This window comes from Leucopleurus acutus, assembly GCF_964270905.1.
Source record: "Leucopleurus acutus genome assembly, chromosome: 19".
NCBI lineage: Eukaryota > Metazoa > Chordata > Mammalia > Artiodactyla > Delphinidae > Leucopleurus > Leucopleurus acutus.
This window is the reverse complement of record NC_139161.1, coordinates 10,311,778-10,449,847: the sequence shown is the minus strand read 5'-3', so window position 1 is coordinate 10,449,847 and position 138,070 is coordinate 10,311,778. Positions and strand designations below refer to the sequence as shown.

Here is a 138,070-nt window from a genome sequence, read left to right as displayed (position 1 = left end):
TTCCGAAGGGCGTCGGAAGGGGAAGCGCTGTACCCGCAGGGGCTTAACACCTGGGGCCTGGGGGCGGACTCCTCCTCTCTCCAACTGCGGGAGATCCGGGCCGGGCCCCAGCGCGAAAATGCCAGAAGCCGCGGCAACCGCGCCCCTCCACCGGGTTCTGTCCGGAGCGCCCGGCCCACACTGGCGCCTTCCACGCCGTGCCTGCGGGTCTCGCCCCTCATCTGCCCCATCCCCTCTCTCGTGGACCTCCGGGACTGACAGGGCAGCCACTCGAGGCGGTCTAAGAGTTATAGTATTATATTTTAACCGTGCTAACTTGTCAAGTGCAGACTTTACTCCCGTTTGTACGTGGTGTTATTATTGAAATGTATTGTTTGAGCTCAAAAGGCCCACCACCCCCTTCGGGCTGATATATATATATTTATTTGTAGGTATTTATATATTGAAATATAAAAACCTAGATTTATGGAGTTCTCTCTAGATCATGTTATATTCTATATCAGACAAACTATTTTCTGTTGACCTTTCTACCCGTTCATTCAGTATTTCGGTTGATTTCATTTCCTCCCCTTCCAGGAACTGCAATACCAGTAACCTTGGTATATATTTTTTGATACTGTACACATGGATGTGTTGTTTCTATGTGCAAAAAAAAAATTTTTTTGTTAAAAGGCTAAACGAGCTCTCTAGAAACTGCTGCTACTAGAAATGTCTAAACTATAAGCTTCCAATTATTACCTGCTTGAATGTAAATATTAAATGGAGATGTTGAAGGTGCACTTTCGCTGTTTGAGATTAGCGAAGAGCGAACGTCAGAGGCTCAGGAGGCGGCTGGACCCCTCTCCCCATCCCGCTTCCGCCTTAGGTCTGGCGGGGGTGGGGGGGCGGCGAGGTTGTAGAGGAACCTATCGCAACTTGCGCTTAAACCTTTGCGAAAGCAAAGTGGACTGGTTTCGCGAGCAGAGGCGCCCGCACCCGGGGAGTGACCCCGCTCCCCGGAAGTCGAGAGGCTCTCCAAAGGAGAGGGGAATTCCTGCGGGGGGGTTGTGCTGGCGTCGCCCCCGCTCTCAGAGTTTTCAGGCCTTCGCTGCCCACCGCGCTGGCAAACCCGGGATCTGCGTGGTGGGGGGGAGGGGTGTACGGGTGCGCGAGCGGCGCGGAGACTTGGGTGGGGCCAGCCCCCAGCGCCGCGCCCGCCAGGCACCTGCTGATCTTTGCCCCCACCCCCACCCCAGGGCGCAACACACCCTGGCGCTGGCCCTGATGTGGCAGGGGTGTTCCTTCCTAATAATCCCTGCCCGGTAGGGCAGGTTCAGCCGGGAGGGGATCCTCCCACCCTCTCCAGCGTCCCTTGCTGCCATCGCTGGCCCCGCCCCACCGAGGAAGCTGCGAGGCTCTTTCTCTGCCAGCCTCTCTCCCCGGAAACCACCAGGCCAGAGGCTCCGACTGGAGGCGCCGCGAACGCGGCCAGGGCAGGGGGCGGGGGGCTTCCTGCGAGGTGGATGGGGAGTGGGAGGGGGAAGAGGCCAGAGGAGCAAGGCCTGCCCGTCCCCACTTCCTTAGTGAGCGGGGAAATGCGGGATCCCATCTCACCCGTCCTGCTTTGGGTGGCAAGGCTGGGGCCCTTGGTTTCCCCAAGCAGGAAGGGGTTAAGGGCCCCGAGGGGGCAAAGGGAGTGGGCCGAGCTCCGAGGTGCGGCTCCGCCGGGCCTGGAAGCCGAGACCCGGGAATGCTCGCGTCCTTTCTGCAGACGCAGCGATCTTCCTGACTGGAGTGGCCGAGCAGGGCCAGGGGCCACGGGACTGACGGCCTGGTGGGCGCGGGGCTGCTCCTGGCGCCCAAGCCCCTTGCCTGCCCGTCTGGGACTGAGGGGCCAAGCCTGTGCTGGGCGCCCGGGCGGAAGAGGTCAACACGGTTCATAATGGGGGTTTGTTAAGGGGGGAGAGGTGGCGAGAGAGCGCAGTGTTGGGAAGGCCAGGGGAAGAGATAGAGGGCCAGGAGGGCAGGAGGCCTGAATGCGGACAGTGTGGCCAGTGTTGGCTGCAGGCCACCAAGCGGCTGGTGGTGGGGGAGGGGAGCCTAGCCGGGGGAGGGGGGTGGGGGGGAGGGGAGGGAGGGAAGGGAAGTTCAAAAAAAAAAAACCGTTGGGAGTTTCTAGCCCTGGCTTTTGTGAATTGTCCCTCCCACTACCCCCATCACCCCAGCCCCCTTTAGAGTGAGTTAAACACTCCCCCCTCCCCGCTCGATGTAATGAATGCCCTTTGCCACCCTGGGAATGAAGGGAGGGGTAATCTTGACTGCTCCTGGCCAACTGCCTGCTCTGCACTAAAACTGGGCCTGTCCTCCACTGGCTGGCACACAAAGGCACATGCCAGGCGTGGACTTCATCTCCCTGTTTTTCTGGTAGAGGAGAACTAAAAAATCAGGAGTGGGAAGGGGAGCCCCTTGTTCAGTTCTGCACAGTTGGTGACTTGGGAGTGAGCCTTAGCCCCTAGGGGAACCCCTCCTGCCCAGTGGGTGGCCTCTGTGAGGCTGAGCCTGGGGAACAGGGTAGGGGAGGTAGAGGATGGCACTGTTGGTGGGCAGGGAAGGAAACCTGTCTACTACCATTCGCAGAAAGCTGTGGCCTACAGGTGGTCTGAGGCCTTGAAAACTGGTCCTGGTGGTGGACCGTTTGGGGTAGGTCTTCGAGGAGGATGGTCCTAGGAAGAGCCTGGAACCTCAGGTCAGAAGATCAGCAATGGGACAGAGGTAGATGGATAGGTCAGGAGGAGCAGCAGAGATGCCCAACTGGCACCAGACTCAAGAGTGTCCAAGGCCCCTTCTGGCCCAGGAGGGACAGGACTCTCATTGGCTGGGCTCCTCGGATGTGCCAGGGGCCACTTGAACATCTTGTTCCATTCAGACCCCACAGGGGTTGAGCTTCCCTGTGGGATGAGAGTCTGAGGTTCTGATGACAGAACAGCTTGTCCAGCTCGTGTGGCCACTGCCCAGTTCTGTACTGATTCGAGAACCAATCAGGTGGTCTGCTATCACCCAGCAGAGAGGTGCCCCACGGCAACTCGCTCCACCCTAATCTCTCAGACGTAGACATGTCCAAAGCTCAGGAACACTCAAAGAGGGCCAGGGGCCCTGGCATCAGGACAGGGGAGGAGAGTCCAGTAGCCCCAGTTCTCGCAGGTGTAGACTGCTTCTTCCTAATGCAGGGCAGAGATGTCCGTCAATGCCCAGCGCTTCATAAGCAAAGAGTCCTAAACCCTCTCTTTGAGCCCAAGTTCAGGGGAGAGAATGAAAGCAGGAAGCTGAGATCTTAACCTTGCACACTGGGATCTTAACTTTGCCCAGAGACCTGAAGTTCTCTGTTTTTTCTCCAAATGAACCTTTCTAATGGGGCTGAGCCTTGAGCATAGAGGCTGAAGCTGACTCTTGCAAAGAGAGGGGCATTGTGTATCCATCCATCCCTCAGAAGCTGTTCCCTTCTGCACCAGCTGGGTCCCAGACTCCAGCTCTGGTCTCCTTGTTGCCTGCACCACCTCTCCCAACTCGTTTTCACAAGAGCCAAGTTTAGCCCTTCAGTGTTAGCTCCATCCTTGGATCCTACCAGGGTGCTTTGGAGCTAGGGTTGCCAGACTGAGCACATAAAAATCTAGAATGCTCAGTTAAATTTGAATTTCAGATGGACAATGCATAATTTTTTAGTATGTCTCATGAAATATTTGAGATATACTAATACTAAAAAATAATATAAAATGCATTGTTTATGTGAATGCAGATTGAACTGGGCATCCTGGATGTTATCTGGAAACTCTATTTGGATCCTGAATAGTCTACTTGGTCAGCCCCTGCCCACAGGGAAGTTTCAGTCCAATAGGAGAGAGGAACTGTTGAGAACTGAGCCACATGGATCCTGTGAGTGCGGTGATTGTAGTGACATCGAGTATGCTGGCATGGCACAGAATGGCTGCTGCATGACAGCGGGCCCTTCACCTGTGATTTCAGGTGGGGGTGGAGTGAGCATGGGACAAGACCTAGACAAAGGGGTGGTGGAAGACCAGAATTGGTCCCTCCATTTGTTGGCCCACCTTGGGCTCCTGAGTTGAGGCTCCTCCCCATTCCCACCCACCCCAACGACAAAGTCTAGAACATACAAGGAGGGCAGAACAGATCCAGTTGCAGTACCCACTCCCCTCACCAAAACTCTTTCCCTTCCTACACCTCAGTTTCCTCAGCACCTTCAAAGACGTGCCATGACAGTGAGGATGAACTGGGTCGGGAAAGAGCCTTGAGCGCTTCTGGAAAACCTCCTAAGTAAACATATGAGTTATTTTTTTTTTACCAGGGAACATTATTAACATTTCATGTCAGATCTAAATGCCTTCTAACGACTTCTGGCTGAGAGACTCAGCTTGACCAAGGGACAGATACCCGGTGATGTTTACCTCTGAACTGACTGCTACCTCTCCCTTCCCTCCCCGCCCAGCTCTTAACCCAGTGTGCACCAGCCCTCTGCATTCTGCCCTCACTACCTGCCTGGTGGATGATTACCCACTGACCTGGGACCTCATCCTCAGCCTCTCCGGCTTTATCCTGGATCACCAAGAATGGCATTGGGACAGGAGAGAGAGAAGAGCTGCGCCTGCACTCGTACAGAACCAGATCCTCGTGCTTTTTGAATCGAGTTTCTTCTATTGTTCCACGTTATGGTTCCAAGTTATGTTTGCGGCTCATCTGAGAAGACGAAGACTCTAAAGAGGAAATAGTACTAAAGGCGGATATTCTTGGATGCAAGTATCCATTTCCTGTGGCCATAGTTCAAAAACCCCCCCTGCCCCCTCCTCTTCCTCTCTTCCCTTTGCAGTTACTGCTAACAGCTAACATGGATTGAGTGCCCACTACCTGTGGGGGCACTTGTTCAGGGCGTCATCATGAGCTACATCCTATCACTGTCCCTGTCTCACAGATGGTAAAATGAAGGCTTAGAGGCTCAAGTAACCCATTCAAGGTCAAACATTCAGTATACAGGGGAGCAGATAGTGGGTTCTGAGCTAGCCTTGTCTGTCTCCAGGGGCTGTGCTCCCAGCTTCCAGGATTCTGTGGGTTCTTCAGAGGCCAGTTTAGGTCCCATCCCCTCCCTGAGGTTATTCTAGATTATTCCAGCCTTTACTAGGGCCTGCTGTGCCTGATCTCCTGCAGTATTTACTGCCGCCCCTGCAACTCGCCAATCAGTTGCTAGCTGCAACATACCTGTGTGCATGCACCTTGATTCTCCAACTGGACAAAGCCTTGAGCATTTGGAAGGCAAGGGACATGTCTTGGGTATTTCATGCACTCCCACAGTTTGTGCACAGTTCCTAGATAAATACCTCAGAATCAGATGCCTCGTGTGTGTGTGTGTGTGTGTGTGTGTGTGTGTGTGTGTGTGTGTGTGTACAGAGTCCTGTGTGTGTGTGTATGTGTGTGTGTGTGAGAGAAAGAGAGACAGATGGGAGCTTTCAGACAGTGATGCTGATTCCTGCACTGCAAGTCATTAGCAGCAGACACAAGAAAGACCCCCGTGCCACCCCCAGGGGCTCAACCCCCATGACCACAAAGCTGCAGAGCAGAGGCTGGGGACTCAGGCTGCTCCTTTTCGCCCTGCCGCCAGCGGATGTCAGACACTCAGGCACTCAGCTGCTCTAGGGTCCTGCTGCCCCCTCGCCCTTCACCTGATCTATCTGTGTGAGTTTCAGGAGACTCCGGGTAATTATGTGGTAATTGAATTTAGGGAAACAGACCCTAAGGATAATCCTTGAGTCAGTTCCAGGAGATTCATGGTTTAATTTCCATATTTAGCTAGTGGTACATATTATACGGTTCCTGACAGCACAGCAATCACCTCGTCCTTATGTATTTAGTTTTGTTTTAACACGAGGTTCAGAATAGTAGAGATATGGGCATGTTACTCCAAAACACACACACACACACACACACACACACACACACACACACACACACACACACACACACACAGAGAGTTAACAACAAGCAGAAGACACAGCACACACCCCTTTTTTATTTTCATATGTGGTCTTAACGTAAGCTGTGTGGATAAGGCCTGACACAGTAAAAACTCACCAAATGCTGCCTGTAATTATTATTTCACTTAATTATCTGCAAGTTCTCAAATCTGGATAGGGGCAGAGAGCTGGCATTGCCAATGGACGTCCAAGGTGCGTGTGCATGCCTGCGTGAGTGTGCATGTGCGTGTGCATTTAGGGCTGGAGGAGAGTGGTGGCAATGCAGCCCGTACTGGCAGGAACGCCTCTCGTCTGCTGCCTGAGCTAAGGATCCTTTCAAACGCACCATGGAGTTTAATATTGCCAACGACTGGCCCTGACTCCTTTCAACCTGCGCCAGGTGTAATGTAAACCTCCTTGCATTTCCTCCCTTTCCTGTTTCATCTGAGAAATTCTTCACTAATTCCATGGTATCTGGTTTCTCATTGTTTCTCTCTGCTTTAGAGAGCCCCTTGGGGTGGGCTTTAGAAAGGTGTGCTTAGCGCTCTCAGCCCTCCGAAATGACACAGGCTCTTCCCTCACTACCACCACTATTCTCCAGAACCTCTTACAAGGGACTTCGCTGGCTGTCAGGGCAAAATAAGCCATAACATCCTGGGGAGATGAGCAAATGCCTGTCACAAAATCAGAGGATGGTCTTGGGTGGTCTGTAAAGCAGCATCCAAACTGACAAAACGGGACAGTCGTATTCAGCTCCTTTGTAATATAACACTGAGGTTATAGTAATGTAACAGAATAATGGCGTGTCTTCCATCCTTTGTTGAAGTAGTGCTCTTTGGGGTTGAAGACAAGGAGGAATACAGCTGGATGGAGGAGGCCTGGGCTGTTCCAGATGCAAGCAGGAGACCATCTAATTTCCTCTGATTCTCTAAAGGAGGTGGGATTACAAAATCATGTGAATGTTGGGGGGTGGGGAGAGAAGAACCTGGAAAGCAGAATCCCTCCCATGAACAACGGAAGTGAGCATCCTTATAGCCATTTCCTGCTTTGTGTTTTGTGCTCCCCACTCTCCTATCAGTGCTGAGGGGAGAGAGGAGGCACTGGGCAGGGTGAAGGAGACTCAGGACTGGCCAGGTTCCTTTCAACCTTCAATGCGTCTTCCTACTGTCTCCTCTCCTGGCATTGAAAATTATTTATGTTTGCAAATTGCTTTTGACTCACATGAGTTATTTTTCTTGCCTGCCAACAGGTCTGGGGATGGGAGAGAGTTATTGAGCCGGCAGCTGAGAAGTCCAGGGGCGATGGCAGAAGGAGCACTGAGGTGGAAGTCATGAGCCTTGGGATTTGGCCCCAGCTCTGCCACTGCCGTGCCATTACTTCCCCTTCCCAGGCCCCAGGTTGCTCATCTGCAAAATGAGAGGGTTGGGTGGCCTTTGAGTGCCAAGAGCCTTGGTGGCTCTGACATCCCCTAGGCCTGTGACCCCTGAAGAGACACAGATGAGGGTGGCGCCGGCCCCTACACTGCTCCCTGACCTGGGCCTGGCGGTGCTGCTGTTGCTGAGCACTGGAGGGTGGAGAGGATGCTGCCCGGGCCCTAGCCCGGCAGGAAGAACTAGACGGGGCGGCAGGGCAGCCAGTACTGTTTCCTCCCTTAGCCTTTTGCTTCACGCTGGTCCTTAGTGATGCCTACTTCCGTAGACTAGGATGAAAACAAATAACTGCAGAGGAACCACCAGAGCAGAAAGTCCCTGGGTACGTACACAAGTGGGTACGTACATTCCAACGAGGAGCAGTGCTCACCCAAGTCACCCACCATAAAGTTGGATTTAATAATAGGAATAATGATAACATAATTCAAAATTCAGTGCCATAGCCATGAGTGATTGGCCGTGTGCTGCTCTTTTTTTTTTTTTTTTGCTATTTATTTATTTAAACATCTTTATTGGAGTATAATTGTTTTACAATGGTGTGTTAGTTTCTGCTGTATAACAAAGTGAATCAGCTATATGTATACATATATCCCCATATCCCCTCCCTCTTGCATCTCCCTCCCACCCTCCCAATCCCACCCCTCTAGGTGGTCACAAAGCACTGAGCTGATCTCCCTGCGTGTGCTGCTCTTGGGTGCCATGGTCTGGCCTCTATTCTCTGACTGTGGTTTGGATCCCAACCCAGAGAGAAAAGAAGCCCGGGGTCTGGGCTTCTTCCAATCCAGTGACCAAGTGGGGACGAAGGCTGTTGTGGGCTCAGCTCCGTGAGGTGGCAAGAAACCTGCTAACCTCAGAGCTTTGAGTTGGCTCTGCCTTGGCAGAAAGATGGTATTTGCTCAGTCCTGGCCTAACCACAGTGAGCCTCAGCCCTGGGTCTAGAGGGGAGTTTGGGGTCTGTGCACTCTCTCATGGGGGATGACATATGGATGGGCAGAAGGCAGTCGGACAGCAAGAAGAGGAAATTTTATGCAGAATCCCTCTTCCTCTAGAGCCTGCCTTTTCTCATGGGCCCAGAGATGAGTTCCAAGGACCATGAGATTCCACCTGGGTAAACTACGATGCCTCAAAGGTCTAGCCTCTCATTAGTTCCATATGATTCCTCTTAGGAATCCGAGGACACACCTGGTCTTCAGCTGTGGGTCAGTCTGGTGGCAGGTCTAAGTGGTCTTGCATGCCTTTCAGTACTTTGGAGAGAGAATGGTGACACAGGACCAAAATCAAGGGTGGAGGCGGCAGCAGGGAGAAAAGGAAACCAGAGAGGACCAGAGATAAAGAGAGAGACAGACCCAGAGGTAAGGATACCAAAAGGACCAGCACAAGAAAATGGAGAATGATCATAACAGAAACAGAAAGAGAGCGAGACAGAAGCAGATGAGGAGAGAAACCCGTACAGATAAGGAGAGAGACACAAAAGGCTGAAAGAAACCAACTGACAAAAAAACACTGGGTTGGAAGGGATCAAAGTTAGTGTCACCAATATGGGGACAAACTGACTTGTGCCTCTTGATACGATGCATTGAGAAGGATATAGCATCACTCCAGTGCTTTTCTGCCACAAATGCAGTGCCCCAATCTAACCATGTAGAAATAAATATCAGACACTTACTCTTCAAAATGCCAAGGCTGAGGAACCCAGAGGCCCTGTCCCAGCTTAAGGAGAAAGGCATGTGCCCATTGAGATGACCCCACCTTTTTTTTTTTTTTTAATATTTATTTATTTAGGCTGCGCTTGTTCTCAGTTGCGGCACGCAGGATCTTTGTTGACGCGTGCAGGATCTTCATTGCTGCATGCGGGATCTTTAGCTGCAGCATGCGTGTGGGATCTAGTTCCCTGACTAGGGATTGAACCCAGACCCCCTGTATTGGGAGTGTGGGGTCTTAGCCACTGAACCTCCAGGGAAGTCCCTGTCCCAGCTTAAGGAAACTAAAAGGACAGGACACTCAATGCAATTCACAGTCCTGGTTTGGCTCTTGGAAAAGGAAAAAAAAACTGTCTCGAAAGAGCATTGAGAAAACTGACAAAATTTGTATGTGGACTGTAGTTTAGAAAATAATATTGCATCCATGGTAAACGTCCTGATTTTGATAACTGTACAGTGGTTGTGTAAGAAAATGTCCTTGTTCTTAGGAAAAACACAGTAGAGTATTTAGGCATAAAAGGGTACAAAGTCTCCAACTTACTTTCAGATAGTTCAGAAAAACTATGAGGAAAAGAGAGAAAGAGAATGATAAAGCAAATGGGGCAAATGTAAATAACTGGTGACTCTGGATAAAGAATATATGAGAGTTCTTTTACTATTCTTGCAATCTGGAGCCTCCCCTTCGGGGTTGGGGACAAGTGCTGGCTGGCACTGGAGCCTCGTAGTGGGGCTGGGAAGAATCAGAAGAGCCTCCCATGCGGGCGAGACTGAGACCCAGCTCTCCAGCAGCTGAGAACATCTGGGCAACTTGACCGTCCCTTGCCGACTACTTGAAGGCCTATTTTCTAACCCTTCACCCCATAACCTCAACACAAATGAATGGGGGTCCAGGAGGGTGGGCCCATAGCCACCGAGTTTCACAGGTCATGGCCGCCTCCAGCTCAGCCTGGCTGCTCACACCGCACAGCAGAGCCCAACCTTACTCTTTGGCCATGTGAGGAAGCAGGATGTGGCAGAAAGAGGAAGGATTAGGCAGTAGGGCAAACCTGTCTCCGTGGGCCAGCTGCTCTGCACTTACCAGTTCTGTGCCCTGGGGCTGGCAGTCCTGTCCCCTAGAGCTCCCCAAGGCTGGCTTATTCTTACTGTTTATGTCTTCTAAATGCCACCTCTTGAGAGAAGCCTTCCATGGCCAGTTACTCCATTTATTATATTATTCTGTTTTACTTCTTTAGAGCAGAGGCAACCTTAGCTGAAATTTTGATTTGTTTGCTTGTCTGCCTCCCCTTTTCCCCAATAGAGTGTAAGCACCATGACAGCAAATCAGTGTCTGTCTTACTCATTCCTTTATTCTCAGCTCCCAGAACTTGGCAAGTGCACCAGAGCTATTTGTTGAAGGAAGAAAGGAAGGAAGGGAGGGAGGGAGGGAGGGAAATCTCTGAACCTCTCTGGGCTTCAGTATCCTCACCAGTGAAATTGGAGGAAATTGGTGTAGGGACTGCTGTAAGGTTTGCTTAGAGATAGGCTTAAGAATGTCCCAGGGTAGTGTTAGCCCCAAAGAGACAGTAAGAAGCTTCGATTGTTCATATGACTGTCTCAGGGATACAGCCTGTGTATCCCTGCTCAGTCATTTGGTAATTGATCTGGTCACCTAGTCATTTTTTTTTTTTTTTTTTTTTTTTTTTTTTTTTGGCCGTGCCACGCAGCTTGTGGGATGTTCGTTCCCCGACCAGGGATTGAACCCAGGCCCTCGGCAGTGAAAATACAGAGTCCTAACCACTGGACCACCAAGGAATTCCCACACCTGGTCATTTTAATTTCATCTGGGGGAGGGTAGATTGGAAGGGGTGAATTATTTTGTCATCATTTGTTTTTGTTTTGTTTTTTAGGTTTCTGTGTGTGTATGTGTGTCTGATTTGATTATATTCAGTACTATGAGCTGGGCACAGTGCTAGAGCCGAGGTCTCCCCACCGCTGCCCTCCAGACCTGACAAGCCAGGAGTTCTGTGAACATCAGCAGGCTGACAGGCCAAGTGTGGGTCCAGCTCCCAGAGACTGCGTGGGCCCCAGAAACACTCAGTCACGCTTCTCATGAAGAGATTCTAAAACTAAAGCATCCCTGGGCCCCCAGATTGCCCTCCTCATTTTGACCTGGGGATTCCCATCTTCTTTTTTTTTTAATATTTATTTCTTTGGCTGCACTGGGTCTTTGTTGCTGCATGCGGGATCTTTGTTGTGGCGTGCCGGATTTTTAGCTGTGGCATGTGGGATCTAGTTCCCTGACCAGGGATTGAACCCGGGACCCCTGCATTGGGAGCGCAGAGTCTTAACTGCTGGACCACTCGGGAAGTCCGGGGATTCCCATCTCGATTCAATCGCAGAACATGCTCGAAAAGAGTCTTGCCTTTCGGTTCTCTGACTTGCCTCCCAGTAATGGGAGAGAAACAAGGCCAACCAAAATCAGGCAATAAATGCTGCCTGGCTGGCCAAGTTATGAGTGAAAAAGTGAGTGAATGAATGAAGGAAGGAAAACCTCTGGGAGTTTGGGTTAGTTTAGCTCATAATTTGGTTTCTTCCCTGGCACATATGAGACTCTGGAAACACTGGGAAGACCCCAATCTAGGCCTGACCTTTGTCCCTGCCAAAAGCTGGCGTTATTTGGGCCCAAGAAGCTTGCAGAGGTGGCTGTGGCATCCCAAATGGAGCTGGTCCCTCCCTCAACCTAATTAGGGCCCAAGGAGAGAACCCTTTTGAATTGCAAGCCCCAATGAGACAGGAAGTAGCTCAGAAGGGGTAAGAGAAAGGCTTACCCCAGAACCACATCCACTGAAATTTGTTTACTGCCATCTAGCTTCCCTGGTGACACTGCTGAAGATCCAGATACACACTGTGCATTGCAGGGAACATACCACACAGGCCAATTTAGCTGATCAAATCTTGGCAAGTCAGCAAGTAGGGACCATACTGACATTTAAAACATTAGAGGCGATCTCCAGGTCTGCTCCAGTTGCCTCCCCAGCTGGCTGGAGAAATGAAATGTGCCTCCAACTCCAGACCAGCTGGGTCTCTTGCAGGCGAGCCATCTCTTCGTGTCGCCCATGCCTGTGTGAAGGGTGAGGGAATTGCCATGTTGAATGGATTGCTGACAAAGGAAGACACCAACTTGTGACCTGTTGTCCCAAATTCCCATCATCAAGATAAGAGCGGGCAAACGGTCAGATCTATAAATAATGCTTTCAAGGGGGGCCCTTCCTGAAGCACCTCGCAGATTTGGCAGGTGTAGGCTGCCCATTTCTCTCTCTTCCAAATGCAGAGCTGGCCAGCTTTCTCCCTGGAGCTTTGGAAGCCCACAATGCAAGAGTCCCTTTCTCTAGCCAGCCCTGAGCCAGGAACATGGAACCTTCTTCAGCCACGAGATGGTTCTCATCTCTCCACCTGCCCTGCAACCACACAGCTGCCCAGAAATTAACTTGGATGGGAAAGAAGCCTCCTCCAGGTTTCCAGTCCCCAGTTAGGGTGAGGCGCCTCCACCAGCTGACCAAAAACATGCCCAGAATTCCAGGCCGCACCTGTGTGCTGTGTCATGCCCTGCAGGGATCCCTGTGTCTCTGTCACCTTACGTCTCTCACTAATAGGGACTGTGTCTTTGTCACCATCATTCTCCAGCACAGTGTCTGAAAGGCCTGGATAAATAGTTACTGAATGAATGAGCTGTGTTTACAAGGTTATAAGTCTCTGCTGCTCCCTTTCTCTCCATGTCCCCCAACCCAGCCTCAGAAAAGAGTAAAAGTTCGAGCAGAGGATTTTTCAGGGATTGTCCCCTGGTCCCCCCAGGTCAGCATGATTTCCCACCTGCTCATGGGATTGGGAGGTGGGAAAGGCATCTCCCTTTCTCTCTGTGTGTCTAAACAATAGTCTATAGTTATTAGATTTGATCTTTGTCTTTACTCTTCTATCTTTTATGAAAAAGATTGCTTTTGTCTTGACTTGTGAGGTATTTTGTTTTTCTCTCTCTCTCTCTCTCTCATAATTTTCATCATCACCTTGAGTTTAGGTCAGATGCCAAAAGTGACACCAGCTGCCTGGTGTCACCACTGCCTGGTGTCCCCATGACCTAATAATGACAATAACTCACAATTATAGATTGCTCACTGAGCCAGGCTCCACGGGAGAGCCCTTACATGCTTTTTCTCTTTTAATCCTCACAATAACCTGATGCAATACAAACTATTATTACCCCCACGAGGAAATGGATGCTTCAAGAGGTCAAGTACCTGGCCTGAGGTCACAGAGCTAGTGAGTGGTGGAGCCAGGGCTTGGATTCAGGTAGCCTGGGCTCCTAACCCCGGTGCCACACTGTTCCCTCAGGAGTCTTTGCACACACACAGTGTCTGGTCAGGATGCCCCCCGGCAGGAATGGCAGCACAGCCACAGCCACCTACACATCAGAGGTGCCAGCTGTGAACTGAGATGAACCCCAAAAAGTGCACTGCTCCTGGGACCATAGAGTCATCACAAGGATGGAGCTGGAAGAAGCCTCTGAGAGACTCCAGGAAACATCCCCTCATTTTACAGGTGGATACAATGATGCTCGGGCCCCACACTTTAGCTAGTGAAGCATCCAAGACCACAAGCCCCTGCCTGTGGTCCCCGATTTGTGGTCCACTCTCAACGCAAACTGGACAAGAGACAGTTTGAGATGAGATTTGGAGCGCTCAGGTTCTGGTTCAGACCTAAACACCCTGGCTTGTCCCACAACTGGCTCAGTCCTCTGGAGGCCCCCCAAGTTGAACACAGTTTTAGAGTAGCCTCCAAAATAAGGAGCTGCCAGTTACCACATCTGCTCTACAGACCTGGCAATAAACTCCCCTCTCCTCGCGCCTGAATTTCTTTGTAGCTTCCTCTTTCCCGCAATTGAGAGCTGACAGAGGATTTTTATTCACCGACCTCACATCATGGTCATTCTATTTCCATGGCTACTCCATCAATGCTTAAGTTTTGGTCACATCCTCATGGGCTGAGTGGACAACCCTAAAAATCCTGAACCAGAAGCCAGAGTTGTTCAGGCAACTTCCATCCTGGCCTTTGCTACAGCCCACAACCCCAAATGAACCTGTTATATGCTCTCAATAGCACCAAACACTTCTTCCCGGGCACTTTTCAAGGTTGTAAATTACATTAGGTATGCGGCTTTTCTATCACTGTATCCTCTCACCCCAGGCTTTAAACTCCATGAGGTCAGAAGCCAGGTGTTTTATCTGTAACTCTGAGCACTGGGCTTGACCAGTATGGAGAAGGTGCCTAGGAAATCTTTGTTGGGTGAATAGGTAGGAGGGTGGGTGGATGGGTGGGTGGATGGATGGATGGATGGATGGATGGATGGATATTGAGAGAGTGAGTTAAAAAAAAGCCTAGATGCCCGATTACCAGAATGGCATCTAAAGCTGAGGGAGGTCCCACTGTGCAGAATGATGAGGCTTAGGGGGTCCAGGGTAGGTGTAATAATTCTTCCCCCACCTTCCCACCTGCAGTCTCTCCGGCTACCGGCCTGGAGACCTCCTGCTCAACCTGCCCTAGAAGGATGTCCCCTGTAACTGGCAGCCCGTTGGGTTAATGGCAACCTCAGGCGGTTGGTGAATGGGACTACGTTCTCTCTTCTGTTCGTTCTGATGTTGCCCCTTTCTTCCCTGGCCTGCTGCTCCAGGGAAGGTATTGGGAGTGACGGAGTAGGCTAATAACTGTGAGGGGAAGCAGATGAGCAGGCTGGAGCAGATAACCTTCATGTACTTCCTGAAATGGAGCTGACATCTCGCACTTTATCTGGGGATTCCCCCACCAAGGAGAGAAGGTGGATGGGGGAGAGGGAAGACAGTCCATTCTTGGAGATGCTGGTTTCCTACTGCTGTTGCCTCCACTCTAGTGACACATGGGAATTCATAGGCACCTTCTTCATGCCCTTGGTGCAGGGCCTAGAACAGTGCTGGGAACAGAGGAACAGAGGTGCATTTGAGGAAGCTTCTCTATAATCATGATGACAAAGAGGACTATAAAGACATCAACACTTAGATGGAAATTAAAGATTTGCCTTTCCATTACTCTTTTAATCAGGGTACCTACTAAGTACCAGGCACTTCCCATGTTATTTCACAGGGTCCTGCCATGGAACTGTGAAGTCTGGAGAAATTCAGCTCCAGCAAAACTGGGCCCAGTTGTGGGCCATGATTCTGTTTTGTCTGTTCCCTGGAATCTTGTAGGCGGAGGCTCTAGAGGTCATTCAGGTCACCCTCCGACCTAAGCAGGAATTGCTCCATGATTTCCCCAGCACAGTGGGCCTAAGAGTCCAAGGTGTCCTGCTCTGCCCACTCTAGGGGGTGCTAATTGTTGACTGCTCCTCCTTCACCACTTTTATTTTATTAATTTTATTTTTTGGCTGCGTTGGGTCTTCGTTGCTGTGTGCGGGCTTTCTCTGGTTGCGGTGAGTGGGGGCTATCTTCGTTGCGGTGCGCCGTCTTCTCATTGCGGTGGCTTCTCTTGTTGCGGAGCACGGGCTCTAGGCGCGTGGGCTTCAGTAGTTGTGGCACGTGGGCTCAGTAGTTGTGGCTCACAGGCTCAGTAGTTGTGGCTCATGGGCTCTAGAGTGCAGGCTCAGTAGTTGTGGCACACGGGTTTATTTGCTCCATGGCATGTGGGATCTTCCCAGACCAGGGCTCAAACCCGTGCCCCCTGCATTGGCAGGCGAATTCTTAACCACTGCACCACCAGGGAAGCCCTCCTTCACCACTTTTAAATCCAGCTTCTCTGCAACTTCCTCCGGTTTCTTCTGGGCTGTGCCCTCAGGGGCAGGGCTCCAAGTGCTGGGAGCTCTGGGGGATACAGCCTTGGCAGTAGGGTTCCCCAGCAAACGGGACTGACACCCCAACCCCACTCTGCCGTGGTCTGTTGAAAGTGACCTGTACCCTCGCCCTTGGGTCCTTCACACACACACCCCACGTCCACCCTAAACGCCTTTAGAAAGGAGACAGCCTCTGCCTAGCCTGCAGTGAAAGAGTAACTAGTACCTTGTCCTGGTTCTTCCCATACCCTACCCCCACCCCTCACCCCACTCCCACCTGCTTTTTTAAAACCTTTCAGCCATACCTAGAAGGAATAAGCCAGCTATTACGCCGCCGTCTGTGGGGAGACGGGAGGTGCTCCAAGGGCAGATTGCTCTGCCCCTTCCCCAGGTTAACGCGATGGGGGAGGGGAAGCATCTGGGAGCAGGGAGGGGTGGGCTGATCCGGGAGGAAACCCAAGCACAACACCAACAACTGCCTGTGGGTGCTGATTGCCCTGCCCTTCCCCCTAAAAAAGCGAGGTGGGGATGGGAAGGGGCGGGGCTCGGTGAAGGAGCACACCGGCCGCAACTCGACCCTGCTGACTCGACAAAGCTGGCTCCGCCCGCCCCAGCCGGGCACTAGGAGTGGCCCGGGCCTCTCGACAAAGCTGGGTAGCGGCTCTCCTCCACCTTACGTGCCTGTCTGTCCTTCCGCGGCCCCGGCCTGGCGGGCGACGCTGGCGGCCGGCCATCTTCCCTCCTCGCCCCCGCGGCCGCCGCCTCGCAGCTCCGCACCCGGCCGGGACCGCAGGCCAGCCGCCACGCACCATCCCGGCCCTCGGCTAGTGGGTAGCTGGCGCGCGCCAGCGCTGTCGCCACGTGACGGGTGGTACCTGGGCAGCTCGAGCCCTGCCCTCTAGGGTGTTCTCATCGACTGGAGCCGCGGGCGGGACGTGGGGCGCATTGCTTTCTTGGGGCATCCTGGTGCATTGCTGGTGGAGCCTTTGAAACACATGCGCAGGGCGGACTTCAGTGCCACATGTCCATCTTCCCACTTCGGTGGGGCTGCTCTGGCCTTTCCCGCCCACGGTTCCCTCGAGGTCGGTCCCTCCTCTGCCACCTCCGTCGCATCGGGCAACACTCTGTGATCCCACGCAACAGCCACCGTCTAAAGGGTTCACACTCGATTCTGGGGCTCAGCTCGGTGTCCCGACCCGACTGTAAGCGCCCCCAGGGCAGCCGCGTCAGGGACAGTGCGCATGGGGCAAGGTCAGGAGGAGGCTCTGCGCCGGATCGTCGGGCCGGCAGCTGACCCAGCGGATGAAAGCCGACGCGGCCCGGGAGTGGAGCTTCCAACCACCAGTTTTCATGATGGGGGGATACGGGGTGGGGAGCGACCGGAAGCCCCCAGAGTGCGGCCGGGTGTGTCCCTTTGACGGCCGCCTTCTGGGCAAATCCATTCGTCGCTGGGGCAGCGGAGGCTGCGGCCGAGCTGGGCTCACCCCACCCTGAGAGCCGGCCGCCGGCCGCCTGGGGAGGCTTGGGAAATGGGCGAAGTGGTCAGACTGGTTTCCGGAGCCGGGCTCGGAATCCACGCGGGCTGGCAGGCATTGGTGGGGGGAGGACTGCGCCCCGCCAGTAGCGTTGGCAAAGCTATCCTGGGATGCTTTGTTTTCCACCCTCGAAGGAGACCCCGCAGGATGGGGGTGGGAGGGACAGCAGGCGTCCGGTTGGGGAAACCCAGTTTCGGGTGTGAACCAGCAGTCTGGCAGCTCCTCACCCCTCCGGTGCCCAGCCCCCTCTGCCGCGGTCCCGACGTTGGCCGAGAGTACTTGGAGGAGTGAGCTCCCCGTCCACAGCGAGCCTGGGCTTTGATCTTGGTATCTGAAAGAAATAAGGGGAGGGGTGGGGGTGTGTGAAGAGTCCAGCTCTGCCACTCGCCTTCTGAATGACCTTGCACCAGTCACTCCCTTCTCCCAGCCTGTTTCCTCATCCACCACCGTCCCTTCCAGTCAGACACTCCTGGGAGTCTAGGTGGGCTGGGAGATGGGGACTCCCTAGGGGTTCTGTTGAAGGGAAGAGAGGGTGCAGGAACCGGTGGCCATGTGCTCCTCCCCCCACCCCCAGCCTGGGATGTGCAGTCGGGAGGAACCAACCAGCTGTTGGAGACCTTGGGCGCCCCAGGGGCTGGGGACTTGGGGATGGGAAAATGGAGTCTTCAGGGAGAAAATCCCCTACCAAGGAGTAGCGTGGCACTTGACGGAGTAGGCTGCCGGGAGCCAGTTCTCCCGCGGTCTCGGGGCTGAGGAAGGGGTGCCTCATCTTCCCCCACACACGCCACAAACCCCTAGGTCAGGAAGTCCTGTGCAGGGGCGTTGAGGGAAGGGGTTGAGCAAGCGGCGGGGGGGGCTGGGGTGTTGGGGCAACAGCACTGCCATCCCAGAAAACTGGAGTGCCGAATCTCCCGTTTGCAGCAGCTGCTGAGCAGCTAGGGGGGTATCGAGAGCCGCCCACGCTGCGGTCTTCTTTGAGGTTCCCAGGAGAAAAACGAGGGCGTGAGGTTGGCACTACGGGTAGGTGGGGGCTCCAGAATTAGTGATCTCCCAACCAACCCAACCAGAAGAGAGAAGGGACTCGAGGCTACAAGAGTATCCAGCTCTTGTCACTAGCCCAGCCTGCGGGGGACCCCCCTTTCCGCAACAAGGGTGGGCTGCGGCGAAGGCGCGGGTCCAGCCTGGCAACCGATGTGGGGGTCCCCGCTGACCCTCTGAGGCTAGGCGAGTGGCCGTCGCACGCGGAGCCCCCCTTGGGAGGGGGTGTGCCGGCCCCCCGGGAGGGGCGGGCCGAGGGCATGGGCCCGGGGGCCCCCAGGCCGCCCAGCCCGGGTGGGCTGCAGGGGCCCCCGCGGGCCCAGGGCGGGCTTTGTCTAACGCAGCTCCTCTTTGGGAAGGCGCCAGCTCGGGTACAAGATGGCGGGGAAAGGGTGGGATCGCAGGCGCTCGCCACGCGGAGCGGCCGCGCTCCGCCTGCAATGCAGCAGGGGGAGGGGCGGGAGGCGCCGGCGACACTGCACGCCCCTAGCCCCCGCTCCGGCCACCGAATAACCCCCCCCGCCGGTGACCCCGCGCCCCTCTGTCCCCGCCGCCTCTGTCTGGCGGCTGCAGCCTCCGCCTCACTCCGCAGAGCCCCGGCCGCGGCAGCTGCAGAAAATGGCTGCCAAAGCGGCGCCAGTCGCCACGCTGCCACGGGCGGGGGGCGGGCGCCGCAGCCCACCCGCAGCCCCACTCCCTTCCCCTCCCCGGGACTCTCCGCCCGGGCGCCGGGACCCTAGTGGGCACCGGGGGATCTGGGGCCGAAGCGGGGGGAGAGAGGGGAGGGGGAGGGGCGGTTACCTAGCGGCGGAGGGAGCAGGAGTGGGGGGTGGCAGGGGGACAGTGCAGGGAGGGCGCTGTCGGTCTGTCCCCCACCCCGCATGCCCCGTGCCCTCGCGAGGTCGCGGCGCCCGGGTGGGGCAATGCTAATGGGCTGTTGACCTCGGTGACCGCGTGCCGCCCCACTGTCCTCACCCCCACCCCGGCGCTGGAGCTGGGCTGGCCAGCCCTGACGACCCCCACAGCCCCCCACCCCCGGTGAAAAATAAAAAATAAATTAAAAATATGTGTGCGTGCCGACTGCAAAATGACCCAAGCCCGGAACTCCGCGGAGAAGATCCGGGTGGATCCTTCGGCGCCATGAGCCGAAGCGGCGGCGGCAACTCAGCAGGTGCCGCGAGCCCACCCTCTTCTCTGCAGAGAGCAGCTCCCCGATCCCCGCCTCTGCCCAGTCAAGGGCCGCCCGCGCCGGAGAGGGGCCCGCGGCCACCCTGCAGCTCCCTGGCACCCGGGCCCAAGCAGGCTTCTCTGGGCGCCAAGGGGAGCCCGGGCTCTGGAGAGGGGCGTCCAGAGCGAGCTGCCGAACCTGCCCGGGGCGCAGGCTCAGGACAGGGCCTGGGGGCGCACCAGGGCAGGACGGAAATTGCCCCCGGAGCCCCAAGGCTGGTATTGTTGGGGAAAAAACGAAAAGTGCGAACAGAGGACCCACGGGTGGGGTCGGGTTCCGGAGCCCGAACCACTTGGCGCAGTCGAGTGGGTCCGTAGCCCCCTCTTACTCCAATCCCGAACAATCCCGGCCGTAGTGAGGCGGGCTGGCCGGGAAGAAGTGTATCTGTAAATTGGGACTTTATTTTTCCCTATCTGCAAGTTTCTCTCACGCCTCCCGCCAACCGCGTACTCAGCTCCAGCGATTTCACCGCTGCTGGCTGGAAATTTCAAATTCAATAAATCAGAGGGCAGGGACAAAGAGCCAACAGGTCAAGGAAAGGGGTTTCCAGACTCGAGAATGGCTTCTGCTCTTGCGGTTTAAGAGTAGAGAAGAAGAGGCACAATTAGGAGACACGTCCCTGTGCGGGGAGAACATCTGGGAGCCTCCCTCCCCCCTCCCCTTCCTCTCGCTGGGTGAAGGTATCCCCCCGCTGGGCGAAGGTATCCACCTACCTGAGCACCCAGAAACTTGGGGATGGTTATTTAATATGAATGAACTGCCTAAATGGGCGTGGGCAGGTGCGGGGCAGGGATGGGCTATGTGGGAGCACCGGGAGGCTGCAACCGGGTATCCACGGATTTTCCAGTGCTCAGAGAGGTCTGCATGGCAAAGGTCCAGCTCTGGGCGCCGACCCAGACAAACCCTCTGCCCCGAGGGCATCCCCAGCCCCTGCGCAGAAGGAAAACTGTGCTTTCTGCTAGGCAAGATACCGCGGTAGCAAAGCTCAGCCAAGGTCAGGGAGGGATACGTGCTGGCACCAAGGGCTGCTGCGGCCACGGCGCTTCCTTCTCCAGAAACAGCGAGGAGGAGGCGGCGGCCAAAACTAACTCCATCCAGCAGGCAGCGCCCTCCCCAATCTCGCACCCTCGTTCCCTGGCAGAGCCCGCTTCTGTCATCTTCCCCTGGGAGGTGCCAGGTTCGGGGATTTGAGTTTGAGAAGGGAAAGAGGGCGAAGGCGAAGAAGGATGCCCGAGACCGAGCAGAGGTCACGCGGGTCATCGTTCTCCGTTCCCCATCCCCCACCCGAGCCAGGTCTCCTATGCGACCCCCACCTGCGCCGGGCTCCAGGCACAGGCTTCCCAGTAGGGGGCATCGCTCAATGCCTGGGCTAGGCGGCAGCCCTAGAGGCAAGCTCGGTCCCAGGGCGCTAGGGTTGTCTTAGCCGTCCCCTTTGGTTCCCCTGGGGACAGGCGCGAGTCCCCGAGGCGGTGGCTCTGGTTGCCTCGGCGTCGCTAGGAGGACAAGCGCTTTGGAACCGGTTACCACTCGGGAGGGGTCAGCCGGACACCTGTGCGTGCGTGCGCGTGCGCGCGCCTCTGAACGCGAGGGAGGGGCCGAGGGGAGCCCCGGGAACCGCTGTGCGTTTACTGCCTGAGTTTTAGGGGAACCGGAGCCTCATCTCCACGGGAATAGCGACGTCTTCTCCCTCCTCGGGCTCCCGTCCAGCGGGTGGGCCCAGCGCTGAGCACTTGACCTGCATCCCGCAACCACCAATGCACTGCGTTGTGCCTGGAAACCCGAGGGTGGCTCTATCAGTACATTTTTCTCCCGCACTCAGCGTTCCCCCCAGAACGATTGGCAGGTTTTTAAAATAAGCTTTAAATGAGACATCGATTTATCATTATTATGATTGCATTCAGAAATCCAGCCCGAAGGGACACCCTGGGGGATGGTAATTTGGTGGTACCTAGGACTGTTTGTGGTTTAGCACATCCCTAGTTCCGCAAGCACATTTCTTCGGCAGCTAATTGCTCTGATTACCTTTGGGGCGGGGGAGGTGAGCGTGTGTGTGTTGCGGGTGGAGGGGAGACTCGGACTGTTCGCAGAGCCCAGTGCGTGCACACGGTGGACCTGATGCTGCGGCAGCAACTGCAGCAGCGACGCGCGCGCGCGCACACACACACACACACACACACACACACCTTCCAGCTCCCCTCCCGCATCCGGGCCTTCCCGCTCCTCCGCCTCCGTTCGCCGAGGTTTGGGGAGGGGGTGCGTGGGATGGAAGTGGGAGCGTGCGCGAAGGGGGCGAGGACAGGCCGAGCGGGAGGAAGAGAATGACAACGAGGCCGAGGGGGAGGGGGACAACGGCGAAAAGAAAACTTGGGGAGAGGGTCAGGCAAAAATGGGGGTAAGCAAGGAGAGGGGTGCCGAGACGAGAGGCGGGGACGCTGGGGGAGAAAGAAAGGGAGGGGGTGGGGAGCGGGCGGGGGCGGCTGGCTCGTTTCCACTCGTGAGAGCCGGTTGCTGAGAGACGCGCGGGCCAATGAGCTCGCACCAGCTCAGCCCGGCGCCCTCCGCGTGTCCTTATATGGTGCGGCCGCTCGGCTGGCGCTCGCGCACATCGCCATATAAGGGCAGGAACCTAAATACAGGCTATACCTTGTTCTCCGCTCGCCCGGCCGCGGCCCCGGCGATCGATGAGCGCGCCACCGAGCAGGCTGCGGCGCGCGGGCCCCGGGAGCGGGCGGGGAGGGGGCCGCGGCTACCGCGCGGCCGGGCCAGATGTGGACTGCGCAATGGCAGCCCGGGCCAGCTGTGGCTCTCGGAAGGTGTAACCCGCTGCCGCCAGTTTCCCGACTCCTTCCCTCCCACTCCTCCCCACTGCTTCCGAGGTGCAAATGCAAATGAACCGGGATTGAAATCTAATTGCTTTTGTTTAAAAAAAATTGTGTGAGCCAGTCTGTGTTGAGTCTGAGCAAAGGCCCAGAATCACGAGAAACCTAGCCGAACGCCTGGAAGGTGGTGGGGTGGGGAGGAAAGAGACCTGGACTGTGATTTGGAGGTTCAGGGTCCCCCTCAGCTGTCTCCCGAGGCCTGGCCCATGGTGCCGTCAGCTGAGATCCTGCGCCCCATTTCTCCGACCTCCTCGGCGCCAGGCCTGGCGGAGGTCCCAGGCCGGGTCTCGAGAAGCGGGAGCTGCGTGTGGCCCAGGCGGCAAGGACCCACGGGCTCGGTGCCCGGGCGTCCCAGGCAGCCTGGAGCCAGCCGGGCGGCGGGAGGGAACGGTGAGAGGCATCGCTGTCACACCCCTCTCAGCGTCTCCTCTGTACCTGCCTGCTCCTGGACGGCAGGCTAAATGCTGCCCAAAGTGACAGGCCCGGCGGGTCCGCGGCCCAGCTACGCGATTGGGCCCAAAGAGGCCGGATCAGACAGCTGCGAGGGGGAGGGGCCGCAAGGGGTGTCTTTGGGAGGGGAGGTTGGCCAGGGTGGAGCCTCGGCCATCTCGGGCTCCTGCGTAAGTCTTTGACCCCCAAGTCCTATCTCCAGCTTGTTGCACCGCTTGCCTTTTCCCTCCTCACTCTGGCCGGTTTCCTTGCCCACCTGCAGAAGAGTTTTGGCCTCCTCCAGGCGAGGGTCTGGACAAGGGAATGGCCCCTGGTCAGGTTGTCTGCCAACCGGGGAGGAGCCTCAGTGGTGTGGTGACAGTTCTCCTGCCAGCTGGGTGGGTGGCACAGCATGGCTTTGCCAGTGAATGTTGTTGGAGACCCCAATAGCTCACCTATCGCTCCCCACTGTGTACTGGGCTGAGGCCTTTTCTTCCCACCGTTTGCAATGGGCATGAGACTCCCAGAGAGTCTTGCCAGAGGCTGATGGTCCTGAAGAAACCTATGCATCTGGACCAGTGGCCCCAGAGTCTGAGAGAACGATTCCTCCTCTCACACTCCACGGGTGCCTCAAGTGCCCCTCTCTTGGCAGTTTGAACCGGGGTTGTGTCGACCTTGCCTTGGCTTCCCCAGTGCCTGGAGATGCCACAGAGGGAGCCTCTTCCCTCTAAGGAGGCCATTTCCAGTAGCATGATGCCACCTATAGAATGTACCTGGAATTAGTCCCAGCTGTGGCTATGCCTCCAGCAGCTTGGCACTGGTACTGGAGCTGGAGAGAAGATAATGCCCCCCGTTGTCCCCGACTGAGGTTGGGACCGGAGAGGCCATCTGGTCACTCAGCGCTTCCTTCAGGACTCTTCCTCTTTCTTCCTGGGCCCCCTAACTATTTAGTAGCTCTGAGCCTGGCATCATTTGAGAAACTGAGACCAGTACCGGGCACAGCTGGGACAGGAACTCCCAGCTCTCCCCAGGAGTCCCCGTGATTTCTAGGCAGTCACAAACTCCAGGGTTGTGTGCTGGCTGAGGCAATGCACCAGTGGCCAGCCGTCAATGGTTAACAAGTATTTTCTAAAGGTTTTGGAATCCCAGTAAACCTGACCACACGACCCCAAATGTACGGAATGTGGAAACTAGACAGGCTGCTCCAAGACTACCTGCTCCAAATGACCCTTTTACAGGAGAAACTGAGATCGAGAGAAAAAAAAAAAAAAAAAAGACTTGTCCAAGGCAGCCCAGCCAGTCAGGGGTGGAGCAAGCGCAGGTTTGGACCCAATTCTTTCCGTTCCCAATCCAATCCTTCTGGATTATGCAGGCATGTCTCAGCAGCAGCCCGGGCACTGGCTTCCATGTTTGCATGGTCTGGTGGTCCTGGAACCCTGGAGCTGGTGCATGAAGACCCATAGTGGCTGCCTGATTGGCTCTGCAAGCACTTTGGAACTGACTGCCTTTGATGGCAGCCAGTGGCTCTTCCTGGGTGGCTGGGGAGGAGGGGGGCCAGAGGCAGGAAAACTCTGTTGGACTCTGGCCCCAGGCTGCTGGGCTTCTGGTCTGGCCAAAGTCTGGGAAATCCAAGGGCCAGTGACCCCAACTGCACCCCAGATGGCTCTCTTGTGCCAAACCCCATGGCTTGGAGCAGCAGGAGGGTGTGTCTAGCTTCCTGCCGAGCCTGGTTCCACTACCACGGCACCTCCTCTTAGGCACCTCAATTCCTGGGTGACAGACCTAAGTCGAGCCCTGTCCTGCAGCTTAACTTGGTCACTAGCAAGTTACTTAGCCCCTCTGAGTCTAGTTCCCCAGCTTTAAATGTGGTTAATAAAGTCTCCCTCTAAGGGCTGTGATGAAGAATAGAAGTGAAGAGTTCGGAAATCATCTAGTCAGAGCTTGCCGTGGGGCAAGCAGCCCTTGCTCAGCGGATGGTAGCTACATCTATCCGCTCCCACCACTCCTGCACACCCTCTGTACCAGGCTGGGCACAAGACTCTGGGATACAAATGACCATAAAACATCATGTACATTTGAGCCCATGTAGAAACAGGTACTCCCAAGCACTCCCCAGCAGGCACCCTTGGGCAGTTGGTTGGTGGGTGTCAGCTCCAGCTTCCTCCCTACCCTTGAATAAATTCCTCCAGTCAGTGCTCTCCAGTTCCAGCCTGGCTCCACCCTCTGCCCTGGCCCACCCTCTGCTGCAACTCAGAATCCAGCTGTCTATCCCTTGGCTGGCTTCCCTGAGCATCCCTGGGAACTCTCCAGTGTAGACAGCCCCGGGATCTTTCTCTCTGGGGAAGAGAATTGCCTGAACCCACAGAAGCTGGAAGAAGCACTACCTTACTATAGGAAATTGAGCCTGGGACCTCTTTCCCCATCTTAGAAAAACAACACGTGTGTGTGTGTGTGTGTGTGTGTGTGTGTGTGTGTGTGTGTTAAGGAGTCCTGCTTTCCTGGGATCCGAAGTACTCTCCATGTGGGTCCATTATAGGTACCTGTCATAGCAACAAAATGGGGAAGAACCTGCCAATGTGGCAGGTGGGAATACTGATTTTCCAGAGAGGAGACGAGCCTGCTCTTCTTGCGGTGCAAGTGCTGAAGGCACTTTCCTGGATTCCCCTGAGCTGGAAACCCGGGCTGGACAGCATTGAGAGCCTCATCTGGAGGGGGCACCCGGGTTAGCCTACAGGATCTGAGTACCCAATGGTGGGGAGGAGAGGCTCTGACTGAGGCTCCAAGTCACTCCCCCAAGTCACCTCTCCTCCACTTCTGTGCCCAACTTTCCTTCTCTTCCCCCACACTTGCCTCTGGCACACCCTCACCCTCAGACTCCCATCTCCACGCTCGCTGTCGGCTCACCCCTCAGCGGAGACAGGCGACTCCTCCACCCGCTTCTGAGTGGTCCAAGCGCCTTTAAAGCCCAGACGGATTGCTGAGATCCCCGCACCCACTGCCCTCATTCTCTCCATTTCCACTGGACAAGTCCGCGCGGACCCGACTAGTGCAAAGTGGGGCGCGAACTTTTCGCCTAATCAGACTTGGGAATTTGCTCTTAGAAGTTTCCGACTCCAGGGAGGAAAGCTCACCACCCTGCTGCCCCGCACTGGGGCTTGCGACGGTGACTCGGAGCCCGAAGCGTGGCGCTCGGCGCCCCCAGCCCGCGGGCGCCGTTCCAGCGGGATGGGCAGCCCGTCTCTCTGCGTGGGCTGCTCTTTGTTCTCGGTCGGTTGGGCCCGGGTTGGCTCCGGCTCTGGGGTCAACGAAGCCATTGCTCCGGACCTTGCAGGCTGGATGGTGTCCCCCTCAGGATGAGAGGCTGCTCGCGGGCCGGGGAGGTCCGACCCCTCCCCTAAGCTTGTGTGTGCAGGGGTGCGGTAGTGGGGAGGACTGTTCCGAGACCCACGGCCCGGGGCTGCTAGAACACCCAGAGCGGCCGGAGAACGAGGTCGTCTAGAGACCTTCTCCTTCAGACTTAAGAGATTTCGGAAGCAGTGGACCCGGCAACGCCTCTGGCTCCTTTCGCTACTATTCATTGGGTGTTCTCCCTACTCTCCTAAATGGAGAAATTGAGGCTGAAACCTGGAGCTATGATTGGGAGGCCTGGAATCCCAATTCTCCCTGCGTTTCCTAGCGAGGAAAAGACTTGAGAGCGGCTAGAACATTTCCTCCGGTATTCCAGGGGTGCCCTTCCCCCAGGGCGCCCCTGCCCCCAGGGAAGAAGCTGTGATATCACACCCACCGCCAGAAAAAAGATAATACCTCTGGGGTCGAGCTGCGCCACGCAGGGAGGTGTAAAAAAGGCAGAATGGAGACTGCTGTCCAAAAGGCAGTGAGAATGAATGCAGAGGAAAGAGAAAGGAGATGGAGGGAGGGCCGGCTTCCTTGTCCCAACCCAGTAGTCCCAACTCTCAGCGACACCCTCTCCCGCGCCCCGCGGTCTCTTGGCGCCCTCCTCCTTTTCCGCGAAAACAGCCAGTGCTTCGACCGTGGGCTAATCCTCCGCCCATTTTCCCTCTTCACTCTGCAGGTCGCTCCACTCTCAGCAATTCGTAATCCGGCTTTCCCCCTGCAACCCTGATTTTAAATGAAATGTAAGAATTATTTTAAAAGGAGTGACCGCAATGATGGCTTCTTGGTGGCTAAGCTGAACTGGCGCCACTTCCTTAATTAAACGTAAAACTTCTGTCTTCTTGGAAGAGATAGGGAGTTCCTGTCCACAGCGCGATGCGGGGGAGGCCGCGGGTGGATCTCCCAACCTTTTGCACTGTGCTCTCTCTGCACTGTTTACTGGGAGAGGCAAGACTGACCTTGGAGGGGACAAGTTCTGCTGCAAAAATCTTCTGGAGCCCAGAATAGCCCTGAAAATGGCCCCACGATGACAATTCTGGTCCAAATCCATTTGCCATATTTATTTGTGGATTTCTCCATGCCACTCCCCTTCATATTAAAAAAGATCAAAAAGATGTTTTAATGTATAAAAGATGCTTCCTCCACATAATGCCCTTCTGACTATCCACACACCCGTTTTCTGCTTTGAATCCAAGGATTTCTGCTGCCCCAGTCGTTGCGGCGACCAATCCCAGAGCAAGGAAGTGCTTCCTCTTGATCTGTCCAAAGGGTGGGGAACTGAGCCTTAGAGGGGCCAGACCAGAGGCCCAGAGCGCTGATCAGCCAGATACCTCCCTAATCCAGTCGGGCTGCCGGTCTCCTTTCTCCCCTCCCCACGCTACCTTCAACATCGACCTCCGATACCCCCAGCCACAGTCCATGCTGCCCCTGTTTCCCGAGCCACTGAACATCCCTCTACTGTTGAGGTGATAGAGTGTTTTCCAGGACTCTCACGGTGGCTCAGCCCTTGACCCGTTTGGCCCAAAGTAGATAAACTCCAAGGGTGAAACTAGAAAAACAACAGAAACTCAGCGTGAACATCACATTTCCACTACTTTAAACTTCATCTCTCCCTGGTCTGGTCAAGAACCCCACACTCACAGCAAAATCAGTTTTTCTTGCCGTAAGCTTCTGTTTTCAGGATCTCAAAGACTAGCTGAAGCAAAGAAAATTAATTTTGCCTCCATTTGCTGTGTCATTCTAGATAAGCCATTATTATGCAAATGAGAGAGTGCGGCTTTCAAGATGAATAAGAACGGTGCCGGGTAGCGGCGCAGGACAGCCCCAGATGTTTGCATAATTACTTCTGCCCCAACTTCAAGAGTGCAAAATGTCAAAGGAGGAAGTGTTGCGGGTAAATACGGTACCACGTTCCCTGAATTTGATTTCCTAGAGAAGGGCGGGGAAGTCGATCTGAGGCTTTCATCTGCAGCGAGAGAAGGCGTCCCGACTCTCTGGCGAGAGTGGCCCGGCCTGAGTGGCCGTCGGTGTCCTCCCCCTGGGGGGTGAGCCATCCCGCAGACAAGGGTGGCCGGAGAGACGGGTCTCGCCCGGGCAGTGAGGCGCTTGCGCGGGGACAGAGCCACCGCTGGCCGCGCGCTTTCCGGCAGCCCCGGAACCAGCAGCACGGCTTCTGGGCGTGCGCGGAGCCGGCGCGCTCTGGTCGCGCAACCTCGACGCCCGCCCGGCCTCGTCCGGCCCCCGACAGCGCCCACCCTTGGGACTAACGCTGGGGGCACACCGCGGAAGCCCCGACCGGGGGCTACAGGAAAAGGCACTGATCAGAGTGGAGGACGCCGAGGTTCCACCAGGGTCCATCAGAAACAAGAAGGCCGGACCCTCCCGAGCACCGTCGCGTTTCCTCCGTCGAATCCCAAACGTCTGCCCCTAGGGTTTCCCGTATGCCCCGGTGAGGGCGAACGCCTCGGCGAACGCCTCGGCCCCCTGAGGTTCTTTCGGAGTGCTCAGACTCGCTCCCCACCCCCACCCCTCCAACATGTGCCTCGTCAAAGGACCCGGCAGGCTCCTGCACTCGATTTTTCCGACCTCTAAAAGGGGAGACTGGATTTTGGCTCTTCTCAGCGTGAACAACCTCGCGAGGAAGTGGCACTGACTGAAGGATCTCCAGTTTGGAACTAACTTGAAGTCCCCTGAGTCACATCAAAAAGTCACTTCAATTCCTTCCGCTTGGGGGCGGGGTAGGAAGTGAGAATGAACGTGAAGCGCCAGAAGGAGTCCCAGGCGTCCCTGCAGATTCCCTGGGGCGGGAGAGATCCTGTGGGGATGGACAGGGCAGTGTGGCGACCAGTTGGCCACCATGGCTGGCGGCCGAAGTGCCAATCCTGGCAGAGGTCGGGTTCTAGGGAGCCAGGCGACCTCGCTGAGCGCAGGCTCTAGGGCCACCAATCACTGCCCAACCTTGTCTTCCCTTGGGAAGTGCGTGTTCCCTGCCTTCTCGATGGATGGGGTCACGAGCGGGAAGGAAGCACACACGGACCCTGTCGAGTCACTGCGAGGTCAAGGCCCTCTCCGTGCAGGCAGAATCCGGAGTCAGACTGTCCACCTGGGGCATCTTATATCACAGGCTGCAGTCAGTGGGTCGAGCCCGGTGGCCAAGGCTGACGCAGCAGCAGAGTTCGCGCGTCCGGGGAATCTCGGGGCCAGGAGGCTTCTGATAACACCCTCCTCTCGGATGGGGCGCAGAGGCCTTGACCCTTAGGCCACCCATTTTTCTCAGGCTTCTCTGCCCCCACACCCCGCTGCCCTCTTCGCTTCTCCCAGTCCCGCCCCGGCTGTGCCTAGGCCGTAGAGTCTGACGCCCTTCCAGGGACGACGGGAACCGAACACCCAGACCTATCCGCTCTCGGACCCCTTTCATCCTGCGGGTTAGGCACGGAGGTGCAGCCGCTCAGGTCTCCCGTCCACCTCGGAGCCATCTCCCCTTGCACCCCGCCAGCCGAGGGTGCCTCCAGGCTCCCGGAGCCGGACTTCGCAAGCAACACCAGGCAGCCTTCCCGGAGAGGACTTGGGGGGGACCCACCACGCGGCGCGCGTGCGCGCATGCGCGCATGCGTGCCGGCCTCATCTCTGTGCGCGTGCTCCTGCAGCACCGCACCCGCACGGAGCCAGGCCTCCGCGCTGCAGGAGCCGCGGTTGCGTTTTGGTAGCGAGGCCATCTGGTGGGACGCATCCCGCGGCAGGCCGTGCTAAGGGGCGAGTCTAGACTGTGTCTGAGGAGCACACAGTTTCCCTGGGAGGGTCGGTGAGCACCCGGCTCCCTCTTTGTGGGTACCCCTCATAGGAGGTAGGGAAAGTTCGGGCTTGATACCGGGCTCCTTGGGGAAAGTCACCCAACCCAGACCCACCAAGTCCCATTAGCCTGACCTGGCCCCAGAACACTAATAAGCGACAAGTGTAACAGTAATGATGAACATTTATTGAGCATTTGCCTGTGCCTGACGGTGTGATAGTGCTTACATGACAACTCTCTGAAACTGTCCATTCACCCCCTGGGGTAAGCATGTTAATATTTCTTTTTAAATAACAGTTATAGGAGCTGAAGCACAGAGTGGTTAAGTAACTTGCACAAGGGCACACAGCCAATAAGTGGATTTGAACCACTGGCCCTAGAGCCCACAATTTTAGCCACTGTGCTCTATGATGAAGGAAAAACAAAGACTTCCACCAACATCCAGCCTCCAGCTGAGTCGACTGGGCTCTGAGAACTCCTCCCTCCCTCTGTTGTTCCAGCATCAAGTTTTATGCTAATGGCCCAGAGCAGCATCTCTGCTTAGCACAACCAGGTTGCTGATTCTGACAATAAGATCACTGTCTTCCTCTATGGCCAGTTCCATGAGCCTCCATTAGCCCTTTCTTACCTTGAATAATTTCCATAAGCCCTGGAGGAAGTGAAACATGCAGAGTGTCCAAAGCCACTGCTGTAGATATTAGAGAGCATTGGGCTTGGGACTCCTCAGGCAGAACCTGTGTTGTATGTCCTTGGGCAAGTTACTTGCCTCACTGTGCCTCAAGTTTCCTCATCTATAAAATGAGGATAATAGAATTGCTCTTACCAGGTTGATAATGGAATGGCTCTTACCAATGGTAAGTGGGATAATGCAGGTGCCCAACAACAGCTGCTCAATAGATGTTGCTTGCCCCTGTGGGGCTGCTATTCCTCCTGCGATTTCAGGGGGCTGAAGTCAAAGACTATGTGTCATCTAGAGTGTGTGCAGGCTTGTGGGAAATTATTGTAACATGGTCAGCCCCTTAGTATCCTTTGCAGCATGTTCTCGTGTTTCTCTGACACCGATGGTCTGGGTCTGAAAGTCTACTCGGGAGGAGAAAACGGGACAGGAGAAGTGGGAACTTCTTGATTCTGGGAAGGAGTAAAGGCTAGAGCCCAGGCCAGAAACCATGGCAGCCTCACCTCCAGTCACCGGCCAGTCTGCCTGGGCCGGGTCTTTGGGACCTCTTTGCCGGGTGTTCGGTCACCCCTGCCCTTCCCCTGTAGCGGGCGAACAGCGTCCCGGAGATGTCGGGCCCTGGCCCAGGCGTGGGGGCGGCAAAGTTGGAGGGCGCCCGCCAGGCTCCGGGGCCGCCGGTGGTAAGTCACGGGCCGCGACCGCCACACACGCGGCCACGGCCCACGCGGCCACGCTCGGAGCCACCCGCGCTCACTTCACAGCCGGCCCGGCTGTCGCGCCCGAGGCAAATGGTTGGGTTCCAAATCCGCCCGCGTCCGCGGCCAAGACCAGGCAGGTCCGACACCCGCCAAGCCGTGGAGTTGAAAAGCTCCCAGTGAACGAGCCAAGGCCCGGTCTCACCCTCTAGCTAGAGGACGCGCTGGGGCTTGCTGGTCTGGCGACCCAGGAGCCCAGCCCCTCATCGCGGCCGCCCTTCGCCTTCCCTCCCCTCGGACCGCGCCAGCCTCGGGCCTCCTCCCCGGGGGCTGAGTCCACGGGCAGCGGACACAGGGAGGCCTAAAAGGCCCCCTGGACCGGGGGCGGATCCCCGGTGAAGGAGGCGGGCGCATGGAGCACAGGGTCCGGACTCTTTCCGGAGACTGGGCCGAGGGCTGGGGCTGGCTTCCAGGAGTCGGGAGCAGGTTGGAGGCCCTTTGTTGGGAAGGGAAGTGGCAGGCGCGTTCCCAGTTCACCAAAACGAGTGCAGAGTCGGGCAGGAGACCCAGGCGTTCGGGAAGCAGGTGTCCCAAGGTGGGCGGGCGTCTATAATTCCATAAACAAAGAAACTGGGCAGCTCATCCCCGGAACTAGGGGGTGGTGGGAAGACTGCTAAAAGAATCGCCGACAATTTCCTTCATAAAAATGCGATCTGAGAGCATTTGATTTCCACTTTCACTCCCCCCCGCCCCGACACACGCACTGTCTCCAAAGACACTCAAATTGCAGCCATATGGGGCTAAAGTAATAGGAAGCAGTTACCTTATTTACTGCAGTGGCGGCGCACTCGAACCTGACAGCCGCAGCCGAGGACCGCCGGGCAATGAAATTAAGAGCAGAAGGTTCTTGTTCTTTGAAACTCTGTTTTGTTTACACCCAAGGGTGCACGAGGGAAAAGCAATTATCTAACTTTGAAGGATAAAAGAGGTTGTGTGGAGGAAAGAAGGGAGGTGGCGAGAACTGAGTGATCGAGGAAGGCAGGTTCAACAAGAAAGGTGGAGAGCGGGGTTCCTTCTTCCCTTGGCTTCTAAGTGTCACCGGCTGATCACTTTGAAAGTCTCAGCGGGAAGGACGCCTCTACCACCCCACGCTAGCCCCCTCTCAGTCTCCAAACTGTCGGGGAGTTGAGGTCACCCAATGACTGGTGTTCACACTCTCTGCAGCCCTGCTCTCTCACAAACAGTTGGCAGCAGTGCGCCAGTCAGGAGTGAGACACACCCCCGTCACTAAGTTGGGGGTTGCTTTCCCCACGCCGCGGGACTGAGTTTCTCTGCAGCGGACAAGAACTGGGCTTGGTCTGATTGTTCTCAGATTATTCTATGCCTCTCGTTTCCTTCTGGATCGAGTTCCACCTTTGCTATAGGCACTGCAGGCAACCCGACGTTTGAAAACTCAGACAGCTCGCAAGCGCTAAGCTAATTTTGTTCAGAACAAGTGTTTTTGCCACCAGACATAAAGACAGGCGGGAAAATGCGACGGGGAAGCAAAAAAAATTACTAAATACCCCTCCGGAGGAGGGGGCCATGCACGGCAGCGCTGGGGTTTTCATTTCCCACTTGAAGCTTCGGAGGCACTTAGGCAAGGAAGAAAAAAGAGAGTGAGAGAGGGAGGGAGAAAGAGAGAGAGGGAGAGAGAGAGAGGGAGGGAAAGAGGGAGGGAGGGAGAGAGGGAGGGAGAAAGAGAGGGAGAGGGAGAGGGAGGGGAGAGAGAGGGAAAGGGAGGGAGAGAGGGAGAGGGAGGGAGAGAGAGAGGGAGAGGGAGGGAGAGAGAGAGGGAGAGGGAGGGAGAGAGAGAGGGAGGGAGAGAGGGAGGGAGGGAGAGAGGGAGGGAGGTGAGGGAGGGAGGGAGGTGAGGGAGGGAGGGAGGGAGGGAAGGAGGAAGGAAGGAAAGAAAGAAAGAAAGAAAGAAAGAAAGAAAGAAAGAAAGAAAGAAAGAAAGAAAGAAAGAAAAAAAGAAAGAAAGAAAAACACTGGGAGGGAGGAGCTGAGCTAACTTTTTCAGCGTGAAACTGATACCATCGACCTCTGCACGCCTCGTGCAAACTCCGGGTCTGTAAAGGCACCCAACGCAAACACAACTCCCGGGAACAGGGCTCCAGAAACCCTATCAGAAGGGAAACCACCACTCTTCTCTGGCGCAGGCCAGCTTGCGAGGGGTGGGGGAAGGCGGGGGGTAGCGAAGCCGGTCCGTTCCTCCAGCCCGATCGGGACAGGCTCCCTCTCTTCGGCTCCAAGGTGGCCCTGGGGCTGCCCGGGAATTCGGGCGGCCGGTGCGTGGCTGGGACAGCCTGGCAGCCATCGCCCACAGCGGGCAGCGGATTCCAAGCGGGTGCGGGCGGGGTGTGCAGAGCGACCCGGGCCCAGGGCGGAGGGTGGGCTTTCTCTGGGCGGGGAAACCAGACACTTATAGGCGGCTGAGGCCGACTTTATTTTTACTGCCCAAACTGTTGGAAAGTATTTAAGCTTAAACAGAAACAGCTGTATCGCTGGCACCGGCCAACGAAACTATTTGTTACCGGGAATGACTTTTTATGATTAAGGACGCGGCCGTCGGCGGCCTCTCGCGGGCAGCCCGCGCGGGTCGCCAGAGCGATCTGGGCGTCGCCAACTCGCTGTTCGCTTATAAGACCAAATGGCCAGAGAGAGGAGACTGTACACCTAAAGCCCACCTTGTAAAGTTTGAGCAAGGCCAAAAACTGGAACCCCGCGTTTCCAGGGGTGGGGGCGGGGAGTGGCAGGGAGGGTGGGCCGGGAGCCGCGCCTGTCCCGCGCTTCCAGGACGCGCCGCTCCCGCCGCGCACCTAACTTTGGACAGGAGGCCGGTTTTCCGCTCTGGGCTTTCTGCCCTTTCGAGTCAGACTCCTTGGCTCGCCTTTCCTTCTCTCTCTCTCGTTCTTTCTTTTTTCTCTCTTCCACCACATCCCTCGCCAAGGGAAACTGCTTCCAATCAAGTTTATCAGCGATGTTTTAACTAAATCGTGGGTTTCGAGGAGTAGGTGCTGTTACTTGCAGCTTGGTTGGTAAGAGAAAAGTGTTGGGGATTGCTGGGCCCGGACTTGGGCTGCTGTCCCCGCCGCCGCCGCCCCAGCCACGGGTCACCTCGAGCTGAACAGGAGCTTGTGTTTGCGTGTGTGCAAACTCGAGGCTTCTAGGGCCCGGCCCTCGCCCCCTTTCCTGGACCCCGCCATTTTCGCCCCTCTTCCTCAACCCGCACTAGACCCCGCGACGCTCCCCGGGTTTTCTCGCGGAGTGTCTGCCACGCACGTTAGGAAGAGCTGTGGACAGGAAGTGCGCGGCGCAGGCCCAGCGGGTCGCCCGGATCCGGGGGAAGCAGAACGCTCCCCCAGCCGCGCGCCCCAACCCCAACCAAACTCCAGACTCTGCTTGGTGGTCGTCCATGCCCTCCCCCAACACACCCAGGCCCGGGGCACGGAGCGGCTGGGCTGTGGCTGGCGACCTTTGGGGCCAGGGCCTGGCGGGGACGAGCAGCGCGGGCTGGCGGCAGAGGCAGGTGGCTGCGGGCGTCTGGGACGGGTGGGGGGGCAGGAAAAAGGCGCGCGACGCCCCCCACGGGATCCCGGGGTGTGGGAAGAGTCGGACGGCAACAGCGAGCCGCCACTGGGTCTGCATTCGGCTTCCAAGCTGGGGGCGAGCGCTCGAGCCCAGCCCGGCTCGCAGGGCCCGGAGGGTGGCCGAGGGCAGGGTTGCGCGACAGGAGAAGGAGACGCAGGCACATTGATTTGTTAGCGGGATGGGGCTGGCGGCAGCGGGGGAGGCCGTTGCCATGGAGACCGAGGGTCGGGTGTGCAACTCGGGGGGAGGGGGCCGGGTGGAAGAGCTGGCAAGGGGCGCGTCGCCGGCTCTTGGGGTTCGGGCGCGGCCTGCGGCGCCCCAACACCTGTGCATTGTGCATTGTGCGGCGCGGGCGGCGGCGGGGGGAAGGAAGGGCGCGAGTCCGGGCGGTGGGGGTGGGGCGGGCTGGGGGTCGCTGAGGGGGCGTGGCCTGGCTGACACCACCGCAGGGGTCCCAGCGAGAGCTGTGAGGGACGCTGAGCACCGGAGGGACATCTTGGCGGCGGGAAGGGGGCCCCGGCGGGGACAGAGGGTGGACAGCCCCCCTGCCAGCCCAGCAGACTGACAGCGGCCGAGCCCGCCCTCCGTGCGACGTCACTTCCGGCGGCGGGCCACCCCCCCCCCCTCTCTTTTCCCCCCCCCCCCCGCCAGCGCTCTGTCTCCGGAGTCGCTTCGGACTCCGCCCCCTGGCGATTGGAACGCGGGTCACGTAGCAACGCGGGGGAGAAAGCGAGAGGGGCGTGGCCCACAGCTCGCCCAATCAGAGCGCGGGAGAGCTGGCCCTGGCCGCTCGGCTTTAGCAACGTCGTTAGCAACACGTGGGGCGGGAGGAAGAGTGGGGAGAGAAGGGAGGAGGGAGCCGCGCGCGGGAGGGGGTGGGGAGGGAGCGAGCGCGCGGGAGGGGGAGGAGAACTGACGTCAGCGGGAGAGTATTATGGTCTGTCGTGCGCTGGCTGCTGCTTTTCTGCTCCTGGAAGCGGCCAAGGGGGGAAGCGGCGAGTCAACATGGAGCTTTCAGCGGTGGGGGAGCGGGTGTTCGCGGCCGAAGCCCTCCTGAAGCGGCGCATACGGAAAGTAGGTGCCCCCAGGCCTTGGGCCGAGCCCTCCCCTCCCGGCCCGGGTTCCCTCCCCCTGCTGCAGCCCAGCTTCCCTTCCCCCAGGTCCCAGCAGCGGCCGCGGCCGTGGCGGCGGCTCTGAGCCCAAGCGCTTTCCTTAGACTTGCAGCGATGCACAGATTGCATGGGTGGGGGGTGGGGGGCGGGGTGGGGGGAATGAATGCCGGTGCATGCACTTTGTGCAGCGTTTCGTGCAGGGGGTGATGCAGCGGGCACTTGCCTTTCGCGGTGGGATTTCGCGCATTCATTCGGTGCATGCATTTTTTTGCATGTATTTCTCGTGTCCTCGTCATGCATTCTTCCCCGTGCACACATACATTTTCCTTTTTACATCCTCAGGGACGCATGGAATACCTCGTGAAATGGAAGGGCTGGTCGCAGAAGTAAGTAGGTTCTGTGCAATTCTCAACCCCAGCCTGTTATTTGGGAGCTTGCTTTCTTCCTCTTTTTCCTTTTACGTTGAAATACAATACAATGCAACAAGAAAAGTTACAGACATACACACACCTACCCGCGGCTCTTTCCCTGCTCCCGGGACTGATGCCCACTTCTTCCTGATTCCTTTTAGGTACAGCACATGGGAACCTGAAGAAAACATCCTGGATGCTCGCCTGCTCGCAGCCTTTGAGGAAAGGTAGAGGCCCCTCCAAGCTTCGACTTCTCACTTAGAACATGAAGGGTGGCTCCTATCCAGCTTGAACTGGAGGCCCACTTGGTTTCTTTACTCACACACCGCTTTCTCCCTCCTTCCTTTCTGCAGGGAACGAGAGATGGAGCTCTATGGCCCCAAAAAGCGAGGACCCAAACCCAAAACCTTCCTGCTCAAGGTAGGATGGCAGTGTCCAATGGTGGGCAGCAATGTTATGTCAGTTTGTGGGAAGCGGGCCCTGAGGGCTTGTGAACCAGTGGGGTGTCCTATTTGTAATCTAGGAGCGAGTCTCCAGACAGGCTGTCACCAAGTCACTGGCACTGCTAAGTGTGTCTTGAGGGGAGGGGTATTTTAGAATTCCACTAGAATTCCTTTATCGGACCCCCCAGCCATCCCAAATAGACATGTAATCAAATACAAGAAGTGTGCTTGGTGTGGATGGCTGCTTCCAGATAGATCGTCTACTCCTTCCTCCAGACTGCTGCCCCTAAGCTTCACCCCAACCCATATAGAAATTCCAAGGCATCAGAGAGTGTAGCAGGGAGGGTGGGGCTGGAAGAGGGGTGGGGAGGTGGGGGCGGTGGACAGGGCACTGCTCTGCTCTTGACACTGCATTCTCTTCTTGCAGGCCCAAGCCAAGGCAAAGGCCAAAACTTACGAGTTCCGAAGTGACTCGGCCCGAGGCATTCGGATCCCCTATCCCGGCCGCTCACCCCAAGAACTGGCCTCTACTTCCCGGGCCCGTGAGGGCCTTCGGAACATGGGTCTTTCGCCACCGGGGAGCAGCAGCACCTGCCGAGTGGAGCCCCCTCGGGACCGTGATCGAGAGAGGGAGAGGGAACGAGAGCGTGAACGGGGTGCTAGCCGCACAGATGACAAACCCAGCTCGCCAGGCGACAGCTCCAAGAAGCGAGGTCCCAAGCCCCGGAAAGAACTCCTGGACCCCTCACAAAGGCCCTTGGGAGAACCCAGTGATGGCCTTGGAGATTACCTCAAGGGCAGGAAGCTGGACGACACTGCTTCCGGGGCAGGAAAGTTCCCAGCTGGCCACAGTGTGATCCAGCTGGCTCGAAGGCAGGACTCGGACCTGGCCCAGTGCGGTGTGGCCAGCCCCAGCCCGGCTGAGGCCACGGGCAAGCTGGCTGTGGACACCTTTCCAGCCAGGGTCATAAAGCACAGGGCCGCCTTCCTGGAGGCCAAAGGCCAGGGCACCCTGGACCCTGGTGGCCCCCGGGTCCGGCATGGCTCAGGCACCCCCAGCTCTGTGGGGGGCTTGTATCGGGACATGGGGGCCCAAGGGGGAAGGCCCTCCCTCATCGCCAGGATCCCAGTGGCCAGAATCCTGGGGGACCCAGAGGAAGAATCCTGGAGCCCCTCTCTGACCAACTTGGAGAAGGTGGTGGTCACCGACGTGACCTCAAACTTTTTGACCGTCACAATTAAGGAAAGTAACACGGACCAAGGCTTTTTTAAAGAGAAAAGATGAATTGCTGGGTGGGTGATCCCAGGACAAGAGAGCAGGAGAGAGAGTGAGAGTGCAAACTTGGCATAATGCTTTTTATTTCTGGGTGGGAGGTGGCCTTCTGGCTGGTCCTTTCCCATCCCTACCCTCACATAACCCCCTTCCTTTCATCCCTCCCCCTCAGTTTTGGTTGGAAAGATTATCTCTAGAGTTATATTTTCTATTAGATGTAAATATGTTATTTAAGAAAAAAATATCTAAATATATATATTTCAACTCTTGAAGTTGTTTTATTTAAACGAGGAGAGAAAGAGAGACTCAGTGTGGTTCAGTTGGGGCAGACAGGCTGAGATGGGCAGGAGGGGCCTGACAGCCACCCAGGGCACTAGGGAGGATGAAGACCTGGGCACTGGGCCTCTGATGGTGTCAGGAGAGACTCAGCCAGCCCACCTAACCCCTCCTCCCTTTTCCTACAGCCCCAGGTCACACCCCTGGAACCAAGGCAGGACCCGGATTTTTTCTCTCTTCCCATTGGTGGGCCAGGCCAACAAAAGGTTGGCTCCCCAATCAGAAAGGAAGGGGGTGGGGTCAGTCTGTTATTCTTTTTCCTAATTTTTTTTTTTTTTTAAGATTAAGAAATCTGTGGCGGGGAGAAAGTATTAACTGGAGTAACATTTTGTGTGTGAGGTTAAAGGTAAAAAGTTGCGGGTGGTTGGGGAGCAGCAGATTTCTCCCAGGACCACACCAGAAAAAGCACTTTACGGGAGATGTGTGTGTTGTACACGCAGATCGGATCGTGTGTATGTCATGTGGACAAAATCTCCCAGTTCCCTCGATTCCTTTCCTTACTCCACAGAAAGAAAAGAAATCCAGCGAATCTGTTTACATTCCCGAAATGCCAGGATAAATTGGGAGGATTGCATGTCAGTGCCCAGAGTTCGAGGCGCTTGTTGTTTTACAAGAAAAGTGGTCGGGGTGGACTTTTCCTTTTCGCGTCCTCTAGTTACGCCAGAAGAGACGGTGGCCCCCACCTCCCAGGAAGAGTTGGACTAGCCTCCCTCCCTCGGGGAGGGCGGGCCGCCAGCTCTCAGGAGAATGTATGGCCAGACAGGCCCACCCTGCGGGACCCACAGAGGGAGGGGCGGCTGGGAGCGGGGGCCGCAGCTTGGCTGGGAGTGCGATGGAGGGTCTGGGCTTGGGGCTCGGGGCTCGGAGCCGGCAGGACTCGCATCCCGGCGGTTTCGGCTGGGAGAGGGGAGGGGCGAGGGGAGGTTTCCATCCAAGAGTGCGCATCAGAACTTTTCCTTTTTTTTTTTTTTACCCCCTTAAAAGCAAAAGCTATAATTTATAGGCCTTTTCGATTCGCGGAGTGTTCTCTATTTGAACTCGACATTCAAACTCCGCCAGAGGGGGAGGGAAGAGCGGGAGTTGGAGAAGAGACGGCTGGGGAGGCCTTGCGTGGCGGCGGGTCCCGGGACACCCCCGCCCCGGCCGACTCCTGACCACGCTGTGCTCCAGGGTCGCAGAACGCGCGCTCCTCTTTTGACTCAAAAGCACAAATCTGTCCCCCTCACATCCCGGTCCCTTCGAGGAATGATCCTGCGGCCTCCCTGCCCTCCCCCACCCTTAAAGGGCCAGCGGGGATCTAACTTCCCATTGCTAGTGGAGGGAGGGGCGAGGGGGCCCCGAGCCTTGAGAGGAAGCACAGATTCCGGGCGAGCGCGGCGGGGACCCGGGATTGAGGGGGGAAACTTCTCGATGCTGGGGGGACAGGGCGGGAACCCCAGCCTGGTTTCTCTTCCGCACTCCCCGTATTCCCACCTCCCTCTTCTCAGCCTCTCTCTCCTCCAGACTTTTGCCTTTGAAGTGAGGGGGTAAAAAAGAGGAAGACGGTGTACTACATGATTTTTTTTTAATTATGAAATTGCGCCTGTAAAGAGAAGCCCCTGGAATGGGGATTTTTAAATGCTCGCGTTTGTAAAACTGGTATTTTAGACTTTGTATAAAGAAGCGCCGTTGACCAAGTGTATCTATTTAAATATCGACGCTATTTTCAGATGAAACTTCATTGACGGGACATGTCTGTTACCGAGTGGAAGGTCACTCCGGGACACGTGTCTTTACCTGGCTGCCGCCTTCCCTCCCTCCCTTCCTCCCTTCGCCCTCATCTCCCTCCCTCGGGGCTGACTTTGCCCCTTCCCCCTGACCTTTCCCGGCTAGCGTCGTTCTGCCCCACCGTCCCTCTGTCCTGCCGTCTGTCCGTGGCCATTCGCTCGTCTCTTTTACTCTCTTTTGCGACGCTGACCTGGGGGTGGGTGGGCAGGGCCGGGGCCGCGTGGCTGGGAGTCTGCAACCGCGCGGGATGTGTGCGTGTTGGGTTTATTTAATTCTAAGATTTGTACAAATCTCGACTCGATCTCCGCCTCAGCTCGAGTGAAGGTTGGCACCTATCTTCCGCGGTTGTGAATGTCTGTATCCAATACCGCTTTTTACATGTTTAAATATATACTTTGTAAATAGAGACGTGTCTCGGATTTTATTCCTTTTTGCTGGCCCTCGAGAAGAGGGAACAGGCGCCTCGCGGGGGAGAGGATCCTTCCCTCCTCGCTCATTTCCCATCCCACCCCCCTCTCTCGCCCTGTCGGCCCTGGACGATTCCGTTTCCAGTAGGCCCTTCCCCAACTGAGGGGATGCCAAACCCGGCGGTGGAGAGGGGTAGGCTTGGGAGGGAGCGGGATGTGACCCTTCTTAGCCTTCTATAAGGGGATGGTCCTGGCTTTCCTCACCTACGGACTGCACTTCTCTGCGGCCTGGGCAGAACTCGGGGATCTCGGGAAGATGGGCCCGACCTCTGGGTTCCCTTTTCTTCTGGCAGGACTCCCGCAGCGCACCCCACCCCCAGGCCTGAGGTCCTGGTCCCTGACGCCCGGCGCCTCGGTGCCGCGCTCCCCCGGCTTCCCCGCCAGCTCACCAGTGCTGTCTGGGGACCCGCCCCCCAGACCCACCTAGCCTCGCCAGCGCTCCCCGAAATGCAGCGCCTCGCGCCTATTGATTGAGGAATTGAGTTCGCGGGTATTGCTAGGCAACTGGCTGCTCCGAGCTGGCGCAGAGCGCGCTGATGTGATTAGTGAACCCGGAGCTGCCGCGGCGCAGCCCCGCGCCCCCGCCCCCGCCAACCCCCACTGCCTCTCAGTCTCCGGTCTTCTGGGGGGCAACACCCCCATCGCTGGGCGAGGAACGGTCTGGGGTAGAGCAGAGCACAGGGTGGGGTGAGGGTTTCTCAGATTTTCCTGGCCGAAGACTGCAGCAATGGGGCGGGGTCGTGAAGCCGGCACAGAAGAGCCGCCCTTGGGACCCCAAAGAGGCCACCACATTGAGCTCACTTCCACCCCCATAGCCCTAGCAGACGTCGCCCCGTGGAGAAGCGCGGATCTAGGCGTACTTGGCAGAGCCCGAAGGGAGGCGTGTGGGCACGCGTAGGCTGGCGCATCTCCTGCTCTTGTCCATCGAATCGGTGACCCCACGTTTGGCGGAGCTCTCCCCGCCTCCTTTCTCTAGTCTGTGGCCTGTGTGAGGACCCGGGAGGGAGGGCGCGTCCAGGAGCCTGGGCTTGGGGCAGTGGGTCACCCTTCGGACGTGAGGGACTGGTCCGGCGGGTAGAGTCAGAGGGCGGGGAGTGGAGTGGCTTGGCGAGGGTCGCGGCGGGCGGCCAGCCCCAAAGCCCCAAAGCCGTGGCCCCGCTGCTCCACCAAGACTCCCTCCCGCATTGGGCAGCAGAGTGGGCTCGTGCTTTGGGAGATAGGGAGATGGAGGGCACCGACTCTGCCCACTTTCCCCAGTTGTTTGGCCACCACCAGCCTCGGCTTTGATCTGGTGCTTTTTCCACGAGTTTCCGTTGCCTGGGCAGATTCTCTGGGAAAGAGACCAGGTGTGGAGGCCTGGGCCTGTGGTGCTGCCTCCGGCTGGGGCATTCCTTTGCCTCCGGATGGCAGGGCCACCTCTTGGGGCCGCCGCCAGCGCGGAGCCTGGCCCAGCACACACACTGGTTGAACTGGAATCTTTATGGCTCTTCGGAGAGCGTCGGGTTGGATTTTTTTTGGTCCCTTTGATGCTTAACAGTACAGATGCTAGTCGAGGCCCCGTGCTGTGTGCGGGAGACCCAATGGCGAACAGGCCTGCCCTCGCACTTTGGGGGCTCGTATTCTGATTTCCTCTTCTCACCCCAAAGTCCCCTGGGACCAAAGGGGTGCTTCGGTCCAGCTGGAGTTCTGGTTGGAGCGTCTCAGGGCTTGCTCGGGCTCTACCTCCAGCCTTGGGAGCCTGGACACGGCGAAAGAGGCTGTGGCCTGGGGCCGGGGCTTTCTTCGTGAGACTTTGGAAACGGAGGCTGCTGGGGGGCATCTCAGAGCGGTTGGGTTGCGGGTCGTCCAATTCGGTTCCCCTTAGCAGCTCGGAGCCCCGGGGTGGGGAATGTTCCCCGCGCGTCCAAAGAGCCCTCGGCCCGATCTTCGCGGGTCGCGCGCGCCCTCTAGAGGCGATGGCCTCAGCCCCGCTCCCTGGCGCCCACCCCCTCCCCGGCGGCGGTGCCTTTCTGGGTCCCAAAAGGAGAAGGAAACGCCTCATCTCCCCTACCCAAAAGTACTCTAGAGTGGGCCACCGCGGGCTCCCCCTCTGCGCCCTCCCTTCGGCCAGGCCCTCCAACGACAAAGGTAGGGAAGAAGGATGTGTCCAGCCCGCCAGATCCACCAGGCGCCCTCGGGCTGGACCAGGAGGCGCGGGGCTGAGCCCCCGGGATGCCGCGGGCCAGGTCGGGCCCCTTGGCAGCCCAGCCCATTCTTCTGGGAAGGCGGTGGATTAGGCGATCAGATCAGCAGCGCAGAAACTAACAAAGGCCAGTGTGGGTCAGGGCCCCCCCTCGTGCACGTCTGCCCGGCGCTCTGTACAAGTGGACTCGGGCCCGCCACCGGGAAGGGCGCGGGCTCTTACTCCCTCTAGCCCGCTCTTTCCCGGCCATCCCCAACCCCTTTCTGCTGCTCTCAAAGGCCCAGGACAGGACAGCTAGGGTCGTCCCTGCCCACCTCCTCCAAAAGAAAGCCGCTGCAGCCACCGAAGGCACAACAAAAGAAAACATGCCCGCAGCCTTCCCTGCAGGAATCTGATTGCAAATTCGCAGGGCGAATTCTGGAGCCGGGCAGAGCTGGGGGGGTGCACTGCTGTTTGTATTGGGAATCTCCTCCCAAACTAAAACATTCAGGCCTTCGCCCCAACTAGCCTTTCAATCAGTGGTGGCCAACATCCAGGCCCAACTTCTCTCTTTACTTCAAAGGGAGCTTCATTCTCCCCAGAGGCTGAAATTTATGAATAAATTCATGCTGAGGGTAATGCAAACCTTAAAGGACCAGGGAAGGTTATATAATAAGCAAATCATCTCTTTATTATGAGCCATGGGTTAGGAGTCGCAGTAGCACCACTGATTCAGTTTCTTGTGCTTCATGGCAACTCCCCTGGAATTTTATTGCTGTGTCCTTTAGAAGTGTTACCACGTGTGGTGGATTCAAGGGGTTAAGCAGCTTTCCAACACAGTATCATTGGATACTGGGTGTGTGTGTGGAAATTTTGTTTTAACCTAAAGTGTTAGTTTCTGGGAGATGTCTCAGAGTGAGTTTATAATGTATTGCAGCATCCCTGGCCTCTACCCACTAGACGCCAGTAGCAACAACACTCACCCCTGCCCCCGAGTTGTGGCAACCAAAATTGTCTCCAGGAATTGCCAAATGTCCCCTTTGGTGCCAAACTGCCGTCCCTGGGAAACGCTGGTGTAGGGACTCATGACCAACCCCACCTCTTTGCTTAGAAGAACATTTTTTTTTTCCATCCCAGGAAAGTGGCTGAGCCTTTCCCAAAGCCTTTAATTTTTTCACCCCATGATTCAGTTCAAGTCCAGATAACTATTTTGCCTCAAGAAAGGGAAAGTGAAGAGACTGTTGTTTCCAGGTATCACTCATGACATACACCAGGCTGAAAAGTTAAGAAAAGAATTTATTGATATACTAAGAGTTAACAAAAAGTTAAGACAAAAATCCTGACACCTTTGCTAATGACTCTCCCCTGCAAAATAAATTAACATCAGTCTAAAAAGATCTGCAACCTACTGCTAGCGTTAGTTCTCCAAAAATACTAGAAGATCCACAGAATCTTTAGATGCACTTGAGCAAAAATCTGGTCCTCTAGGCACTACCTCTCCCCTCCTCCCACCCCTTTCCCCCAGAACCATTGTGGGTTTCCTGGGGGAAGCATTTCCTTTAACTGGTCCTGATTGAATATGGGGGCTGGGCTGCTGTGCTGTTTCAACAAAGATCTTAAGTTTCCCAGGGCAATAACATATTCACTTTTGTTCTCTCTCTTTTAAAAAAAGCAAACAAACAGCCACACTTCAAAGTAATTAGAAGTGGCATACATGAATAATTTGGCTTTTTTTTTTAAATTAAAAAACACAAATCAAGCCAGTGATTGGCAATGGTCCAAAGCTCTGGTTCTCCCCCCTAGTTTCCCCCTAATAAAACCTCTAGGCTCAGAGCTCTCTTAGTCAGGTCAGAATCTTGAGTGTAACCAAAAACAAGGAACACTCTTTTTGGTACCAAAAAATATATATAAAAATATGCCAAATCCTCTAAAGAAGAAGATAGACTGGCCCCTTCCTATCCGTTACAAAAGCAAACAGAAAAACAGGATTGAAACACCCACTCAACATACACTGTGATGCAGTTCGCATAAGAAACCCTGCAGGATAAACAAGTCAGATGTGTGACCAATGCCTAGCCACACACACACACACACACACACACACACACACACACACACACACACACACACACACACACACACACACACACACACACACACACACACACACACACACACACACACACACACACACAGCAGCAAAAAAAGTACTACTTTTATTTATTGGTAAACATGACGACCAACTCTGAGCACCTGTCCAACTCTTCAGCGAAGGCTGTCACGCCTGCACATGTGTGTACACACACAAACACACACAAACATGAACCTCTTGGAGTCACAAACACCAAGAAAGACACACAACACAGCAAGAAGGCAAAGTGGCTGGGAGTAAGGTGTTTGCAGATTCAAACTTTGGGATTGAAGTAGCTGGTAAACAGAAAGGCACCTAATCAGGGTTTGGAGACCTGGCTGCTGGGGCTGTCAGATCAGCCCAGATCAGGGTCACCCTGAGGGCTTGCAGGGGAGAGCTGCTACTGGCCTGGCTCTGCAGCCTCTAAGGCAGCAAAACTTGGAGATTATGAGCTCCTTTGAGGGGGAGGCAGCCCAGAAGAGCCCCTTTAGTCTCACCCAGGGACATCTGGGGACAGGAGGGGAGGTTGGTGCCAGGGGCCCAGGGTGCTGGCACCCCTTCCTTCCAGACTGTGCAGTGCACTGGCATCTCGCCATCTCCTGCTGGGGCAGTGGAGGGGGCATTCTCCCCCTTTACTGCCCACTTTCCAGTTTCAGCCTGGCTGTCCAGGACCCCCAGTCCTCAGGTTTGCCAGGGTGGGCACCACTCCTGCTGCAGCCAGCATGGCTATCACGTACAAGAGTTGGAAGCTGCATCTGGATGCCCCTCAATGAGGTCCTGGATGTGATCTGTCCCCAAAGGCACACTGTTGAAATTGATTTGGCTATGCAAAAGCCATCTCTTCCTATTTGGCGTGGAGGGTGAGGGACTGAGGGGACTGGAGTTCTGGCAGGCCTACCCTCAGAAACCAGAGCCCACCGTGTCCACTGCACTCAGGGCTATGAGGACAACAGAAGATCCCACACCTGCTGGCTGATGTTAACTGATAATTGAAGCAGAAATAAAGTTCCCTGCATTCCCACTTTTTTTTTTTTGGCATAAAGACCAGTGACCCCACTCACTGATGTACCTCTCTGCCCCAAATCAGTAATGGCAATTCTGTTGTTGGTTGGAATTGCCAAGACAGCTGCCGGACTCAGCCATCTGGGGGGAGGCAGTCGGGCTGGCAGCTCTGGCCTTTCCGAAGGCCAGGTGGGTCACTCAGATTTTGTCCCATTTCCAAAATGGTACAGGGATACAGCTTCTCAGCTGGGTAAGAGAACATGGAACCCCCAGAAGTGGGGAGGGATTGTCAGGGGAAGGTAGGTGGGAACTGTGGGAAGCACCTGCACAGCAGCTGGAAGCCAGCGGATGTCGGGAGGGGGGACCTACTGCCAGCAACTGCCCACCTCCCAGTGGATCTGGGGCAGTTTGTGGGGCCATGATTAGGACTAAGACAGTCCTTGAACAGGTTGGCAGAAAGGAAGGCAGCAGCGGGCCCCGACACTCGGAGGTTTAGGTGGAAGAGCTCTGGGATCGGCCCCCTCCCTGCCCATGCTGGACTCTTGAGTCATCTGGGGGCTGCTGTTGTTAATCTGAATCAGGGTTAGATCGCACCAACACCAGCCTCTTCAGGGTTCCTGATCCCAACTGCCACACCTGTCCTCTTATATTAAGGCCACAGCCCTCATCTGTCCCGGGTGGGGGCAGGAACAGGGAGGTGGACAGTCCCCTCACCCTTGCCAACTCAGGCATTGCTGAGGGGGGAGTTCCGACCAGAAAGGCCCCTTTCCTGCTCCCCCCACCCTTCCACACACTGAGCAGAGTCCTCCCTGGAGCAGCTCCCCAGGCCTTACCTCCCCCCAGCCCTAACACCTTCTCTTCCAGCCGCTGGGCAGAAACAGCCAAGCTGGGCCAGAAGCCCCCTCCTCTAACACCTGTGCTCTGGGAAATTGGGAGGCAAGGTGACCACTGTTGTCATCACAGGCCACGGAGGCAGTTCAAACAGCGAACATGGTCGGGCTCAAGAAACACAGGATGCTCTTGAGAAACATTTCGCTGAGCCACAGGCGGCCACCTAGACTTCCTGAGGCAAATGGAGAGCAAAGCGAAGGCCCAGAGGTAGGAACAAGGGCGAGGCCGGGTGGCAAGGCATCACGGAGCCTCCCCTGCCAAAGTGGCAGGCAGGGCTGGGTCCAGGGGAGTTCCCATCCAAGCCTGCCCTTGAAGGAGGCCACCGGCCCCTGGAGAGGGTTTGGGAGGCGGGCCATGTATCAAAGCAAAGCCAGAGGCCAGAGAGGGGAAGGTGAGACCCGGGCAGCCAGGGGGTGTCAGTAATGTCTCAGGTTGAAGAAGCCCACGCTGGTGGGAGACTCCTTCACCGTGACTGTGATGAGGTTGGCGGTGACGTCGGTGACGAAGACGTGCTCAATGAGGCTGCGGGTGGGCTTCCAGTCCTGGCTGGTTTGGACGGACACTGACAGGTTCTGTCCGGCACTGGGCAGGGAGGCCGAGTCAGGGTCTGAGTCAGAGCTGCTGTTCTCTTCGCCGGTGCTCATCTCAGACAGTGTAGCTGTCTTCCGCGCCTCTCCCGGAGTCGGGTGGCCCTCCTGCCCTGGGGCCATGCTGCCCTTGACAAAGTCCCTCTTGCCAGCAGGGGTGGGCAGGGCTGCTGCCCTGGAGGCCAGCTTCTCACTCTTGCTGGCGTCGGTGGGCAGGCCAGCCCCACTCACCGCAGTGAGGCCACCCCCAGCACCCTTCCCAGTGGCTGGGTGGGGGGCAGGGTTACCCTTGGTGGTTGTGGCATGGCGGGCAACCATGCCCAGCCCTGGTGTGCCGTTCTTGACACTCTGTAAGTCCAAGACCTGGAGGCTCAGCTCCTGGGTGGGTGCAGGCTGGGGGCCCAGGCACCCGGCAGGGACCTTGTTGCCACTGTGGACGTGTGGAGGCCCTCCTGTGCCCCCCACTTTCTGCTCCAGAGCACCACTGGGGGCCTTTGGGACTTTGCTTCCCGGGGGGCTTATCCCCAGCTCCCCCTTCTGCGTCCTCACCTTCAGGTCCAGCCCTAGGCTGCACTTGTTGGCAGTTGGGGCCCTGAGAGCCAGTCTGCCAGCGGCCTGGGCCTGGCTCTGGCTCATCCGGTTCATGTAGTGCATGATGGAGCTCTGCCAGCTGATACCACCCCGGCTGGGGCTGCCGGCCATGCCCTTCATCAGGCTGGCCAAGTTCTCCGGGGTGGCCATGGTGCTGGGGCCACTGCAAGCCTCCTTGGCATGGGCCTTCAGGGCTGCCAGGCCGGCCACGGGGGCACTGAGCGGGGGGGGCAGCTTGCCGGCCGGTGCCCCTAGGTCCTTCCGGGCCGTCTTCAGCACCTTGGCCAGGCTCACGGGCCTCCGGGCCGCCTTCTGCTCTGGGGGCAGGGGCTTGCGGCCCCGCTTCTTCCGGATGGGATCCTTCAGTTCGGGCTTGGCTACCAGGATCTGGGCCTTCTTTTGAGGCACTGGGTGAGTCTCACGGCCCCGGGGGCCCCTCTTGGCGTCTAAGTCGCTGTCATCCTCTTCATCTGAGGAAGATGAGGAGGACGTGGAGGAAGAGGAGGAACTGCTGGATTTGGATTTGGAGGGGGCGTCGGGTTCCTGCAACGACAAAGGGGAAGGTGTCACTTCTACAGCCTGGTCTCCAGGGGCATCAGACACCTTGGAGCCAGCCCCTCCTGTGGCTTCCAGACCCGAGAGGCAGCCAGGAGGGAGCGATCTCACTGTTTGGTTCCAGAAAGGACTGAAGAGGTCCTTATGAGGTCCCAAGAAATGCAGTTAAAAGTGAAAGAACAAAGAAAAATAGGTGGTTCACAAAGTGAAGCCAGAACGATGGAGGGAAACGCTCACATGCTGACAATGGACGCCGAGCTTTCCAGGGACGCACGGGGAGCTCCTGGCCCTCGGCAGACACCTGGGAAAGGGAAATTCAGAGCAGCATGATTCACGTGTCTCGGAAGGGAAGGGTGGAGTGAAGCAGTGTGTGTGAGAGCTTGGTAACCTAAAGCAACCGGACATCTTGCTTCCATCTCCCCATTTCCAAAGCTGACCCCTTCAGAACCTTCCAGCACATAGGAAAACAAACCACTGCCCTCCTCATCCTCTGGGTGTCATCCCAAACACTAATTAAGCACACCTTACTATTTCTCAGGTCCCTGTGTAAGAAGTGTGCTTTAGGTAGACAGAGCCAACACCTGCTCCCGGTCGCAAAGCTCGCCTGCCCCGAACTGGGGATGATGGAATCAAACCCAGGGAGTCTGGGGCCCCCCGCCTTGCTGATGTTCCTCAACGTACATGCCCCACATTCTCCTGCAGTAAAGCTGAATCCTCCAGCCCCACTATCCTGCTCAAAAAGAACATTTTGAAGACAAAACCAGGCCAGCGTACCCTAGCCAATAAGGCTCACGGCAGGGTTCTCCGCCTCCTGGAAGGGCAGTTTTGTAAGAAGTGACTGAGCTCCTGGCCAGTGTGTGGGTTCAGGCCCCGGGGGCAGTGCCTTCAAGAGAGAAATCACAGACACATCTAAGACTGAGGCCGGGACCCCTTCCCCATCCTGCCTCTGAGCTACTGGAAGGAGGGGCTGTGCCATGGAGCCCAGGTGTGTGTGCCCCTCTTAGCTGCGCCTACCTGGCAAACCTATGAGCACCTACTGTGGACATGCTTCCTGTTTTTGTTCCCTGTAAGCCAATGGAGGTGAGAAAGTAGCAGAGTGGACGTCACAGGACCAGGAAACCAGCTTGGGGGGCTTAACCATTGCAGGGCCCTCCCCAGAGAGACAGGGCAGGAGGTGGAGAGCTGAGGTTTGCTGTTGCCCCCTGCTGGCAGAGGCTCACAGCGGCAGCCTAGAGAGAGGCAGAGTCAAGGTCTTCTGAGCAAGGGAAAGACTTGGAGGTGCCAGCTGGCCCCCTTCTCCAAAGCCCGCAACCCTCCCGCCACTGCCTTCCACTCAGCCGGCTGAGGGCCACTGCTGGGAGGGGAGCAGCCACCCACCTTAAGCTTGGAGTGCCGGCTGCAGGGGGACATCACCGTGTGCTTCCTCGGCCTGCCCCTGGGCCGCTTGCCTCTCTTCCGGTTCTGCACCTCCTTCTCGTGTTCCCTGAAGACAATCAGCAATCAGAGTCACAGACTTTCCTTCTGCCACCCTGGAACCCCGTGGTTTCAAACACCCCCAGGTAGCTTAGCACCAGTTTCCCTGCAAAAACATATCCTGTTAATTAACACATCCAAGGCAGAGGTCCAGACCCCCATCTTTGCATTAGGGTTCAGTATTATTTTTACCTCCATCTATTTCATTTACCTTTGGGTAAAGTCAAGTCACGAAATTCAAGTAAAGCTGGGAAAGGAACGGTTCCCAGTTTTCTCCGACTCCTCTTAAAACCCTGTGCGAATACTGGCCACTTTCCGCAGGGAGATGATATTGTGGAAATTCTACAATACCACAACTAGAAGGAGGCTTTGTGCTCACGTGGTCCAACCCCCTCACTCCAAGTAAGAGAGTCCAGAGGTAGGGAGGTGAGGACCACTGCCCCCCATTCTCAGTCTTCTAATGCCCGCACAAAATCTCACGGTCGTCAGAGCACTGGGGTAACCAAGGGCTCCCGGTCCCCACACGGTCTACCCAGAGCCAGTGCCCCTGGCTCACATTTCTTTTCTGGTTTCCTCTTTCTAAGCCCTTTCTGTTCCTACACTCTGCTCTAGATGGAAGTACTGGTGACGCCTGATTCCGAGGTGGCCGGGGCTCAGGGCTCAAGGCGGGACACCACTTGGGGTCAGGGAGCCAAGAAAGCCGCCTCCACCCACCAGCCCCAAAAGCCTCTATTCCAGGCTACCCCCGGGGAAGAGGCTCTATCTGGAGCAGTTTCCTGGTAATCAAAATGGGCAAACATCATCACATTGAGGCCTGTAAGGTGATCTCTTAAAGAAGCCAATTAGTACAACGAGACAGAGCTCATACTCAAAGCAGCCCCAACATGTTTCCTAAAAGTAGAGGAGTCTCCGCTGACACATTAACCTGTACCCGTGAGCTCTGAACCTGAGACTTCCCCTTACAGTCAAAGGTCACATCCCCACACCAAGCAAATCACCACCAGTTCCTAGTTCCCAGGGGGATCTCTGGGGTGGACAGGAAGGCAGAGCACCCACTTTCCCAGTTTTCTCTCCCCCGTGATGTAAACCAGACCACCCCATGGTTCTTTGTAACTGCTGCATCTATCTCTCTGGTATTTGCTAACCTCAGTTCCTGTCTGCTGTGCTGTAAGTAAAAGTGACGTTAAGGACACACACTCTCTCGACGGTCAGGACACTGTCTTACAGAGAAAAGTATCAGCTCCCACCCTCTGCGACTTACAGGACCTGAGTTATGGAGTAAACAGCAGACAGCTTGCTCATAAGCTTCTTCAAAGGTACTGAGGCAAGCATATGCTCGATGTATTTCCTCTCACCCCCCCCCACCAAAATCTATCTCTATTTTTCCCCATTGCGATGGCCCTTCTGAGAAGACCCAAAATGTCCTGCTATAGTGAAAAAAAAGTGGACATAGCTTGAGCTACCAGAGAACAGCTGGCCGGATCGACCCCATCTGGGAAAGATTTTGAGCACCTAATTTATCAGCCTCTATCAACAGGGCAATCCCCACACCTTGCCCCCACCAGCCTGCTCTGGAATAGCACTCCCTGGAACCTTATGCCATCACATGCCCCTCACCACCCTTTCCCCTGAGTATCTCAAAGAGGTCTCTTTTAACCCAAGTCTCCTACCTAAAAACAGATATGACATCTAGAATTACAGAAGTAAATTCAGCCCGAGACTGGTAAAGGGGGCCCCGTGGTGCTCACTTGGTGCTAGCTGTTTTGCAGCAGAGAAAAATAAATGTGTTGTTCTTGGTCAGACACACCACAGTAGGCATAACTTTCTGCTGTGTGTCCCAGCTCCCTCTCTGAGCCTTCTCTTGTTCAATGGCACCCACAAGGAGGACTGGGAGGCCAGGTCTGCAATTTTTAGGGCAAACCTGCCATCCTTGTTTTTAACCAGTGCTATTTGCAAACTAGTCAACAGAAAAGGCCAAGAAGAGAAGCCAGAACTTTTCACGAAGGAACCAAGAAGGTTCATTTTGGCAAATCTGGCTGTCACAAAGACCAAAAGCAGCACTTACTCAGTGACTCCCAAGGTCTGGGCACAGTGCTGGCCAGCCAAGGGAAGGTGGGGAGAGGACTCATCTGGGACCTCAAACCACAGCCCAAGCCTGGGACTCCTGGAGCGCCATCACTGCCCTGTACGACTGACTGTGTGACAGGCCAGGGTCCCCCCAACAGTCTCCCCCTCCCACAGGTCTGTTAACTTTCTCACTTCTTCTGGAAAGCCAAGAGCAGCCTCGGGTCCAAGATATTTTCCTCTGGCTCCCAGCTGTTGTGTCTGGAAAAGCAAAGAACAGGGCATCTTAAAGCACTAGGCACTGACCAGCCACTTCAGAAACAAGCCCAAGTGGGGTTGCGCCATTGCTCTCCGATCCCTGTTGGCAGCCAGGGCACCGGGGTGCTGGGGAGAGTCCCGAAAGGTCTCACCCATGCCCAGGACGAGCTCCTGGACACCAAACTCTTGAAGCCAACACCGTGTCCTCAAACTCAAAGGGAAACCACAACCTCAACCCCCAATTAACACCCGGCCTCAGGAGGAGGACTCTACAGCCTCCCTCTGGAGGAAAACAAATCCCAATAAAATGGAAAGTTGCAGAGAGGGAAGACCCCAAACCCTGGTCCGGAGCCAGGGAGGGAAGGGAAGGCTCCTTCAGGATGCAGGGAGAAGGAGGCCTAGGGGCACAGAAACGCAGCCCAAAGATGTTGCTGTCGCCCAGGCCTACGCGGGCCAGGAACCCGGAGAGTTAAGCAAAGAAAGAAAAGTGGGGTCCGGGAAGAAAGGGGAACTGGGTCTGCGCGATTGTCTGTAAATAGAGCCCCTTCCGGGATGCCAAGTCCCCTCCCATCCATTAAAAGAAAAAAAAAAAAAAAAGGAGTCAAAAAAAAGGAGTCCTACATCCATGAATAGAAAGCTCAGGTTACAGCGGGGAAAATACGGACTAGAGGAGGGGGGCTCGCGTCCCGCAGGGAGGGCTGAGGCGGGCGGGGGCGCATGCAACAAATGGGCGCGGGAGGAACGCGCGGCGCCGGAGGGGCGCGGGCCAGGCGCGGGGAGAGGCGGCCGGGGCGCCGGGAGCGGAGCTGGGCGGGCTGGAAGGGGAGGCCGCCCAGCCCTGCGACCCGCGGGCTTGTAAACAAAGGGCACCCTGCGCGCAGGCTGGGTGCCCCCTCCCGCCAAGCCCGAGGAGCCCGCGGAGCCCCCACAAACTTCCCGCCCGGCGCGCGACGCCCCCCGACGGCGCGGCCGAGGAACCCCACGCCGCCCCCCCTTCACACCGAGGTGGCGCAGGCGGGAAGGCGGGCGCCGCATTGTTGGGGACTCACTTGGAGGACCAGCCACGCCACTTGACCAGGTACTCCAGCTTGCCCTGCAGGGAGAGAAGAGGCGCGTGAGCCGGGGTGGGCGGGCGCGGGTGGGCACGGGCCGGGCCGCACGCACCTTGCGGAGCCGCTTGCTCAGGATGCACTCGGCGGCGAAGACCTGCTCTCCCACGCTGCTCAGCTCCTCCATGCTGCCCCGCCCAGACCGCGGCACCCGCCGCTCCCCGCACAGACACCGCCACCGCGCGCCCTCCCGGCCGCACACAAAGCACCGCCCCCGCCCCGCGCAGGCCCGCCCCGCGCACGCGCAACGCTTCCGCGCCCCGCGCGCCCCAGCCCGCCACCAGCCCGTGCGGGCCGCCCTGTTCCGGCATGGGCCAATGAGCGCAAGGGGGCGGTGCCTGGGGGCGGTGCGCGCATTGTTCACGGCGGGACCAGCTTCGCGCCCCGGGCGGGGGTCCGGTGCGCCTGGTCTGGGTGGGTTGGGGCCGCGGGCAGCGCGCGTGGGTCAGCAGAGCGCGGGCGGGTCCCTCGCGGGGAAGAAGGAGGCGCCTTGCCTCTTCGGACCTGGCGATCAGCAGTCGAGTCCCGCTTGGTCTCCGGGGTGCGCCTGGCCTCCTCCGAACTTCGTTTTCCGGGCAAAAAGCCATTGTTCTGCCCCGAAGCGGGGGGAAGTTGGGACGCGGCGAGGCGGCCGCTTCCTGCCTCTGTCCCCGAGGGGCGCTGCTTGGGGCGCGGAGGGCCCAGGCGCCCTCCGCATTTTTGAACTTGGTCTCCTTTGGTCTCGGGCAGTCGTACTATTTTGCGTGGGAGCAAAACGGGCTGGGGCGGGGGCGGGGAAGGAATGGAAGACAAAGTGCTGGGGGAGGAGGTGAGCGGCAAAAACGGAGCAGCCCAGCTTTTTATCTCAAAGGCGAGAGAGGAAAATGCATCTGGTGGAAATGAACGGCTCTTCGTTCTTTAAGTTGTGAAGAGTGGCACCCAACCCCCAAGTTTTAGGGCGTACGTAGGGGGAAAAGCAACTGCACCTTTTAAAAATCTATTTCATGATTTTAAGGAAATGAATGTGGAGGAGATGGGATCGGGATTTGAGGACATGTTTCTAACCTAGGACCAAGTCGTTAATGGGCCCGCTAGGATTTGGCAGTCCATGTCCTTTGGATCAATTGCATGCGGCAGAGAGGAGACGACCGGGTTTAGAGAAGGCGGTGGGCTGGAGTCCGGTGGGGTCATCTTCGGCAGCCACCCTTAACGCTGTTCAGATCGGTATTCCGTGAGCAACTCTTCCCTTAAATCATTTAGATCTTGAATCAGAGCAAGTCAAACTAGTAATAAAGGGGATATACGTTAGCACTTTTTTTTCGTATCAGTACAGTTTAACTCAAAATTCATTTTCTGGCTTTGTTTTTCCCTTGGACACAGCTGCAAAGTACTCTATGGGTTGAGTACGTCAAAAAGTCGTTTCTTGTTGCAGGAAACTGTCTCAATGTAATTTTGATCATTAAAACCATATTTATAAAGGATTCTGCAGGAGAAATGTATTTTTGTTGTTGTTTTAATAGGAAAGGCCTACTGTAGAAAATATGGAACTTCAGGAGCCCATCTTTCAATTTCTGGCATGTTCTTCAGTTTATTTGGTTAAATAGGTTACGTTCATACGATATCCTGGAGAGAACTTAAGTAACATTTGCAAACTCAGATATTATTTGCAAAGGAGGTGGGAAGAAGGAAGATTGCTTTTGGTGGGGGGTTGATTGCTTACTTGGGGGGGGCTGCAGCCCAGAATACCTGTTTTGGGATAAAACCTGCACTCCTGGGGTAGAGAGAACTGCGTACAATCTCTCTACAGCTCTTTTTGTATCTTCATCTTGTGGAGCCAGGCAGTAAATTGTGGAGCTGAGGCCAAAGGTGTATTTATTGTAATCCTACAAATAGCTGGATCAGTTTCAACTCACATTTCCTTGCAGAATTCATCTTGGGTGTGAGGTTTTTGCCCTGGAGGTTTCCAGTTTCCTCTTGATGATATATGTTATCCTGGGATACTTGCTTAATTTTTTTTTTTTTAAAAGAAAAGAAAGCTTAAAAAAGAGAATGTTTTCTTTCCCTAAGAAATAAGTTTGTCCAGAATGTGATCCTAACTCATTGGGGGAAAAAAATCAATTTCTTGGAAGGTTTAATACATACATTGTCTATCCAACTGGGGATGCCCAGTTTGGGTAAAATAACGTTTAGATAATTTATTGGGAGAAACAAATATGACCTATTTGACTATAATTAAATTATCAAAGTTTTGTGATCCAAAGTTTGTGAAGTGCTCCTTAAAAACAAAACCGGAAGTTGGCAGAATTGAGGAATGATTCCAGCTAATCCAATTGTGTCAAAACATGGGTTTGGGCCAAAGCTGATTCTGTTTTGACTGTCACATTTAAGAATTATTAAGACAAATTAGAACTAATTATTTTCTTATTCATTCAACAAATGGTTCCTCAGCATTTGCTGTCATCTAGACATGAGTGGATATAGTGCAGAGTCTGTAACAGCGCTGTCTAGCAGAAGTTTCAGAGAGGATGGAAATGCCTTATGTCCATGCGCTTCAGTGTGTCAGCCGCCAGCCATCTGTGGCTAGTGAACACTTGAAATGTGCTGCTGAGGAATTACTTTTTAATTTAATTTAATTTTAAATAATTTAAATTTAAATAGCCACGTGTAGCTAGTGGTTAAGTACTGGGCAATACAAGTCCTTAGGAATGCAAGGACTATACTTTAGACATTTTCAATGAAAGTAATGCAATTATTGATACTTAAGTTAATCCTGGAACATGAATAGTTTATCTACATTTCCATTTATACTTTACTGTTTATGAGAATGTTTAAAACATGTACAAAAAAGATATTAAAAAATACAGGCATACAGGCAAACATAAGTACTCTGTTTAATGCCACTTTCTTTCTGTGCAAGTGACAGTGCCAATGACAAATATTAAGTAATTAATGTCTGAAATACCACCAAGAAAGGTTAAATATTTTCATGCTGCTCTTGTGGATCTGAAAGCAAAGATACCGAGACAAGAAATGAATGATGTGACGGTATTATTCTCAAGTCAATGGAAAAGTCAGAAATTGAGATGAAGCCAATACCCTGGATCTGTCAGCTTTGGCAGTTAAAACTAAATAACACTGGCTACATCTTACAAAACAGTTTCAGGCCAGCTCTTAGTTTTTTTTACAAATACTGTCTCATTGCCGTAATCAGAGTTGGTTAAAAGGAGTAACTAACACCATCCACACTGGACACACGCTCAATGGTCTGCATGGGATAAACTCAGGATGTATAATACATTGCACAAACTTGAATATTTAATGTGATGATTTGTCCCCCAACCAGGTCCGCTCACATTTGCAAGCCTGAGGTATAACTTACAGGCTAGCTGTGTTATGTGATGCTGACTCTGTATATGCAATGGATAAATGTTATACATACGTGACACACAGTGTTTATGTATCAGAACTCAAGTAAAAATAAGCACAGTTAGGGCCCTTGCAGAAGTTCTCAAGCTTTCAGTTTGCCTAAGTATCCCCTGGGCACACAATGCAAATATTGAACCCTGGGCCCCACCCCAGACATCCTGACCCAGGAGACCCCCCCCCCCCCGAGGCCGTCTGCAGCTCACACTGTTTAGAACACTTCTTACAAAGGGCAGCCTGTCCCAGCCCTCATTTTACAGATGAGGGCAAGGAATCGTAAATTGCTTCAAGTCCTGAGGCTGTGGAGCCTGTTCCTGCCATTCCCCACTTGTGCCTGGTGGGGGCGGGCAGGCTACGTCTGGAAGTAGTGAGGCAGCCTGCACGCAGTAGGCCCTCCAGGGCTGCACGAGGCCCGCCCCAGGCCGCCTAGCCTATTGCATGGCCCCTAAACATATGCACAGACTGGACCCCCCTTGGATCCTGGGGTCTGGGGAGGTTAAGGAACGCTGTTGTAGGAGGTAGGGAACGACAATTAACCAACTCCTTTGCGATGTTGCTTTGGAGACCAGACCACAGCCCCCTGTGAGAGACCTCTGTTGTAGAAGGCTTTTATTTTAAAGAGTGTCATTTATTAATTTTGCAATCATATCAGTCCATGATTCCAATTTCTTACTATCAGAAACAGTGCAGTGACGAACATCTTTATTTTTTTTCTTAATTGGAGTATAGTTGATTTTTGATGTTGTGTTAGTTTCTGGTATACAGCAAAGTGACTCCTTTATACATATATGTATATATACACACACATATATATAAATACATTCTTTTTCAAATTCTTTTCCATTATAGTTTATTACAAGATATTGAATATAGTTCCCTGGGCTATACAGTAGGACCTTGTTGTTTATCTATTTTATATAGAGTAGTTTGTATCTGCTAATCCCAAACTTCTAATTTATCCCTGACCCCCCTTTCCCCTTTGGTAACCATAAGTTTGTTTTCTATGTTTGTGAGTCTCTTCTGTTTTGTAAATAAGTTCATTATATTATTTTCTTAGATTCCACATATAAGTGATATCATATGATATTTGTCTTTATATGACTTACTTCACTTAGTATGATAATCTCTAGGTCCATCCTTGTTGCTGCAGATGGCATTATTTCCTTCTTTTTTATGGCTAAGTAATATTCCATTGTGTATATAAACCACATCTTCTTTATCTGTTCCTCTGTCGATGGACATTCAGGTTGCTTCCATGTCTTGGCTATTGTAAATAGTGCTGCTATGAACATTGGGATACATGTATGTTTTTGAATTAGAGTTTTCTCCGGATATATGCCCAGTAGTGGGATTGCTGGGTCCCATGGTAACTCTATTTCTAGATTTTTAAGGAACCTCCATACTGTTGTCCATAGTGGCTGCACTATTTTACGTTCCCAGCAACAGTGTAGGAGGCTTCCTTCTTCTCCACACTCTTTCCAGCATTTATTATTTGTGGACTCTTTTTGTTTTGGCTATGTTTGGTCTTCGTTGCTGCGCGCGGGCTTTCTCTAGTTGCGGCGAGCGGGGGCTACTCTTCGTTGCGGTGTGCGGTCTTTTCATTGCCGTGGCTTCTCTTGTTGCAGAGCACAGGCTCTAGGCGCGTGGGCTCCGGTAGTTGCAGCACGCAAGCTCAGTAGTTGCAGCTCACGGGCTTAGTTGCTTTGTGGCATGTGGGATCTTCCCGGACCAGGGATTGGCAGGCGGATTCTTAACCACTGCGCCACCGGGGAAGTCCCTATTTGTAGAGTTTTTGAGGATGACCATTCTGACGGGTCGAACATCTTTTTTTTTTTGACTGCACCGTGTGGCTTGTGGGATCTTAATTCCCAGACCAGGGATCGAACCTGGGCCCTCTGCCATGGAAGCGCGGAGTGCTAACCACTGGACTGCCAGGGAATTCCCTGGTTGAATATCTTTATCTTTGCATGTGCAAGGTGCTGGCACATCTCTGGAACAGCATGTATTGTACTGATGCTGTATTGAAGGGCAATGGGTCTACTTTTTTTTTTGTTGGCTATTGCCAAAGTGTCCCCCAGGGATCGGCACTGATTTAGACTCCCACCCCAGGTAGATGGGGTTGCCTCTGTCCCCGAATTCTCAGCAACTCTAGGAGGTATAAGTCCATCTAGGCATTTCTGAAAGTATTTGATGCTTAGCTGGTTTCAGTGGTATTCTAACACAAATTAGTCACGTCTGTTACACATCCCACATCTGCTTTTTTTCAAACCTTTGCCTGGTGCGGGATTGTTAGAGTGTAAAAATGATTTTATGAGTGCAGTTTTCCAGTGTGAAATATCATACATTATTTTCTCAAATTTAACAATAAGTTACACTTAACAAAGTTTTAAAATTTAGGGTGAAGTCCTTATTTAAAAACCAATAATTAGCTTGGGGATTCAAAGCAGTAAACAAATACACATCGTGAGTTTGCTAATTGTTCTCCCCGGATGCTAAAGGCGATCTTGAGCATCCTCTATAAATCCTTTGGGCACCATCGATAAACCCAGCGGTTTCAGGAGTGATGGACCTGAGAACTGGGTTGCAAATCCCCCTGTGAATCAAATGCATGCTCTTGTTTACTCCCTTCATTTGCTGGGTTACTTCTTGTCTAAAAGAACCCAAACAAAGAAATGTCTGTCGCTCAGGTCACATGAAACAAGAGATTTTCATTACCCTCTTTAATCCTGCTGCTTTGGAGAGATAGTACGAAGATAAGTCCAAAGGACACATTTTCTATTAAAAAGTCATTTTCCTGCTTCTTGTTGGCAAAAATCTCAGTGATAATCAGAGGAACTGCATTTGGAGGCAAGGAATGTTAGAACCAAAAGGCACCGTGAAAATTCCGCTTTGCAGGTGAGCACAGGGTGGTCCAGAGGATGGCGGGAATGTCTAGTTTGACATGTCCAAGGCTGGGCCCCTGCTCATGCCGGGCAGCACCTTGCCAGCCCCCCAGCCTCCAGCTCTGCTCCTCCATCACCATAGGCCTCTGTGGCTCTTAACTGAGCAAGGAGAGTGGGACATGCCCCGGGTGCCAAAAGGTTCAGATGGATACTGAAAAAACTCCCTCCCCTCCTGTCCCCAGCAGTCTAGTTCTCCACTCTGGAAGCAACAAACTCAACCCCTTCCTAGGTTTTCTTCCAGGGTCTTTCTGTGCCTGAATCAGCAAGGATGCGTGGAGCGTTTTCTCCTGGTGCACCCTCCCGCTGGTTTCTTCTGGTCACACAAATGGTAGTGCACTAAGGCTGTTCTGCCTGCTGCTTTTTTTCCTTTAAGTTGTATGGCTCGAAGGTTGCTCCCCAACAAGTGGATAGACCTACCTTTCTCCTTTGAATCTCTCCATGATATTCTGTAGTTGCTGTATGGTAGTTTATATAAATAGATCCTGATTGACAGACGGTGAGTTGTTCCAATGTTTAGCTCTTGCTGCAAAGAGTAACATTTGTTTAAAAAATCAAGTTTTTCTGTTCTCTGGACTGTGAGAGGGATGCAGGCCTGCAGCAGAAGTGTCCATGATGACTGCAGAAACAAAACACTGGTTGAAATGCTGTTAATCTAATCACGACGCACGGCCAGGTGCTGGAGCCCGGCTCCTTTGGCTGGGCATGTCCTCACAGGTTCTGTGAGCATCTGAAATAACTCCCAATTATTTCAGATGACAGTGGTGACCACTGTCTTTTGAGGTATTTTCATAGAATATTCCTCTTCAGGGCTGAAATCTTCTATTATACACGTCCTGGCTATGTAAGTGAAAGGGGCTGCTATCGACATCACCATTTCATATTCCTTGGGGTTTAGTACAAGTTGCATCCTGCAGTCGCTGCTTTTTAGAGTCTCATGTCTTAGTGTGAATGCTGCTGATGGGAGCACGTGTCCCAGAATGAATGGCACCTCAATGTACCCACGACTTCAGTAGACAGAGTTGGACAAGATAGTGAGGGTGCATCCAGGTAGGAATTCGCAAGGTGAATTTTGGGTTCAGAGGTGGTCATGAGACCATGCACACAGCAAATATTTTTTAGTGGCTCTTTTGGCCTGGCACTGTGTTAGGCTACCCTGTAAGAGTGAGGAACAGGGCTGGCAGGGACCCCAGCCAGCAGTGACAACAGAGCAGGGCCCACGGCCTCATTTGGGGGGTGGATTGTATCAGGTAGGATCCTCCAGAGAAACACCGATATAGAAATGCCAATACCTAAAGAGATGGATTGCAGGGAATTGGCTTATGCCATTGTGGGCTGCCTGGCAAATTGGAAATCTTAAGGCAGGCCGTCAGGAAGGGCAGGCTGGAATTCATGTTCACAGGCAAGATTTCTTCTTCCTCAGGGAAACCTCAGTTCTCTTCTTAAGGTCTTTCAACTGATTGGATGAGACCCACACAGATTATCCAGGAAAATCTCCTTTACCTCTAGTCAACGGATTGTAGATGTTAGTCACATCTACAAAATACTGTTGCAGAAACACCTAGTGTTTGAGCAACTGGGGGCAATAACCCAGCCAGGTGGACACATAAGATCTCCAAGGTAGTATGTTATTATGTGAAAAATCTAAGCATGGAGCAATATTGTATGAGTTTCCTAGAGCTGCCATATAAGCTACCACAAGCTTGATGACTTAATAGAAATTTATTGTCTCAAGGTTCTGAGGGCCAGAAGTCTGAAATCAAGGTGTCAGCAGGGCCAAGCTCCCTTTGAAGGCTCTGGGGAAAAATCCTTTCTTGCTGCTATTAGCTTCTGCAGGTGGTTGCCTGCAATCCTTAGCATTCCTTGGCACAGAGACCATTCCATTCTCCTCCTCTATCTTCACATGGACTCCTTCCCTGTCTCTCTTCTGTCTCTCTGTGTCTCAAACCTCCCTCTCCTTTCTCTTATAAAGACATTTTAAATCTTCTAAGTCCAGTCATTGGTTGTAGGGCCCACCCTAAGTGCAGGATGCTCTTATCTTGACATCCTTAACTTAATCACATCTGCAAAGACCCTATTTCCAAATAAGGTCACGTTCACAGGTACTGGGGGTTAGGACTTGGACATGTCTATGTGGGGGCCATTATTTAGCCCTCTACAAATATATATGATATTACTTCTGTTGTGCAACCAAAAGGAATTTGTGTGTTGGTGCATGTGTACAAATCTTTTGAGAGGATACTCAAGACATGCATAACAGTGGTTATTTTTGGGGAGCAGTGAAGAGGTTTTTTTTTTTTAAGATTTATTATTTATTTATTTAATTATTTTTGGCTGTGTTGGGTCTTAGTTGTGGCACGTGGGATCTTCGTTGAGGCATGCAGGATCTTTCGCTGTGGCGTGCGGGCTTCTCTCTTGTTGTGGTGTGCGGGTTTTCTCTTCTCTAGTTGTGGTTTGCAGGCTTCAGGGCGTGTGGACTCTGTAGTTTGCAGCACTCAGGCTCAGTAGTTGTGGCACTCGGGCTTAGTTGCCCTGCGGCATGTGGGATCTTAGTTCCCTGACCAGGGATTGAATCTGCGTCCCCTGCATTGTAAGGTGGATTCTTTACCACTGGACCACCAGGGAAGTCTCTGAAGAGGTTTTTAATGATCAGTTTATGACCTTGTGAATATTTGAAAAATTTTACCTTGTGCATGTATAAATTTATATAAAATACTGTTTCCTGAGTTATCTAGCTTTTAAGCTCACGGATTACTTTGATCTTTGTTATAGTTTAATGTGTTTTTTAAAACTCAAATTTTATAAAAATTTTCTATAATAAAAATATTCAGGCCCTAGTCTCCCCTCAGTATATTCTGATTTCTTTATTGTGGAGAAATATTAAAGAAGATTTAAATAAAAAAGACTGTTTGTTGGGAATTCCCTGGTGGTCCAGTGGTTAGGACTCTGAGCTTTCCCTGCTGAGGGTGCGGGTTCGATCCCTGGTCAGGGAAATAAGATCCCTTAAGCCGTTATGCGTGGCCAAAAGAAAGACTGTTTATGAGCTGGAAGATTTGCTATTTTTAAGATATCAACATCCCCAACTCGATCTAAGGATTTAACACACTCGCAATCAAAATCTCAGCATACTTAAAAAAAAAGAAATTGACAAGCTAATTCTAAAAGGACCTGGAATCATCAAGACAATCTCAAGGGACTTCCCCTATGGTCCAGTGGTTAAGAATCTGTCTTGCAATGCAGGAGACACTGGTTCGATCCCTGGTCGGGGAACTAAGATCCCACATGCCGCAGGGCAACTGAGCCCGTGAGCCACAACTACTGAGCCCGCACGCTTTGGAGCCCGCGCACCACAACTAGAGAGAAGCCCGCATACTGCAACGAAGGGCCTGTGTGCCACAACTAAGACCTGATGCAGCCAAAAGTAAATAAATATTAAAAAAAAAAAAGACAATCTCAAAAAGAACAAGGTAGGAGGACTCACAATTCAAGGTCTGGCTAGTTCACTGCTGTGGTCCCACTGTGTAGAGAGGGCTCAGGCACAAAAGACACTCAAAAACTTGTTGAATGAAGAAGGTACTTCCTGCCACTCAAAGGTAAAGATGGCCAGGGAAGGACTTGGGTACAGTGGGGCTGCGGCAGGAGAGACTTAGAGGCCAGGGCTCATCCATGGGCTTGGTGGAGTTTGCCTCAGACCACCTGCCGTAGAGGCAGCAGCAGATTGGAGCTGACTTCTGATGCTTTCACTACATGCGGGACACATATCAACCTCATCCTCATCCTCACGTGGAGGAGACAAAGACCAGATACAGGGTCCATGGCTGAGATAGTGGTATGAGCAGTTTATGTACTGCCATGGGACCTGCAAAAGGATGGCAGGTGCAGTGTGTACCAGGGGACAGTGTGTACCAGGGATAGTATGTACCAGGGGACTATTCACCATGGGGCACTGTGTACCAGGGGATGGCATGACCCAGGGGCAGTGTGTACCAGGGGACAGCATGTACAAGGGGACAGTGTGTACTAGGGACAATGTGTATGGGGTGACAGTACATGCCAGCCTGCAGTCCAGCCCATTTACTTGTAGTGACATTAGCATGATTTCCTTCTGATCAAAGTTTATCACTCTTTCTGGTTTGAAAAATCCCATGAAAACATTCAAACATTTTTATGACTCTGACATGAATTGCCAAAATGTCCACGGAAAGAATTACCCCAACTTCCCGCATTCCCCAGGTGTACACAACCTCCCTCTCACTTTCACAGGCTCATTCAGGCCTTTTCAGCTTGATGACCTCCTGCGAGTACATGAGGGTTTCTTGGTTTATTTAATTTGTGTATTGTTCTTTAATTGTTTCTTGATTTAAATTCCTTCCCATCAGGGTATAAACCCTCAAGGGTGGGAATGGAATTGGTACGTCCCTAAATCCACCACACCACCTGGCACAGAACTGTAACCCCAGCCTTAGCCATAAAAATGAATAATTTGAAGGTAAGCATGGGGCAAATTCATCCCAGGAAAGAGCATATTAGTGATTTTAACCCCTCAAGTCCTCAATTAAATTAAAAATCAATTTAGAAGGCCCTGGTAAAAGTTGGGTGACTATGTGAAACCAGCCCTCATGCGCCGTGGGTGGGAATGCAAATGGCTTCATTGTTTCTGGAAAGTAATTTGCTAATGTGATTCCAGATCCTTAACACCAGTCACGCCCTTCTGTTATCCATTTGCCTAAGGAAAAAAAAATCAGAGATGTACAGAAAGATTTATTTATGTCCTGATTTGTTCACTGCGGTAGAGCTTATCATTAAATTGGAAATAGCTCAATGTCCATCAGCGGGCAGCTGACTTAAATGGAGTGTGCTGTGCTCGTCCAAGGAGATTCTCTATGATCCTTAAAATACAAGTTTTAGGAGATCTTTTTAAATGACATGGTGGAAACCATGTGTAATGTTAGGTTAAAAAATGCAGATTAAATAAACAGATGCAGTGTGGTCTCAATATTATAAAAATATCTATATAGATGCATCTAAAAAACGAGTGGAGAGAAATAATAAAAATACTTTATGTGAGATTAAAATTAGTTTTTTGATGCCTCTTGTCTATATTTTCCAAGATTTCTGTGATGAGTACACATTATGCTTATAGTCAGCATTTCTGAACTCAGATGCTCAAATTCGGACAGTTGGGTGGCTGGGTGGCAGGGTGGCAGGGGTGGGAGGGGGCAGACTCGAGAAGGACAGACTTTTTGAGTAAGAGAGGTAGAAATTATGAGAGGGAAGAAAAGTGAAGAGGTGCTGGTTTGATTTTTTTAAAATCGTTAAAAAATTGTGCACCAGAACAAAGAAGGCTGTGGCATCTTAATAAGTTACAGTCCGTCAAGGTTTTCTTTTCATGAATTTTAACGCAGGAGAGGTAGCATTAAAATGCAACAAGTAGCAGGACTTCCCTGGTGGTCCAGTGGCTAAGGCTCTGTGCTCCCAGTGTAGGAGGCCGGGGTTCGTTCCCTGGTGAGGGAACTAGATCCCACATGCTGCAACTAGCAGATTGCATGCTGCAACTAAAGATCCCGCACGCGGCGACAAAGATTCTTCGTGCCGCAACTAAGACCCGGCATAGCCAAAAAAAAAAAAAAAAAAAAAAAAAAAGAGCAGCAAGTGGTAAGTATCACAACTAGAAGAATTAAGGAGAGAACAGTTGCCGCTGAGACCCTCAGGTATCCTTCTGAGAAATCACAGACCCAGCGGGCATGAAACGGTGAGGCCTCAGAGGACCAGACCCTGGTACTTTTGGTGTCCTGATGGAGCATCTTGTTTCCCTGGCAGGATGTATCTGTATGCTTGGCTCCCTAGCCCTGGTTCTGGGGAGAGCACCCACCTCCCTTTGGGGTGCCAACCCTCACTCTCTCCGTGTGGTTGGGTGTGCGTTGGCTGTGGGGCTGGACATGCATCCTGGGAGTTTTTGCAGCTCCTGGCTTGGGGATGGCCGTGACTCAAGTTGGGGCAGTTACAGCCCTCCCCCGGCCTTCACCTAAGGACCCTGCGGGAGGGTCTTGCTTCCTCTGAGGTGGCTAAATTGGAGGGATGTTTGTCATGCCCTTCCCCCGCCACCCCTTGATAAGCGTTTCTACTGAGAGACACTGAAGCCAGCACACAGAGAAAGGCAGGCTAAGAAGGAGAGAATGAGAAATAGAGAAAAATAGAGAGAAACCTGGGACAAACCCAGAGTATCCGCCGGGGCCTTCCTAGTTGGGACATCCCTCTGGTGGTCCAAGCTAGTATGAACTGGGTTTCTGTCCCCTCCTGTCAACCCAAGACTCATTTCAACTTCCCATCAAACATTTGTAAAACTTGATGTTCTAGGCCACAAAGAATATCAAATTCCAAAAGTGGAAACCATATGGGCCCCATTCTCTGATCACGAGGTAATAAAACAGGAGACTAACCAAAAAGGGGGGCTGTCCAGAAAGAATCTAAACAAACACATCACAGAAGCAGACATCACCATCAACAGGCACCTCAGAAGATGCTCCATGTCACTGCTCATTAGGGACACACACGGTAAAACCACACCTCTGCCGAGCAGACACAATTTAGAAGACTGACAATAGCAAGTTCTGGTGAGGGTGTGGGGAAGCTGGAACCTGCGCACGCTGCTGGGGGGAAGGCAAGATGGTTCGGCCGCTCTGGGGATCAGTTTGGCGGTTTCTTAAAAGTACATAGACACTTACCATATGACCCGGAAATCCCCCTACGTATCTATCCAAGAGAATTGCAAACACATGTCCGCATGAATCCTGTATGTGAATGCTCAAGCAGCTTCATTCGGAATAGGCAAATGCCCGTCAGCTGGTAAATGAATAAACACGTTTTGGTACAACCATCCTAGGGACGGCTGCTCGGCAACTAAAAGGAAGGGATTACTGATGAAAGAAATAACACGGACGCGTCTCAACGTCTTACGCTCAGTGAAAGAAGCCAGACACAAAGGACTACATATATATGCTTTCTTTTCTATGAAATTCTAGAAAAGGCAAAACTTACAGACACAGGAAGCAGATCAGTGGCTGCCTGAGCCAGGGGTGGGGGCTGTCTGCAGAAGGCACGTGGGATTTTTGGCAGGATGCTCCCCAAACTGGACTGGGGATGTGGTCCTAAAGTCTTTCTTCACTGTCCTAGGATTTCCTCTGCCTCTCTCATGGGACAGCCATACAACAGAATGCCTTATGGTCATAAAAAGTGCTGTAGAATTTTTTTTTTTTCTTGTCCTGGGCAGACAGACGTGCTAAGTTTTTAAAAAAGCAGACTATAAAGCTATATACACAAAATGATTCCATATTTGTTAACTATGTCCACAAAAGGCTGGAAATACATTTGTCTAATTTTTGCTTATTTTTTAAAATCGTGTCTGCTCAAGGAATGTGTATTGCTTACATAATGAACAAATAGAAAAGGTATTTGTAAGGAAGCCTGGAGAGGGACTTCCCTGGTGGTCCAGTGGTTAAGACTCCGCGCTCCCAATGCAGGGAAGTAGATCCCTCATGCCGCAACTGAAAGATCCCGCACATGGCAACGGGGATCCCGTGTGCCGCAACTAAGACCCGGCGCAGAAAAATAAAAAAAAACCCAGAAAGTCTGGGGACCCTCCACTCTGGTCTTTTCTTCCATCATCTTCTGTATCCTAAAACTTAATTATGGTGGTGGTTGCACAACTGTATACATTTATCAAAACGGGTAGAACTGTTAAAATGGGTGTATTTTATTGTATTTAAGCTATATCCCCCAAAGCAGAAACTAGTGAAACTGGAGAAATCTGAATAAGGTTTGTGGATTGTACCAATGTCTATTTCCTGGTTGTGATATTGTGCTATAATTATGCAAGATATCAACTTTGAGAGAGGCTGGCAACCACCAGAAGCTGGAAGAGGCAATGAAGAGTCCTCTTCTAGAGCCTTCAGAGGGAATGTGCCCCTGCCGACACCTTGATTTCAGACTTCTGGTGTCTGGAGCCGTGAGAGGATAAATTTCTGTAAGTTTTAAGCCATGTGGTTTGCTGTACTTTGTTATAGCAGCCCCGGGAAACTCATACAGAGGACTTTGAGCCACTGATGGTAGTGACATTTGAATCAGTGTGGAGGGATGGTTAGGCAATGAGAGGTGTCAGACTAATTGGTAATCTTTTAGGAAAAAAAATAATAAAGTTGTACACTTTACACTGACACAAAAATTTTAAAAATATCAGATCGATAAAAGCTTAAATTTTTTTAAAAAGTAAGGCTATGACAGAAGAAAATATAGGAAAGATAAATTTGTTTACTCATGGAAAGTCCTTTCTAAGCATAATACAAATGTCATTAAAATAAAAAAGATGAGTAACTATAAAGATGCATTAAAAAGCAAATGCGGGAATTCCTTGTTGGTCCAGTGTTTGGGACTTGGGGCTTTCACTGCTGGGGCGCGTGTTCAATCCCTGGTCAGGGAATTATGATCTTGCAGGCCTGGTGGTGCAGTCAAAAAAAAAAAAAGAAAAAAGCAAATGCAGTGCTGAAGCTTGGTTGGGTCTTGCTTTGAAAAAGAAATTTTGGGGCTTCCCTGGTGGTGCAGTGGTTGGGAGTCCGCCTGCCGATGCGGGGGACGCGGGTTCGTGCCCCGGTCCGGGAGGATCCCACGTGCCGCTGAGTGGCTGGGCCCGTGAGCCGTGGCCGCTGAGCCTGCGCGTCCGGAGCCTGTGCTCCACAGCGGGAGAGGCCGCAGCAGTGGGAAAATTTGAATCTTGATTGAATATTAGATGAGATGGAGTATTATTTTTCATTTTCTCAGGTGTGATAGTGGTTTTGCAGCTAGGTAGGAGGCGGGCCTTGTTCTCAGGCAATGTATATTGAGGTGTTTAGTGGGGAAATGCCATCAACACCTACTTCTTTTCATATGAATCGGCAAAAACAAATTGGTAAAACAAATGTGGCAAAATGCTGAGAATTAAGTGGAGAGTACCCAGGTGTTCATGAGCTCTTCCTTCAACTTTGCTGTATGTTTGACATTTTTTATCATTAAAAGGTAGTGAGAAAAATGAAATTATAAGTGGACAGGATGTTAACATCCATGCTTTATTCTTTATAGAAATAAAAACAGATATACACTATAATATGTAAAATAGATAAAAAACGAGGACCTACTGTATAGCACAGGGGACTATATTCAATATCCTGTAGTAACTTATAATGGAAAAGAATCTGAAAAAGAATAGATATATATTTTTATGTATAACTTAATTACTTTGCTGTACACCTGAAACACTGTAAACCAACTGTACTTCAATTTAAAAACAGAAATAAAAAAAAGAGGTCCTGGGGATTCCCTGGTGGTCCAGTGGTTAGGACTGTGTGTTCTCACTGCCAAGGGCCCAGGTTCAATCCCTGGTCAGGGAAATAAGATCCCACAAGCTGTGCAGTGTGGCCAAAAAAACAAAAACAAAAACAGAGAGACTCCAAGAAAAAAATGGGCAAAGAGACAAATAAAGAGGCAATTTGCAGAAGAAAAGTTAAGAAAAAAAGTTAAGATGGTAAAGAAATACATGGAAAAGATGATCCCATCCTAGTAATAATCAAATAAATGCAAATTAAAATATCAATTACAGCATCTATTTTCACCCATCAGATTGTCAACAATTTTTTTTTTCGGGCCCACTATGCGGCATGCAGGATATGCGGCATGCACACTGTGCCCACTGCATTGGAAGCGCAGAGTCTTAACCACTGGACCACCAGGGAAGACCCAACAGTTTTTTTTTTTTAAATAAATTTATTTATTTATTTATTTTCGGCTGCGTTGGGTCTGCATTGCTGCGCATAGGTTTTCTCTAGTTGCGACGAGCAGGGGCTACTCTTCGTTGCAGTGCGCGCGCTTCTCATCACGGTGGCTTGTCTTTGTTGCCGAGCACGGCTACCTGGGCCGTGTGGCTCACGGGCTTAGCTGCTCTGCGGCATGTGGGATCTTCCCGGACCAGGGCTCGAACCCGTGTTCTCTGCATTGGCAGGCGGATTCTTAACCACTGCACCACCAAACAAGTGCCGACCCAACAGTTTTTTTTCTTTTGTTTGTGGTACGCGGGCCTCTCACTGCTGTGGCCTCTCCCGCTGCGGAGCACAGGCTCCGGACGCGCAGGCCCAGTGGCCATGGCTCACGGGCCCAGCCGCTCCGCGGCACGAAAGATCCTCCCGGACCGGGGCACGAACCCGTGTCCCCTGCATCGGCAGGCGGACTCTCAACCACTGCGCCACCAGGGAAGCCCCGACCCAACAGTTTTAAAAATTGATACTACAGAAGCATTTAAGGACAAATGGTGAGGATGTAGGGAGGGATACAAGCACAAGCGTGGGTTGGCTGCGTGCAGTCAGCCTTGGCCATTAACAGAGACCCCGAAAGGAGTGAAGAAAACTTTGTTCCAGGGGCCCCATTTGAAAAACAAACACAGTTTTCTTTTTAAAATTTTTATTTATTTATTTTTTAAAAACATCTATCTTTATTTATTTACTGGCCGAGCCATGCGGCATGTGGGATCTTAGTTCCCTGACCAGGGATCGAACCCACGCCCTTGTCAGTGAATGCACCGAGTTCTAACCTCTGGACCACCAGGAAATTCCCCACATTTTTCCTGATTATGAAAGTAAAACATATTCCATAGAAAATACATGAACATTTAGATAGAATAAAGATCACCTAGAAAAAGGGCAATATTAATATACTTATATAATTGCTTCTTCCTTACTATTTTATATGGTTTATAATCTTTATCCTTTCTTCACTTAACGTTACACCAGGAGCATTTTCCCATAAAAAGAAAGTTCTCTGCAAACGTAACTTTACATGATGGCGCAGTTGTCCCTGGATAATTGTCATTATTGAGCACTTACATGCCAGGGACTGTGACAAGAGTTTACAGAGATGATCATGTTTAATTCTTGTCTCACACTAGTGTTTAATTCTTGTCTCACACTAGTCCAAGAAGCAGGTAAAATTATTATTATTTTTTAAATTTTTTTTTACTTTTGGCTGTGTTGGGTCTTCTTTTCTGTGCGAGGGCTTTCTCCAGTTGTGGCAAGCGGGGGCCACTCTTCATTGTGGCGCGTGGGCCTCTCACTGTTGTGGCCTCTCTTGTTACGGAGCACAGGCACCAGACGCGCAGGCTCAGTAGTTGTGGCTCACGGGCCTAGTCGCTCAGCGGCATGTGGGATCTTCCCAGACCAGGGCTCGAACCTGTGCCCCCTGCATTGGCAGGCAGATTCTCAACCACTGCACCACCAGGGAAGCCCAGGTAAAATTATTATTCCCACTTTAGCAACTTTAGATTTCCTACTTTGGCTTGTGACCCCTTCCTGTATCTTCTGGGCCACGGTGCAGCATTGTCTGTTGCTTCCTCTGACCCCTGCTTCCCCCCTCACATCTCCTCCTCTGACTCCCACCCTCCGGCCTTCTTTGTTCACTTATAAGGACAGCTGTGATTACATGGGCCTGCCCGGATAATCTGGGATCATCTCCTATCTCAAGGCCCTTACCTTTATCACGTCTGCACAATCACTTTTGCCTTGTAAGGCAGCATATTCACAGGCTCTGGGCTTTCAGGTGTGGACATCTCCGGGAACTGTTATTCTGCCCACCACACTTGCCCACATGACACAGTGTAAGCGATGGAGGCCAGATTCCTCCCTGCTGACACATTGTGATCTATTCAACCTCTGCAAATTGTTGGCTGGTTAGATTATTTCCAGTTGTTTTAACATTGAATAAATAATGCTGGATAAGCATTTTTGAATAGAAAACATTTTGTAATTGGAATTATTTCCTTATGGTATGTTTTCTTGGAGGGAATCTTGGGATCAAAGGGTATAATAATTTCTGTTGCTCTTGATACTAAGGGCTGTCCAAAAAGATTGGCCACTGCCCACAACCAGTAGCACCATATTTATCAGAGAATTCTAGCTCACATTTTTGTCTTAGAGCAGGAACAGCAAAAAGTGAATCCAGTTGGCATGGAGACTAAGTGCCGAGGCGGAGGGCTTCTGCTCAGGTTGCGGGCTGAAAATTGCTGTTCTCAGGTGGAACGTGGTCCATAGATCTCCTTTATTTTGCTTGCACACTTTAAAAAATGTATACATAATTCACCAAGATAAAATTCACCATTTTAAAGTATACGATTCAATGGTTTTTAGTATATTAATAATGTTGTACAACCATCATCACAGTCAGTTTAGAGCATTTCCACCATCCCCCAAAGAAACTCTGAACGCGTCGGTGGTCACTCTCCATCCTCCCCCACCCCCGACCACCCAGCCCCTGGAAACCACTAACCTACTTTCTCTCTCTATGGAGTTGCCTCTTCTGGAATTTCATATAAATGGAATCATACAGTATGTGGCCTTTTGTGTCTGGCTTCTTTCGCTGAGCACCATGTTTTCAGGGTTCACGTTTGGCGTGTGGTGTGTCTGCTTCGGTGAGTAATATTCCACCACCTGGATGTGCCACATGCTGCTTATCCACTCATCCACTGATAAGACCTTTGGGTTGTTGTCACTTTTTAGCTGTTACAAATAATGCTGTTGTGAGCCTCTGTGTGCAAGTTTTTCTTTGAACACCCATTTTCCATTTTCTGGGGTATACACCCAGGAGTGGAATTGAGGGATTTTGTGGAATTCTCTGTTTACCTTTTTTTTTTTTTTTTTAGTATGAGGGCCTCTCACTGTTGTGGCCTCTCCCGTTGTGGAGCACAGGCTCCAGACGCACAGGCTCAGCGGCTATGGCTCACGGGCCCAGCAACTCCGCGGCATGTGGGATCCTCCCGGACCGGGGCACGAACCCGCGTCCCCTGCATCGGCAGGCGGACTCTCAACCACTGCGCCACCAGGGAAGCCCCCTCTGTTTACATTTTGGAGGAGCGCAGTGGCTGCACCATTTTACATCCCCACCAGCAACGCACAGCTTCCAATTTCTCCACATGCTCAACGCTTCTTATTTTCCGTTTTTTAAATTCTAGCCATCCTAGTGGTTGTGAAGTGGTGTCTCATCGTGGTTTTGATTTGATCTCCCTAACGTACACGTGTTCTTTTTAATTGGAGCTAGTCATCTCTTGAAAAACTGTAAAAGTCCGGTAACCCTGGGTGGATTCCCCCCGACAGGCTCCTGCATGCGCCTGCTTTCTCTCTCACTCCTGTTTGCCATTCTGGACTTGGGGGCTTACCCAGCCTGGATGGCAACTCCCACGGGGGGGGGGGTGCTGCTTGCTCGGTGCTGTCTCCAGACACTGGATGCCCAGCCGGGAATGAGTCTGGGCCCCTCCCCCTGGTGGCTCCTCTCCCTGGCGGGCTCCTGATTCAGCCGCTTTGGGTGCTGCGTGGCGTTGATTTTCTGCAGGTTTCTCTCTTACAGGCCGCGGGAGATGGTGAAGCAAGGCCTGGATCAATGAGGCAGCTGGGAGACGCATTTAGCTAAGTGGCTGCGTTAGTCCACTCAGGCTGCTAGAACAGAACACCATAGACTGGGTGGCTTGTAAAAAACAGACATTTATTTCTCACAGTTCTGGAGGCTGGAGTACAAGATTGGGGTTCCAGGGTTCTGGCGAGGGACCTATTCGGGGTTCCAATTTGCAGACTTCCTGTTGCATCCTCACATGGTGGAAAGCGGGTGAGAGAGGGCTCTCAGGTCTTTTATATGAGCACACTAAGCTTGTTCATGGGGGCTCCACCCTCATGACAATATCACCTCCCAAGGCCCCCTGCTCCTAATACCATCACATTAGGGGTTAGGATTTCCACATATGAACTTTGGTGGGGACACAGGCATTCAGTCCACGACACTGTGATTGGTTCAAAGTTCAGTGACTCTTGTTTCGTGAAAACCTGCCCAGGGCCAGGGCAGGTGGCTTCTCTGACAGATGCCCTCTGAACACTTTTGGAAAGGCTAAACCACCTAGCTGGCCGGCAGGGTTCAGCCCTCAGAGCTACGAGAGTGGGAATTGCTTGTAGGAAATGAGCTAGTGCTCACTTGGAGGCTGGGATGAGGCCTGGGGCTCCAGAGGCCGGCACACCTGGATTCAGGTTCAGAATTCGCCCCGAGTTGGGAGGGATTTAGCAGTAGATGCCGCTTGGGGTGACGTCAGGACTGAGAGTCACTCGGGCCTCAGTGAATGTTAGATGTCATTACGACATCTCATTATTACATCATTGTATGCCTGCTCCAAAAATAACTTGTCAAGGTGAAGGCACAGAGCAGAATATAGTAAAGTGTCAGAGAGTAGAATAGAGCTGGAGGAGAGGCCCCAGATGCGGGAGCCATGGGGTCTTCCACACCAACAAGTGGGGCTACCACATGCTCCCCAGCAGGCAAGGGGGCTTTCTGCCACCTCTCCCCACACCCAGAGGTGGAGGGATTTCTGCCCAGGCCTTGCCCAGGGTCGGTGGCAGGGTGTCCACTCTGAAATGAGCACAGGGCTGGAGCAGGGCCCTTCCCATCTTCTCTGCCACCTGAAAATGTCTGCTCTGGGGATGGACACGCAGGCAGCATCCATAGTAGAAGCGGCAGGAGGGGGATGGGTGTCCACTGTGCTAGTTTCTCTGAGATGGAGGAGTTTCCAGGGTAGTGGGTTGAATCGTGTCCCTGATGTGTCCAAGTCTTAATCCTGGGGGACCTATGAATGTGGCCTTATTTGGAACAAGCGTCTTTGAATATGTGGTTAAGTCAAAGATCTCGAGATGAGATCACCCTGGATTTGAGCTGGGTCCTAAATCCAGTGTCAGGTGTCCTCATATGAGGAAGGAGAGGGGGATTTGGGACACAGACACAGGGAGAAAGCTGTGTGCCGGCAATGGAGAGATTGGAGTGATGTGTCTACAAGCCAAGGATTGTTGGTAAACCCAGAAGCTGGAAGAGGCAAGGATGGACTCTCTCTCAGCCTCCAGAAAAAAACAACCTGCCAACCTTGATTTCAGATCTCTGGCCTCCAGAACAATGGGTTTCTGTTGTCTTAAGCCCTCCAGATTGTGGTAATTTGTTACGGCAGCCCTAGGAAACTAACACAGCTTGTGTGAGGGCCTTTCAGTGCTAGAACTGGGAGAATCCTGTACAAATAGAAGGGTTGGTCAGCCTGGTGCTGGAAATATCCACCATGTTTTTTATTTAATTTATTTTATTATTACTTTTTTATTGTCTTCTCTTTTTATTTATTTACTTATTTAATTTTTGGCTGCGTTGGGTCTTTGTTGCTGTGCGTGGGCTTTCTCTAGTTGCGGCAAGTGGGGGCTACTCTTCGTTGCTGTGCGTGGGCTTCTCATTGCGGTGGCTTCTCTTGTTGCGGAGCACGGGCTCTAGGTGCACGGGCTTCAGTAGTTGTGGCGCATGGGCTTAGTTGCTCCGCGGCATGTGGGATCTTCCCGGACCAGGGCTTGAACCTGTGTCCCCTGCATTGGCAGGAGGATTCTTAACAACTGCACCACCAGGGAAGTCCCAGCCACCATGTTTTTTAAACTTGAGTCAAAACACATGAGACAGCTCTGGCTCAGATGGCATTTTGAGTTTCTCTTAGATCGGGACTGGTCACTTTTCTACATCTCAGCTCCCCCTTCTGTCTGTCTCTCTGGTATCCAGCTTTAGGTAGCATTTGGGGCCTCCTGTTTAGGTTGGCCATGGCTTCCAGGGAGCAGGAATGGGCAGGGGGTGCCTGTCACGCCCTCAGTAGCCCTGTATGTCTTTGGGAATGTGCAACCTCACCGTGTCTCAGCTTCCCTCCTTTGAAAAGAGGAGATTCTTCCAGCCTGGGTTATATAGATGATCCAGCTTCCAGCTGAAAGTTGCAGCAGATGACAAAGTGCCAAGTGGTCCTCATCTTCCTGGGGCTTGTTTCTGAGCTGGGAGGCACTGGTGGTTTCATTTAGGAAAGAAACAGCCAACATCTGGTGGCAGCGGGAGCCCAGAAGCCCCGTCCTGGGAGGAGAGCTGAGCTGCCCCACAGAGAATGTCTGCTTGCTTACTTTTTCCTATTTCCTGCCTGATCAGATCAGCAGACCCACTGATTATCTAACCAGCGAGACCGCCTGAGAGAAAGGAAGTGTTCCACACTTCCCACCACCCAGACCCCATCTTCCTGGTTGTCCACACAGGTGCCTGGGGGGACTGCAGCACCCACCCTGGGACGCAGCTGCGGGCACCTCCTCCCTGCCCCCTAGGGACTGACTTTGCAGCTGTAAAGCCAACAGCCAGGAGAATCATTTTGCCCTCGACACAGGTGGGGTCTCGCTTGGATTCATCCCAAACTCTCCTGCCCTTCTCACTATAGTCGATCCCAGGAAACCTCCTCTGATGTTCTGGAAGCCTCCCAGGAACCCCCCAGAGTCCTTTATCTCCATCTGCAGCAACACAGAGTTGTTTGTCTGGAGATGTATTGATAGTTACACCTGGGCCGAGGCCTTCCCCTGGACGAGGCCTCTTGAACACAAGCAAGAATTCCTTTTGATCTCACAGTTTCTCAAGTGCAAGTATTTAGAAATGACTCTTGCCCTGAAGCAGGTGGCCAAGTGCCAGGAGGGCAGGCAAGACAGAGGAGTTGGGTGGGCTGGGGAGGGATGCAGATTCCCCCCGAGGCTGGGTGCAAAGGAGGGGACTAGTTTGCACGTTGGGGGTTGGGGGGCGAGGAGATTTACTCTTTCAAGAGTCTGGTCTTATATTTTCCTTACATCTTGTGTTGTCCATATATACAAAAGTAATGTGTGCTCACCATAAAAGATATATTTCTATTTTGTGTATTTAATATATACATAAAATATTTCAAGTGTGTTTTTATATAGTGTTTTCCATATATATATATATATACACACACACACACACACAAGTAATACATGCTCATGGTAAAAATATATTTATAGCTTGTCTTTTTGAGTATTTTTAATATATTGTGATTTTTGTACATATAAAGTAACATATGCTCACAGTAAAAATAACTTGTAAAATTGAGATATAGCTTACATATACTAAAGAGTACAGATCTTAAGGAAATAGCTCAGCATATTTTCACATTATGTATATATCTTTGTAATTACCACTCAGGTGGAGGATGCTGAGGCAAAGTGTCCTTTGGGGCTCCCCCGACCCAAGATGTCACCTCTATTCCAACTTATAACACCATAAATTAGTTTGCCTGTTTTAGAATTTCATGTAAATAGAATCATACAGGATGTCCTCTTTGCTGTCTGGCTTTTTTTTTTTTGGCTGCAGTGTGTGGCTTGCAGGGATCTTAGTTCCCCCGACCAGGGGTTGAACTGGTGCCCCCTGCAGTGGAAGCGAGAAGTCCTAATCACTGGACGGCTAGGGAATTCCCTGTCTGGCTTATTTCACTCAGCATTAGTCTGCAAGGTTCAGATAGTTCACTTTTATTGCTGAGTAGTATCCCATTGAATGTCTACCCCACGAATTTACTCATAGTCTTGTTGATGGAATTTGGGTAGTTTTCAAGTGTTAGACATTGCAAATAATGCTGCTGTAAACGCCTCATAGAAAGTATTTTTGCAGGCTTATGTGAAGTGTGTGGGTCAAAGGATATATAAAATCTTCAAGTTTGATAGATGAAGCCAAATTGTTCTTCCAGAAACTTTCACCAATGCCCACGCCCACCAACATTAGGTGAAAATGCTTTTATTCAACTTTAAAATAGATCCCCCCACCCCCCGCCCCCCGCCCCCCGCAATAGCATCTCACTTTGCTTTGTGTTGCTTTAGTTATGAGCGAGAGGCTGAACACCTTCTCTTGGATTTGCTGGCCATTAATATACTTCTTTTTTGAGAATTGTCTAAATATTTTATTCAAATCCTTTCTATTACGTCATTCATCTTTTAAAAATTGTATTTGCGACCACTCTTTGTATATTGAAGAAATTAGGACCTTGTATTTGAAAAGCATGGAAAGGAAATAATTTTATACCTACAGCAAAACATAGGAGTTTCTACTGATGTTAGTTTCGAAACTCAACTGTCGAGCCACACTCTTCCTTTGCTTGTATACCTTGATCACACAGTATCAAAATGAGGAGTTTAAATTTAATTTTGGTAAGTGCTTTAGAATAAAATAAACCCAGAACTGGGAGGCACCATCATTTCTCCATCTTATTTCCAGGAATGACTTCACCAATTTACCACAGCATGGTTTCCCTTTGAGCCTAGACTGGGTCTCAGAATCCTTCCTAACCCAAAGCTCCATGTGGCCCGTGGTGTCTTGTGTTGGCATGAGTTGAAACCTCTGTGCCTCCACGATGGAATGTCACTGACTCCTGGAAGTTACCTGAATGCAGTGTTGCACAGTAGAGGTCAGGGTAGTACCGGTTTCACCAAGCTGAGGGCAGGAGTTTGGAGTTCCGGGCAGGGGATGCAGGGATTCTGCCTAGAAAGCTGTGCACGGCCATAGTAGGTTCTCACTAAAGAGCTGATGGAATGTTGGTGATGAGCTTATGTATGCATTTTGAAGGTGAGGACGGCGAGAAGGAGAGATTGGTGGCCTAGGAGGGTTCATGATAAATGTAAAGGACCCAGTTTTGGAGCAAGAGGTAGGTTGATTGTGTTCGTTGGTCCTTGTCCCTGCTTGTTGCCCCCACAGGTGTGTTTACAGAACTGAAGGGAGGGAAGCCTGGCTGACAACGGGGACACCTCCTACTTCCCTCCTCCAAAGTCTTTGCTGTCCTTGTTCTAGGCTGGGCTGGCCAGGTCTCGGGTGTCAAAGGCAGACTTTTTAAGCACCTTGTGTTTCAGGCTGAAGATCTTGGAAAAAAATGTATCCGACTGGGCATTTTGCCTGTTCCTTTTCCTGTACAGAGAAGCCTCCCCCATCTGCCTCCAGCTGGCTTTGCAATTTAAACTTGAAAATGCTGAAGCCTTTTCCCACAGCCACTTTGGGATGACTTGGTTACTTTCCACATCCTCCCAATTAGTTCACTGGCTTTGTGTATCCCTCAACATTCTTTCTCATTCCACTGCGAAAGAAAATGTATTTATGTAATTCGAGGGAAACGTTTTACCATCCAGATCATCACAGGTAGCCTGTCTGGGCTTCTTCGTGGAGCTAAGTGGATGGCGTTAGGTACCCTGGATACACCTCCTTACCAACCCACCCCTCTGTGCAGGGGTGTGTGTGTGTGTGTGTGTGTGTGTGTGTGTGTGTGTGTAAAGGCTCACACAATTCTCCGTGTATACAGTTCCTTTGTATTGTGTATATTACCAACATTGCATTGAAAAACCAAAACACCAAATGACATATTTTAAACCTACTAGGGGACAGACAGGTGGTGGACTGGGTGCTGGGGAAACACCTGGGAATAAGGCTTGCTGCCATCAAGAAACTTTGCTCAACCCCCAGACTGGCAGTCAGTGGGCTTCATTTGGCATCCAGATGTGATGTGTGGCCCATGCTGGGTCCAAGCTGGGTCTTTTAAACATTTTTTCAATTGTACATTTAAACTGTAAATTGTTAAACATAATATTAAATTTACCTTTTAACCACTTCTAAGTGGACGATTCCATGGCATTAAGTACATTCACATCATTGTGCAACCATCACCACCATCCATCTCTGGAATGTTTTCATCTCCCAAGCTGAAACTCTGCCCATTAAACACTAACTCCCCATCCATCTCCCCCAGCCCCTGGCACCCACCATCTACTGTCTGTCTCTGTGAATCTGACGGCTTCAGGTCCCTCACATGAATGCAATCAGAATATTTGTCCTTTTTTGACTGGCCGATTTCACTGAGCATCATGTCCACAAGGTTCATCCACGTTGTAGCAGGTGTCAGAATTTCCTTCCTTTTTATGGATGAATAATATTCCATTGTATGGGTAGACCACATTTTGTTTATCCATTCATCCTTCGATGGACACTTGGGTTGCTTCCACCCCTTGACTTTAGAGATGGTGCTGCTGTGAACGTGGGCGTACAAATACCAAACAGGCTTTTAAATATGTTGAATTAATTGTCAACATTTAATAATGGGGAGATTTCACCCCCCAAGAACATCCACTGTCAAGTTTCTTGTGAAAAACAGGGAGATCTGGCCACACTGGGCTGCCGTCCTGCATGTCAGCCGCCGCAAGGCAGATAGGAGCTGCTCCTGACCCTGGGACAGTGTCATCCAGACAGTGAGACCAGAGGTTGACTGCTGTATATTATTGTGCTTATGCTGTTGTCTTTCTCATGGTCGAGTTGAGAAAAAAGCAAAATATTTCCATTACCTGTGTCTCTATCAAAAGTGGAAAATAAAAAAACAGCTGGAGAGGTCTCCATCTCTTAGGGAAAGAGGACTATTCCTGCTTATTGAACATACAAATGGGGTAGGTCTGTGGGCAAAAAGCCCAGAGGATTTGTTTCATGTTATGAAATAAACCAGCCCCTTCACCTGTTTCAGGTTCCTGCTGGACATTCCAGCTGACCTCTGGCTGGGGTTTTAGGAGCACTGGGTTCCAGGGGTAGCTCTATCCCTATTAATGGGTTGGTAATCCATCTGGATAACAATACCTAATCACTCCCATGGCAAAGTTGTTAGATGTATAAAGTAAGCAGGTGTAGTGGGTTGATTGGCAGCCTCCAAAAAGATGTGTTCTAAGTCCTAGCCCTCAGTACCTCCGAATGTGAGCTTTTATGGAAAACGGGTATTTGCAGATGTAATTAAGGATCTGGAGATGAGATTGTCCTGGATGAACAGAGTGGGCCCTAAATCCGATGGCAAGTGTCTTTATAAGACACAGAAGAGTAGAGACACAGATAGAAGGGAAGCCCATGTGATGATGGAGGCAGAGATTGGAGTGAGTGGCCACAAGCCAAAAAGTGCTGGCAGCCGCCAGGAACTGGAAGAGGCAAGGGAACATTCTCCCCCAGAACCATCAGAGGGACCCTGGTCCTGCCGACACCTGGATGTCAGACTTCTGACCTCCAGAAGTCTGGATTGTTTGAAGCCATCCAGTTTGTGGTACTTTGTTAGAGCCGCCACAGAAAACACACATAGTAGGTAGCTGGATTGTCTCTGTGGATGAAAGAGCGCGTATTGGTCGATAACTTCAAGATATAGTTGAAGATACAAAATACAGAAATGCTGGGACTTCCCTGGTGGTCCAGTGGTAAAGAGTCCGCCTTACCATGCAGGGGATGCGGGTTCGATCCCTGGTCAGGCAACTAAGATCCCACATGCTGCGGGGAAACTAAGCCCGTGCGCCACAACTACAGAGCCCATGCACCCTGGAGCTTGTGGGCCACAACTAGAGAAGAGAAAAACCCACATGCCACAGCTCAAGAGAAGCCCGCTTCCACAACGAAGAGCCCGCATGCCTCAACAAAAGATCCCACGTACCCAACGCAGCCAAAAGTAAATAAAATAAATAAATAAATAATAATAAAAAAAAACGGAAATGCTTTTGGCATCACATTGGCCTTTGTGGTCAGAATAACATGACAGTGAGGCCCTGCTCAGTCTATGTAACTTGCACTCCCTAAAGTGCAAAAAGGACTTCCCTGGTGGTGCAGTGATTAAGAATCCTCCTGCCAATGCAGGGGACACGGGTTCGAGCCCTGGTCTGGGAAGATCCCACATGCCGCAGAGCAACTAAGCCGTGGGCCACAACTACTGAGCCTGTGCTCTAGAGCCCACGTGCCACAACTACTGAAGCCCGCACGCCTAGAGTCCGTGCTTCGCAACAAGAGAAGCCACCACAATAAGCTCATGCACCGCAACAAAGAGTAGCCCCCGCTCGCCGCAACTAGAGAAAGCCCGCGTGCAGCAATGAAGACCCAGTGCAGCTGAAAAATAAAAAATAAATAAAGTGCAAAAACCACACAGAACCCCGTTTTAACAGAGGAAACTGGGCACACAGGTGTGATGATTTGCACAGGGTCTCATACATAATTAGTGGCAAAACTGGTGGAGGAGCAGAACCACAGAAAGAGTGAAAAGGTGGGTGATGACAGTTGCTTCCCATCTGGGTGAGTGGTGGTGGGAACCTGCCTTTGTGTTTTATCTTAAAAAGCAATGATTAGGTCCAAATAGCATCCCTCTGCTGTTGGCTCTTTAGAAAGGATGAGCATCCTTCCCTATGCTTGCTTATTGGTCCTTTGAATTTCTTTGCAGAATTTATTTACCCATGTTTCGCATGAGAAAAGCAAACCTTTGGTGAAAATGACTTAAACGGAAAACGTTAATTTTCTAATAAAGTCTTAAGAGTAGCCGTAGCAAGAACTGAACAACCAGAGCCTTTTCTGGGAGGATCCTCCCGTAGGGAGTGTGCAGCTGCGGAGGGATGATCGTTCTGGACAGACACTGGGTCTTTCCTGTTCCCTGGGCTGGACATTTACAAATTATGTGCCGCTGCCCCTGACCTGTTTGTTTAGCAGAAGTTTCCATGTAAAACACTGGACTTCCAGAGGGGTTTTCTCTGTGGCGTGGTTTGTCCAAAAACATTGGCTCTTACATTTGTTCTCCAGAATGAGTTTCTCCCAAGGAACTGCCGGTTAAAAGAACCACTTCCCTAATTAATTCCAGATGTGGAATACGTCAACCTTAACTTTTTATTGAGAGGGTGGGAGGTATCTGTTAAGGTGTGCTCTGTTTAAAAAAAGAAAAACAATCTGCTGATGACTTGAATCTGATGATTGAAAAATGTCATTTTCCACATTGAGCCACCAGGAATCAATTCACTGGGACTGATACCCCACAACTGGAGCCCAGAGCAGCCTTGAGGAGGAGTTTCCAGGTGCTCCCTGGAGTGTCCTCGTCCACCTTCCCTGAGCTTCTCTTATGGAGGAATTGGGGCTCCAGCCAGGTTCTGATGGGAGTTGGGTTGACCTCTTCAGAGCGGGGACAACCCAAGCTGCTCCTCCTGGCTCCCCTGTGGGTCCCCGCAGCAGCATTTATCAGCTAAGAAGAGGACTGGGGCAGCTTTGTTGGAAGCGGGCTAAGCAAACTGGGTCCCCCGTGTTTCGTGGCCTGAAACACGGCCACTATGCAGTCTCCCTGCTTTTTTTTTTGTGGGGCCCCAGAACCTGTTTTTTTTTTTTCTAAAATACACGTAACATAAAGCATATCATTTAAACTAGTGTATAAATCAGTGGCATTTAGTACATTCACAGTGTCGTGCAACCATCACCACTATTTAGTTCCAGAACATTTTCATCACCCCAAAAGGAAACCTGCATTCATGAAGCAGTCACGCCCTGTTTCTCCCTCCCCTCAACCGCTGGCAACCACTAACTGCTTTCTGTCTCCAAGGATGTGCCTATTCTGGACATTTCATATAAACGGAATCATACAATATGTGACCTTTTGTGTCTGGCTTCTTTCACTTAGCATGTTCTCAGGGTTCACCTGTGTTGTAACGTGTGTCAGTGCTTCACTCCTTTTTATGGCTGAATACTACTTCACTGTATGGATACATCACATTTCATTTTTCCATTCTTCTGTTGATGGACTTTTGAGCTTTTTCCACCTTTTGGTGACTGTCAAGAATGGTGCTATGAACATTTGTGTACAAGTTTTTGTTTGAACACTTGTTTTTAATTCTTTTGGGTATATACCTAGGAGTGGAATTGCTGGGTCCTTTGGTAATTCTATATTTAACTTCTTGAGGAACCACTAAACTGTTTTCCATAGCGGCTGCACCATTTTACATTCCCACCAGCAATATATGAGTGTTCCAACTTTTCCATCCTCATTAACACTTATTTTCCTTTTTTGAAAAAAATTATATTCATTTTATGTGGTGAAGTGACATCTCACTGTGGTTTTAATTTGCATTTCCTTGAAGATGGTGACATTGAGTGTCTTTCCTTGTGCTCCTTGGTCATTTGCCCAGCTTCCCTTGCATTTTACCAGCACTCTGTAACAGTGGACAAGTCTGTCCAGAAGGGAGTTGAACTAGGTCAATGGCCTTCAAGCTGCTTTGTCCACATAACTCCTAAAAGAATTTGGAAAAATCATGCAACTTTGGTACCTTTTCAGGTTGATATCTATTGTTTTTCATCACGAGGTTTACAAGGTTGCAAACGATGTGATTTCCAGTGTATTGTAAACTTCGACTCAAAAATAAAATGGTTCCTCACTCTGGAGAAGCAAAATCTGACATTTTGTCCTGCTTCCAAGGTTATTGAGCAAGTTACATTCCTCCGCTAAAAACAAACCAACCGGGAATTCCCTGGTGGTGCAGTGGTTAAGAATCCGCCTGCCAATGCAGGCGATGCGGGTTCGAGCCCTGGTCTGGGAAGATCCCACATGATGCGGAACAACTAAGCCCGTGCACCACAACTACTTAGCCTCCGCTCTAGAGCCCACGAGCCACAGCTACTGACCCCGCGTGGCCACAACTACTGAAGCCCGCGCACCTCAACGAAGAGCAGCCCCTGCTCGCCACAACTAGAGAAAGCCCGTGCCCAGCAACAGAGACTCAACGCAGCCAAATAAAACAAAAAACAAAAAAACCCAAACCAACCCAGCAAACCACTTTGCACCTTGAGATAAACGTAAATCACAGTCTCTAAATGATCCAACCCTGCCTATTTCCTGTGAACTTCGACTCTATTCGATAACAACAAGAATTTTAGCCCCGACCTTTGCTCTTCCTGTCACGTGTCCTGACCTGTAGGGTTAGCATTATCGCAGGAGAAAGTGGCTGCTGACCCACCCAGGACAGATGAATGTAAATTTGGTGACCTTAGTTCTCTCATGATTTTTTTTTCCCTTTAAATACTTGATGGCTTTTTGGATTTGGTGAGCCAGTCCTTCTAAAGTCTGCCTCTTCTGCACTCTTTGCAAGAAAACTTTCTTTTTCTAAATGCATCTGCCTCCAGTTTTCCTTGGACAATTCTTTTAAATATATCAAACGAAATGTAATTTAGGCAGCAATGTGGCCTCATGATACCAAAGACATGGGCAGATTCTTCTTCGTTCTTTTCTCCTCCACCTTTCACTTCTTCCACTGAATTTTATTTTGATAAAAACATTTTTACGTTTGAAAGTAATTCACTAACCACTCAAGCATAGGTCTCTGCAACAAAAACATGTATGTAAATTTTAAATATTTTATTTCCTGTGACTCTAAGACTCTATTAAAAAAAGTTTCTCTGGGTTGAGTGATTTATACAATTAATCAACTCCTCAAACCAACAAAAATGTATTAAAATTGTGGTATATGTTTATGATATACATATAAAAGTTAAATTTTTGTTGGACTGCATCTCTTAACGAGATAGTTGGGGCTGTATGTTTTCAAATGGTTCATGTGTCATTGGATGAATATCACTTATTATCTGAGATGTGCTTCAGAATCAATTCCAACCCCATTTTTCATTTTTATTGGTGTAGACTATGGGAAAACTTGCTCATATAAAATTTATTCATGGTAATGGGATAGTTTTGTTAGAGCTCTGTCGCTCCACTTTTTGAAATTCTTTGGAGATTTAAGCTGAAAGTTTCAGTGATTTATCACCAAAAGGAAAACAAAAAGTTGACCAGAGTAAATTCTCATCCGATGGAAAAGATTCCGGGTCTTAGCGACTTGCCTTCTTGGCACTGGGGTTATGTGGGTGGCCTAGGTCTCTCCTCCTGGGAGATCCACCACCTTCAGCCTCCTTCTGCCTTGTGGGATGGAGGGGCAACCTCCGGAGGTGCGATGGGGTTAGGAGGCGGCATCCCTGCGATGGTGGTGGTTGGGTCCCCCAGGCTCAGGCCCTGGCAAGCTCTCCCTGGAAGCGCGCCCCCGGGCGGTCCGACCGGGACACCCTCGGGCTGGCCCGCTGGGCTTTGGTCGCTAGGAGACGCGGGGTCAGGGCGCTTCCGGGCGGGATGAGGAGTGGGGGGTCCGGGGCCACCGCGCTGACCGTCCAGCCTGGGGGTGCGCGCCCCTCGGTGCTGCCCCGTCCCTTAAATGACCTTCAAGGTCGAGCTGCAGAGAGGGCCAGGGAATCCGCTGCCCGCCGATCACAAAAGGAACGGGCGCACCAGTTTGCTGCGCGTGCGCGGGCAAGGGTTCTACCCGGCTGCGGGCTGTGCCTTCGGAGGTAGAAGTCGGCGCAGGGCCAGCGGGGGGCGCCTGTTTAGGGCTGGTATCCTCCGGCGTCCAGGTCCCGAGTAGGGGTGTGTGTGTGTGTGTGTGTGTGTGTGTGTGTGTGTGTGTGTGTGTGTGTATCTGTATGTGTTGTACGTGTTTTTATGCTGTGTGTGGCTGGGTGTGGAGCGAGGTGGTGTAGAGCGTGGGGTGCATGCAGTGTGCGCAACACGTGTGGAGTGTGCGTGCATGTGGCGTGTGTTTTGTGTGTATGTGGTGTGTGTGGGGTGGGATGTGGTACGTGCCGAGTGCGGGTGAGATGAGTGCGCGGCGTGTGCGGTTCGCGTGTGAAAGTGTACAGCGTACGTATGCGGCGCGTGAGGTTCGCGTCCCGTCCTGCTTGAGTCCCCAGCTCAAGCGGGCTCAGCGGTCCTCTGCCTGCGGAGGTGAACCTCCGGCTCGGGCTGCAGGGAGTGCGGCAGGTAACCATGGCAACAGATGGTCCCGTGGCGGGGGTGGGGGGTGGGGGGTGGGGAGGCGTCGGATGAGGCGCCCACGTTGGAGTCTGGACGCGCTGCCCTCCTTGGTGACCCTGCTTGCCTGGGGGACCCGGCGACCTGAGTCGGGAGCTCTGCAGGCCTGGGGCGGGGGCCGAAGGATTCTTGCCGTCTCGCCTCCCAGCGACTCCGGTGCGCAAAGCGCTTGCTGCTGTGAGGTGTGAAGGCGCAGCAAGGCTTCGGCGCTTCGGTTCCAGCTCGGGGGAGATGAACCCGCGCGTTCTAAAGGTCGCCGGAACGCGTCGCAAGCAGTGATCGGGTTTTAAGACTCTCAGGTGCTCCTGTTGAGTCCCAGGACAAATGAAAAGACTGGGAAGGGCTGAAGGGAGGCTTCTCTTCAGTGGAGAGGGGAGCAGCTCGCTGGGTTCCGGAAAGCACAGACTTCTTTGCCAGCAAGTAGAGCCTTCTCGGGAAGAGGCTGGCCAAGCCTACCAGGATTGAACTTGGATATACCTGTGCTCCCCTCCCACCTTTGTCCAGAGCAAACTGGTGGGTGACGCCACCTTCTTATCCTGTTTAACACGAGGAGGTTGGTCTAGGCCATTTTTCTTCCTCCCTCCCTCCCTCCTTCCCTTCTTTCCTTCCTTCCTTCCTTCCCTCCTTTCTCTTTCTCTCTCTCTCTCCCTCCCTCCCTTCCTTTCTTTCTTTCCTTCCTTCTCTTCCTTTCTCCCTCCCTCCCTCCCTATGTCTTTCTTTTCTTTTCTTTCATTCATAACCTTTATCCAGTGCAAAGATTCTCACATGTGGTGCCAGGGACAGCAGCATCAGAATCACCTGGGAACTAGTGAGAAATGTAAATCCTCAGGCCCACTTCCAGACCTACCAATTTGAGAACCACTGATCCAGGGTGGCCCTTGTGCTAAACATGGGGCTACATGATCCCTTCCCTCATGGGATCCTAAAACAAATCTAGTGTAGAAAGTTCTAGTTTTCTCTGAACGCCCGGTATTTTGCTTGGGGCTCCATCTAAAGCCAGAGGAAACATAAATACTGCTTGACCACTTCCCCAAGGCTGGTCTGAGGAGGAGTGCAGCTATTTCAGAGGAGAAGGAGAAGCTGGAGGAACAGGAGGTTCTGAATTCCTCTCTACTTCAGAAGCTGCTTGAGAAAGGCTTCAAGGGGTGTTGAGGAGCCCAAGAGTGCTGCCTCCTGGTGACAGCGTGCAGAGCTGGCTCTAAAGAATAGAGCTTCTTGACAAAGGGGGCTTTCAGTGTCCCAATCATACACCCAGCCAGGCATGAACTACCCAGTCTTTACTCAGATGTTTCATCCATTACTGCCAGCAGTGGGACTGGCCAAATTCAACAAAGGCTCTGAGCTGACAGGCAGTTGTGTGTGGATGATGTGTGAGTCCCCAGTCATCTCCATGTGGCTTCAGAATGCAGTGCATGGCTTTGTTTCAGCTGGGGTTTTCTCCAGACTCTTTTAGTTGGACTGGTAGTAAAATGAACTTTGTGCAGCAAACTGCAACATTAGTTTCTGTGGTGTCCTGAACTCCTCTGATAGGTAGCTGAGAAGGGTGCAGGGCATGTTTGAAATATAGTGTATTTCTGTGGAGGGGCTGGGAGGGGGAATCTTTGGACATTGGCCATAGAGAGGCCGAGTGCTGCCCTCCAGAAGTGTCCTGGGCTGGCCACACTGTGGGGGCGGGAGGGGAGGCAGGAGGATAGTGGACAACCTCCAGCAGGTCTGCTTCCGGATAACCTCCTTTATTATTTATACGTTTTGTTATGTCCACCAGTCAACATTTTTCTTTAAATCAACTCATTCTTTTTTACTTGTTACTTTTAAAAGGAAAAAATTTAAAATAACAGACTCAAATGGAAAATCAGTAGCACTCATCCACGCTGAAGACGATCATAAAAACAAATATAATGCAAATAAAACAGGGTTGTAACATTCCACCCTTATACAGTTGCCCGCCAGAGCTCTGAGCCTGGGTCCTCTCTCTATGCTACAGAAGGAGGTATTTTAAGATTTAGTATCACCGACCAGAAGCTTTCTGCTAGAGAAACAAGAAGCCTTGGAGATGAAAAGGGAGCCGATGTTACTTTCTCACTACGTGACACCGTCTCTTCATAACTCCTAAAACATGTAGGCCTTCCGTGGGCCAGACCCTGTTCTAAGCAGCTTGTAAATATATGTATTTTTAAAATAAATGTATTTATTTATTTTTGGCTGTGTTGGGTCTTCGTTGCTGCGCACGGGCTTTCTCTAGTTGCGGTGAGCGGGGGCTACTCTTTGTTGCAGTGCGCGGGCTTCTCATTGCGGTGGCTTCTCTTGTTGTGGAGCACGGACTCTAGGCACGCGGGCTTCAGTAGTTGTGGCACGTGGGCCTCAGTAGTTGTGGCTCACGGGCTCTAGAGCGCAGGCTCAGCAGTTGAGACGCACGGGCTTAGTTGTTCCGTGGCATGTGGGATCTTCCTGGACCAGGGCTTGAACCCGTGTCCCCTGCATTGGCAGGCAGATTCTTAACCACTGCGCCACCAGGAAGCCCAGTTTGCAGATATTAACTCAGTCATCAGGCCCACCCCATGAGACAGGTACTGCTATTGGTCCTGATTTTACAGGTGAGGAAACTGAGGCCCGGATGTGAGAACTTGCCCAGGGCTGCAGAGTGTTGAGTTAGTGAGTGTTGGAGTTCGGGAGCTGGTTTGAACCCGCCATGCTGCTCAGGGCAGTGCCCCCACCCCTGGTCCACCCCCAGCTGCACAGATGGGAAACAGCCCACAGCTCACTGCCCGCCTTAGCTCCTGTGTTCCCGATAAAGGAAGCTTATTCAGTAAGTCAGTCAACTGCCTGGAATTTTCTTTTGGGTGCTCTGGTGACGCCAGACATCTGTACTAGCAGGATACTTAATGTGGGACAGACCAGATTATTTTTCTCTCTTTTCTCTCTCTCTTTCTCTTTTCTGTTTGAAAGAGCCAATCAAGAGTAATTCTCAGAGTATCTGTTGGCCCGTCCCTGGAAAGTAGGGTAGGCTGACCATGATAATCGTGGGCTCTCAGTTAAAGGTTGGGTGTCTCTTGGAAACCCGGGGGTCGTGGTTGTTATGCCGGCACCTGTGAACTCTCACTGCTCCGTGGACGTGGATGTATAGGGATAACCCCCCGGTCTCCTCCAGCCTGATTTGGGCCTGTCCAGAGTCAGAAGGTGGTGCGGGCAGGCAGGAGGGTCTGGGTATCCTGGTATGTCTGCAGGCAGTGGGGGCGGGGTAGTCCTTCCAGGACAACTATGGGATGCAGGGCCAGGGAGCCGCAAGGCCTTTCCGGTCAGGCAGGACTCCAGCTCTAGGCTGGTGGTTAGGCAGCTATGGAGGGCAGGTTGGGATGGATGGATCGTGCAGATGGAGGTGAAGCTCAAGCTGCAGGTAGAAGCGAGAGGCCCGGGGAAGGGAGAGGGGGGATTCATAGGTGAGGAACAGGCAGATCCTGACAAAGCTGTCCTTCAAACAGTGCGTCTCCCATCGGTACAGCTGGATTTATCTGTTTAGGAGCTGAATTTGGGACTTCCCTGGTGGCGCAGCGGTTAAGAATCTGCCTGCCAATGCATAGGACATGGGTTCGAAAGCTGGTCCGGGAACATCCCACACGCCGCGGAGCAACTAAGCCCGTGCACCACAAGTACTGAGCCTGCGCTCTGGAGTCCGCGAGCCACAACTACTGAGCCCGCGTGCCACAACTACTGAGCCCGCACACCTATAGCCCGTGCTCCACAGCAAGAGAAGCCACCTCAATAAGAAGCCTGTGCACCGCAACAAAGAGTAGCCCCCGTTCGCCACAACTAGAGAAAGCCCGCAAGCAGCAACGAAGACCTAACACAGCCAAAAATAAATAAATAAATATTTTAAAAAGAAAAAGAAAAAGAGCTGAATTTGACAAGTCCAGTACCTCCCACAGTAGGGATTTAATCATTCCCATGGCTACCATCTATGAAGCATCTGCCCCGGTGCTTCATCCTGGGGTAATCTCAGGGAGGCAGGCACCTCCTTATCATCCCATTCTTTTCAGATGAGGAAACTGAGGTTGGAGGAGGTAAATGACCCCCCTAAGGCCACAGCCTGTGGGTGGGGACAGACTGGAGCAGGAGTTGGTCTGACTCCAAAGTCTACGCTCTTGAAAGTAGTTGTGAACGCACAGTCCTTGCAGTGGCTCAGTACTGACAGTGTCCAAGGCACTAGGTGGTGGACAGTGTCTTCCCTGCTCCTGGCCTGGCCACCCAGGTCCCCTCTCTGGACCCAGTCAATGCTCACCCTCTCTTGAAACTTCTCCAGGGACATGTCTCATGTCTAGACTTATCCCCCCTTTCTCCCCGCCCCAGTGGCATTCTACCATTTGCAGTGTTTTCTTTTTTGCTGAACAATGTGGCATAGAGATTCTGGTTCCCTGTCAGTTCTCATCCCCCCTTTCCTTTTTTTTTTTTTTTTTTTTTTTGCGGTACGCGGGCCTCTCACTATTGTGGTCTCTCCCGTTGCGGAGCACAGGCTCCGGATGCGCAGGCTCAGCGGCCATGGCTCACGCGCCTAGCCGCTCCGCGGCATGTGGGATCTTCCCGGACCAGGGCACGAACCCGTGTCCCCTGCATCATCGGCAGGTGGACTCTCAACCACTGCGCCACCAGGGAAGCCCCCCCCACTTTCCTTTTTAACGGGGATCCCACCCTTTACCACCTCTTGCTGGCTGTACCTCTAGGGCCCATCCCCAACAAGAATGAGTGGGTTCCCCTGTGTTTGTCAGCCTCCTAAGGAATTAGGAGTTTATTATACACTGGATCCAAGTGGGGAGGCTGTAAGAAACCAGCAGGCTTTAGAACAAAAGGTCACACCCACACTGGTCACTGTGTTTTAGTAACGACCAGCCCGGTCCTTTATTCCCATCCATGCTTTCTGCCTGGCCGTACCCTCCCGGTGGCCTGGGTGCAGGACCTGGTCAGCCCAGATGGAGATGGCCCCAGGCTGGAGGCATGTGGACTTGGGACAGGGAACTCCAGGCAGAGCCTCTTCGCCGCCCATCGGAGGTGGAGGTGGAGGTCCGAGCATCTGAGGGTTTGGTCCTATAGCTCGACCACCATCAGACCTGCAGCGCCTTCCCGAGCAGGCTCCCGACACCCCCCCCGCCCCGTGGCCACAGATGGTGGCACCTCCACGGGACAGTTCTGTGGTGAGAGGAAGTGGGGAGGCAGAAGAGGGCGGTGAGAAGGAGAGGGAGGGAGAGGGAAGGAGTGGGGGCGTCCTGCGAGTCTGGGAGCCGTGGACCGGTGAGTGGACCTGTGCCTCCGGAGGTCTAACCTGGGCAGGTCGTAGTGCCGGCACCATCATGGCCAAGCATGGGCCGGGGCTGTCGGGACAGGGAGGCATGGCCCCAGGTCTACTGAGGAGACAGGCCCATCCGTGTCCAGTAGGCCGTCAGAGCAGGCTCAGGCCCTGTGGCCAGCTTCTGCAGGCTTCCTAGAAGAGGCGGACCTGGAAGAACAGGGTTGGGAAGAAGGGATGTGGCAGGGGAAAGGTGGGTCTGGTGGAGGAGATGAAGCAGACGTGCCCGGAGGGAGGGATAGAGGGAATTCGCTGGCCAGGGTGGAGCACAGAGGCACCCATGGTGGGCGGAGTCTGAGGAGGGCCCCTGTGGGAATTCCTGACCCTCAGCTGGACCTGGGAGGGCACAGGGTGGGTGAAGGTGGGGCATGCGGGTGCAGAATGACTCTAGCCTGCTCACTTCTCCGTAAGTGGCTCCGTCCTTCATTGGGCAGCTCAGGCCCCGATCCTCAGACTCATCCTTCACCTCTCCATTTTCTTCACCCTCCATCTCCCACCGTCTATCCGTAAACCTTGGAGGTCAGGTATACCCTTAAAGGTATCTTGAATCTGTCCGTTTTGCCCCATCTCCACCCTGCCACTGAGATGTCCTGCTTGGACCCCTGAGTGACCCCCTCACTGGCCGCACCTGCTCTTGTTTCTGTGCTCCTGCCCGGCAGTTAATGGAGTGCCACCTGATCACTCGTGTCAGACCACGGCACGTCCCTGCGTGACCTCAGCTGGGGGCTCCCCCAGGGCCTTCCCATGAAAGCCCATCGCGTACCCATGCTTGTATACCAGCCTCTGAGCACACTGGCTTCCTTTCTTTCCCAGAAGCACAGGAGCCAGTCCCACCTCAGGGCCTCTCTCTTGCTCTGCCCTGCCTGGAATCTCGTCCCCTGGGGCTTGGTGCGGCCATTTGGCCCTCATCATTCAGGCCTCATCCCACATGCCCCCCACCCCGCAGAGGCTCTTCCAGGCGAGGCCAGGTGACCTAAACAGCAGTCCCCTCTCCCCCACCCTCTCTATGGCCTGCTCTCTGCCATTATTGGGTATGTATTTGTTCTCTTCGTATTATCTGCCCTCCCTGGCCCCTAAATTACAAACTCCAGGGTTCACTGTGTGTCCCCAGAGCCCAGGCCAGAGCCTAACACCAAGCGGGCTCCCGCTGCATAGTTTTAGAAAGAACGAGTGACCTGCTTCTGCTTTGGCCAGGGGCTGTCACCCAGCAGCTAGCTGAGTCCTCCGAGCTTGCTTCCCGCACATTCCAGGAACACTGCCCTGCAGTTCTCCTCCCAAACCTGACCCACCGTGGCTTCCCTTGTTCCCAGGGAGAACAGAGACATTGCAGGCAGGAGGGAAGGGGCCGGGGAAGTTCTGTCTGGGCTGTCTGCTTTAGAAAGAACTGCTCCGAGTCTAGAGCAGAGAGGCTGGCAGGGGCTGCCTGGGCGCCCGAGGACTGACAGGGCGGGGGTGTCAGCTGAAGTTTCAGGGAGCATGGTTCCACCCTCCCCTCTACCTCCTGGGCCTCTGACCTTGAGCAGTGCGACATTGATCAGGAGAACTGCAGCCACCAGCAGTCCTATCACCAAGGGGGGCCAGCTTCTTGGCAGGAGGGCAGACCCTAAGGAAAGTCGGAGGAGCCAGTGAATGAGGGAAATGGGAGCATGTCCCTCACCCCGACTGCTTAATGGCGGGCGAGATGCCACCAGGCTGCCCCCACAAGTGCCCTGGTTTCATCACCGGACCCACCCGCCCCCCGGCCTTGTTCTCCTGCCCCAGCTGCACTGGCTTCCTGGCTCATTTCAATGTGACCCCTCACAGCCCCTGCTCGGCGGGGCCTGCCCACCTCCAGCCAGGCACCCACAGGGGCTGCCACCTTGCCGGCTCCCAGGTGACCTTTGCCCCTGAGATGGGTCAGGGTTGCAGTGAGGGTATGTGTGTGGGAGGCTGGCAGAGGCAGACTTTAGGAAGAAAGGAGCCCTCATGTGGCCATGGAACCTGGAGGTGGACTTCACCTGGAAGGCCTGTCTGTGGGCAAACTGCCGGCTCCTCTGGCCCTCAGCCTCCCCGCCTTAAACAAGGCTGCTTACATCCACCTGCTCTCCTGTCTGCGCGGCCAAGATGCACAAAGTGCACTGTAGTATGTCAGGGCCCGTGGGAATGTCAGGGACTCGAGATGTTCCCAGGAGCCAGGGACAGGGAAAGAGAAGATGACACCTAGTGGCAGGCTGGGCACCCTGGTCAGAGCTGTGCACGCATACATCACCTGCAACTGCCTGGAGGTGCAATGGGTGCAGGTGGAGGGCAGGGGTGCACCTGAGGGGGTCGTGGGCAGCCGGGTGCTGAGGGCCCCGTCGGCGGCCTCGGCGCTGAGTGTGGGCAGCCGGGTGCTGAGGGCCCCGGCGCCGGCCTCGGAGCTGAGTGTGGGCAGCAGGGTGCTGAGGGCCCCGTCATTGGCCTCGGGCACGATGCCCAGCAGTTTGCACATGAGCTCGTACACGTGGATGCTCTCAAAGGGCTCCACCTCCAGGCCCCTCTTGAAGCTGGGTCCCACGGCCCGGAAGATGGTCTTCATGTCCATGACGCTGTTGTCGAAGCCGTGCTCCCCTTTGTTGAACTGCACGTTCACTCTCTGCGGGAAGGGAGGACCCCGAGTGAGTTCTTGCTGGCCCTCCCAGCCCACCCCACCCTCTCCACCAGCACCCTCTGCATGGCCCTGCATTGGCAGAGGACCCCTGGAAGGAGTTCAAAGTGGGGGTGTGGGTGGGAAGGATTCTGAGCCTCAGTCTCTCTGAATTCTCAGCCCCCAAAGATCAGTGGCCTAAAGAGGGAGGCTTAGCGAAGACCCGGTGACATGAATGGAGACCGCCAAGTAAGTGGGGTGGAGCTTCAGCCCAAGGATGCGTGCTGGGCTCCTTTCCATTGCTGGGCGCCTCAAACCTCAGTACTTCCTCTCCCAGATTTCCTGCCCTGCTCTGCGTCTTGCTTCCCACTCAGCCTCCCTGGGCTCCTTGCTCTCCCCTCTTCCGTGTCACTTTTACAGCTAATCTTCCTGCACTTTACCCTATACACATGTGCACACACAAACACATATATGCGTGCACACGTATGCACACACGTACACACAGGTATGCAATGCACGTACACCGCCCCCCGACTCCTGTTACACAGTGCAGGTGTGTCCCTTTGGTGGCTGACTCTCCTCAAATTAGGGTCTGGCTAGAAACAGAGGGTGCTTTTTACAGAACTGGAAAGAGACCCAGCAGCCCAGGGAAGCACCTGCGCCCCCAGGAACTCACCCCATGGATGACGTAGCCAGGGTCACTGTACATAAGCAGGGGGGTGACCCTGGGGTGGCTGGCGTAGTGGAAGGACTTGGGGAAGAGCTCCTTCTTGTAGACATGGAGTCTGGGGTGGGCGTCCTTGAGGACCTTGTATACCTTCTCCAGCTTTCCTTCCTTGGGGAGCAGCATCCCGTTTGGTCCGTAGTCTAGGAGCTCGAACTCAATGTCCTTGAAGGTGAAGTTGGCGATCTTGTGGAACTCCACCAGGTCGCTGGCCTTCTTGTTGACGGTGCTCATGCCATGGTCGGACACGATGATCAGGTTGAGGCTGCCCTCCAGGCTGCTGTTCCTGATGCTGTCCCGGAGGTAGCCCACGGTCCTGTCCACCTGCCTTACCATATCCTTCCTCTGCTGGGACTCGGGGCCATACTTGTGGCCCGTGGAGTCTGGCTCCCCAAAGTAGAGGGTGACCAGGTCCAGGCCCTCGTCTGTGAACCACTTCATCACAGTGTCGATGTTGGCTCTCCATTCCTTCTCGTCCTTGTAGTTGTGCAGGATGCCTTCCTTCCGGCTCAGCGTCACGGCCTCGCCTTGATAGGTGACATTCCCGCCCGGGTAGAAGAAGGAGCCGGTCTTTAGGCCCTGCCGGGGAAGGCGGTGTCAGTGCCACGGGCCTCCTACCACTTGTCCCCTGCCTGTCATGAGCTGCTGATGCTTCTGCCCTCACCGCCTGCCCTTGCTCTGCCCACTCACCCATCCCTGCTCCTAACTGCAGGCACGGGACTTCGTATTTTCTGAAAGGCCTTTCATAGCTCTTATGTTATCAAGGCTGATACTGATTTTATAGAGGAGAGAGCAGGTGCCTAGTGCACTCAGCACTAATGAGATAGTAGGTATAAAAGTATCCCAGATATGCTGCGTCCTCATCGACACTGTAGCCCTAGGTCACAGTGCTGCCCCAAGAGCCCTCCCCTTCCGGCCTGCAACCCGGCTTCTGCTTGCTGTACTCTTGTCCAGCCGTGTGTCCATCGGCCCCCCCACACACCGCCCATGACCTGCCCTTCTAGCCTTCAACCTGGCCATCCGTCTGTCTTTCCATAAACCGATTGCTGTTTTATTTACAGATCCATCTGTCCTCACAACCATCTGTGCATGCATGCCCCGTCTGCCTGGCCACTCCCTCTGGCCATTCTTCCTCGAGATGCCAAGTTCTTGGCTACACTTTCTGCAAGTCAGCCTGGTGTCTGGTAGCTCCTTCCAGAGCGAGGGGACTCAGATATGAGTGGATGCCTTGCCTATGAGGTGGGGGTAACCTCTGAAGTTTATTCTGGGCTCACCTTGAAAAATTTGAGTTTGTTGCCAGGAAGCCCAGAACATTGCAAGATGCTGGGGTCCTGGGCTTTTCACTAGGATGACCCACCTCTTTAGAATTAGCTGCCCGGCCCTGAGAGGTGTGCGACAGGGGAAGAGCACAAAGCCGTTTCATTGTTACCTGCCTTTTTGTGGAGTCATATTATTTTCCCCGCGGCCCCCTTCCCACCAGTACCGAAGTCCAGGTTTCACTCCGGTTGGGAGGGTGGAACAACCCCTCTGGGTCCCAGGGCTCCAGGGAGGACTGGGCAGGCTGTGTAGCTGCTGGTGGGTCCTCATGGGCGTCAGGCTTCCACCTCCCGTGGGACCCCACTCAACACCCCTCTGTGCCGGGATTGTCGGACTCCCAGGGCGGGGACTGGGCCTGCTATGGATGTCACGTGGTCATGGCCTCATTGGCTGGGTCCCCCTCCCACCTCCCCCGTCTGTCCGAGTGGGTGTGGGTGCGGCATACCTGCCTTTGGGCTGTGATCCAGATGGGCAGGCTGCCGTTGTCCCACCACGTCTGGATGCCCAGTGTGGCGTGGTAGGGCAGCTTCACCTTGCTGCTCGTGTTGTAGAACATGTTGTGAACCACCCCGTGGTTCTCGATGTATTTGCCTGTGGGGTGGGTGGGTGCGTAGAGGAAGTGGTGGGAGGGCAGGAAATAGCCAGGGCAGCGGGGAAGCACACGCCGCCAAGGGAGCCGGGCTGGGCCATCACAGCCACATGCTCTGACTCAGAGATTCTGCTTCCACTTTGAGCAGCTTACCCTGCAGCTAAACGCGCACGAAGGCGCAAATACACACGTGCCGGGATGTTGTTTGCAGCCTCGTTGGTTTTAGCAAAAGGTTGGGAGCAACCTGGCTGGCTATCAGGAGGGAGCTAATTAAATAAATTATGGCCCAGCCGTGAATAGAATCCCAGGCAGGCAGATAAATGAACCAAGAGGAGGCAGGTTTTACAATTTATTGTTTTCATGGGCAAAATGCCTGTGTGTGAGTTCAGAGGGTGGAAAAAGCGGGGTGATGAAGAGCTCGCCTCCTTTCTCCACATCCCCATTGTGACATGTTAAGTAAGGAGGTGACATGCAAAAGGGAGCACCAGGTGCCTCCGTTTGTGTGTGGAAGTGTCTGTGGTCATGGGAATGCTGGTGTGAGAATAAGCTGTCTGTACCGGATGATGTGCCCCAAAGTTGTGTCCACCCGGAGCCTACAATTGTGACCTTGTTTGGAAATAAGGTCTTTGCAGATGTAACTAGTTTTGTCAAGATGAGGGCATTCTGCATCAGGGTGGGTCCTAAATCCAATGACAGGTGTCCTTATAAGAAGAGGAGAGATACACAGAGGGGAGATGGCCATGTGACAAGGGGGCAGGGGTTGGAGAGCTGTGGCCACAAGTTGAGGAATGCCTGGGCCACCAGAAGCTGGGAGAGGCAGGAAGGATCCTTCCTTACAGCCTCCGGAGGGAGTGTGCCTCTGTGACACCTGGATTTTAGGCTTTTAGCCTAAACAGAGCAATAGTGGGTTCGAGGGTGGCTGAGAGGGGTGAGCGGTGGAAGAAGCAGGAGCCTCAGGCTCATTTCTCCTGCCTTTCTGAGTCCTGGCCACCCTCACCTCCACCAGAAGCCCTCCCAGGTTGCCACCCTGGCTGTGATCACCGTTTAAACTGAGACACCCAGGTGTTTTTATCTGCCTTCTATCCGTTGCCACCAACGGTAAGGGTTGCTGACCACCCCGTTGGCCGTGTCATGTCTGCCCAGTGACAGTGTTCCCTCCTTGGTCTTTCCTTGGTCTCTGACACCACGAGCCCCATGGGTCAGGGCTCCATGCATGTGCTCAGTTCCCTTTGTTGGTTCCCTGGTTTCTCAGCTCTCCCTCCACCCCCAAGCCCCACCTGAGGCCAACACTCACCGGTGACCAAAGTGAAGTGGCAGGGGCTGGTCATGGTGACAAAGGCCGGAGTCATGTAGCGAGCCTTCACCCCATCGAGAGCCATGGCGTCCAGGTTGGGGGTGTGCACGTCCTGGTCATAGTTCCAGCGGAAACCATCGAAGCTCACCAGGAGTAGCTTGCTCCGGGACCCCTGCCGCTGGATGGGCACCCCTGATGCTGGAACCAGGAGGGTGGCCAGAGCCACGGCGAGGAGGACAGCCGGGCTTCGCATGATGCGTTCTCCAGACATGCAAGAACCCAGGCAGGTGCCTTCTGAGGAGCAGAGCAAAGTCCCAGGGTCACTGGGCAAGTCTTATCCTGTGCAACTGAAATGAGACTGTGCACGTACCTGTGCCTTAGAGAGTGGCCCCTGACCACGTGTCCTTGCCTGGCCCTCATGCGCATCTGCCTTTATTGCCAGCGGATCTCTCTGGGCTCCATGCCCTGCCCACTTCGTGAATAAGTGTCTTTACAGGAAGCATGGGGACCATTCCTGAAGGCTTGGAGAGCAGAACGGGCCTACTCCATTGGGAAAGCCTGTATCCCCGCCCCAGCTCTCATAGTAACTCTCTGTCCCTGTGCCCTGCTTACTGTGCTCCCAGAGCACCTGGATGGGAGCCCCTCCTCCACACCATACTTTGGGGAGGCCTTTGGGGTACGTGGGTCTCAGGCCTGCCTGGGCCAGGGCTGTGGGGTGGGCTGGCCGGGGTCCAGGGTCCAGGAGGCTGACCTTGTCCACAGGGAGCCCCAGCTTGGGGGAGTGCCTCTTCCCCTCCCTGCCTGTGTTAAGGGGGCTCCTGGGATGCGGCGGGCAGAGATCCAACCTGATGGCCCAGATTAGCACCTGCTGTGCCCTCCTTCTCGGGCCCCAGGGAGCACAGGCGTGGGCAGTCTCATCGCTGGAGTGCATCAACAAGGTGCTCAGAAGGGGGGCCTCCCTTTTTACCTTGTGCTCATGGGGAGGGTGGTGCGGGAGAGGGAACCCTGAGTTCATTGTGCAGTTTTCTCTCTGTCTCTGTCTCTCTCACTACCTATGAAGCAGATTCTGTGAGCCAGGCCCCGTTCTAAGTCCTGGGGACACAGCAGTGAACGAGATAAACGGTGTTCTTGGCTTCTTTCATCACGGTTGGGGACACACAAAGTGAATAAACAAGTAAAACAGTGAAATAGAGTCAGCAGAAAGAAGTAAAGCTGGAGATGAGGTGGAACATCTGTCTGGAGGTGTGTGGGAGGGGGCAGCACCAGATCGGTGGTCGGCCAGGGCCTGGTGGCTGGAGATGAGATGGAGCATCTGTCTGGGGGTGTGTGGGAGGGGGCAGCACCAGATCGGTGGTCGGCCAGGGCCTGGTGGCTGGGAGGTGAGATGGAGCATCTGTCGGGGGGTGTGGGAGGGGGCAGCACCAGATCGGTGGTTGGCCAGGGCCTGGTGAGAGGATGATTGTGAGGGAGTGATTCCGGGGATCGCCAGCCAGGGGAGTGGGTCGGGGCAGGTGGGAGAGTGGCAGGGCAGGTCCTGGGGCGTGTGGCTGTTGTACGGAGCCTGGCATTCTTGTGCAGTGCAGGGAGGATGCCATGGGATTTTTTTTTTAAAATAAATAAATTTATTTATTTATTATTTTTGGCTGCATTGGGTCTTTGTTGCTGCCCACGGGCTTTCTCTAGTTGTGGCAAGCGGCGGCTACTCTTGGTTGTGGTACGCGGGCTTCTCATTGCGGTGGCGTCTCTTGTTGTAGAGCACGGGCTCTAGGTGCGCAGGCTTCAGTAGTTGTGGCACACGGGCTCAGTAGTTGTGGCACACGGCTTCAGTAGTTGTGGCGCAGGGCTTAGTTGCTCTGTGGCATGTGGAATCTTCCCAGACCAGGGCTTGAAACTGTGTCCGCTGCATTGGCAGGCGGATTCTTAAGCACCGCGCCACGAGGGAAGCCCCCATGGGATGGTGTTTTAAACACAGGGAGTGACATAAACTGATTTAACATTAAAAAAAAAAAGAACACACAGGCTGCTCCATTTGCAGGACGGTCAGCATGACAATGGAAGGGAGGTTGGGTGCTCCACAGGGAGGGGACTGCTGGTGTCTAAACCAGGGTGGTGGCAGTGTGAGTGACAGATGCAGAGGGAGTTTGGAGGTTTTCCTGGAGGGATGTGCTTCTAGATTGCATGTTGGGCGGGACAGAAAGGGAGCAATCAAGGGAGACGTTCGGGTTTCCCTCCTGGGCAGCCAGGGTGATCGTGTCTTGCGTATATCCCATTGGGCGATCAGAGGTCAGAGGGCAGGTCGAGGGCAGAACATTCTATTTTGGCCACATCCAGTTGGAGGTGCCCATGAGAAATTTGACGGGAGGTGTCGAGTCCTTGGTATGTCCTGGTTTAAATTGTCTTCCGCTGCTGACCTGCTGAGGGCGGTCCTACCTAGGACTCTGCTTGGCTGGCCAGAGGGATTCTCATCAGGCGATCCCCAGCGTCACAGAGCCGTCAGCAGCCTCCTCTGGGGTGAGGCGGTGGGGACCCCGGGGTGCAGATTCTTGGGCCTTTCCCCCCATCTGCAGAGCCACACCCTGGGGGGAATCCACGCACGGTGCCACCCCTCATGATTCTCTCGGATGCTGGAGTCTGAGAGCTGGAGATGGTCCCCCACATGGACTCCTACAACCAGGGCGTGTGGGGGCTGCTGTGGGCCGGCGTCATGCAGAGCTGGGGTGCAGGAGGACCAGAGGGCAGGCCTTCCCTCACCGAGATCATGGCCCGGAGCTCCGGCCGGTGGACCAGGTACCTGTGTGAGTAGCCACCGAATGTGGGGCAACACGGTGGAAGTGTGGGTGCCTTAGGAGAGAGCAGCGGGGACCACATTCACACTAGTGCTGGGAGTGGGGACCTGAAGCCTACTCTGAGGATCCAGACCTACAGGATGGATTTAGCAGGGAGAACAGTGGGCAGGAAAGCCTTCCAGCTAAGGACAGACAGTGAGGGTGATGAGGTGGAGGAAGGGAGTGATCAGGCTTGAGGCTGGGAGGCAGGCCTGGGGGAATCTGGATTTTATGTTAGTTGTCTTCTAATATCAGTTCTTATATCTTCTAATATGTATTCTCCCTTTCTTCCATAATAAAATGTCTGCCAAGAAAAAAGACTACATTTCCCAACATGCACTGCAGTGTGGTTTGGCCATGTGAGCATGTCCTGGCCAATGGGTCAAAAGAAAAATGTCATGTGACAGCCCCCAGTCTCCTCCCAGCGCCAGCTTTGCCCTTCTTTTTTGATTCTTTCTCCCTCTGGTGCTTCAAGCTCAGAGGCTGTCCCGAGGACTGACGAAGATGAGGGGCTCGCCGGGGGAGGGTACACAGAAGGAGCCTGGTCCCCCAAGGCGTCCTGGGCAGTGTGGCCGAGCCAGCCTCGAATGGCTCAGCCCCCTGGGGCACCCTCGAAGGGAGAGTTACACAAGCTCTGTCTTTGCTTCCGTTGACGTTATTTGGGTTTTCTGTCACTCTCAGCAGGACCTATCTTAACCTAATCCAATAGGATAATGGCTCTGCGAGGCCCTGCTGGGTTTAAGCAGGGTGTGTGTGTCATAATATGCTGGCTGCTGTGTGGGGGGTCAGGAGGCGGGAGGTGAGTGAGGGGCTGATGCAGTGGTCCAGGGGCAAAGCTGGGGCTAGGGGCAGAGGGGCACAGACCTGGGGTATGTTGGTGGCGGGTGGTTGTGGGGTGTGGTGAGGGAGGAGTCGCTGTTCTGCTCTCACTCTGCACATCCTTCTGCTGGTCCTCATCGGGGATATGGGAGTTCCCTGGCCCGCTCACCCTGTCCTGCTGGCCTGGGTCTGCCCTGCAGGTGGCATGAAAGGTCCGCTTCCGGCTCTCAGCCAGACTTGGGGGAGCTCCCCTCCTTTTTTTGGCTCTGTTCCTCGCTCACCTTTTGTCACAGGGAGCTGCTTGGCTCACCCCCCATCAGATTCCTTTTTATTCCCTGGTCTCCTAGAGCATGTCAGCAGAAAGATTTTGCAGTTGACTGTAGCTAACAGTGACAGGGCATCTCTGCAGATCAAGCCCAGGGCTTTATCCACGATCTGATTCAAGCTTTGCAGCAGCTCTTGGAGGCAGGAGTTAGTAATACCCTCACTTTACGGGTGAGGAAACTGAAGCATCGAGAGGTTTAAGGTCACTGAGCTAGTGGAGGAACTGAGACTTGCGCCCAGGTGTTCTGGCCACAGAACCCCCCTTGGAACCACTTCTAGATCCCATTGACTTACCAGCCACTTGGGATCTTCTTGTCCAGCTTTGGGGGCTGTTGATTTTTTTCTTTAGAGAATAGTGCAGCTGTGAATATCTTGGTATCACTGACTTTTTTCTTTTCTTTCCCACTCACATTATTTCCTTGGGGTACAGTCCCTAGCGAGGGGTTATTGGACAAAGGATGTAAAGGCTACTTGGTTCTTACAATCAGATTGCCATCAGGAACGGGTGAAGTGGATAGTTGCTGATACCTCCTCTGCCCCACTATTTTCATTGGGTTTTATTTTTTATTCCTTTTGGGTAGCTTGGTAGGTGTGTAATGACGTCTTAACGTATTAAGCCAGAGAGGCCAGGAGAGTTTCATGTCACGATTTCTTATCTCTAGCTACCTGCATGCAGATGCTTCATCATCTTTGACCGTTGATTGAGTGGTCAAAGCGATCATCGAATCTTAGGGCTTTATTAGTTCTTTGTGTAATTTGCGGCGTATATTTTTGGGAAGATATACTTCTGAAATCTATTTTCCTGTCATTTAAGCTTGTCACCTGTAACTTTCCCCACCCTCTTGCATGCTGGTCATTCTTCAGGTAGACTCAAAGCTCCCTGCAGGCAGGGCCTGCTGTATTGTTGTTTGTTATGTCCCCAGAGCCTGGCATGATGCCAGCCCAGAGTAGGTGCTCAACGCATATTTATTGAATATGAATAAACACACTTAGAGGGAAAATGTATGCAAGTATCTACCATACTTTCTGGTTAGGCAAAACATTTTAAAAAATAAACTTATTTTGCAATAATTTTAGGTTTATGGAAGAATTGCAGAGATAGTAGAGAGTTCCCATACACCCCATGCCCAGTTTCCCCTATTATTAACATCTTACATTATGTGGTATTTTTGCACAGTTTATGAACCAGTATTGATAAGGCGTTTTTTTTTTTTTTTTTTTTTTTTTTGTGGTATGCAGACCTCTCACACCGTTGTGGCCTCTCCCGTTGCGGAGCACAGGCTCCGGACGCGCAGGCTCAGCGGCCATGGCTCACGGGCCCAGCCGCTCCGCGGCATGTGGGATCTTCCCGGACCAGGGCACGAACCCGTGTCCCCTGCATCGGCAGGCGGACTCTCAACCATTGCGCCACCAGGGAAGCCTGATAAGTCGTTTTTAACTCGAGTTCCTATTCTGTTCAGATTTCCTCAGTGCCTGCCCCAGTGTCCTTTCTCCGTCCCAGGATCACCCATTGCACTGAGCGTCACGTCTCCTTACGGTCCTCTTGGATGTCTCAGTTTCCCATACTTTCCTTGCTTTTCATGACACTGACAGATTTTAAGGCGTGCTGGTCCGGGCTTTTGTAGAAAGTCACTCAGCTGGGGTGATATGATGTTCTCCTCTTGATTAGACTGGGGCTATGGCTTCTTGGGAGGAAGAGCACAGAGATAAAGCATCTTCTCATTATGTCCTGTCAAGGGTACATACTGTCCACGTGACTCATCACTGTGGATGTTGACCTTGACCATCTGGCCAGCAGAGCGTCTGCCAGTTATCTCCACCATAAAGTTACTCTCCCCGCCCTCCTTTCTCATGCTCCGCTCTCTGGAAGGAAGTGCCGCCCACACTTACGGAGGGAGGGGTCATGCTCCACCTCCTTGGGAGCATTTACATCCATTTGTCTATTCTCCTGCTTTATTAATTTATTCAATCATTTATATCAGTATGAACTCATGGATATTTATTTTATACTTTGAATTACAATTCAATACTACTTATTTATTGTGTTGCTTAAATCACTCCAGCTTTGGCCGCTGGGAACTCTTTCAGTTGGCTCCTGCATCACTCTGACACACCCCATTGCTTGTCTCCTGGAGCACTCCCTTGCTTTTTGGAGCACAGGATGCTCCAGGTTCATCTTGTACATGTTCTACCTCAGTCCTGGAATCAGGTGTTTCTCAAGGAGCCCTGGTTCCTGTTATTGGAGGATGATATTAGATCTGGGTGGTGGGTGTGCGCCTTGCTACTGGGGTGTTGATAAAACATTTGAAAAGTCACCGTCTTAGCTGTTCTTGAAGCCAAGGACTCCCCAGCTGAGTCAGGTGCATGTGCAGCTTTGAGAGACAGGGCTGATATGCTCCTCTGGGTGCAACGTTTATGGGCAAACCAGGATCCATGATGGAGAGAGGTCCTGAAGGACCCCTCCTTGAGGACACAGAGGGATGCATGAAGTGGTTTATTTGCTGCTTTTCTTGTTTAGGGGGCCCTGACCCAGAGGCCTGGGGACCGGGTGGATTTGACACATGTACAGGTGGTGGTGTGCAGCACACATGTAACCCTGGGCAGCTGAGCAGTGCATGGGGCTCAGGGTGGGGAGAACAGGCCTGCCCAGCCCTGTGCTCGGTTTCTGCTGGGGAGAGGGACATACCAGGCATTGTCCCCATAAGGTCAGCTTCCCGGGTCAGTGCCACCCTGTTCTCATTCACAACCTGGTATGAGTGAACTACATTGCAATTGTTCCTGTGTCTCCCCTGCTAGGCTGTGAGCGACTCTTTATCCCCGCCTCCTGACACACAGTAGGCATTGCATGATCTTGATGCATGAATGAGAGAGTAGGTGGATGAAATTAGCAGGTCGGGACCATTGCTGTGGCCATCTGCTCCTGACCGATCTCCTTGCTTCTCCTTTGTCTCCTTCTAAAAATGGGAATCTCTCTCTCCTTCTCTGGTCACCGTGCCCCCTGGGCTGTGCTGCCTGCCAAGGAGCCCTGGATGTCCTGGTGGGGAGTGGGTGTGGAATCAGGGGTCCTCCAGCCATGGGCTGTCCCCTCTGTTGGATGAGCCCTGGAGGTCAAGGGCCCACCTCCCGAATTTCCACAGTGATGAGTGCAAAGTTGGGTCTGGGTGGGTCTCTCCCAGCTGCCAGTTCGTGCTCTTTCGGGGAGATTGTGGTGTTGCCGGCACACTGTTTGCTTCTGGGGAAGCAAACAGTTATACAATTTAGCTGGAGTGGAAGGTCGCCATCAGGCGGGACCTGGACAAAGAAGAATTTGACTTGGGGACACGGTGATGACCGTTCCTAAACAGGGACCAGGATGCAGGTTGTTGCTGCGTTCGTCATCTTGGGAGGTGGTCCCTGTGAACTCCTGGCTTGGGGGCTGGACTGGGTGCTTCATCCTCATGTCCCTGGAGAGGGGTGTGTGGGATGAGCCATCGAGCCTGGAACAAGTGCCTGGGGGGCAGTGGGAAGCCACCAAGAGCCACACACAGACAGGCCTGGGCTTCTCAGGTGTGCCGCCCGGAGTGGCCACAATCTTTACAGACAGTGGTTTACGTGGGAGGGAGACCGTGGTCCAAGTATGGTGATTCCTTCTCAAAAGGCTGCTTCGGCCCAGTGGTGCTGTGGAGAGAAGGAGCAGAGAGAACTGGCTTCCTCCCCTCTCTCTCCTGGAGACCTCCCACCATGGACACCCTCCAGTGTCATGGGAGGCGGTCACCCCTTCCTGCTGAGGCCGGGACCTGCCTGCTGATGGTTGTCCTGATTAGTGACCTGACCTTCCCGACTGAGATTTTATTAGTGCAACAATGATCCACTTTATCAATTGCTATTGCCTTTTATTACTTCTCAGGGCCTTTATCTCAGCGGCCACCTAGCCTCCTGGCTAAATGAGGATTAATATTTTAACAGGATTATGTGCTGTGGTTAGCAGGACTCTGGGCACTCCCCTCGCTCAGAGCTTCTCCCCTCCCCGCAGGCTTCCCTCCTGGTGTGCAGGGAGGTCCCCCCGGAGATGGGGCCGCTTGTTCCAGAGCCTGGGATGGGATGGGACGGGGGAGGTGGGTGGGAAGGCTGGGTGGGGGACGGTTTGTCTTGAAGAGCAGGTAGTCCTGGGGTGGGGACAACCCTGCAGGGTGAGGTCCCTGTAGAGACTGCAGACTGTTTCCTGGGATCAGTGGGCTTGACCACCATTGGGGAGAAAGGAGGAAGATGGAGCCAGAGCTGTGGAGGGAGTAGACAGAGACAGAGATGGGGAGAGAGAGAGAGAGAAGGAGAGGGAGAGGGGAAGGGAGGGAGGGAGGGAGAGGATAGGAGGAGGGCTGCTTTGCTGACGCCCACTTGCCCACGGATCTCAGCCCGCAGGGTTGGAGTGGATCACAGCCTCTAATTTGCCAGCATCAGACCTTGATCTTTCTCCTGAAACAAGATTTCACTTTCCACCCAAGTTTTATAAAAGTAAGTCTGCCCCCTCTCCTGTTTCTGTCACTTAGAGGACAAAGCCCAGGTTCCCAGGCAGGGCTTTCAGGACCGGTGCTCAGACCCCGAGGGTCCCCCAGTGTCATGTCGGCATCACTGTCCTTCCCCAGAGCCACCATCTCCTTCATAAACCGAGGAAGGGCCTCTTCTCTGCTCAGGGCCAGCCCTGGTCCCCCCATCCACATCCCCACTTGGGGAGCTTCTCCCCGTTGCCCCAGGCAGAGTCGGGAACCTTTGGGGCTGTCCTTTGTGGTTCTTCTGTTGAACCACTTGTCACCTTTTCTGAAATTATGAGTTTGTGGGTCTGATTTCCCCACCACTGGGCAGTGGGTCCCTGAAAGGACATGTCTGTACTGTGTTCATATCTAAACACGTGGAGATATCAGAGTGTTCATGGAGAGAGGGATGGATGGGTGGATGAATGGTTGAGGAAAGGAGCGGGGAGGTGTGCCGGCTTCCCTTGGGCTGGCCTTCTCCCATTGGGCTGGAGAGCCTGACAGACCCAGCGGGAGACCCCAGACTCAGCTCCCACGGGGCCCTACTTGAGGAGAGAGGGGCCCATCACCCTTCCTACCTGGAGGTCCAGCACTGGAGGTGTGAGGGACATGGAGTGGATGGGGGACTCAGGAGGGCTCAGGGCCTGGGGCACCTCCAGGATTTGACTAAATGGCCCCAGACATTAGGTACTTGCCTAAGACTGTAGGTCAGTCTAGAACTGGGCCCTTACATCGTTGAATTGAGGGACAACACCTTCTCTACCCCTTTCTTACTTTCCTCTCCTCCCCAGTCTCCTACGTGTATGGAGGGTATATTTTAAAAAATAAATAAATAAAGATTTTTTTAGGTTTAGTCATTTTAGACTCACAGCAAAATTGAATGGAAGGTACAGAGATTTCCCGTATACCTTCTGCTCCCACTCATGCATGGCCTACCCATTATCAACACCCCCACCCACCCCCCGCCCCGCCCGACTGAATCTGCATGGACACCTCATCCTCACCCGAAGTCCATAGTTTCCATTATGGTTCACTCTTGGTGTTGTATCAATACATTCTATGGGTTTGGACAAATTTATGACATGTATCCACCATTATAGTATCGTACAGGGTGGTGTCACTGCCCTCAGAATCCTCTGGAAGGCAGTTTTCATTCCAGTTTCTCTATGCTGACTCCTGCAAAGAGAGTTTAGGCACCTTGTACCCATTAGGCTGGCTGCATCGAAACCAAGCCAGACAACACCAGGAAACAAGTGTGCACCGCTGCTGGGAACGTGGAATGATTTGGCTGCTGTGGAAAACAGTATGCTGGTTCCTCAAAAAATTAAAGTGGAGTTCGCATGTGATCCAGAAATCCTTCTTCCGGTGACGTACCCCAAAGAATTGAAAGTAGGATCTCAAATGGATACTTGCACACCCATATTCATAGCAGCACAATTCACAATAGTCAAAAGGTGGAAACAACCCAAGTGACCATCAATGGATGAATGGATAAACAAAACGGGTCCAATATTCAGAAATAAACTTAAAATGGATTAAAGACCTAAATATAAGACCGGATACTCTAAAACTCCTAGAGGAAAACATAGGCATATCACTCTTTGACATAAATTGCAGCAATAGTTTTTTGGATCCATTTCCTAAAGTAAAGGAAATAAAAGCAAAAATAAACAAATGAGACCTAATTAAACTTAAAAGCTTTTGCACAGCAAAGGAAACCCTCGACAAAACAAAAAGACAACCTGCTGAATGGGAGAAAATATTTGCAAATGGTATGACCGATAAGAGATGAATATCCAACATATATAAACAGCTCATATAACTCAACATCAAAAAAACAAACAACCCAATTAAAAAATACGCAGAAGAACTAAATAGACTTTTTTACAAAGAGGAAATGCAGATGGCCAACATGCACATGCAAAGATGCTCAACATCGCTAATCATCAGGGAAATACAAATCAAAACCACAATGAGATCTCACCTCACAACAGTAAGAAAGGCTATCATCAAAAAGAACACAAATAAGAAATTCTGACAAGGATGTGAAGGAAAGGGAACCCTCATACACTGTTAGTGGGAATGTAAGTTGGTGCAGCCACTGTGGAAAACAGTATGGAGATTTCTCAAAAAACTAAAAATAGAACTACCATATGACCCAGCAATTCTACTCCTGGGTATATATTTGAAAAAACCAAAAACGCTAACTGGAAAAGATACATGCACACCAATGTTCATAGCAGCACTATTTACAATTGCCAAGATATGGAAGCAATCTGAGTGTCCATCGACAGATGAATGGATAAAGAAGATGTGGTAAATATATATACACATACACACAATGGAATACTACTCAGCCATAAAAAATGAAATTTTGCCATTTGCAACAACATGGGTGCACTTGGGGGGCATTATGCCAAGTGAAATAAGTCAGACAGAGAAAGACAAATATTGTATGATATCAATCATATGTGGAACCTAAGAAGAACAACAAACTAGCGAACATAACAAAAAAAGAAGCCAACTCACAGATATAGAGAACAAACTAATGGTTACAAGTAAGGGGGGGTACATACGAGGTGGGAGGGGGTGGGAGGTACAAACCGTTGTGTGTAAGACAGGCTCAAGGATGTACAACATGGGGAATAGAGCCAATATTTTGTAATAACTGTAAATGGAAAATAACCTTTAAAAATTGTATAATTTTTTTTAATAAAAAAATAAAAACAATCAAAATGAAACAGAACAAAACATGATCCATCCACACAATGGACTCTTATTCAGCCATAAAAAGGAAGGAAATTCTGACACAGGCTACAACATGGATGAACCTCAAAGACATTAAGTGAAATCAGCCAGTCACAAAAGGACAAATACTGTATGATTCCAATTATATGAGGTCCCTAAAGGGGTCCAATTTATAGAGACTGAAAGTAGAAGAGAGGTTACCAAGGGCTGGAGGGAGGGGAATGGGTAGTTATTGTTTAATGAGGACAGAGTCTCTGTTTTGCAAGATGAAAAGAGTTCTGGAGATGGGTTGCAACAAAATGTGAATGTAAATTTTATGTTTTGTGTATTTTACTCCAAGTGAAAATTAAAAAATAAAAAGATCTTGGAATCCGAGGTGTCAAGAACATTAGGGGTGATTTAACACTAGGTTTAGAGAATTCTAGATTCTGTCTTAGAGGCAGAGGGATGATTCTCTAAAACATGGGGAACCCCAGAGAGGCCCAGCTCTGTGTGGGGGACTTCAATACAAAGATAAGAAAGATGGGGTCCTTGCTAGAGGGCAGACACATAAAATGAAATCACAATAATAAAACCGTTGTCTCCCCGAAATTTAAAAATAATTAAAACAATTTTAAAAGTTCAAAACTAACTTAGGAGATCATTTTGAAATCAATTCAAACATATTTCCGAAAATCTGGAAAATACAGAAAAGCATAGAGAGGGAGATAGGAGTAATTATAACGCTCACAGCCCAAGGGGCCACAGCCACTAACCGTCTTTGCCATGCACATCATAAATGTTATTTTTGATGCTGTTTTTCTCCTTTTTTTAAAAAAAGAATTTATTTATTTGGTTGCACCAACAACTCTTAGTTGCGGCAGGCGGGCTCCTTAGTTGTGGCGTGTGGAGTCTAGTTCCCTGACCAGGGATCAAACCCAGGCCCCCTGCATTGGGAGTGCAGAGTTTTATCCACTGCACCACCAGGCAAGTCCTTGTCTTTCTCCTTCTTAATAGTGTTTTGTGAATGTTAAGTGATTAAACAGAGCATTTGCAGGCCAGTGAGGCAATGTGTCAAGGACTGTGATGAGGTCTGCAGGATGGGGTGTGGGGTGTGGGGTACAGGAAACGATTCCATAGGTGCAGCCCCCATGCTGAGCTCTGAGGAGTCTCGCCTCCCCCAGGCTCCACTGGTCCCGCAGGCCCAGAACCCGGGGTCCCGATTCCCTTTCAGCAGACTTTCTGTGAGATGGTCAGCAGCTGCAAAGTCCTGGATTTAAGGCAGGATGTGACTGGGGGAGCCCCAGCCCTCCTCATCCATCAGGGCAGGGCTGTGAGGAGCAGCGACCATATTTGGGGGGTGCTGGAGGATGCTCGGTGCTCTCGTGGCTGTCTCTTTTCACTGTTCGGGGTTGCTTCTTAAGCCTCCAGAGTCGGCCAGCCCCCTGCCCCGCAGACCTCTGCCTGTCTGCAGCCCTCGCCCGGCTAGAGTCTTCCCCTCCTTGGCCCCTTCCCTTTGCTGGCTCTCTCGCTGGGCTCCAGCTGTTGAAGTCGAGCCCCTGTCTCCTTGCTCTCACCTTCCCCGCTGCTTCCTGCCCTCCGTTAGCTATTCCACACCACGCTCCCCTCTGCTCACACATCACTCCATCATTTGTTCCGTGACAGCAGCTGCCCATTAAATGAGAATTAACTCCCAGGTCCTGGCTGATGGAGGCGATCAGACGGTGAGCTCTGCTCACCTTGGAGAGGGGTCTCGGGCTGGCGGGCCAGGCGCCCAGACTCACCTCTGGGACTCTTCATTCAGGGGCCCAGGGAGGCAGCTGGGAGCTGCCAGGCAGGGTTGTGTGCTCTGGGTGATGCCCCATGGTATCCAACGCTTATTTAAGAAGCTTGCTTTCTACGGCTCTGGTTGGCATAAAGGAAACTGCCGTGTTCGTGATTCCCCCTTCACCGATAGACTGTGGCTCTGAGAATCTCACAGGGCCCGGGACACTGGCCAGGATTGGGAGCTTGTCTGCTGGGAGGTTGGGGGTGGCTGGGGTCGAGGTTCTCTCTGGAACAGGCCAGCCGCTCCGGCTTCCTCCTGCATCTGTGAGGTGCGGGGTGGCTGGGGGTGTCGGCCAGGCACTTGCCCTGCGTTCCCACTGAGGACGGACCAGCAGGGAAGGATGTGGTCACCCTGGAAAGATGCGGGTGGGACCTTGGGCAGGCAGCTCTGGGCCCAGCGCCGGGGTTTAGCCCGACTCTCCGGGCTGGCGGTCAGCTCTGTGGGGAGGAGACCTTGCTTGTTAACGCAGGCTGCCGGCCTCTGTGGCCTTTGGGTCTTGGGGGCACAGTCCCCTCTGGACACATTTTCCAGTGATTCCTCCTGCTGCTGCCTTTATCTAAAACTGCTGATTTGTAACCGCTGGGGAGAGGGGAGCAGCCGAGCTGCTCAGCCTGTGACCTGGGTCACGATGGGCCAGTCCTGCGGTGGACAGCTAGCTGGGGAACCAGCTCTCTCTTCACCGGGGACCCTGCAGCCCCCAGAATCTATCTCAGGGTCTACCTCTGCTGGGGCGCCAGCAGCCCCCGGGGAGGCCCGTTGTAAAGGGGGGAAGATGAGACACGAGTGGTTCCTGCCTCCGCTGAGGGGTTCCCACATCAGAGTGTCCTTGGACCAGTGGCCTTCTCCCAGACAGCAAGGCCTGAGTGGGCGTCTCCCTTCCCGCCTCCTCCTCCGGGTGTCAGCCTCACCTTCTCAGAGTGCCCCCAGGAGATGCATCAGGGTGGGGGGGCGATGGGCAGGGGGTCAGCAGCAGCCTCTGCTAGTTGGGACAGGAAGTCACATTTGCTGGCATCACTCCTCCCTTCCCACCTGGACCCCCCCCCCCCCCAGTGACCCCGAGGCTGCTCTGTTCCTGACTGCCTGGGGGGCAGGCAGGACCCTCCCCCCCTTTTTTTTTTTGGCGGTACGCGGGCCTCTCACTGTTGTGGCCTCTCACTGTTGCGGCCTCTCCCGTTGCGGAGCACAGGCTCCGGACGCGCAGGCTCAGCGGCCATGGCTCACAGGCCCAGCCGCTCCGCGGCATGTGGGATCTTCCCGGACCGGGGCACGAACCCGTGTCCCCTGCATCGGCAGGCGGACTCTCAACCACTGCGCCACCAGGGAAGCCCCCAGCACCCTCCCTTTTGTGGCCCCGCTGGCCAGGTCTGATCACATCCTTTGTCCTGTATTTGGCTGAGCGCCTCCCACCCCGCAGGAACCCACTGCCTGGGACCCGCTCTTCTGATAGTCACAGCATCATTCAGAGCCCCTCGGCCTCCATAGAGCTCATCTACTGGGTGTTTTTTTCTTCAGACTTGCTTTGTCATTGTCTCCTACTTGTTTTGGGTATAAATATTTTTCTCTTCTTAGAACTCCACCTGGTCTGGTCCTCTGCCACCAGCCGTGGTCTCCAGCGGCACTCAGGACTGAGACCTAGAATTTTCCAAAGGGGTTTTTCCTGAGTGTGTTGGTGTAAACAGTTTTCCCCTCTTGCGCCAGTGGCTGAGATCTGATGGGCAGGGGGAGGGGGGGTGGCAGCTCCAGGGGGCTGGGCCACGGGGCAGTGTTTGAGGTCTATCTCCTCCGCTGGCTCCCAGAAAGCACCTGGCCACCTTAGTGGGGTGGGGCAGTGGCTCTAAGAGGCACAAAGATGGTGGGGTAGGAGTGGCAGGTGCTGAAGTCCGGAGTCAGCTGTGGACTTTCCCAGACACTGTGGGCAAAGGAACACGACAGATGATGTCTCTGTTCATCAGGCTGTTATCACAGAACCTTCTCCCGTAGGACTTTCAGAGGACACGCCATCTCCAGAACCATCTACTTTATAACTGTTTGGATGCTGTTTATGCCCTGATCATGAAGAAGGGATGTATCATGACAGATAAGGGTCTACCTTTGGCCATGATGGGCAGATAGGGGCTATCCAACTTGTCACTACCAGGCCTGCTCCTCCCAACTCATCATCCTTATCTGGGGACAGGAACGGTGTCCCTTTCGTGCAGTGCAAGTCCTTGGGCAGGTAACCACCTTTGTGTGGTCCCGTGATCATCCCCACCTGCCCTCCTGCCATCACAGCATTGTTGATAGTAACGGGCTCCATGTCACGGGACACTGGGTGATGACTGGAGGTGTGTGGGCTGAGCTGGGGATGCAGAGAGATGAAATCAAGAGCCTGCACTCCAGGCAGGGAGGCAGGGCCAGGGCCAGAGAAGGGAGGAGAGCATATGTGCGGGGCCCTGTCTCCCACGGGCTGCCCAGGCCGGGCCTCTCAGGGTCGGTGGAGGGGCTGGGGGGGGGGAACAGCTCTGTCTCACAGAGAATTAGTGCAGCCTGCCCAGTGGGGCTGATTCACTGAGGGTTTGCCCCTGCACCCTGTCAAGGGTGGAGGCCAAGGAGGAAGGGGGGAGAGGAGCAGAGGGAGGTTGCTGATGCATCACCTGCCCTCAAACCACCAGGGTGACCTTCTCAGCCCCTCTAGCTCCCTTGAGTCCAGCATTCAGATGAGCCTTGCAGAGTGCGTGAGCTTCCTGTGGTTGCTGTAACAAATGATCATAAACTCAGTGGCTTAAAATAACACACATCATTCTCTACAGTTCTGGAGGTCAGAAGTCTCACTGGGCTAAAATCAAGGAGTTGGCAGGGCTGCCTTCCATCTGGAGGTCAAGGGGAAATCCATTTCTTCACATTTTCCAGCTTCTAGGGGAGGCTGTGGTCCTGGGCCCATGGTCCCCAGTTATGTTGCATCCTTCCAACCTCTGCTTCTGTTGTCACATCTTCTCTTACCTCCCGACCTCTTAGAAAGACCTTTTTGATGAGGACACTGGGCCCACCTGGACCATCCCGGATATCCTCCCATCCCAGGATCCTTAGTCACACTTGCAAAGTCCCTTTTATTATATAAGGTACCATATTCTCAGGTTGCAGGGATTGCGATGAGGACATCTTGGGGGTCATTTTTCTGCTGGCCACAGAGAGGGAGTGTAGGGGCTATAGGACCTCTGGGTGAGCTCCTTCCCCAGCACAATGTTGAACTGGTTCTGAAAGTCCATGAGGGGTGTGGAGGGGATGAGAGGCATCCAGGATGCTTGGTGGGGGCCCAGTAGGAACTCCCCCCTCCAGGTGTCCAGCCCTGCAGCGAGAGCCCCATAGGCTTGTGGGTACAGGAACCATAAAAGAGCAATGATGACACCATAGACTTTCCCTCCCCCAAACGAATATTCCCTGAGCAAGAGAGAAGGTGGGGGTCAGGGATACAAGATGAGTCAACTTCTGCAACTTCTAAAATTTCTACAATGCCAGGGGAGGTTTCTAGGAGACAGGACATGTTTTTCTTTCAATTTTTTTTATAATGTAAGTTTTCAAAATACTTAAATATAGACTCGCACAATAAATTCTCATATGTGCATTCCCCCGTCTGACAATTATCAAGAATCATCACATTAACTTCATCTATTGCTGTTTTCTTGTTCTTTGCTGTTCTCTTTGGCTGAAGCATTTTCAAGCCTGTAGCAGACATTCCGTAACTCTGCTCCGTCAAATGTCAGGATGCAACTCTCCAAATATGGGAAACTTTGTGACATACTTACAGCTCCATTAACGCAAGGTCATAATTAACAGTAATTCCTTAGTATCAGCTAATGCCCTATTTATAACCAAATTTCTCTGATGGTCTCAAAAATACCTTTTTGCAGTTGGTTTGTTTAAATCATGTTCCAGACAAGGACCACAAGTTAATTTAATTGTTGTGTCTCTTAAATCTCTCTTAATCTAGATCAGGACCCCCTCCCCATTTCCACCAGCCATGACTCGCTGCAGAAACCGGATCTGCTGTCCTGCTGAATGTCCCACATATTCTGGACCTGATCGCATCCTACTGCTGTCACTTCATCCCCGCCCTTCCTGGAAATGGGAGTTTAGCTCTGGAAGCTTCATTCAGGCTTATCTTTCTGCCAGAACGCTTTGTGGCTGGGGCTCTGAGTTTCACTCAGAGGCACACCTGTGATGCTAAGACTGACCAACAGGTCCCAGAGCTCCTTGGTAAAGTCTTTCATCAATGGTCTTATCCATTCAGGACCATTTTGAGAAATAATTATTTCACGAGAGCTTTCAAAATGGTGATTTCCTCATGGTATCATCGTTTTACAGTGAGCAGCTACAATTCTGTTAAACCAACCTTCCCTTGTCAACTAGAGTTATTAGGTTATCCTGAAATATAGTTTAAAAAGGGAAATCATTAATTCTTTTTCTTTTAGTGAGCAATTTTTGGAGTAGCGAGTTGGGCCCTACTTAGTTCCAATGAGTTTCCCATGAGGTTTTGCTTTGTTTTGTCTATTCCCCCTTTTTCTGTATATATTTTCTATTTTATGTGTTATGTTTGTTTCAGCCAACTGTGTTCACTATACTCTTAGGCTTGATTTGCCCCTCTTTGGCCAGGGATTTCTGATTTTCCCCCTCAAAAGGCAGGCCACAGGTGCCTGTCACATCAGTGGTGGGAGGAAGGGCGATTCGCTTGGACAGTGGATGACAGACGTGCCCGCGCTGGGGAGGGGGCTTGCTGACCAGAAGCTCTTTCTTTGGGGGGTTTATTTTCCTGCCTTGTTTGAAGTGCCTGGGTTGGGCCCTCTGATAACGAGCCATATATAAGCAGAATCCTATTAGAGGGCAGGGGGTTCTGATAGTCACAGAGCCCCCCTGGGAAAAGGGGAAGAATTCCCCAGACTAAAAATCCCAGAACCAGAACGAAAACGCCGACTGGCTTTGTAGTCTCCGATGTGTCCACCAGGTGGTGCTGTCCAGCCACGGCTCCACCGGCTTTGGTCTCAGCAGCCGGCTGGGGTCTCCCACATTTTGTCCCCACTCAGTGCCACTGCCCACCCTCTCCGGCCAGGCTAGGGGAGCCAAGAGAGGACAGAGGCTCCTGTGCCCTGCAGGGTGTGCAGAGGTGGGTTTGGTGGTGCTGTCTCTAACCTCGTGATGGTGACAGCTGCAAAGCTGGTTTGGCTCCCTGGCCCCTCTCCTCCCACCCGGCTGACTCGGGCTCTCCTCCACCTGTTCCTGCACGGAAAGCAGACGTTTGCGTGGTTATCTGACTGAGGCTGGTGGGGACAGATGGGTGTCACTGAAGTGAGGTGACGAGTTGGTGGGTGCACTGGGGGTTTGAGGCTCTGGGCCCAGACTCCTGCCCCGGGAGGGAATGGGGAGTGGTCCAATACGGTGGACTTCGGGAAGGGCACCAACCTGCTCCAGGATGTCTCGTGGTGAATGGTGTGTCAGCTGGGAGGCATCACGCTTGGTAAATGGAAGCTCTTCCTGGGGGTCCCGCAGGAGGGTCGTGAAGGGGGTGGTGGTGCGGCAAGGCCCCATTGGCGGCTTGCTCCTGGGGTGGGGGAGGGGACACAGCAGCAGTTGGCGGCTCTTATCCTCCGGTCCCTCGCCGTCCTCCCTGCTGGGTGCTCGCCTGGGGGCTACTTCCAGGCTGGGAACTGGGGAGCTGTGGGAGCAGACAGAGCGGCTGACCACCTGCAAGGCTGCCCTCTGTGGCTTGCAGTGTGGACCTGTCTCCGTGTCTGACCCACCAGGAAGAACCCAGGCACAGCCGGGGGCTGACCCTCCAGCAGAGAGCAGGGTAGATGGCCAAGCCCTGCTCATGAGGGTGGGGGGCGCGCTCCTCCCCTCCCCCTCCCCACTCCCCTAGGAGGAGCCAGCCCCTCTCACCAAGGACAACTCGCCCGCCCGCCATCTCATCTGTGGAGGAGCAATCATGTCACACAGTGAGGGGAATCCTGGGAGGAGGCGGGCGTGGGGTTCACGGACAGGGGGTCCTGAGGCGGAGGGAGGGGCTGAGGTCTCATCTCATCACCCGATCTGACCTCTTGGGGTGTTCGTGCTGCAGGTGACACTCCCGGGCTCGGCTGCCGTCTCCCAAGGGCCCAAAATGCCCTGTGCCCAAGGTGGGTCCCCATGGGAGGCCCTGCCATGGATGTTGGTTTCCTCTGAGCAGATGATGGGGGGGCGGGTTGGGGTCCACGATGGGGCCTGCACTTGGCTGTGGGCCTTGGGGGCAGAGCTGGGGCTTCTGGTGTCTTGCTCCCTCACCAGCCCGGACTGGGCCCTGGGTAGAAGTGGCTCTTCTTCCTTCTCAGGCCCTGGGGGTCCTGGGGAGGCGAAGGTGCTGACCGGGGACCTGGAAGGGCGAGCTGAGTGGGGGCTGAAGGTCTGGGTGAGGGCTGCGGTCAAGGCCTCTCCAGCAGGGACACCTGAGGAGCTGGACCCGGCCGCGCGGGCCTCAGGGAAACAGGAGGATGAGGTGGGGTGTGCTGCCTCCTCCAGGTGCAAAGCCCTCTGTCCTCCTCCCTCCGCCACCCCAAGTCGCGAGGCAGAGTCTTGGAGGTGCCCCCTGCCCTGGCGGGGCTCTGCTGTCCCCTTCCCCTTAGGGGTGGCAGAGGGGGCTGGTCCGAGGCAGTCAGGTCTGGGCTCTGGCTCCTGCCCTTTCCCCTCCTGAGGGCCCTGGTAGAGCAAGGAGGAGGGCCCAGTGGGCTGGGCAGATGGTGGGCTGCGAGGAGAGGCTGCCCGGGCAGACGGGCAGACTGTCAGGACAGATGGTGGCCCGGGCAGGGGTCCGGAGCCCGGCCCTTCTGTTCCAGGCCCCTGGTGGGGCTTTTCTCGTCCACCTGGGGCTGAATTGGGATGAGGCCGAGGGGTGGCTTCTGCCCCTGTTTGCTCGTGTCCTGCTGGGTCATCTGTCCCCGAGGCTCAGGGCTGGGGGTCCGCTTCTGGTGCGGATCCTCCTGGCAGCCAGCACGTGGCCATGCTCACAGAGCTGGCGGGATTCCTAAGGGTCCCGGGGGCACCGGGCGGAGTGTGTGGCCCACCCTGGGAACAAAGCTGCTCGTGGCGGACAGGCTGAGAGGCTCCCGAACCCGCAGATGAAAGTCGCGTCTGTGCTCAGTTGTCATCCTCAGCCAGCCCCATACAGCGGAGGAGTGGGTGGTGGGAAGAGGGGCCCTGCAGGCGGAGGGATCGCCCTGGTCGGGGGTCAGGGCTGCTTCTCGGAGGAGGGGGAGGTGGGGCCCACGCAGGCTCCAGGGTGGGGAGGAAGCAGGCAGACGGGCAGGTGGGAGGGCCCCTGGTGGAGGGAGAAGCCAGACCGGGAGGCGGAGGGTCCGCTGGAGTGTGGTGGGCGGGAAGGCCCCAGGGGTCCCGCTGACGTGGTGGAGTCACCTCCCTGACCTCAGTCCTTAGAGCCCTGGGTGGGGGCGTCACAGCTGTGTCCCGAGGCCTGTGCACACCGGGTGAATTTATCACCTTATATTCTTACGCTGATAATGATAACCCAAAAATATCTTCTTCTATTTTTTATTAACCAATTACAAATAGAAATCTTTGCGGCCACTGTGTGCCATCAGCAGCTGTTTCCTGGAGCGAGACAGGGCACTGCTTTCGTGCTTTCATCACTGCTGCGGAGCTGCTCCTTTAAAGGCCAAGGGGCAGGGACAAGGGAGGGGCGTGTGGGCCTCAGGGGGTGAAGGAGAGGGTGTATGACAGGGTCAAGATTGCCCTCCAGAGGTCACTCTGGACGCCGGGTGGAGTGTGGTCCTGGTGTCTGCTGCAACGGCCTCTCCAAGGAGCCAGCGGAGGGCTCAGGGCTTGGGCGGCGCCTCCTGCCCGGCCAGCGGGTGTGATGTCCTTCCATGCCCAGCTCTGGGGGCCCAAGATGCCCCTTCAAGGCTGGGGCTATGACAGCTACTTCTTGTCCATTGCGTGATTCCTGTCATGCTCTTTCCTGAGTTCCTCCTCAAACACAGTTATCCCGGAGACCTTGGGTATGTCACTCACTCTCTCTGAGCTTTGATTCCTTCAGCTATAAAAGGGGGATAGTAGGGTTCCCAGCTACACCCTTGGAACCCTGTCCAGCACACAGCTGGCACTCGGTATTATTATTACTATTGTTGTTGTTATTGTGAAACTAGCACCTCTATCTCGTTCCAGAACGTGTCATTGTCTCAGAAAGAAACCCTGTGCCCATTGTCAATCACGTCCTACTTATTCCCCTGCCTATCCCCTCACCCCCACCCCCCCGACAGCCACCAATCCCCTTCCTGCCTCTGTGGATTTGCCTATTCTGGGTAATTCCTATAATGGAATCATACGACACGTGGCCTTTTGTGTCTGGCTTCCTTCGCTTAGCACCATGTTTTCAAGCTTCATCCATGTCGTAGTGTGTGTCGAACTTCCTTCCTTTTTATGACTGAATAATACTCCGTTGTATGGAGGGACCACATTTTGTTGATTCATTCATCCGCTGATGGACATTTGAGCTGCTTCTACATTTTGGTGCGAGGTTTTGAACACCTGCTGTGTCTTTTCCTGTGGAGCCCTTCACGGATTTTGCCGTCCTCCTCGCGGGGGCCCAGGCTAATTTCTCCACATCATTCCAGTTTTGGTTTATGCGCTGCCGAGGCGAGCGCCCGTTGCACGTTTTCACGTCTATTATCTGGGCCCTTCCCAAACATAACGACAGCATCCAGGCTGCCGTGTTGTTGCGAGGCTTCCGCCTCGCGGGCTGACTCCCTGCTGCCTCGTGCTGCAGATGGGGAAACTGAGGCGCGGAGAGGCTCAGTCACTGCCTACAGTCTTCTGCTTCCCCTTGTGTCTCTGAGCCCTCTCCCCTGGGCTCCCCATCGGGCACAGGGGCCTTGGATCACGCTTTACCTTCTTCCTCTGCTCTCTCCACCTCCACTCTCCTCCTTCTTGGCCTCTGTGTCCTTTCTCTCCCTCCTCCTCCTGCCTTTGCTGAGACCTTCTGGGATCATCCTGGAGCCCCCATGGGGGTCCCTCGTCCTGCAGGTGTCTCTTTGGGCTACAGATGTTGCCCATACCTCCTTTAGACCTTTGGCTCCCAGAGCAGATGCAGATCCTATGTCCGGCCTGTAGGTGCTCCAATGAGTCTGGCGGTCGGGGGTGTGTCTTGTCCCCACAGGGAGGAGGCCCAGGGCCCTTCGTGCCCAGAGAACTCTGCAGAACCTTTCCCCTAGGGACAGTCTGGGGACAAGTGGCCTGGTGCTCCTGTCCCGTGGCCTTGCTGTAATTGTAACTGCTGTGATAACTCATGTTCCTATTTTATGGTGAGGCCCAGAGTGGCCCAGGATCCCTGTAAGGTCCTCACAGGGGGCTGCTACCTGACCCGTGTCTCTGTGGTTCCAGGCCTGGGCTGGGTGGAACCGAGACCCTGAAAGTGCTGCCTGGGACTCGGAGGGACCCGGTGGGGGCATAGAATGGGTCCAGGGGAAAGAGGCCCAGGGGCTCGGCTGGGTTTGCTGGGTCTATGAGGGAGGGAGGGAGCCGTGTGGACGAGCTTCAGCAGCCGCTGTCCCCGACCTCTCTTTTTCGTGTGGACTGAAAGAAGGTGACACATTTTTCTTGCTGAGATTCGGAAATCCAAGTGTAAGTTCTCACTCGCTCACGAGGGTCTTTGCAGTTCCCTGGGAACAAGTGAAACACGCACGTGGTCACCCACACACCCCAGGTGACAGGGAAAACGGTGCTCACTGCCTGCCAGGCTTTGGGCAAGGCCTCTATTACTCGCTGCACTCTCATGGGACCCCCCTGCAGGGGGCGCCCAGAGAGGTCACACGGCTGGCATGTGTTCTCGAATCTCTAGGAATGGAAGCTCGGGGAGCTCCATCCCTCCTCTTGTGGGAAGGCCCCTTCCCAGCTGGCGGACGCTGCTGGGGATCTGCCCCACTCCAATGGGCCCCAATACCTCTTGTGGACTCTGAATCTTAGGCAGAGGGTGCCGCCTTGACTTGTACCGGCCGGTGCTGCTGCAGCAGCCGACCTCCTGGGGACACCTGCACACGTCCTTCCTTCGGTGCCATCCGCACGTCCACCCCAGTGTCTGGCAGTCAGCAGTTCTTCCGGGCCACGGGGAGCCCAGACCATGGCGGTGACAGCTGGTCCCTGGACGGGGAGAAGGGACACCCCAGCTGCCACCCGGGGTTGAGATGTCCATTGCTGGCCCTGGTGTCCTCTGCCGGGCCCTTTCCTGTCTGTCCTGCTCACCCCGCATTGATTGCCAATTGGGCCCTTTGCTTCCATCCCATTTTCGTGGCTAATGGCTCTGCTGACATTGATCTGCGTAAGGGAGTGTCTCAGTCAAGCACCTGCTTACGTGCCTGTTGGCGGCTGAGGCTTCGCTGCGCCAGTCCCCTCCCCCGCCATGTCCCTCTAGTCCTGCCCTTTGCAGCACCCCTCTCCCTGAACTTTGCCCTCCCCCACGCCTTGTCTCCTCTCTTCAGGCCCCTCCAGAAGGAAGAAGGAGTATCCATGAGCGCCCCCCCCAACCCAGGGAGGGAATTTCTCCCTTCCCCTCACACTCGTCTGGCTGGGAGGAGGACCTTTCTAGTGGAAGCCTCAGGGGAGGGAGGGTCGGTCCTGCTATTTCATGGGCCGCCCCTTAACCTTGGCCTCAGTGCAGACTTTGCACTGCAACCTGACCTGGGAGGGGAGACTCTGCCTAGGGCCTGGCTCCAGGAAAGTCCCGTCCCTTGGATGCCCCATCATAGGGCCCTGGGGCAGGGTGGGGAGGCCCCCCCCACCCCCACCCCGCCAAGATGGTGCCGGGTGGCCCAGGGGGCTGGGTCCAGGCTGGGCAGGCCGGGGCCAGCTCCTCGCCGAGGCTGCAGTCCCTGGACCGGACACAGCTTGTCTGCGGGCCTGTGGAGCTCCCCAAAGGAGTGGGGAGCTTCAGTGTTCCCCCTCTTCTCCTGCTTCCTGTCTAGGAAAGCTGGATTCCCTGCCCCAAAGGAACCGGCCAAGGAGAATGTCACTGAAGGACACAGTCCAGTAAAAGTGCCCGGCCAGCAGGCCAGAGGCCTCTGCTCCCTCCCACCCTTAGCCGGGGACCCCTGCCTGCCGTGCTCTGCTCTGATTCCGGGGCCTGAGATGGGGTCTTGGGGCTCTGGGAGTTGGGAGGGGTAGTAGGGTCTCCCAGATTTGGGGTTGCAGTTGCCACCTGGCCCTGTGCAGCTGTATATCCTCGGCCCCTTCCAGAAGCCTCTCTGCCAGGGGGACACCCCAGCCTGTGAAATACCCTAAGGATAGCATTGCAGGGACAACACCTCTGGCACTGCCTCCAGCCAACCCGCTCAGTCCAATCCAGGGAGATACCGCAGGGAGATACCGCAGCGAAAACTGTGTCCCGGAGAGGGCGAGTCCAAGTGAGTGTGGCCCAGAGTGTCTGATTCCGTGGGGTGATGGGTGGGGCCTGAGATTCTGCATTTCTAACGTCTGCTGCTCCTGGGAACCCCACTCTTAGAACCACATTAACTGAACTCATAGAGCATGCTCATGGAAAGTTTTGCCCTTTTAGTAAAGACATCAGGTTTCATGTTTTTCTTGTTTCAAGCTCTATTGGAAATAAGCCAGTTCTAAGGCGTCGGAATGGGCGGCAGGGGCGTGGGCTCTCTGCCTTGGGGAGGCCTGGGGTCTCGCCCTCACAGGCAGGCTGAGAGTCAGGGGACATCTGCTTGCTGCTCGCGGGGGCCTCCCTCGGTACCCTCTGCGCATTCCGTGGGGCGTGCTCCCCTCACACAGCATCACCAGCCTTCACATTAACGGGCATAAAATATTTACGTAACTCAGCTTTTTGTAAATATTCCTTCAGTTATTTCCCCTCTGCTGGGAACATAAACTGTGCACACGCTGCAGCGCACGCTGAGATGGTTGTGTGTTAAATAATACAATAAAAAGCCTGTGAAGGCCAGACAGCTCCGCGCGGGCAGCGGCTGCTGGCCTGGTCGCTGCACCGGCAGACAGGCCTCCACGGGAGCTGGATGAGGCCCCCTTGAGCCGGGCGGGGAGGGCGCAGCCCTGGGTGTTGTTCAGCAGACAATTAAACTTACATTTCCAGTCTTCCCTTAACCCTTCCAGAAGCAAGTTGCAAGGACCTTGGGGAAAACCAAGTGAGAAGCGTTTAAAAATGTACCATTCCTTTATATATGAATACCTTTTTAGTGAATTGTTTCCTGTTTTGTTTTTTTTTCGTTACGCGGGCCTCTCACTGTTGTGGCCTCTCCCGTTGCGGAGCGCAGGCTCCGGACGCACAGGCTCAGCTGCCATGGCTCATGGGCCCAGCCGCTCCGCGGCATGTGGGATCCTCCCGGACCGGGGCACGAACCTGCGTCCCCTGCATCAGCAGGCAGACTCTCAACCACTGCGCCATCAGGGAAGCCCGGAATGTTTCCTTTTTTACGGCTTTTTCTGACAGCCATTTTGCTTCCCGTCTCTCCTGGAGCTGCTGCTGCCCGTCTCTGAGGCTTTGCCCAAAAGCCCCCAAATAGAAACCTGTCCCAGTTGGTCCAGGGGCTGCTGGCTTCTCTGTTATTCATGAATTGCTACCCTTCCCCATCCTTCTTGTGAAGCTGGTGATCTATAAGCAGATGAAGCTGGAACTCAAACTTTGGGGGGAACCGACTGGGGAAAGGGGTTTTTCCAGGAACTTGGGGGCTGTTCTGCCCTGACTCAGGAGGGCATCTTCCTCCTTTCCTGACACTTCTCGGGTGGGCAGAAGCACTGTGTTTTCTTTTTTAAAATAATTTATTTATTTTTGGCTGCGTTGGGTCTTCGTTGCTGCGCGCAGGCTTTCTCTAGTTGCGGTGAGTAGGGGCTACTCTTCGTTGCAGTGCGCGGGCTTCTCATTGCAGTGGCTTCTCTTGCTGCGGAGCACGGGCTCTAGGCGCACAGGCTTCAGTAGTTGTGGCACATGGACTCAGTAGTTGTGGCTCACGGGCTCTAGAGCGCTGGCCCAGCAGTTGTGGCGCACGGGCTTAGTTGCTCCGCGGCATGTGGGACCTTCCCGGACCGGGGCTCAAACCCGTGTCCCCCGCATTGGCAGGCGGATTCTTAACCACTGCGCCACCAGGGAAGCCCTGTCACTGTGTTTTCTTGTCATTCCAGAAGGTTCTGTCCCCTGGGAACCTGCTGTGGACAGGGAGGGTTGTGGGGAGACCGAGCCAGATAGAGAGATGAAGAGAGAGATGGAGAGGCAGAGACAGAGAGGGATAGAGAGACAGAGAGAGATGAGACTCTGGGAAGGCAAGGGATTAATCTGAATCACCAGCTGCGAGGTGATAAACGTGTGCTATTTAAACAAAGCAAAACGGCAACTCTGCTTTCGCAGTAAGATAACTCCATTGCGTGCGCCTCTTCCAGCAAAGAAGCAACATGGATTCATAGAATATTTTAGGTCTTCATCTAAGAGACATCCTGGCTTGACTTCTACCCATTGTCCTTCTGCCCATGGACCCGTCATATTCAGGAGGCCTAGGGTCCTAGGCAGGTTGAAGATCGGGACAGAAGCGGGGACTGAGGCAGAAGTTCCTGGAATTGTTGATGGATTCTTGGAGCCCAGATCAGGCTGCAGGAGAGCGTTAGGAGCCAGGCGGCAGCCAGAGCCCACTCCTCCTTCGTCTGCCTCCTTGCCTACCGGGTGGCTGTCGGGACCAGCAGACTGGTGGTGGCGTCGTCTCACTGCTGGGGCAGTGGGTAGGTGTGGACCGGGTTCTGGTCTTGTCCATTTCCACTCCTTGCCTGGACTCTAGTGGAGCTATAACGGCCACATCAGTCAAATCACGTCCAAGAGCAAAGAGGTTTCCTCTCACCCACTTTCTGTGGGCGAATATCCCCGATTGTGCTGGTGGCCCTTTCTGGTCCTGCTGAGCTGGGTCCAGGGGGCTGAGGGGGCAGCAGGACTGTGCCTTGTGATGTCCCCACAGGGCCAGACCAGGCTTGGCCGCAGCGAAGCTGTACATACGGGCATAAAATGAAGGAGATGGTGAGTTTATGATAATTTAAAATAAAAACTTGAAGCCTAGTGTCAACGTACAACTGCCACCTTCGACAGCCCCCAGGTGGGATGGACTCAGGGCTATTTGGCCTGGGCCTAAAGTCCCCAGTCTGAAGTCCAGAGGATGCTGCGCTAGGTCTGAGACCTATGTGAGCGTTACTTGAACTTCTCAAAGCTGCTGGGGCCGAGGAGAGAGCGGAGGATGGTCAGGAATCCACAGCAGCCCCCGAGCCTGGGGGGACAGTCACCCAGGTGACCTGCGGGGTCCAGAGCTCGGGCAAGGTCTGACTTCAGTGAGGGGAGAGCCTGCAGACTCAGGTCCCTTTGTGTGCATGCTCTCTGAGTGTGTGCTGGCTCTCAGCCACGTGCCTGCGAGGTTTTACCTCCCAAAAGACAAAAGCAGGAGGGAGGGAGCTCTGTGGTGGCTGGGGCCCGGGAGGGGGGGCTCTCAGACCCACAGGTCTCCCCGCATCCCCACTGCTTGCATCACCTCTGCCTGGACCAGGGTCACCTGCAGAGACACACAGGATTCATCACCCCAGTCATCCGGTGTCTTCGTTAACCTGCTCCTGTGTGCGCCCCACGCTGGGGCCTCCCCTTCTGCCTGCCCAGCTCCTTCAGGGCCAGCTCACATCTGCTGTCATCCGTATAGCTGCTCCCAACTGCTGGGCCCTCCCTAGCATTTCCCCAGTCTGCCTCTGGCCCCCTACTTCGGGGCCTACCCCTACGTCTGCCTTGTCTCTCAGTGAGATGACAAGGTCGGTGAAGGTCACGACTGTATTCCCCATAGCCCAGCATGGCACTGGCCTCACACACAGGGTCATAGGACTGAATGTCATGAATGTTTCTTCCCTGCCTGTGACCTCTACCTCCTCATGATTCGGCGACAAGCCACTTGCACGAGGGAACACTCTCACTGATCATTTATTATTTAGCCACCGTCTGTGACTCTCACAGATGTTAACTCCTGCGATCCTTGTAGCGGCCCCAAGGAGGGAGGTGCATTTTGCAGATGGGGAAACTGAGGCCTAGAGATGTTTTGTGAGCGGCGAGGACCACGGAGCTGGGGAGGTTTGGGGAGGTTTGAACCCAGCGGTCTGCGCCCAGGTTCTCCCTGATCCCAGTGCGTCTCTGGCGTGAGCGAGAACTAAAGAATGTCTTATTTATTTTCTTGGCTGGACATCTTTCCAATGTTTTTGCTTTTTTAATTTCCTGCTTTCTCAGAGGAGGCCTCTGTGCCCGCCATCTCAGAAACGTGCCCTCAGCCTAGGGACACCATCCTTGACGGTCAGAGCCCTCAGCCCCCCCCCCCTCGCCCCCTATCTGCACGTTTCCCTGGGTTTGCAGCCCAAACCAGGAGACTGCTGTCCAGGAGGAGGACGGGTGAAGCCAGGGGTGCCTAGCTCCTCCGCACAATAAAATGCAGATTTCCTATTAAAAGCAAATCTTTATTTCAAAAGGTTGAATAGGATGCGACTTAAAAAAAGATTTCCAGCTGGTTAAATTTAGGGCAGAGGATGAGGTCCAATGCACCAGTCCTCCTGGCCGCAGGCCCGCGGCAGAACCTTTGGATGGGAAATTGGAGCATTTTCACTTTCAGTGCTTGAGTCCTGGTGTTTTTTTCTCTCCCCCTGAGTTAGGCAAATAAATGTTGATAGCCGTGTTGGCCAGGGCTGTGCTTACTTAAAACACGCTATTTCGGTTGGGTGATGGCCAGTTCGAGATGGCCTCGTCCCAGCTCTCACCCTTGCCACACCATGGGCAGGAAGCGTCCATTACTGATGGCTTTCTCCTTCCAGTGACCGCCAGCACCCTGACCCAGCTCTGTGCTTCTTACCCACAGTCATATGTTCCTGACCCATCAGGGCTCCTGGGGGTGGGAAGAGTTGGGGAGTCGTCCCTGAACCCAGTCCCCCAGACAGGCCGGTAACCATGGGCCAGTCACACGGCTGCTTGGACCTTGCTACCTGGTCTGGTGGCAGAAGAGCTGGATTAACCCATCTCTAAGGTGGTGTCCATCTCTGACATGCTAAGTGGGCTTCCATTGTGGGGTCAGCCCAGATGCCAACCCCCAGAACCCCAGCAGTGGAGGATGGCCCATGGGAACCTGGATGGGGCAAAACCCTACCTGTGGGACACGAGGCAGGTGAAGCTGTGTGAAGGGGGAAGCTAGGGCAGTGTGCATGTGTGTGCGTGTGTGCATGTGTGGGTGGAAGACTGGGTGATGTGGGAAGTCTTGCATTTGAGGGTCTCACAGCTCAGAGCCTCAAGAGGGAAGCAAGTGAGGAAGGGCCACCTGCCTGGGGTGTTGGGAATAATGCAGCCTTTTCAGAGCAGCCAGCCAGAGGGAACGGGCACGGCCGTGGCCTGAGGGTGGCTTTTCTCCCTCCCCCCCCCTCCTCCCCTGAGTAGCGCTGTGTAGCAGTACTCTGCTGGTTGCATTAGTGACCAGCCTCAGAGACCAGAGGCCCAACTCAAAGGAGTTCTGGACTCTGCACGGGTCTGGGTCTGGGAGCCCCACCCTCTCCAATGCCCCCACCTCTGAGTCATGCTGGGTTTCTCCTGGGGGGTCCAGGCCTTTTCCCCTGTGCCCTGTCTCCCATTCCATGTTCTCTGGACTGGAAACTCCAGCCCGTGGGCCCCAGGCCCCGGCCTCCCGGTCCCACCTGTCCTGGCCCCTTTCCTTTAGTCTCGGTGCTGGACATGAAAGCAGATGGATGGGCTCAGCATGATATTAGCAACAGAACCTAATTTCACAGCATTTTTGTGTAATACTCCATAAAACTGAACAAAGGAGCTGTGGTCCAAATCCATCTCATTATGTGAGAGGGGCCAGCACAGGCAGCCGAGCATCCAGATTTGGGGTTGGTGCTGGATATCGGGGCACTAGAGGTGTCGTCAAGGGGGAGGGAAACAGAGCCTGAGAGGCAGGACCCCGTGTTATCCGAGGGGCAGGTGGCAGGGCAGGAAGGGAGGTGGAGCCCACCAGGCAGACTGATGGCTCAGCCCTCAGGACCACCTGCAAGGAGCCTTGTCCTTGGACGATCTGTCCAGACGGAGAGGGGAGACTGGCCCATGGCACCCTCCTCCCTCTGCCAGAGGTTAGCCATCCTGAGCTGGTGCACTGTGGGTGCCGAGTGGGGACCCAGGCTGTCCTCCTGGGCCAGGTGGAGGGGGCACCCAACAGACTTTTGCCAAAGAGGACTGGACAGCAGTGCCACATGCCTGTCGTCTTCCGGTGGAGGGCACCGTGCCCAGGAGAACATTTCGCTGGAAGAGGAGGTGAGTCTCCCTTAGGGCCTTGGGGCTGCTGCCCCCTCCATGTGGAGGGGGCACAGCAGGGAGCCCCACCTGCCCTGTGGGTCAGATGGGAAGGAGGGAAGAGGGGAGGTGCTGAGTAAGGAGGGTGAGTCCAGGTCCGGGGGGAAGTTGAATGGCAGGCGAACCTTCCCACAAGCAGCTGGACCGCACATCCCATCCAGCCCAGGTCAGCCCAGGGGAGAGCAGCGTGTCCCAGGCCACATGAGCCTCTAGGCGGGAGGACAGACGCTGCAGCCTGAGATGCTGTTCTGGTAGGGTGTCAGACGCAGAGACGGTCTGCAGGATGGGCCTCGAGGCAAAATTGGGCGGATTGGGGGTGGATCCCCATCAGCTGGTTGGGGGGCACCTTCCTGGCTCTGAGGACAAGCCTGCAGCCCATGCCCTGCCCTTCCCCCCTCCCCCTCACTGCCCTCTGTCCCATTGCATTAGCTTCTTGCCTTCCCCATTTGCTCCTTTCTTGCGTGATGAAATATGCATAGACATCGAAGTGTAAATAATAAATAAGCAAAATGTGCCTGTGGACCCACCACCGACCCAGAGGCACAGACAGGTATCCTGGCCTTGGGTCCTGCTGCCCCCCCACCCCCGTTTTATTCCCTGTCCCCAATACAAGAACTCTGCCCTGCGTTTGGAATTGTTCATTCTCTTGCTTTTCTTTGTGATTTGAACTCTTCGGCGTCTAGGTCTAAGCAGCATATTGTTTAGTTGTGGATTTCTGAGCTTTACTTGAGCAGAGTCTCGCTGTGTGATTCCTCTGCACCCTGGCTTTTTTATTTTTTTTAACTCTACGTTGTTATTTCTGAGATTCATATATAAATGCAGTCCATTTCTTTTCAGCGCCGTGTAGAATTCCAGTGCGTGAGGGAACGACAGTCCTCCATTCTCCAGTTGGCGGATATGTTTTTAATTATTTCAAGCAACGTTGCTGTAAACATTCACGTTTCCTGGTGAACCCGGGCAAGAGTTTCTCTAGAAAATTGGCTAAGAAGGGGGGTTTCAGGGTCTTAGGGAGGTGCGTTTTCAGCTTCATGAGATGATGACGAATTGTTTTCAGCATGGCTGTGGCATGTCCGACCACCGGCAGTGTCGGATTCATCAGTGACCCACACCCTCGCCAACTCTTGGTACTGTCTCATTTAAAATTTTTTGATGATCTGATGTCTGTAAAATGGGACCTCACTTAGGTTTTAATTTCCATTTCCGTTACTTGAATATAGCATCACGTTTTAAAAGACATTCACATTTCCTCTGATGAAATGCCTTTTTTGTCTTTGGTCCATTTTCCTATTGTCATGTGTTTTTGAAAAGTTGATTTTTGTGAATTCTACACACATTCTGCATGGAAATCCTTTGTCACTTATGCATGGTGTAAACACCTACCAGATTGTTGCTCATATTCTCACTTTCTTTTTTGTATAAAGTTTAAAATTTTAATGTAGTTAAAAATTCTTGATTATCTCCTTTATGGGTTTTGATTTTTAAAATTTTTTTTTAATTTGTTTATTTATTTATTTTTGGCTGCGTTGGGTCTTCGTTGCTGCACACGGACTTTCTCTAGCTGCGGCAAGCGGGGGCTACTCTTCGTTGTGGTGCACGGGTTTCTCACTGTGGTGGCTTCTCTTGTTGTGGAGCATGGGCTCTAGGTGCGTGGGCTTCAGTAGTTGTGGCATGCAGGCTCAGTAGTTGTGGCTCTCGGGCTTAGTTGCTCTGCAGCATGTGGGATTTTCCTGGACCAGGGATCGAACCCGTGTCCCCTGCATTGGCAGGCGGATTCTTAACCACTGCGCCACCAGGGAACTCCCTGGGTTTTGATTTTTAAGAAAAGACTTTCTTACTGACTACAAGATCATAAATCTTTTCTTTGAAAAATTTTAAAGTTGTGTGATGCACACTCGTGGTGTGGGATAGGTGTTCAATTTCATTTTTGAAATAGGGTAACTAGGGACATTCCCTGGTGGTCCAGGGGTTAGAACTCTGACTCTCACTGCTGAGGGCCTGGTGGTACAGCCAAAAAAAAAAAAAAAAAAAGATCTAGGGTAACCAGCCATCCAAGCTCCGTTTCCTGAAGAGCCCACCCTTCACAGCTCACCTACTCGTGAATTCTCATGACCAAATTTGTATCAGCGTGGGGGCCACTCAAGCTTGAAGGCATCCCCTGGGCTCTTCTTGGTGTTTCTGGGTCAGTGTGACAGTTCTCCTATTTCCAGATTGGGAGAGTCTTACTCTATGGGCAACTGTGTACTTTTTGCTTTTACTCACCTTTCTATCTCTCTCCTTCTCTCCCTCAACTCTCTCTCCTCTTTCTGTCTGAATCTCTGTCCTGCATTTCCATTCTCTCTGCCTCTCTCCTTTCTGATTCACATATTTCAGATCCCTGTTTAAAATGGGACGTCTCTTTAGTTTTAGATCCAAAAAACTTTCCATCCCATTCATGGGAGATCTGCTGCTCTACAGCCTGGAGTCTAGCTTGTGGGATATGAAGCCTGAAGCAGAATCCTTCTGCTGAGCCATCTTCATCCAGCTTCCTGAGATCAGCCATAGACCTGTCAGAGTATGAATAAATTCTTTCATAAGCTGCTGACTCTGGGGGGTATTTTGTTACACAGCATTAGGTCAGCAGCAGCTGACTTATACACTGGACCTAGAAGAGGGGTGGCATTTTGAGAAGTTGACATTGGGGAGAGGGATGAGAGTGTTCTAAGGACTTGGGGAGGGAGAGGACTATGCAGAGGTGCAGATGTAAGGAGATATGAACTCTGGGTGGGGGGGTGGGTAGGAGGGAGACTGGAGGGGGTCAAGCAGGGAGCAGTGGGGGGTTGGAAAGGCACATTGGAAGCAGGCTGTAAAAGCCAGTGGTGGTTTCAGAGATAACACCCTACCTCAGGCATCCTCCTTTTTTATTCTTTTAATTTGAGCTTGCTCCTGAATTGCCATAGTACTTGGGAGCTAAATATTTTCTCTGGGATGGTTACGGGTGCCTGCTGCTTGCACCCCACGGAAACACCTGGAATGTTTCAGTGAGAGAGAGATTCTTAGCACGTCCAGGCTCTGAGCTTTAACTTGGTTCTGGTGCCTCAGCCTTCAGCTCCTCTACATGGGACCCATCCAAGTGGTCTCTTAGGAGCCCCCTTCCCAGATGCCCCCACTAAAGAGTGTGAACACAGAAGGAGTTGCCAGTATTGGTCAGTCGCCCGGAGGGAAGCAGGAAGGGCTGGAACTCTGGGCACGTGGCCTGTGAAATCATGACTGATAGGGACAGAGTGACCGGATGCCATTGGACCATGGCCTGGGCACGTGTCTGGGGTCAGATGGCTGGCTGAGGGCGAGAGCTGGGGGTGGAGGCCCTCCCTGCAGTAACAGCATCATCCAGAGGAAGAGGCTGGGAGGTGGGGGGAGGAGGGGAAACAGCTTCTTTTACTATCGGTTTCCCAAGACTCCTGATCCAACCTGAACATCATTAACCCAACAAAAGCAACAACTGACAGTAAAAATGTTCCAAATATAAACAGCGCACATCCCCATCAACATATTAATTAGGGCTCATTAACTGCGAACAAGCCCTGTGCAGCCCGAGGAGACAGCAGCCGCTGGGAGGATGTCTCCAGAAACTTCTTTCTGCCCCTGGAGACCTGAGTGCGTTCCCATCTGCTGGGACCCCCGGGCTGCCCAGCCTTCTGCCACAGTCTGCACAGATACCATGCACGTCCCCTCCTTTTGGGCCTTCTTGTTTGGTGGCTTGGTTTCTGTCCATGCTGGGGTCTGACGTGGACATGGGTAACACAGCACCACAACATAAAATCCACTGGAATGGTTTGCTAAAGTGGCAGCAACAAACCGGAAGAGTCAGCTGCTCACGGCCGCCATTCCCGGGTCATGGCAGGGCCTGTCACCCAAGCCCCTTGCCAAGCTCATGTCACCAGATGAGGGCAAAATCTATTTGGAGGAGAAAAAAGGATGTAATTTTTTCCTGCCCTAGCCACTTAAATGCTAGCTGTAAGATTAGCTCCACTTAGAGCAAAACAAAACAAGAAATCAGTGCAGCCTGGATCAACTGCGTTTTAATTATTATTACCATTATTTGCACCTCTAAATGTGTAGTGATCAAAGATGCCTTCCAAAAGGTTCTGGACAGCCTGGAAGTACTGGTGATCATTGTTTTATAGGGCCACCAAGAGATGCTGACCAGAGGGCCCAGGCAGAGCTGGGTTTAGGGTCAGCTACCAGGCCAAGGAGAGAATTTTGCTGAACTCCCTTCTACTGAACTCTGTGGTTGCTGCTGCTGCCCCCTAAGATCTGAGTCACCCCCTCCCCAGCTCTGCCAACTTGCAGCAGCACCCTCTATAGAGAATTAACCCCCCCCGCCCCCAGCAGTGACCAGAGCAGGGCAACAGGAGGTGCAAAGGGCTGGTCCCAGGGAGGGAGCGACTCTGGTGGTCCCGCAGGACCAGGCTGAAGCTGGCCTTCTGCCGAGACCGTGACTTTCTCGGCCCCACGTGGTTCCCTCCCTCTTGTTTTTTCTCCTGGGAACCCTCCCTCAGAATCCCATTCCCCACCAAATTGTGAGGGAAAACCCACCTTGGGCATTCCTTCTAGGGCACCCCACTGAGCACCCCTCAGGGACCTCTCTCAGTTTCCAAGCTGCACGCAGTCCTCAGTTTCCCACTCCAGGTAATAGGTGAATGGCTTCTTAAGGAAAAGGGGTGCTAGCAATAGTGATGATCTCTGTGATTAACCATAGTGATACAGGAATTTAGGGCTTACTGGGTTGGCTCAGTGCAGAGATCAGTTGTAATCAGTGCAGTGCCCTGCAAGGTCAGCCCTTTACAGGTTGCCACGCCTGCTGCCTTCTCTTGGGCTGTGAACGTGTGGCAGAATTTGCTACTTTTCCACCTCAGTTGCAGTTTCTTTTCGTATTAATAAAAGATTGAAGTCAACTAATTTTATTATTATTTTTAATTTATTTATTCTATTTATTTTTCACTGCGTTGGGTCTTCGTTGCTACGTGTGGGCTTTCTCTAGTTGTGGTGAGCGGGGCCTACTCTTCGTTGCAGTGCGTGGGCTTCTCATTGTGGTGGCTTCTCTTGTTGCAGAGCGTGGGCTTCAGTGGTTGTGGCTCATGGGCTCTAGAGCGCAGGCTCGGTAGTTGTGGCGCACAGGCTTAGTTGCTCCACAGCATGTGGGATCTTCCCGGACCAGGGCTCAAACTCAAGTCCCCTGCATCGGCAGGAGGATTCTCAACCACTGCGTCACCAGGGAAGCCCCTAATTTTAATTTTAATCCAGAAAGATGTATTTAAATTTGATACACAGATGGATTTTTTAAAATTGGGGTGAAATTCACCTAACATAAAATTTACCATTTTAAGGTAAACAATTCAGTGGTTTTTAGTGCAGTCACGATGTTGTGCAATCAGCACCTTTATTTACAAAGCATTTTCATTATCCCAAAAGGAAACCCCATCCCCATCAGCAGTCACTCCCCATTCCTGCCTCCCTCCAGCCCCTGAAACCTCTAATCTGCTTTCTGCCTCTGTGGATTTATCTGTTCTGGACAATTCATGTAAATGAAATCATACAATGTGTGGTGTTCTGTGACTGGCTTCTTTCACTTAGCGTAATGTTTTCAAGATTCATCCACATTGTAGCATGTATCAGTGCCTCATTCCTTTTTATGGGCTATGTAGTATTCCATCGTATGGATGGACCCCATTTTGTTTATCCATTCATTGGTTGATGGATGTTTCGGTTGCTTCCACCTTTGGGATATTGTATATAGTGCTGCTGTGAACAAGCATGGCATGTGTTTGTCTGAGTATCTGTTTTCAAGTCTTCTGACTCTATACCTTGGAGTGACATCCTGGGTTGTATTGTCATTTTATGACTAAGTTTTTGAGGAACCACCAAACTGTTTTCCACAGTGGCAGTACCATTTCACATTCCCACCATCAATGCATGAGGGTTCCACTTTCTCCACATCCTCTCCAACACTTGTTTGTTTTCTTCTTTCTTCCTTTCTCTCTCCCTTTCTTCCCTTTCCCTTCCTCCCTCCCCCCCCCCACTTTCTTTAATCCTAGGAGGTGTGAAGTGGTGTCTCACTGTGTTTTTTGATCTGCGTCTCCCTGATGATAGTGATGTCTTTCCATGGGCTTCTTGGCCCTTCACCTGTCTTCCCAGGAGCTGTCCTTGCTGTCCACTTCTCTCTTCCTGCTTCCTCCCCTCGCTCCTGATCCACAGGCCTTTCCTTGAGCCCACTGGCCCTCAGTGCCCCCTGTGTCGTGGGCTCAGCCTTGAGTGACATAATGTACATTTCAGGAGGTTTCATGTTCCTGGGTCACACGTCCCCTCCCCTTCCCAGCTCCTCCCGTCAGAGCTGAGGGTGGGGGCTTTGATAGGGTTTCCCCAGAAGCAGACCCTGAGATGCAGGCAGGTAGTTTACCTGAGGGTCAGGGCGAGAGGAGGAGAGGGAGGCAGCTCCTAAGGGGGATTATCAGGTCAGCTGCTGACGTGTCTCAGGGTTATTCCACCAGAGGGGAGGGGAGCTGGAGGTCTCATACACCAACCCCCAGTCTCTGAGGGCTGCTCCCTGGGGGTGTTCAGGCCTGCTGCCTGGGATCCAAGGTGGGGAGGATGTGGACACAGCGGCTCTGAGGGCTGGAGAAAACCCTCAGGCAAATAAAGGCAGGAGTTGGCATTTAGAGGCTGGGCCGGCATGCCCTGAAGCTGTGGGGCGAGGGCGGGGCATGCAGAGAGTCTGCTATGTGGGAGGCAGATTTCAAGCAAAGTGACGCGAGTGAAGATTCAAACAATGTGTGTTCAAACCTAGTGCCATCACCCCTTTCCTGGCCCTGCCCACCTGTGTCCAAGTCCTGCCCAGGACAGGAGCCAATAAGAACCAGATGCAGCTTCCACTGGGGGCTACACCTCACTAGCCGGCGGGGCCTCACATTCCTTCTTTGCCCTCAGGCTCAGAGGATGGGGTGTCGTGGCTGGGTGGGAGCTGACCACACGGAGTTGGCCACAGCTCTTCTGAGTCATCCACATGCCTGGACGGTGAATCGTGACAGAGCGCCCGGCTTTCGAGGACGCATCCCGGCCTGTCAACACCCTCAGAAATGGCTCTCTGGATGTGACCGAGACAGAAGCAATTTCCAGGCACCCGATGTGGCTGGCCCAGCTGCCTCAACCAAGAAACGTTTTCACTTGTGTCTGTTTTATTCCCAAGGGAGCACGGCTCTGAGGCTGGCTGGGATAAACGAGCATCCAGGGGCTCTGGTCTCTGAGACTTGTTCTGCTGCACAGGGGAAGGGATACAGAAGCGCAGGTGGAAGATGCTTTTTAGAAAAGCAAGAAGCATGAAGGCCGGGGACAGGGGCCTCGCTTCTTCTGCTGCTGACATGTTTCAGTTGGTGCAGCAACATAACCGGTATGTGTGTGTGTGTGTGTGCGTGCGCGCGCGCGTCCCAGAGTTTCAGGAACCGAAGGGGTGCCTGCGGGCTGGGGCATCTGTGGGTCTTAAGCAGCTGGCTGGCATGAGCCTGGCCGGGCAGCACTGAGCGTTTCTCTTGACCGCCTGGCGCTCTCTCTCAGGCCACAGCCTTGGCTTCCGTCCTCGTCACCATTGACTGTGCTTCAGGAACCTCCCAGGGATTTAAATTTGCAGAGCTGGCTGGACATGTTACAAAGCAAGTGGCTGGCAGTGGTGAGCCCTGACTGTGACCTTCACCCCAGAAGGAGGCTGCATTGAGCTGAGAGCGACCTTTTCTCCCCCCATGAAGAGACTGAGATCCCTAAATGCATCCTGGCAAAAGGGCCCGCTGCCTCTTTATCCTTAAAATGCAAGTCTGAGAGGAGTACACTCTGCGGGGGTCCCTGTGGCAGGAGACCGTGAGGGTGGGCATTGCCACTGCCTTGGGGTTGGAGGATGGCCCCTGACCCCTGCCCTAATCCCATCGATTCTCCCAATCTGCATCTGATGAGATCTGTGCAGGGATCAATACACCTTCAGTCCTGTGAGTGAACGCGGGGAGGTGGGGGTTTGGAGGCAGAGAACCCATGGCTTAGGGAGACTAGCACGCAGGCCGGCCTTGCAGTCAACAGGAAAAGCCGCCCTCTGGCCAAGGCTGCACCCCAAAGACAGGACATGAAGGGCAAAGGTCAGCCAGGCACAAGTCACTGGAGCCCAATGGACCGAAGGTGGGTGTGATCAGTAATTCACATGGGTGGGGACGTCACCCGCAGTCCCCGGAGCTGGGCTCCAGGAGCCCATCAGCCACTGAAGGGGGTGTTTCTCCCACATGCTGGACCTGCAGTCCCCAGGGGAGGCTGGGCTGGGAGGAGGATTTGAATTCTCTCCCGAGGAACCACCAGAGTAGCATCTTCTTCCCACGGCACGGGTTGACCCCACTTCACCTCTTGTCCAGTGTCTCCAACAGCTGCCCCTGGAGGGGTCTTTGCAGTCTGGCTTTGACCCTCAGTCCACTCAGCCCTGGGTGGCCAATTAATGTTTGTAGAATGACTAAGTGAATATCTGGTGAGGCAATCCTGTCCCCCATGCCTGTCATAGCCCCATTTGCATCTTGTCACCATCTGAGCTTCTGCCTTGGCCTAGGACCTTTGTGTGGGACGTGCACCTGGGTACTTCCCCCTTTTGAAATCCTCCTGCACATCCTTCAGAACCCCACTGAAATGTCACCTCCTCCAGGAAGACTTCTGTGCACCTTCATTTAGAAGTGGTCCTTCCCTCCCTAACCTCCTGGAACTTTCTGTTGTCTCATAGCCTTCCAGCAGTGAGGGGCTCCTCCCTCGAGCCTAGACCCACCCATTGGTTAATGTATTCCCCGTGCTGTCTGGAGCGGGGCTTAGCCCCAGTCAGGCAGATCATAAGCATTTATTCCAATGATTACTTAAAGGAAAATCTTGTATTCCTGGGCAGTGCCCCATGGCTAAGGCAGAGCCCAGCCCCTTTTCAGCTTCGCCAGGGACACACCTGCAGCCTTGGGTCCTGATAAGGATGCTG

General features: G+C 53.3%; 4 protein-coding genes across 4 annotated transcripts in view; 2 read left to right on the top strand and 2 right to left on the bottom strand.

The window, feature by feature from the left end:
- CBX4 (chromobox 4) overlaps positions 1–760 on the top strand; it is a 6,282-nt gene extending 5,522 nt beyond the window's left edge. Inside the window, exon 5 of the mRNA XM_082860021.1 lies at positions 1–760. This exon is cut by the window's left edge and continues 1,409 nt beyond it. The gene's annotated coding sequence lies outside the window, so the exon portion shown is untranslated.
- A 35,469-nt stretch (positions 761–36,229) lies between these two features.
- CBX8 (chromobox 8) lies at positions 36,230–38,669 on the top strand. Its single transcript, XM_082861811.1, has 5 exons — positions 36,230–36,325; positions 36,706–36,749; positions 36,935–37,000; positions 37,127–37,193; positions 37,644–38,669. Exons 1-5 carry the CDS (start codon positions 36,257–36,259, stop codon positions 38,499–38,501), a joined length of 1,104 nt encoding a protein of 367 aa, XP_082717937.1. The 5' UTR covers positions 36,230–36,256; the 3' UTR covers positions 38,502–38,669.
- An 8,991-nt stretch (positions 38,670–47,660) lies between these two features.
- Positions 47,661–54,008, bottom strand: CBX2 (chromobox 2; the record flags this gene model as incomplete). Its single annotated transcript, XM_082860020.1, has 5 exons — positions 47,661–48,965; positions 50,355–50,460; positions 52,710–52,775; positions 53,822–53,865; positions 53,937–54,008. The coding sequence occupies 5 exons, from the start codon at positions 54,006–54,008 to the stop codon at positions 47,661–47,663; spliced, it is 1,593 nt and encodes a 530-aa protein (XP_082716146.1).
- Positions 54,009–54,241: 233 nt separating this feature from the next.
- ENPP7 (ectonucleotide pyrophosphatase/phosphodiesterase 7) lies at positions 54,242–98,914 on the bottom strand (the record flags this gene model as incomplete). Its single annotated transcript, XM_082860771.1, has 6 exons — positions 54,242–54,615; positions 93,631–93,735; positions 94,521–94,746; positions 95,414–96,040; positions 97,224–97,369; positions 98,662–98,914. The coding sequence occupies 6 exons, from the start codon at positions 98,912–98,914 to the stop codon at positions 54,242–54,244; spliced, it is 1,731 nt and encodes a 576-aa protein (XP_082716897.1).
- Positions 98,915–138,070: the final 39,156 nt, after the last annotated feature.

What these genes read in the sequence shown, in the direction of transcription:
- CBX8 (XM_082861811.1), top strand. Translation starts at nt 36,257, where the DNA reads ATGGAGCTTTCAGCGGTGGGGGAGCGGGTGTTCGCGGCCGAAGCCCTC. An exon ending in TGAAGCGGCGCATACGGAAA is followed by an intron (nt 36,326 to 36,705) that starts GTAGGTGCCCCC and finishes TTACATCCTCAG; the next exon opens with GGACGCATGGAATACCTCGT. An exon ending in CCAAAACCTTCCTGCTCAAG is followed by an intron (nt 37,194 to 37,643) that starts GTAGGATGGCAG and finishes CTCTTCTTGCAG; the next exon opens with GCCCAAGCCAAGGCAAAGGC.